The following is a 126,679-nucleotide window of genomic DNA, read 5'->3' as shown; positions in this document are numbered from 1 at the left end:
TTGTTGGAGAATTTAAATTTGAGAACTCAAAGCTTTTATGTCGGAATGTCACGAGTTGGCCTATAGGCTATCAGCTGTTTCTTTCATGTAGGTAGGGCATATTCTGTGCCTTAGGGCTAGTTTATGATACGCATTTTGTTTTATTTATATCTGCGACCCTACTAAATTCTACGCCCCTGATATTTGGTTATATCACGCTTTATATTCTAATCGTTGAACACACCAAACACACTTTTGGTAGAATTCCAACGTCCTTGCGTTATTCAGCCTGAGGGTGGCGCTTTAATGATGATTGACAGTATAGGCTACACACTAGTGATGGGCAATCCGGCTCTTTTTCGTGAGCCGGCTCATTTGACTCAGCTCACTGAAATGACCCGGCTCTTTTGACTCACAAACGGCTCTTTAAAAAATAAACGTTTTAACTCCCTGAAAGTCCACCGCACAACAGTGCAACGTGAATATTCACATTTTTTATTGTCCATAACAACCCGAAAAATTGCCTGCTCTCCTTGCACATCTAATTAATGTGCAAAGTTTTCCGACAATTTTTCTTAGGCCTAGGCCTACCTTCTTTTTTTATGTGGATGTTTTTGAGCTTGTAGAAGTTAGCTCTTACGTTCTTCTGAACATCTTGCGCTGCCATTGCCCGATGTCATTTCTGAGTTATATCCATAATCTGCCTCTCTTTTAAATGTTCCACAAGTGGTAGGCTACAATGACTGGTTGTTTTAAAATATAACTAATATCGAAACAAAATAACCCAGTCAGTCTCATCTACGAGACGTTTAGGCCTCCTCCTGACAGCTCGGCTCATAGCTTGCAAGTTTGCTTAGTGGCAAACTTTCTTCATTTGATTGGTTTAACCGCCACCCGCCCAAATTGAATTAAAATATTATTTTTTGTCACGCCATCCGCCCGATCAGAGGTTTATCCGCATATAGTGTGTGTGTGTGTGTGTGTGTGTGTGCGTGCGTGCTCGGCCCTCCCTCATGCAGTATAATTGGTTGACATCGCGTGTTTGATTGACAGGAACAGAGTGTGAGGCTGATCAGACAGTCGAAACGAATGTGTGTGCGCCTTTAGGCCGATAGTCTAATTATTTTGTTGTGTTTCTTTGAATTAGTCAATTATTTTAAATAAAATTAAAATAATTCATTATTTCTTTATTACATAATGATTTAATTTCTATAGGCTATATATTTTTAAATAGAGTCGGCTCTTCAGATATGCGAGCCAGCTCCCGTCGTTCACCTAAAAGAGCCGGCTCTTAGATCCGGCTCATTCGCGAACGACCCATCACTACTACACACACGACAAACGCATAGAATGTCATCTTAGAATTGTATAATAGAATTGTATAAACTGCCTCTGAATGTTGTTTTAGAACGTTGCAAGTTGTGTAGGAATTCCAGTGAGGAAAACAAAGTCTTGTCTATTCTCAGAACAAACATAAAAACAAACACAACATAACTATTGTGTATAGAGGCTGGCTATTCACACGAGCACGTTTAAACTAAAGGATTTAATTTGATATGTTACTCCACATAGGAACAGACACGCCAAAAAAATACTGACCTGATGGCAAACACATTGCTGAAGCGGACTGAAGCGAGGTGAGGTAACGTGAAAGTAAATGGGGCAGTCTGAAACCTGCCCCAATGCGCGCTGCAGTTCCATATTTCACCACAGATTTACATTGGAAATTTGTGGGGCGCTGTAGAGCTTGGTAGGGCTCAGAGACCGGCTGCCCCGCGAAGTATCCCTATTTTTTTACAGTCTATGGAAGTATCAAGATAGGCCTATACCGAATCCATGGCATGCGGAAAATCTTAATATATCCTGCTGCTCACTGACTTAAAATAGTCTATAAAATCTGAAAAATATTTGTTGCAGAATGCTTAACAGGTTTCATTTTTTTTTAGTAATTCAGTGTAGGCTATATAGCCTAGTCTCTATGTTTGGATGAATATTTTGGTGGGGCACTTAATTAACCACACCTAACCTTACACAGACAAGCTGCAGCTGATATGTTTTTAAATATGACTCAATTCTATTCAAGATGTATTACAGGGGCCAAACAATGAAAATATGATGGATTGAAAGGAAAATTGTGAATGGGAATGCAGGAGACTGTACAATGTGTGCATAAATGTGTTCCTGATCATACGTTACAAGGCTATTAAAAAGGTTGGCCACCTTTCAGGACACTGTCATCCTCCAATGATATGGTAATTGGATTCCTGATAGACTCACAGTTTCCATAAACTATCCCTGCTATAAGTAATTGAAAATCGCTCATAGCCTAAACAATCAAAGGACAAATTTAGCGTTGACTTGGTGGAGCATATATCGTCGGTTTAATTTCTCAATGGGGAACCGTATTCAGATAACAGGGAGGAAATTGAATTTCTTATTTAGCATACTTGCTCTCGTACAGCATGGAATGATTAAAATGAGATAATAATTGAGATTATTTTAAGCTGTAGAATTGACTTTGACCAGAGGTTAATGCTTCTCTTACCCAAGAGGATGACATATCAACACTTGTAGGCTACACACTAAATTTGTATCGCTTCCATTCTTGTTCGGAAGTGTCAGATTTGTGTTATTAGGCACAAGGGTCCATTTGTTTTCCATGAACTCATCCTGTGAAATATCACAAAAATTCATGTCTTATCTTGTCAGATATTAATTTCTAGCTAGTTTACACGATGTGCTTCTTTCGAGTGCCGCGTGCCCATATGGAAAATAGGAGAAGCATGATTACATTGTCAATAAAAAAATATTAACCGGTGCTTAAAAAAAAAGAAGACTTTAAACAAAATGTGATTATATATTTACATGAAAATGAATAAAACCATACATTAATATAGGCCCATTTAAAATATATATATTTATTAGCATATTATTTAATGTGGTAACACTTTGCAATAAGGTCACATTTGTTAATGCATTAGCTAATATGAACTAACAATGTGTGATACATTTTTTATTACATTCATTAATCTTGATTATCGTTATTGAATAAAAATATAGGCTAGTTCATTATGTGTTCATGTTAGTTTACAGTGCATCAACTTTTTTTTAATAAAAAAATGTAGATTAATATACATTTATAGAATAGGCCTACCTATTATATTTTAAAATGAATAATTAATTAATGTGAAGGTACTGTTCATTGTTAGTTCATGTTAATGTAGTTAATTAATTTTAACAAATGAGAGGTTATTGTAAAGTTTTACCAATATAGTTGCTTAGTTGCTAAAAGGCTAATTATTTTTTTTGCCTTTATTTATATAGCGCTTTTTACAATACAGATTGTTTCAAAGCAAAGTATAATATATAAGCCTACCATACCTCCCCCATTTGTATTGTGCTTGTTTGTAAAGCGGTTTTAAAGCGGGAAATGTGGTGCAGAAGAATGATGTTTTCCCTCTTCTGGTTTAGACTGGCATTAGACAAATTATTGTGTCCATGAAGTTTGTGTATGTATTGCAACAACTATACCACACAAACACAGAGGGCAAAAGGTGGACCACATTAACATCTTATGTAACACGTCCAGCTGTGGTTATAATAAATGCTGTAACTGACAATACCACTTAAAGCGGTATTTACTGCCGAGACCGACCCCGTGACCCCCAGGCCCATCCAATGATCTGAAAATTTAGCAGTCAATTTATGCTGAAATATTTTGGCTCATTAAAGTAACCCGGTCCTCGCGTGTGTTCTCACATGCAATCAGATATTTGATGATAAAAGCAATATTTATTTCAACTACGTCGCCCTGGCTGATTGATTGGCTCTGGCGAAAGACGTCATTAGTGATGTAAATGGGCGATTCTCTGCATTCCTCTAAAATCTATCTGATGTACATCCAGAAAAAAAAAGTGCTGCACTTATTAAAAAACGAGCACAACAGAATAATTTGCAATATCGCAGCCCATATTTATGCATCCATCATCATTTGTCGTTCCGTCACGGACTTCACGTCTCATCACCACAGTTGATGAAATATCTTTTCAATAACCTTCAAAACTATTTATATATTAAAAGAAAAATGTAATGATTGTGCAAATGTCTGCATGCTACGTGAGTGACGGAGAGCAAGAAACAGGCTGTGGGTAAATGTGCGCTCCAGATGCACGGCGTTCTGGCTGAACTAACTGGCGTCTCTTTACGCAGCGAGATGGAGGGTCATTAACGGTGGACGCCGGATGCGCCCCGCTCCCCAGCAGCGCCTGTATCCCATCATTCCTCTTTCAAACTTCCTTGAATCCATCAGCTCCGGTTTGGGGCCTTCTGCGCCAGCGCAACATTCCAGAGAAATGATGTGAAACAGAAATGCATCAAATTCCTGATCTGGAATACATCGCTGGGTTATGCCTGTCCGTGGCCCCTCAGTAGATACTGTAAAAAAGGGGCTCTGTGGGGTCCACGGAAAGGCATTTTTACATCTGTGCTGCGAGGAGCTGCTAGCACCTCTGGGGAGCCATGTGTTCAGTTTAATTCTTTGAGTCTTCGGAATGTGTGTGTTGTAAAGTCGCAGCTATCTATGGAACTGATTACTTGTTCTGTGTTGATAGTCTGGAGGTGTTTGTACGTTTTTTTTTCAGAGTTCTAAATAAATTACAGTAAAAGGATTAAATGTTACAGTTACAATAACTCAGGATTATAAGATAATAACAATATGAAACCAATACAAGGATTTGAGTATTTTTCATAATCAAAGCTACACACAAGTAAATGATGACGTCCAGCATTGCATATATATATATATAGTGCTGCTGACATTTCCGGTAAAGATCCAGTCTAAACGCTGTGATAATAAGGATGGGTCAAGGTTATGAATAAATGAGTTTTTTCCAACTCACATTACTATACAGCATCTATATGTTTGAGAGTGAATGTGACCAAATGTTAAGGTCAAATATATTCATAATATGATTAACAATATAAGGAATTCCTCATTGCCATTATCCACACATTCGTTTTTGCTTGTAATTTCCACAATTTCCATTGGTGATTTTTATTACAGTACTAAAAAGCAGTAATGAATTTCAAAGTATACTTAACCTTTTTTCTCATTCAACTTAGCATAATTTAAACCATAATAATATATCCATATTTTCCAGTTTTATTTAAATGCTGAATATACACTACCGTTTGGGGTGAAGTATTTATTTAACTTTTATTTATCAAGGAGGATGCATTAAATTTATTTAAAAAAATTACACAGATACATTTATAATGTAACAAAAGGTTTCTTTAAATTTTTTTTTTCAACTTTCTATTCATCAGACAATCCTGGAAAAATAAAAATCTATTTTTAGCATCAGGTTTCACAAAGATATTAAGCAACACATTTTTTTAAACATTGATAATAAAAATAAATGTTTCTTGAGCACCAAATCAGCATATTATAATGATTTCTGAAGGATCATGTGACACTGAAGACTGGAGTAATGGCTGCTTTGTCATCACAATTAATTACATTTTAAAATGTATACATTATATTAAATGTGCTGAGCAATGAATTGATACTGTAATCAAAATCATGGTCATTTCCTTTGCTTATTATTTCCCCCAGTTTCTTGACCTCTTCCTGAGGCAGTGGTAAAGAACGAGCCCCAAATAATTTGAATGCAAACCTGGATAATTTTCACAGGAAACTCAGTGGGATATTGAACCCTTCCCTTCCAATTGTTCTCTCTGGTTATAAATACGCTCAGTGGCCACTTCGACCTTTGTCAAGCAGTTTATATAGAACGGAGACTCAAACAACCCATAAGACAAGACACACAAAAAGTCTACACCGCAACTCTAATTCATTTCTCTCTCGTTTTCTCCTTTCGTGTCCTATGGGAGCATGGCGTGAGTAGGGCAGAGTGGATTTGTGCATCTGTCTGAAATGCTGGACGTGCCAATAAGTAGGATATTTTTTATAGGCACAGTCCTTCCTCATCCCTGTTCCTCTTCTTCTAGCACAGAGGAATGTGCGGAAATGAGCAAATATAAAACATCAGTGCCTCCACACAAAAAATGTGAAGCACCCCCCATGGATCTAACCCCTTTCCCACCAACTCCTCACAATCTGTGTCTCCTTATAATTCCTCTGGCTTAGAGACGTCTGGCCTGGTTCAGGAGTCTGGAGTTCAACCAACATATTGTTTACCAGCATCCTTCTGCAGAAATTTACAGTGAACCTCTGAAAAGATGCATAAAAGACAGAAGAACAAAGGAACTAAAGTTGACTCTTAAAGACAATTAAGAGTCAACATTAGCCTATTGACGAGTATATCGTCGGCTGACGTACCAGCAGCCATATCACCCTGTAGCCCAAGACTGGTTTCCCACTGAAGCTAAGCGGGGCTGAGCCTGGTTAGTACTTGGATGGGAGACCTCCTGAGAAAACCAGGTTGCTGCTGGAAGAGGTGTTAGTGAGGCCAGCAGGGGGCGCTCACCCTGTGGTCTGTGTGGGTCCTAACGCCCCAGTGTAGTGATGGGGACACTATACTGCCAAAAGAGCGCCGTCCTTCGGATGAGACGTTAAACCGAGGTCCTGACTCTCTGTGGTCACTAAAAATCCCAGGATGTCTTTCGAAAGAGTAGGGGTGTAACCCCAGCATCCTGGCCAAATTTGCCCAGTGCCCTCTGTCCATCATGGCCTCCTAATCATCCTCCTATATATACTAATTGGCTTCATCACTGTCTCCTCTCCACCAGTAAGCTGGTGTGTGGTGGGCGTTATGGCGCAATATGGCTGCCGTCGCATCATCCAGGTGGATGCTGCACATTGGTGGTGGTTGAGGAGATTCCCCCCTTCTAGGTAAAGCGCTTTGGGTGTCCAGAAAAGCGCTATATAAATGTAATGAATTATTATTATTATTATATATATTTAGGGCTAAATAAAAATGATAGTTAAAAGTATGTACACAATTGTTTTACTATTCACAATAATCAAGGAATAGTGTTTATATTTATTAGGTACACCTGGCTACCGGGTTGGACCCCCTTTTGCCTTCAGCAAATCCTTCATGTCATAGATTCAACAAGATGCTGGAAACACTCAGAGATTTTAGTTCATATTGCCATGATAGCATCACACAGTTGCAGCCGATTTGTCGGCTTCACATCCATTCCGTTCCCCAAAATCCCAAAGCTGCTCTATTGGATTGAGATCTGGTGACTGTGGAAGCCATTTGAGTATAGTCAACTCATTTTCATGTCAAGAAACCAGTTTGAGATGATTTGAGCTTTGTGAAGTCATGTTGTCCTGCTGGAAGTAGCTATCAGAAGATTGTACAAGGTGTTCATAAAGGGATGGACATGGTCAGAAACAATACTCAGGTGGACCGTGGCGTTTAAAATATGCTCAATTAGAACTAAGGGACCAAAAGTGTGCCAAGAAAATATCCTTCTCACCATTACACCACCAGCAGCCTGAACCGTTGACAAGGCAGGATGGATCCATGCTTTTATGTTGTTTACACCAAATTCTGACCCTACCATCTGAATGTCGCAGCAGAAATGGAGATTCATCGGGTCAGGCATTTTTTTCCTCAATCTTCTTTCACGAGTTCACACTTACATCCAATTAGAGGGGGTAAAGTTTAATGCGTATTTGGTGTGCTGTCCGGGGGGAGGGCTCGGAGCTCAGAGTTCGGCCCGAACCCAGAGTACTCCCCCCGTATGCAAGTGGTTAGGACTAGAAGTGTGGAGAAGGGGTTGTGGAGAGATGCTGCTAAACTTGGATTGAGGTGAGACTGCTTAATCTATATACTGTATACCTCTTATAATTTATTGCTGAGTGCTCTCCACTTGTGTTAATTATCTAAACGTGCTCCTCCTGAACTTTGTTAATAAAGTATCATATGTCCAATTTTGGTGAGCCTGTGCAAATTGCAGCATCAGTTTAATGTTCTTATCCGACAGGATTGGCACCCGGTGTGTTCTTCTTCAAGGTTGGACGTGTTGAGTTCAGAGATTCTCTTCTGCAGACCTCGGTTTTAACGAGTGATTATTGATTTACTGTTGCCTTTCTATCATTTCAAACCAGTTTGCAACTAACAACCATGCCATATTCAAAGTTAATTAAATCACCATTCCTCTCCATTCTAATGCTTAGCTTGAACTTCAGCAGATCTTCTTGACCATGTCTACTCTACATGCCTAAATGCATCGAGTTGCTTGATTAGACAATGATTTTGTGTTAAGGAGCAGTTGAACAAGTGGCTGGGGATATATATTCAGTCATAACATATTCATTAAACACTGATGGTGACTTAAACAAGTTAAAGGTGGTTAAACAGGTTACTGTTGGTTGCACTCATTGCTTTTGGCACTAAAAAGACAAATCAGATTTTGATCAGTATAGAAGTAGCCTACTAACTGCAACTTGTTATTTTTGGGTCAGTCTTAATGACCGGTAGCAGACAGATCCATCAGTCTTGGCTGGAGACTGGAGCTCAGTATCATGACCCAATATCTGGGAAATGTCCGATAGGACAAGTTTGGACAGCCCGTCGCCCTTGTAGAGGGACGCAGAGAAATGAGAGAAAAACAAACAAACCCCAAACAAATAAGGATTCATGGGCCAGCTAAATTATTAAGTGACAGAAACATAAACAATAACATGAGGACGTAGGTGGTGACTGGAATATGGTAATACTTGTTTTGAGTGTTTTGTTTGTGATTGTTTAGCGAATTCCACACTGCGCACAAAATATACAATTGATTATGGGTTGGACTTGAAGAAGTTTTCTTTCTACCAAGAAGAAAAGTTGAACCAGACAGAAGCAATATAATCCATTTTGTCTAGATCAGTGGTTCTCAAACTTTTTGACTCTTATTGTCCACAACCATATTCAAAGGTCTTTTGACTTTTTCAGATTTTCTATCATTTTCCTCGACAAGGATTAAGAAAAAGAAAAATTATATTAAAGCTTGACATAACTTGAAAAATGTATAATCATGGAGTTATAAGAATGTATTAAGTTGCACAACTTTTTGTAGAAATCAAAATTAGGCTACCTCATATATCTAAGGTTTTAAAGACAGTGGGAACCCTGTTTTTTTAAAGAAAAAAAAGTTATTTAGGGAGTGGCTTAAAATATCTAGATTTTTAGATGTTTAAGTTGTTTGTTTGGCTTGTTTTGTCATCTTGGGGCCCTAATGCAGTGGTTCTCAAACTTCTTCGGTCATTCCCCAATTTGGACAAGGGGGAATTTTCAAGCCCCACCTGCCCCCAAGACAATGTTAAGGTCTGAATGGAACCCATTTAGGCTACCCATGAGCATAAATACATAGAGGCAGGAAGAAGTACTTTAAACCAGTATTGATTATTGAGTGTATTACACCAGTATTATTATTGCAGAGATGGTTTGGGCTGGGAGATGAGTTTGAGGGAAGAACAAGGGTAAGGAGAATGCAGAAGACAAAAGGTAGGTCAAATAAAAAGTGAACCCCCAGAAACAGTCCCAGGGACCCAGCCCCAAACCCCATCTCTGCAATAATTATTAATAAAGGCTGGTTTGAAGTACTTCTTCCTGCCTCTTTATTTATGATCATGGGTAATCTAAATGGGTTCCATTAAGTCTTTTACTATTATATGTCAACAAGACATTTTCACCTGGCTATACCCAATGTTTAGATCTGTTGTGGTATTTATGCAAATTAGCACATACATAATTAGATTATGCTCCGTTTGTCCATGTTAACAAACAATTGCAAAAAACTTGCAATACATTTTTTGTTTGTCTTGATGCAAGTAATCAACTAATTTCCATGGTGATATCTAAAGGTTAAAAGTTTTACCCTATTCACGTGAGAAAAAGAATGAATGGGCGTATGAATAGGCTATATTTGGGTCTTTTTCTAAACTTTCCCCTAATGGGATTCTTCTGGGCTTTTTTCCCCCTTACTCAGGACATATTGAGGATACAAAATCAATTGAGTTTGCTTCTGTTGCAATTTGTTCTAGGTCGACACCTATTTTGGCTTAAATGACAGGACTATTTTGAATTCTAAAGACAAAATTACAGTATACAGGTTTGGAATGACGCGAGGGTGAGTACATAATGACAGATTTACATATTTGGCTATAGGAAGTATAGGAAAATGTCTTTATATTATTGATTATAATTATTGAGTTAGTGAAATACCGGGTCTATATATCTTGTCCGTATTACAATGATTCTATTAATAGTAGTATGAACCAAATCTCACACTCTGAAAACACACAATACAACAATTATAGCATACACTGTCTGATGTCATGGTCTCTAGTTGCCTGCGGTTATTGGATGAAGGAAGAGAGACTAATAGAGAAACTCAATAGGGTCACCTCTGACCTCTCTCTGAGTCTGTAGCCAGCTGGCCCAGACAGTCTGCGGCATTTAAGGACTGGATGTGCTTAAAATATCACAGGGAATACAGCTCTGAAGACCAGTGCAAATGAGGGCCAGTGAAAAAAAAAAAAAAAAAAAAAAAGCCACAAAAAATTATTTACTCTGGAATAAATCTATAAACAACACCAACGGGAAACATTTTTGCACATGATTAAGTGGGGTGTTTGTATAGAGAAAATGCATTTAAACAGTTCAACCAGTGTTTCACAACAGAGAAAAGTTTTTGTTTGTGTAATATAGGCAGAATGTTCCGGTTTTGGTTAAATCTGAAGCAATCAGAAACTTGCATAATACAAGTATACTACCAATAATGACAAAAACATCAGCCGATCGAAAGCTGTGAACCAAAAGCGATGTCCAAAAATGTGTGTGTTTGGTCAGTTTTCTTGTTGGAATCATTGCAATGGCTTTAAACAAGTTTACATTCTTTTAGTTGGGGAAACCCAGAATGCCCTGGATTCCAGTTCATATGCAAGTTATGATGGATATCAACAATAAAGGTTTGCAAAGTCCTTTCCAAGCATATCATCATCCAATAAGTTAAAGAGTGCAAGTGCTGCCAACACTGAGCAGTGGGGTCCCAATCACAAGGCTTATTAAAAAAAATGTAAATGCCATAAAATGTTTTTAGGCATCAAACAGCAAAGTGTTTCATAACCCTGTGTGCTGTTAATTTGACAGAGATGGTGACAGAACACCATGTGATGTGTCAGACCTGCACTCTCACCCTGAACAGATCACTCATCTTCTGCATCCTGATCCCCATGGACCACCACTAGAAGTCCTCTGTCATCACTTGGGTAACACTGATGACTGTGTTAACTGTGAAACCTTAGCAAGTGCTTTTTTTTAACCACAAAACAGCTTGTTACATGTGCTTATGAGAGGACAACACAAAAGCTGCGTCCGAAATCGAATACTTACCTATATATGCAAGAAACAGTACGCCAACAGAGTAGCCTCTGAATACATACCGGTAGTCTTTGAAAAACAGTAGACGAAAAGTCCCCGGATTACCTACTTCCGGCGAGATTCTAAAGTGTGCATTCGATGGACACTAAATCCTCTCCTGTGGCTTCATGGGATAGTAAAGTCACTTTACTATCCCATGAAGCCACAGGAGAGGATTTATGAATGTAAGTGAAGCGACGCAACTGACTTAGCAGGTCACAAGATGACAACATGGCGGATGTTGTATGTCCGGATTACATTGCTACACATTCATAGAAAATACTTTTTTAATGGTCGTTATAACATACAAAACAATCGGCCAAACAACAAGACGAACCCGCCAACAATATTACAGTAATTAATAATGTCATTATCACTACAACCGATAACTGAGACACAACATGACACTTGTTTGAATCAAGAGAGAGTGAGTCTGCGAAGCGATATGACATGAAACTAGCACTGAGCGTTCTGATATACAGCGTTGAACTTGAAATGAACAACGGTAAAAATTAGAAACTATTAGACCACTAGATGGCGCGATTGAGTATTCCAGAGAGTTGGAATATTTTTAAAAATAGACCAGTATAAAGAAGCTAATTTTGAAGTAATAAGATAATATACTAGGCTATATATCAAAGTTTTTTGATCCTCATGATTTTATAATGTCAAAAAATAGACCAGTATAAAGAATCTAATTTTGAAGTAATAAGATAATATACTAGGCTATACATAGCATATAAAAGTTTTTTGATCTTCATGATTTTATAATGTTCTGCTTTTCAAATGACGTTGGCTCTCATGGAAAACAATAGGCTCGCCGTTGAGTTGAGCATTACATATCAGATAACAGGTGATTCAGCTTACTGTCACTAACAGTTGCAATGAAGATGAAGTCTTTTATAATCCACTCAGTCAGAAGGTAATACAAACCAAGATAAGCAAGCGAAACCAACTGCTATGCGCAAACGTGACCGAACAATGAAAGGACTGAAACTTAAATACAAAGCAATTGAGGGAAATAATGACAAACACCTGTGATGATTAATGCATCTCCATAGTAACTAATAAGTGGCGGGGAAACTAAACATAAGAGAACATGTGACTGAGAAAACAAACTAAAAGTCTATGAAAATGAAACGAAGATCAAAATTACTGAATGTTCGTGACACTCACCTACATTTATGTTGAGGTCAATGCCTGTGTTATTCTCTGATGTCTATGAAAACATAACTAAAGAGGAATAGCCTACAGCAAATGAGTCATGCAAAATGTTCCTCGATTACCACAGGGTCACAAAGAGAATGTCGATCTTAGAGGTTCATAGCACATTCAAGACCACAGTAAGAGGTTGTTTTGGGGTGAAATATGACCTCAAACCCTGCTTTTCTTGTCTGCATTTGCATTTTACATTAAAATTCCAGTTGTGCCAGCAATCAAAATAGCTTTTTATGTTTGCTTTTGGGATTTCCATGTCACTCAAACTGCATTAAAGCACAACTGGGTCAAAAAAACAAACTGAACATGATGACTTCATTTTTTTTGGCCTACAAATCTATCAGGGGGATATGCAGAAAGCTAAATGATGTTTTAAGCATGGTTAAATATATATATATACATTTTTTTTTTTACAAATACGTTTTTTACATATTTGCAGATATGTACACATATGTGCATAGTAATAACCATCTAAACTGTTATATACATATGCACATAAAAAGTGTTTATCTATATAAAATAAAGTTGTAGTTTAAGATAAACTACAGAATTCCTGAACTGCAAATTATTTTTAAGCATAAAAAAACAGTATAAACTCAATGCCATCAAGTAGTTCTCATTATTTGGTCCTTAAACTTGGTGGAAAAGCAAAAGACGAGTCCCAAGAGCCAAATTAACCCCAGTTGACCTCTGGACTGAAACTCAATCTAAAGTGTTCAGCAGGGACACAGAAGGTGTTGAAAAGACATTCTCCCTTTGCACTGCTGTATTTTTGGAATGTCTGAAGTTAGAAATATCTGGCCTATGACAAAAACAGACAGTTCTGAGACGTATAATCCCAAAACGTGGATTAGGATAACCAAAATGAATTCAGTGAGCAATTTGATATTACGTTCAAATGGCATAGGAGGTCACTGAGGATTTTACAGAGAGTAAACAGACAAGCCAGCGAACAATGAATGGATCAAGACAGTCCATTGAAGGTTTTCTCTGCGTCTTACGACCTCTCAGTCTGTACGGCCCTAGGGTCATCTCTGCGGTGCGCCATAACAGCCGTCTTTGTTTGGAAAGAAAACATTATGATCCTTCCCATCGATCAGCACACTCCAAGCACCATATTTTATTTCAGATCTGTATAATCTTTCAAGAAAAACAAGCGTAACTCTAAACAGCATTAATGAACTGTGTCAGTATAGGAAGTCATGTGTAAAGCAGACGATGGACATTTTTCACTCAGTTGATTTTTCTTTATGATTGTTTCCAGTGAGGATTTTCACATTTAACTGTTTTGTTTCAAAACAAATGCTTCTGAAAAGAGGTCAAATGCATATCTAAGATTAGTTTAACCTCTTTGGAAACGTGACACGGGCTTTACGTCTCACTGAATGATACTTTTAGATGAAATGTTTTATCTGAGTTTACATTCTGTGATCAGGAAATGAATCTAAAATGTGCTTTGTGGTGAAAGCAAATCATTTTAATGAGACAGAAGAATTTCTATTGGTGAATCACATTAAATAACCCAATCATTCACTATTTATAGACCTCAAAAATCCTATAAAGATCATTTTTTATTCATATATAGACACATTTGCTCATAATATTTTTGAGGAATTTTTGATGAACAGGTGGGCCAAAAGAACAGCGCTTATTTGAAATAGAAATATATTGTAACATTACACATACTGTCACAATTTAATGTGTCCTGCTGAATATTTATTTTTTAAGTCTTACTGACAGAAACATTGTATATAAAAAAAAAACTTAAACAAATCATGTAAAATTCTTAAAAATCCATTATGTCATACTAAATAACAGAAATGCAGGTATTGCTCCCTATCACACCTACTTCCATAAACAAACATTAAAACCAACGTAATTCATATGCACATTCAAATTCAAAAATATGAACATGAGTAATGTTTCATAACATATCTTTTTAATAATCCATTAAACATTATCTAATATAATAATGCTAATTGTCATTACTAAAAAATTATGTGCATCATACCAAGGTAAATCATTCGGCAGGATACGCTTCCAATATAGTTTCATTTGAAATAGTTGGGAAATTGTTCACTTTATTAACACTTCTCCATCTGTCGTTTTTCAGCAAAAAAATTAAATAACAGCAATTTGTATGTTATGAGTGACATTTGTGCTATGAGCATCTCAAGGGTGTCATGATAAAGGTACATTACTTTAACAGGTCAGCATAGAGAACATTCCACGTTTAGAATTTCTAGGAAAATGTTCACCCGAGCCTACGTTTGGTTTCAACTGCATCATTATGTAACAGTAATCGCTTCCTTGCATGCCATCGCTGGGCCTGCATGAATCTGCAGAGGTTTGGCACTAGTTCCAACTGAGAAAACCTACGTGCTGTATCACCATCAACAACTATCCCTGCATGCTTTGAAGAATGTCACAAATGTGTTTGAAAAAATGGTTGCATGCTATGGTTGCAGACACCAAAGTCCAACTAAACTCATATTTGTCTAATTTATTTTTGCAGCTTATGAGATTGTGGACATGGTCATGATTCAAGGGAAACCATGCCATGGGTTGTACAACTATTTATAATGGTGACAGTCGCAATCTAAAAAGATTTAGGTCAAGATTAAGTAATTTTTTCTTTCACAAAACCTCAAAAAAATTAAACAATTTGAATAATTTGACAAATATTTCTTAAAATAGCTGCTCCATGTCTTTCTGTAAAAAAATTGTAAACACAATTTGCAGCTGAGTGATGGTACATCCCATCCACTGTTGCCATCTTTAACTGAATGACCCTCAACACCTTATAAGGTCTAGAGAATTAACGCTGGGACATCGTAGACCATACTAGATTGTGCAAGAGTGTAATTAAAGCTAGGGTAAGTAATGTTTTTCATAAGCACTTTTGTTTTAGAAGTTTTTTTTTTTTTTTTTTTTTTTTTTTTTTACACACATATCTTCTTTAGAAGTCTTATAACTAAAAATGTACACTGACATTGCATTTGGACATAACAGAACGTTCCGGCGGAAGAGTGACCTCTAACCCGACGCATGTTGTATGTATAGCATATAAGCTTAGGTGAGAGCAGAAGCCTCTCACGGTTCAAACATATAGGACTGGGCAACAAACTCAAGCTCTTCTTTTATATTGAAATCCTCTGACAATTGACCGTCCGACAAGCTACGCCGCTCTCACGCCACACCATGTTCTCACGCAGTGAAAAATACCTCACGGAGCAGAGAAGACACTGACAACGCGCTGACAGACAGGACAGACCAGGTTACTTTTCGGTTACTTTTGATATTAAACATATTAAACAAAGTCTAACCTTTCAAATTTGTTCATTTTTTTAAAGAAATTTAAACAATAAAAACTGTTTTGTGGCTCTTTAATGTGTCTGACAGATCGCTGTAGAGCATCAGTTAAAGCTGTTTGTGAACCGATCATCTCTTCCTTCTAGTTCATTTATAGCATCAAATAAACATGAATGAACATAAGGAATGTTGTTTTAACCGCGGAAAGGCATCAGTACACGCTGTTTTCCTCCCATGTTAATCTTCTAACTCTCCTGACTGCTTTGTCGGACAAAATGGCAGATGGCGAAGTATGATTGGTCAGATCACCTGTCAATCAAGCTCTCTGCGAAGGGTCAAATCTCTTGAAAAATTCTCTAATAGACTACTAATTCGTGACCATGCAGTGTTTTGTTTTGCTCTATCCCCTGAGCTTCCGCGTTCGTCAATACGTCATACGTCACTCTTCTGCCAGAACTAGACTCGCATAAGGCCGTTACCGGAAGTCGGTTATAGTTTATTAAGCTATAAATAGAATCTAGGGTACAATTCACTCCCATTATAATGCTTGGAAGAGCCAGGATATTTTTTTTATATAACTTCGGTTGTGTTTGGCTAAAAGAAGAAAAGTCATATACACCTAGGATGGCTTAAGAGTAAATTATGGGATAATTCTCATTTTTGGGTGAACTAACCCTTGTTTACATTATTATTGTAATGTTATGTGCTATGAGGCATGAGCTAATTTAAAGCCATCTCTCGTGATGCTTTGTAGACGCTCTGAAGGGAGGGTGGGATCTTATACTTTTAAAGCAATCTTGCTATTGCTAGCCTCTCCGAAATTGCCTACCCTACCTTTAAACTGTTGGCGAACATTGCAGTTTACCAGTCATTAATAGACGTCATCACTATATGCTATCCAATAAAAAAACTGTGATGGGGCTCTGGATAGACATTTATTAAAGAACATATTCCTCTTGCAAAACCCATGTGAATCATAATAGTGGGATCATAATTTATGCTAGAGATATGATCCTGGTACATGCTAATAAATATATGTGTGAGTATGAGTTTACAAAGACAACAAATGACTGTTTTAAATGTCTTATATAAATTTTGTTTATAAATATATTTTCCAGTCACATTGCTTGTTTTTTAGCAATGTGATGATGGATGTGTCTAAGAAAGTTTCAGAGCAAATGACAAAAAGTGTTAAAGAGGTAGATAAGTAAATTAAAGTCAACGTGTAGTAAAATAGCAGAGATTTAGTCTCAGGTGTTTTTTTTTCATGCAATTCACATTAAGAACAGCACATGATCTGTTTTTTCAATTTACCCACACTTAAAAAATATTATTTATGATTCTTCTACATGATATTATAGACAATGTACAGTCCACTAGCGCACATATATTATTTTTACTGTGTTCTCGTTTATACTGCGTGAGGCAAACGTATGTGCATTCCGGTTACATAAATCAATAAAAAACTGAACAGACTATAACAGAGACCAGACAGTCTGCTCTGATTTATCTGCGAACAATTAAAGACCTTTTCAACACTAGACACTGAATCTACATCAGTCAGAACCTGCATGCTTCTGAGACGCAGAAGGGTTTCGTTTTAAGGATGTTTATCACATCGGCCTGAATATTAAATGACCCAAACCTGATGTTCCAGACCCAAAATGCACCAGAATGCTACACGTGATGACTGATGACGGGTGCATTCTCAAACCCCTTCCCCAAATCCATCAGGCTTTGGATTGCCCTGTTTGCGCTCTTCTGCTACGGTACACATGTGTTTCGCCTTAAGCAAGGGTATTTTTAGAAAGCGATTTTAGAAAGAGGTGGCGAACTTTGAATGGTACACATGGGGGCAGAGGGTGATGGCTGGGGGCAATTACCAGAATTGTAATTATATGAGAGTTGGTTGAAGTTCAGCTTGATTTATATAAGGAAAATACGAAACATCCTTTCAATGAAATATGATGATGAGGGATGAGCTGATAATTGGTTTAGTCTTTCAAAATCCTGTGTTAGTCTTCCATCTATATCCAGAAAGTGGAGTAAGAGCCTTTGTTACTCACACATACACAAAAATATATTGGAAACACATGGCCAAGTCCCTGTTTCTGTGTGAAGTGGATAAACATTTCAACGTGCAATGCCGAAAACAACAATGTAAACCAAACGAAAGCTCTGCATTCCTGACTAACATTTACTTATTGACTTTTATTTTTGGTAATTTGGAGGCTTGTAAAAGAGAGATGGGATTCTCTGTTGTGGTTTGGTTTGCTGGGGGCATAAAACAGAGTCTGGAGGATGAATACTATGAATTGTGAAATGGACAAAAGGGGGGGGGGGGGGGGAGAGGGTGGTCAGCATTTAGTCTATAAGGGGTCATTACATACATTTCACTGGGGCTAAAACACCTGTTCCGGTTCTAGAAGGTCAAGTCAGATCACAACTTACTATAATCAAAGAGAACAACAAATCTGGAAAATTTTCTCAGAACTGTTCTGCTTGCCTTTCCCGATGCTTAGTATAACTTATCTAATGCTTTTAAAATGTTTCAGATAATTCAGAAACATTCAAAAGTAACGTTTCCATAATGTTTGGGGGGAAAAAAGACAAATGGACGTTTTAACCGCAAGCTTTTATAACATATTGGGAACATTAGAAAATGTTAGAACATGTAGCCTATTTGTTAGCTGGGCTACAGAGCAAAAACAGAGTTTGAGAGTAGGTAGGCTATATATTGCTATTATAGTTCATACAAGTTCGGTCCAGTAAACAAGTTGTTAAAAGTGAATTAGGCTACTTACTTTTTAGATGCAATATTGCCAGTAGGCTACTTTATTAATATTGTTTCGCCAACGAGGATAGTTAAAAACGAAGCCAGAGCAGAATCAGCCGTCTTGCTGTTTAGGCTACTTCCTCAATGAATCTTTGCTTTTTCGGTTGAAATAATGATTCAATGACTCACTTGTTTCTGAACGAATCAGTGTTTGTGAACGCACCCTTTGAGTAAATTATTCAATAATTGATAAAGACTAGTCGATAGTCGCCACCTAATGGCGTAACAATGCAACCTGCAGAAGGAGGCTACAATATATATATATATATATAAGGATATATAATACCTATATAACATTTTATTTTAAATAAATGCTGTTATTCTGAACTTTTTATTTATCAAACTTCCCGAAAAAAAGTATCACTGTGTTTACAAAAAAATTCAACATGGATAATAACAGGAAATGTGTCTTGAGCACCAAATCCGTATAAAAGATCACGTGACACTGAACACTGAAGTAGCCTAATGCTGAAAATCCAGCTTTGATCACAGAAATAAATTATGCTACATTTTAAAATATATTGCAACAGAAAACAATTCCTTTAAATTGTTTCTTAATTACTGTTAATTAAAGGTGTACTGTACTTTGATCAAATAAATGGAGTTTTGGGGAACATAGAGAACTCTTTCAGAACAAAATCTTACCGAACAAAAAACGTGTTAACAGTCTATATTATCATTAGCCTAACAATATAATGAATGCTTCCATCTGACTGAAAAATGTGTGTGAGAAATTATTTTTGGTTTGCCTCAATAAAAATAGGCAGAGGGAAATTGAAGGCTATTCTCATAATCAGGTGAAGGGACACCTCTTTCTTCTGAACTTCACCTTGACCCTGTCAGCTGTTCACCCGTCGTGATCTCCACACACATCCAGGTGCTTCCGCTCCTCCTCCCTGAGCCGAGTCACACTCTGCTCATCTCTTATCTCCAAATCAACCCGCCCTCTCCCCCATTCGTTCATGTTTTGCCCCTGAGCGGCGGCGTTTTCCATGAAACATGGCTTAAGAACATGCTCTCAGTCGCCTCTAATAAACAGTGAAAAGATCCAGCCCTGCGGCGACAAACGGCACCGGTTAAACACATGACACGTGCTAGGCTACCTTACAAGATGACAGGGGCCAATCCAGCAGAGATCCTGTGAGAAAAAACAGGAACGAATCTTGGTGCAGACAATTGGTCTACAGGCAGAGACAAAGTTCGTTCAACTTAATTTTTAGGGCATTTTAAACTTGAAATACAGAACAATGCCTTGGGTAGGTTCAAACACAGATGGTTCTTTTTAAATGCTCTTGAGTGTGAACTTTCAGTTTGTCTTTTTGTGTGTCCCCGTTGCACACACACTTTCAAAATAGCATTCAGCTGGACATGATCAAACATATCCTTACAACCTCAACCTTAATGTTGTCTTTCAGAACAGCCCAGTGTACGTGCCATCTTCAACGACTCCTTCAGAGTTCAATTATGAGGGCATGTTTGTACAGTATCTTAGTCACTCCATTAATTTTGGAGTGAGATATTGTCAGTTGCAAAGCTGTCTTTGTTAAAGTGGTTTGTGTTGATCAAAACACCACTTAACTTTAGTGAATGCTTCGACTTTATCTATAATGCAACACAAATAGAGTTTTTTATCCAGATTATTTAGGGCAAAGTAAGCTTTTTAAATAATTTATTTCAAATTAATATAAGGCCAAGGCCAAAGAAATATAAAATCAAGTGACACAAAATTAATGTAATCAAGCAATTTTACAAATCTTTAATAATTCTTAAAATAGCAATAGTATTTAAAATATATATTTCCCACATTTAGAGGAAAATCTCATAATCTTAGTTGAGCTACTCACAGCTTAAAGCATATGACACACTTTAATGGAAGTAAAACAAAAGCATGTTGAACTGGACTAATAAAAAAAAACTAATCGCAACTTTACCGCATCGCATTTTGAAATATAATATAATTGTTGACTAGCCAAATAATTAAAAGTTTAATAAATAAATGTTTTTATATACTGCCAATTCACAATTATGATATATTTTTAGACTGAACAATTTTCCATGACAATTTTTATTTTATTTTTACCTGCTATATAGAACATTTATTTTGCCATGAAAAAAAAGGTAGCCGTATGATGGACATTTTCTAGCTCCCATAACCAGAAATGTAATGATCAGGCAGGCGAAACTGACATCTTTCCTATCCCACAGATATGGCTTGATTTTCTTGATGTGGAGAACTTACACAATCTTTAACATAAACACCTTTAACATTCTGATGCCAAACAATAATTGAACAACATATGAAACATCTCCCCTGATACAAAGCGAAGGACTTTCTCTGGTGCATTCCACAGCGCACATAATCTTTTCCATTGCTTGCTCTTTACTCTATGTTTATAGCATGTCCTTGTGCCTCATAAACAGTTTGAGCAAACAAGCTGCAACGATTTAAGATGCTTAACATTTTTTGCCTGGTTCTCTGGTCTATGGGGGGTCATTAACTCAGCATTAATCAAATGAGGGGAAAAAAAGCCTGTGGTCTGATGGGAGGAAATAGCAAGGAACACAACAGTCAACACGCAACACTGCCGTGTGCACACTCTTGGAATGGATGCTGTGCCGTGGATGCAGAGAGACTTCGAGAGAGGCTCTAAATAGGAAAAATGTGTCTGCGGCCTCACAGGTTCAAAGAGTTTAGCAATGTGATTTATTCTTTTATTTTCCATGTTGCAATGAAGCTTGGACTGATTTTGGGAAATATTTGCAGGGGTCAGAGGCAAAGCAAGTGGATGGCCTATTAACTTTTGGATGGAGACAGCTGAAGGAAAAAAAAGACCCTAAAATGCATCCAAATTAATCTGTATGTCCTGTTTACTTTTAACTACTTCCAAGATTTTAGTCATATGATGCATCATGCTAAAATATTTGGCACACATAGTTCATTCACACCCCACTCAGCCACACACAGCATCTTTGAATCATCAGCAGTGACATCATTGCTATTCGTGCTGAAGTCTGTTTGAGTCTGACAGGTCTCAAGGCAACTTTTATTTTTTTGTTGTAATTATGGTTATCTCATGGCAGCTAACAGAAATGTTGTAAAGCAAAGGAACTTAGGTAGCACTAAAACCTTCATGTACAATGCATTATAAAGGGAATCAAAATAAGTTATAATCAGTGTTGGGCATTCAAATGACTAATTTTACTTTACGACAACAAAATATTAAAATTACTTTTTCAAATTAGACCCATTTATTGACTGACACCTCTCCTGTCCCAATGGTGAGAGAAATCGGGAGTATATGCAGAGGCGTTGTGTAGAACAAATGTGAGCATGCATTTACTCATCTGACTTTCACAAAAACAAGATTCAGTATTCCTCAGAATTAATTAAAAAAGTGATATGCAAACTCAGAATATTACACAAACCTGCAATAATTAAATGTTAAATAATGTCTTTGCTACTGACCGTCGATGATCCAATTCAAAGCCCAGATGAGAATAAACGCAACACATTACTTACCTTAAAAAGTAACTAAGACAAATAGTTACTTTTTAGGATGTAACGCAATATTGTAATGCATTACTTTTAAAAGTAACTTTTCCCAACACATAGTGATAATGCATTATATCTTATAAATAATTGCACACAAAGCTAAAATGCATTATAATTTTAGCAGATTCCTTGTTAAATCTGAAATTGGTTGTTTGTTATGTGTTTTAATGCATTATACTTTCTAAAGGTGTAACAAGGAACAGATAAGTATTATAATGAATTGTAACTGTGGTAACCGAGGAACCATATGATGTTCTTTCCAAGGCATAATTAATGCATTAAAAATGATTTTATAATACTTTATACAGTATATATAAAGGCTTTAAGTAAAGTGTTAATGGAATGTTTGATTCATCTGATCTTTTGAACAAATTCACATAATCAATGTCACGAATCTGACCTCAAATAGTGCAAAATCTTGAAAATGTTTTTCTTAACTTTATGTCTCAACATCTCTTTGTTTAAAATTGGTTGACTTTCTATTTATTTCCCTCTCTCATTATTTCTTGACCCCACTGAGTTAGAGATAATATGCAAGAAGAAGAAAAAGACGAAGAAAATGCTCATCTGTTGTCCCCATATTGGCCCCTGTTCTATCAAACATTTACATTCCAACTGAAATACACACACACAAAACATACAGGCACAGCGGTTGTTCTTAGATTCCAGTTTTGTTTTTCATATTCCATTTTAAATGAACGTAAATCAAATGCAATTATCTTGTGGGCCGTGGGGGGTGAAGTAATTATTTTTGAGATTACAGAAGACTGTTGTGAATTAAATGAGCTGGCTCTGAGAATGTTTAACAAACATTAGAAGGATGACAACCGCTCCATCTTACTAAACATGGCACATGATTGGCATCCGTACTAACATAACATTTATCCTTTTCCACTGATAACTCTCCCGTTCTCAAACGTGAACGTTGCGGTTTCCTCTTAGTGTTTAATGTATCGTCATGAACCTGCTGCTTTTATACGGACAGCTCAAAACTAGTCCTTCATGTGCTCTAAAGAATCTTGTTGTGCGACTGAAACTCTTTTGCAATATTTTAATGGCTTTTCATTCAAGTGCCAAATGGGAATAGTCACAACACATATACCGTACATAATGTGCAGGATTTATCACTTTAACTGACTCTTGACTTACTACTGAAAACAGTTCAAAATACACCAGAGGTCTCAGGAAAAATCATCTACCTGTTGAAAAAAAATTCTGCTAAGCTATTTACTCAAAATCCAGCCACATAACTGTAAAAGAGCAAAATTGAAGATGACAGTGCGTTTAATCATTACTACAATATGACGCATCCAGAGACAGCTCAACAGGCAGATAACATTCTTCGTACTATTGCTGGCAAAATAGAAATTGTTTTTACAATACCCTTTGGACACGCTGGAATGAAGGTCTAATTCAAACCAGAGGGTATCCTATTGGGGTGTCAGGTGTTCCAACTGTCCCACGTCTGTCCGTTGTCGTTCACAGCTGTACCCCCATTTACTAATCGGACCCTATAAAATATGGAATGGTTACAGCTGTTATAGGCTATATTTATCCCATTTCATTGTATTGTTGTGATTCATCAGCAGATGAGCCAGTTGTTAGTGCTGACAGTATTTGTCAGGATGTTTTTATTGTTACTGTTGCTACATTGAGAACACACAGATATTTGTGTCATGTTGCAGCTTAGATCTAGAAATCTCGAGTAATATGATATACACAAATACAGATGACTCCAGTTTTGGGATTAGGGTGTGCAGGTGTTTAAGTTACAGCTTGCGTTCCAGTCCACTGTTTGTCTGTGCGTGTGTTAGGGTGTAACCATGGAAACACATGGGAGCCTGTAACAGAGACAGGGGTGTGTCAACTGCAAAGGGCCCCAAAGGTGTTTTGAACAGTATTAGCACCACTGTTCTGCAAGTACCTGCAGATGGTGGAGGTGTAAAAACGAAGTGATATGATAATGAAGTCAAAAGTTCAAAAGCCAAGAAATGCAAATATAAAGGTTTTCCAAAGGAGTGCAAATTGTATTTACAGTGAAAAGCCAAAAAAGACAACAAATAAATAAACTGTTATATGCAAACAACCTTTTGGCTAAATGGACCCAAAACACAGATACAATAGAGCATTACAGTCCCGCCCACAGCCCGAGAGAGCTTTGGTGCCGGAAGTAAATTTCCCATTCATTTCTCCCATTGACTTTTGGAAAAATCTGTATCTAAAGAGTTTTAGAGCATGTCTGAGGATAGCCAGCTATGGCTGAACACGGACCTTCGCGGGGTCCACCAATCAGATGCATCACTGTGGGATTGTGGGATTGTTCAGGATTGTGGGTAATGAAGTACTTATCGAAGACATCGCGAATAAAAGGCATTTATCTCAAAACAAGGTTAGTGCCGCATTAACTTTTGGCGTTTATATGAGCATATACAATCGCTTAGTAGGCTAGCCTACAGCCGTAGCTGGTTTTAAGTCTACCATGTATGGTTACGTTTTTATGGCTTATACCCCAACTGTCAATGGAGAAATTGTATTGAATTCTTACTTCCGGCACCGGCTGTGGGCGGGACTGTGATGCTCTATAGCTTCCACTCTGAAGCCGTTTCTCAATGTCAAGGAAGGATCCTCGGAAGCCGGAATTTCGAGGATGCTACGTCATCGACATCCGTCGAAGGACTGTTCCAATGTCGAGGATCCTCAGAATTTCAACCAAGGGCGGAGTCCTTCGTTCGGAAAATATCCCATATACAGAAAAGGGTGCATATGTGTAGACTTCGCGCTCTTCGCGCTATCAAATCGCCCACAATCCTATGCGCGCAGCTTTGCTATCTTGTTTAAAAAAAAATACAAAATGTCGGATGTTAGCGGAGTCGGAGCAATAACGGGGCAATATGCTTTTAAATGCAAGTAGGCTATATTTACGTTACCATACATTTGTTATAACCGTCATATAAGTAAAGTTTAACGTTTAAATGCCAGTACAAATTACTACCGTATTGATATTACAAATTATACAAATTACGTTATGGCTAACCTGTCATTTAACAATTGTTAGCTTGTTTGCCGTCACCGGCATTTCACATATTTTACCATTGCATGTGTTTTAAAAGCTAGAATGTTGCTATGGACTCAGTTCTTTTCACTCAGGCAATACAATCATTTTGAAATCAATAAACTCCTTTTGAAATCAATATTTTGTCTCAAATGATTGATTTATTATTATTGATTTATTTTGTTAGGTAGGCAGCCATGTAATAAGCGGGATAATGTATAGCGAGCCAGTTTTTACAGCGAATACAACCCTTTAGGTTTATTCAAGACCCCTCCGCTTCGCGTTAGAGTTCGCGGGGTTTCACTAACGGACGCAATGACGTGCACTTGCTAGAATGTTCCATTTACGTGTTCTCTCGAATCCTAAAGTAGCCTGGGAAAACCCAGACCACTCTCAGTTGTAACTGAGTAAGGGTCTGGCAAAGCTCCATAGAGACAATTCATTTCCACAGGGGCGTCACCAACGAACGTCGGATAAAACTAAAACCAATCAGAGCGATGAATGACATGGCGTATGCAGAGCGACGGAGAAACTTCTCGAGACTCTCAGCAATTCTCTGTTTGTGTTAACGAAAATGACCATTTTAAATCGCTTGAAACAGACGCGATAGCTGATTCGAACGAGTGATGTTGTGATGTTCCACGGCGGCATCCATCTTTGTAATGTACAAAATCTGCGTGACCGTCTCTGCTCTGTCGTCATCGTGTAAAGCCCGCCCCAACGTTTCTGATTGGTGCCGCGATTTCGACGGATTGGAAATGGGTTTCAATGGGCTCTTTGCCAGACCCACTTGCAGAGCAAATCTAAATTTGCCGGAAGTGGTCTGGGTTTTCCCAGGCTAATCCTAAAAAGGATCCTCGCCTAGCCTCTGAAGGAAATGACTTGGAAGGACGCGTCCTGCCAAGGAAGTATCCTTGACATTGAGAAACACCTTGAGAGACCATCTTAAAAAGGTCAAGCCCCTCCTTCTTGGACTAAACCATTTAGAAATTAAAGGTAATAAAGAAATTTAAGAAAGACAAATGTGATATAACAGTAACAAAGAGGTAAACTATACATATTATGAAATACATACCAGAAGCTGAGTCTTTAGCCATTTTCCAAAAATGTCTAAAGACACGTCTTTTTCGAGAGCACCTGACCAATAGCCTACTAGCACGCCACTTGCCTTTTCTATTTTGCAATATTCTATTTGTTTTTATTTGTTTTTTTATGATAAAAAAAAACTTAACATGTGTACTGTGCTAGACTAACTGAGACTTCTCCTCATTTGTAAGTCACTTTGGATAAAAGCGTCTGCTAAATTATTAAATGTTCACCCAAGAATTAAATAGGCTAGATTACCAATCTCCCCCTCATACATGAGAACAATGAACTGTGCCTTCTAGTGGGGGGAATGAGATCTTCAAAATGGAGGCATTTACTATTTTGTCTGTTTGATAGAAAAATGTTACAGTACGTAAGTACTATTTATAATATGTAAGTGATTATAAGGAAACAATAAACATTTAAATATGAATTATAAAAAATAATAATAATTATAATTATCACTGTTCTTGTTTTACTTCCTAAAACAACATACCTACATAAATCAACTTCATGCATTTTTATAACATTAACAAAGGTTAATAAATGCTGTAAAAATATATTGCTCATATGTAGTTCTTGTTAACTAATGCATTACCTAATGGTAACAAATGAGACCTTGTTGAAAAGTGTTACCAGTATATTTTACCCAAAAAGTAAAAATTCCAAACTCTCTTCTGTGGAGCACAAAAAAGGAAATTCCAAAAAATGTTTCAGTGTTTTTTATACATACATTGAAAGTCATTCAATGGGGTCCAATGTTGTTTGGACCAACTGACTATCAACAATATCTTCTTTTATGTTACATAAATAATATAAATAATGACAGACTAGACATTCACAGACAGTATTATATATGCCAGGGAATATGTACTGTCCCTTTTAAACTCAGAAAGTTCGGCATATCAAAATAATAATCTGTTCTCTATTTTATAGCTCCATATACCCCCAAAAGTGCACAGATGCTTCAGAGATGATGTAGTGACATCGCAGTCACAGTTTGTGTGGCTGGAGACATCAGGAATGAAGCAGTTAAGAGGTCCCCCGTCTCCTCTCACTAAGTCCAATAAAGCAGTGCTTATCTCTGGCACGGTGTCAGAAAATGGCACGAGCCTACAGACCCCCCTTCATCCACGAGGAGCTCATAAGGAAACAGTCTCAGTGCTGCAGGCTATAGGCTGCTCCCACTTATGCTCTCCAGATCTACTGACAAACACACTGATGGATGTATTGTATTCACAACTACAAAACAGTACAAAATGTTGAGTCAACACAAAGATTTTTTCCATACCCAAAGAGATCATGGTCAGTACAGTACAAGCACACAAACAAACTATTCATTTATATTTCCATGTTAAAAGAATAAGTCAGGTTCAATACAAGTTAAGCTCAATCCTATCCTGATAGGTCCTTAACTTAATCTGCTTGGTTCCTTCTGTATCATCAGTAGCCAATGAGTTTTCTGCACCTTCAAAAAAAAAAAAAAGGTCAGCATTTGCTGTAGCGGTTACAGTGCGCTTTCAGAAACCCTCCCCCTTCCCCAGCTCCACCTGTATAGATTTGCTATGGGCAATTCATGTACACTATATTGTACAGCAGCATCATGTCTTATTTGCTCACAGAAGCGTGTGTATTGGCAGTAGCAAGTCCCGTACTTGCTCTGCAGCAGCAACAGGAGTGTAGCAGATCTATTCCACCAAGGCCAAACATATCAACATTGCCATATATCCAGTACCATGCCAAACACTCCGAGAGTTGTCTTGACAGAAAAGACAACACTCAACTCTTTACATAAATTAATTTGTTCAAACGTGTGTATTATTCAAGCGGTAAAGCTCATAAATTTGGCAACTAATTTATATAATTGGAAACTAGAAAGGTACTTCTTATCATGTTAAAGGGTTAGTTCACGCCAAAATGAAAAACTTACCATAATTGACTCACTCTCAAGCCATCATAGATGTATTAGACTCTCTTCTTTCAGCCAAACACAATCGGAGTTATATTAAAAAATATCCTGGCTCTTCCAAGCTTTATAATGGTAGTGAATGGTAAAACATTCGATTTTGAAGCTCCAAAAAGCGCATCCATTCATCCATCCATCCATCCATCCATCCATCCATCCATCCATCCATCCATCCATCCATCCATCCATCCATCCATCCATCCATCCATCCATCCATCCATTCATCCATCCATCCATCCAGCCATCCAGCCATCCAGCCATCCATCCATCCATCCATCCATCCATCCATCCATCCATCCATCCATCCATCCATCCATCCATCCATCCATCCATCCATCCATTCATCCATCCATCCATCCATCCAGCCATCCAGCCATCCATACATCCTAAAAGTAATCCATACGGCTCCAGGGGGTTAAAAAAAGGCCTTGTGAAGCAAAGCGATGTGTTTTTGTAAGAAAAATATAAATTTTTATAACTTTATAAACTATAAAGACTGCATGGCTTCCGGTAAGGGCCGTACGCAAGTCGAGTTCTGGCAGAAGAGTTACCTCTGACGCAACGCATGATAGAGGATACACGCTAAATGTATAAATATGGATATTTTTCTTACAAAAACCCACCGCTTTGCTCCAGAAGACCTTTATTAACCACCTGGAGCTGTATGGATCAATTTTATTATGGATGGATGCGCTCTTTTTGGGAATTCCATTTACTCCCATTATAAAGCTTGGACGAGCCAGGATATTTTTCGAATTTAACTCCAATTGTGTTTGGCTGAAAGAAGAAAGGATGGATTATGGGATAATTTTTGTGTGAACTAACTTTTTAACACATTATTTACATCTTGTGGATATACTATTGAAACAGTATTTGAAAGTTTATAGATTGGTCACACTCACTTCCCTTGTAAGTGCCTCACTGTAACCCAGATTTATGCTCTTTTTTTCTTTTCTTTTTTAAATCAAATGTTTGTGGTAATCGACATTGTGCATTGTCGATTGACTTGCACTGAACAGAAAATCTTCCTCTAAGAGTGAAGCAGAAAATGACTGCTGTAAAAGACAACTGTACGCACACATGCATCTGAAAGAGTTCTTTAAGAGTTAAATACATTCTGGGCTGCAGCTTGCCATTCATTTGACTTCTGACACCAGAGTCACTATAAATGCCACACATTCCATGCACACGAGGTAATTCTGATTAGACACACATGTTCTAACAGTATCTGCTGTATCATTTCAGCCAAATCATATCTGGGAGATAAACAAGATGCATTCACAGCTACGTTGCATTTCAAAGCAATCATAGCATATTAGTGTAATGACTGAAAAATAGCCACTAAGCACATGTTTTGCATTTCAAACGTACATGTGCAATGCAGCTTTTTAATTACAAGATGACCCCACCTGACTCTATAAACTCAAAAGTTTCAAAGTGTCAGGGTTTCAAAGCCTGTCGGATTTGACGATGGATGAAGGGAGAACCACAAATGTTGTCCAATTTAAATGTCCATATTTTATTCAAATTAACACTGAGTGCAAATTCATATGCAGTCTCAAAAACACATTTTATAGTCATGATGCTTTCTCATTGGATGCTTTTTAAGGGCAATCACTTAAAAAGAACATTCTGTCATCATTTACCATTACCATTCACCCTTATGTCATTCCAAACCAGTTTGACTTTCTTTCTCTGTGGAACACAAAATATTTTAAAAAATGTCGTCCCTACAATAAAAGTAAATAAAAGGTACAGTGTTGTATATTCACATTAAATACTTTCATTTGTGTATACGGTGAGGCTTTCCAACACTAAAATATGATCTAATGTTTGCACAACATCAAGCTTCATTTGGCTATTCTTTCATTTTTACATCAAAAAAATCAGCATCAGGATAAAAAAATCAGGATGTGATTAAAAAACCCCTGTTTTGAATCATTCTTATTTTGCAGACACGTAAACAGCCTGACCTTTTGACGCTAAAAAACAAACATAATCCCAGAGTGACCGTGGTTTACGCGTGCTAAATAAACAGGCAGAAATTCTGAAGTGCTGAGTCAAAATTCATCTGGAGGAGCAAATTTCAGTCACGGATCATAAATAAAGGGAAAAATTGGATTAAAACAAGATGTGAACAGGGAATGCGGTCACAGATTAAGAATGAGGAATAGTAAAGGGACAGTTAACAAAAAGCAGATTATGAAGTGCTAAAAATAACGTCTCATCTTCACGGAGCAAGTGTGTTTTAAACTACCCCCTGGTGTCAAACACAGGCCAAGCCAAACATCAATCATTTATGTTTTCAACAAACAAGAATCTATGGCAACAGCCCATACACATTTTAATCCAACATTTTATGGACAAATGAACCATAGCGGGGGTACTCGTAAATTCAAGATGAGAGGTAAACAGACCAGGTATTATCTGATCACCTAGTGTTCGTTTTAGCCACTTGTTGGATTGACAGGGGCAAAAGATTAACAAGTACAATCAACTTGGATATTTAAGTAGTTTCAACTTAAATCACATTAAGCTTACTGAAAAAAATGAGTTGAATCTTGTATAAGTTACAAAAAAAGTTGAATATTGCTTAACACAGTTCCAAGTTAAAGCAATGTAAAAAGATACGTTGTCATAACTTATTGATCATATAATGTTTTACAGATACCATACAGTGAAAAGTGTCAGAAAGAATGACATTTCGAAACTTAATTCAGCAGATCTCCATCTGTTTTGCTGAGAAGCTCTGATGAAGCTGTCCTGGACCGTGCGGCACGTCCAGCGTGACCCCTTTGCAGATGGACAGTCAGATGTTCTCTGTGGGGCCTAATTCATATTTCATAGTCAGAAGTTAGGAATGTATGAACACAGATTTCTATGGCCGATCATTAATGGCGAAATTTTTGCATTCCAAGAATATTTTGTTGCTGTTGCAATTAGAACAGTGCTAACTAATCAAGCACATATAGCTGTACATTATAAACATGTTGCTGAAATCCTCAAAGATCCAACACACATCATGTAAAGCAGTGTCACAGAATGCCTGACAAAGTTTTTGTAGCCCCAGGGAACATGTAACATTTGTTTAAACATTATACATGTGTGTGTGTGTGTGTGTGTGTACAGTGATTATTATGTTCTCAGGAAGTTTATTTTAAACTTCAAGGAAAAAACACAGATAACTGGAATCCCGTATAGCAAATCCATTCAGACTTTTGTGCTCAAAACATTTGCTGCCCTTTTTACGGATGAGGTGTCATTCACAAGGTGCAATTCAATCTTTACCGAACTGTCCTGTCCCATAACAGTAACCAACAGTGCTTTTACTGGAAATTAAGGCATAAGTCCTGCTGGTATCAACTGGATATTGAATAAAAACTCTTGATGATTTATAATATTAAATTGTACAATTGTACTTTTGGTATACTAAATTGGTATACTTAAAGTCTGCAAAATTGGAACAACTAATTTTGTACTTAATGTACCGTACTTTAGTTATCCAGAAGTAGTGAGGTCCAACTAAAGATATACGTATATTTGATTGTGCTAAAGTGGAACTGTATACTTTAGATACACTTTAAATATCTTGCATTTAAAGACGGATATTATGAGATTTTTTTCACTAAATGTTGAAATTAAAATGAACTAAGATTAATATGCTCTAGACATATTTTTCATTGTTAGTTCATGTTAACTAACGTATTGGACAAATGGTGTAACAAATGGAACCTTTTTGTAAAGTGTTGCCATTTTATCATTTGTAAGATTGGAATACGTAAAACGTAACCCCAAAATAACCCTAAATGTTAGGGATGCTGTCTCAGATTACGTCTTAAACACTCACTGTTACAGGATTTAACAAATTATCTTAAAATAGTTTAAGTTAATTAATTGAAAGGAAACACTACATATCTGATATTGATAGAATCGTGTTGTAACTTCCTCTTGAATGTACCGATGGTAATAAGATACAAATAGCATATGTGGTAAACCTTATACTGGATCTCCAATAAAGCAGCCTGAAAATGAAGTGATTCCTGTGCAGTTTAATTTTGTCCAAAGATTCTTTAGTATAGCCTAAGATTACATATATTAAAGGTAGTATTAAAGGTATTAAAGGTAATACCACAAAGCAGATAAAAAGCCAAAGATTCAAAGAACTAAACTCCCATATCTAACAAGACGTTGCCCCAAACACAAAATTAGATGGTGTGCTCCAGTTAGCCAAGTAAAAAATATCTGGATTATGTGTCCTGATTACCAACACAAAGTCTGGCCACAATGTTAAGATTACATAAAGAGGAGCACGTGTCATCACTCATACAATCATTCACTCAGTTTGCAAAAATGCAATGGAAAGAAATGTATGGTACTTTGAAAGCAGGTCACATGACAGGCCGGTTATCGACAAGTGTTCTAATGAATGCACACTGAGCTGGTTGATATGATCTCGTAAGGCTTCTGTAAACTCTAACAAGGTGCATTTGAGTAAATTCATTCATCACATCTTAAAACTTACCAAGTTTAAAAAATGGTCTTCAATAAATTAACTTATTTCTAACTACTAGCAATTAGATTTATCTCAGTAGTGTTAATGAGTTTGTTTTTACTTAATAATTTGTATTTAATTGGCTAAAAACAATAAAAAACACTGTAACAACCGTAAGGATGGACACATGCAGGATTTTTTTTTGTTATTTCAGATTATATGCAGAGATAATTGATTTGAACTAAGTTCACCAACAGATACACTCAAAAAATGGTGACTTCAAAGCCAAAAATTATTTACAACAAAACAATATCAACACCACTAAACAGACTTGTCCAATGAGCCATAACCAATAAGAACTCACACAAAAAAATACTGTTCAAAAATCCTTCAGAAATAATTTTAATATGCCTATATTAATATTTTCTATCATTGTTCCAACAGTTGTGCTGCTTAATATTCCTGTGTAAACCGTGATGCGTTTTTCAAGATTCTTTGATGAACAGAAAGTTCAAAAGAACAGCATTTATTTGAAATAGCAATCTTATGTAACTTTATAGACATCTTTACAGTTGTTTTTGTTTATTTAACAAAAAATACTGACCTCAAACTATTGAATGGTGTATGTGTATTTTCAAACCACAACATCTTACATTTTGATTCTGAAGAAAATGTGGGTGCTTGCCAGTGCCAATGTTTTAGTGGTCACTAAAGCATTTCTAAATGGGTTCTAAAGTGTTTTTTGGTGGGCGCTAGGGCATTGCTATGGTGTTACTCAATGGTTTCTTACTGCACAAAGCAAAAAAAAAAAAAGCAGAATCCATATGGATATGAAAAGTGTGGGCCCCCTTTGCAAGCATCTCTACATTATTTCAAGCACATCGATTTACAGTGGAGTTTTCCATGCTGGTATATCCGCTCCACAACTCACCGGCATACATTATACATGCATTTCTCTGCCATTTATTAACCCGCACTGAGCACTAAAAGGTGGACCTCTGGACCAAGAGAATGCTGGTAAACAAAAACAATGAAAACAATTCAAGCAAACCAACCAACAAACAAAGAAGTTCCTTGTACTAAAGGCATGATATGATATATCTTAGCCCTATAAATGTGTACAAAACATTGTTTATTGAGTGTTTTGAATTGATAATCATATTGATATACCCATAAACTATCATCTAACACATTTGCCCACCCTTGTAACTCCTTTGGTAAATTAGAAAGTATGAATCAAAACTGCATGACAATGATATAATGTCACAAATGCCAACAAAGGAGCGCTAAAACAGTTATGCATGAAAAAACACGAGCAAGACAGCACAGCAGAAAATGACTGTGACAAGTACGGATGGATGACCACCTGGGGATCATGTTTACATGGCCAAGAATCATTACTTCAGGTATTTGTTCCAAAGCCCAATACTTCATTTCACATTCTGCTACACACATAAGTGATCCACAGCGTCTTTAAAATCAGATTAGGCACAATGACTGACCAATCAAAACTGTGCAAAACCAGCAACTGTGAGTAATAAAAATCCAGACAATAATAGCTAAAGATATGCCACGGAAGATTAGATGTAAGTGGTTCCAGAGCGCAAAAATGCCTTCGAATTGAAGTGATGATGTGACTCAAACACAAAACAGAGAATATATAAGCATTATTAACTGCACGAGCAGCCAAACTTAAACAATGACTGTAAGATTTAGACTTTATAGTTCACCAAACAGCTTGTGTTAAGAAATTAATTCCTCTGAAAGTCATTAACCTATTTCAGGTGATGGTTCCCAGAAAGCTACTGCTGGTTAATTATCTGAAACGCCCTTTGCTGTTTTTAACTGAAAAAAAAGAGGGTTGAATCATCCACAGTTCCTGTTATCCTGTTGTCTCTTCTGTTGAGTATACGCTTCGGAAAGCTCGTTTTCCCAAGAAAGCTTGGGACCCGAGGAAGTTATTTGATGTGTTTATTAGGGCATGCTTGGATCTTAAACACGTGAACACATTTTGGTTAAGTATGCTATACTTCCATGAAAATTTGACTGTGAGGTCTATAACCTTCAAATACCAGTTTAGAACTGAGCACTTCACTGTTTCGCCTATGATTCAGATGCAGTTCCAATTATTACACTTTATGTGTAATTGTGGCCTTCACTGATATATCTGTGAGATAAAAAAAGTGGACTACAGATACACCGACAGTCTATGTGGCATTCCGTCATTAAAGTGTAAACACGAAGAAGGATCAGAAGAGTTTAGGGCCGCATTTGGGACAGGGCCTTCAAGTTGTGCAAACCGATAAAGCAGCGGGCTTTATGCTGCACCTTGAGGCATATATGAAGCATTGTGCTAAAAAAAAACATCACATAAGAGTACTGCAGGGATTATGTATTTTTGTAGGCCAAAAACGTGGATACGAATTAGCATTTTAGCACTTCTGGTTCTACTGTCCCAAAATCAATAGGTTTTTAGTTAAATGCTTGAAATAAGGTCTGTGGTTAACACAAGCTGAAGATATTTTCACGTTATATTCTACAATATAAAACACATATCAGTAATACCCCCTTAGGATTTATTTTAAAGTGGCTAAATGGGACTACAGAAATACCCCATACAGAAAAACCCCCGCCATACAGAAAAAACTCATACTAGTCTGCTTTCACAGCCTTGTTGTGCTTATAATCGTACTCTTGAAAATAGTTCTAAATATTTCAGAGAAAATGCTTTTTTTCAAAGGGATAGTTCAATTCTGTCATCATTTCAAGTTGTTCCAAACCTGTATGAGTTTCTTTCTTCTGTTGAACACAAAATAAGATATGTCAGTAACCAAACAGTTGACGATAGTCATTGACTTCCACACTTCCACACAAGGTTTGGGTTGAGGGTGAGTAAATGATGACAGAATTTTCATTTTTGGGTGAACCCATTTACATAAAGACTCAAAGAGTTGTCAGAAGCTTAGTGATGGTGACTATTTCAGTTGTGTATTTTCAGAATCATAAACTTTTTTTGGTCAAAAAGTAAAAAAATTTCTGCAATAATCCAAAAGCCAATGGAACGATCCTATTGGGGTCAAGGGAACCAGTGGGATGCTAACTTCCAGGTTGGCCAACACTTGTTTTCCAATTAAAATGATAAACATCTTAACAACAATATACATTTACTTAAGAAGCAAAACTGCAATTTTCCAGAGAACATGTCATTTTAATTAATTAATTATTATTTTAAGCAGAAAACAAAGCATTTAGTGTATGTTTTAAACAATGGGATAAGAGAAATGCATTTAAAATAAACAATATTAAAACCAGTCTTATTATTTTATATAATAAATAATTGTTTAGTGTGCATAATTTTTCTTAGAGCAGAAAAAAAGAACTTCTCAAAAATCTAAAAGAACTACTGCGGTGACTGGCAGGCCACATACACACTTCCATGAAACAGAGTAGAAATAACCACACTTCTAAATCTGCTTGTGATTTCTTTCTTAGCATGAAAACACCATTCACACCATGCAAAGACTGATAGTAAAAAAAAAGATATGACCCACTTGTTTTGAATCAAATCCACTGGATATCCACCAGCGGCTGGTTATACAACCAGCCAGTGAGGATTTATATTAATTTTGATGTGCAGATTATTAACAAATAAATAACATGTGCTGTCCGACCACTCGGATGAGCAGATGCCAGCACAGTCATTATTACATCGAACCACTTACTCCTATATATATAAAGGATGCACAATAGCAATAAAAAGTGTCAAGCATATAACTTACTGAGAACAGAGGGGATTTTGCGTAAAATGTCACGGTGGTTTCACGATGCATTACTTGGCAAGTGTAAACGAGAGCATGTATGTCACGACATGGGGATGTGATGAGATGTGTCATTTTCATGGAGCAGATTCTCTTCCTGAGGCTTAAAATAATTTGTGGCTGTCTGTATTCATTGAGTTGATGATGTTGCAATAACAATGCCTCTAGGGGACTTGCCCCATCTGCTTGGAATACACCCTTGATTTTTTTTTTAGTCGTCGCTCAAGCACTGATATAACCAAAGTCTGGTTTCAACCTGCTTTAACCACATTTAACAGCTGGTAATGCTAGGAGGAACAAACAGGTAATCGCTCTATTACCAAAAAAAGGAAATACATCACAGCTGTGCTGTCATACTTGCATCAAAGCATGTGGAGTTCACTATGAACATAATACTTCAATGCTGTTAGAATCTAATTCTGGTGCACACTTTATTCATGCTTTATTCCTCTCATAAAGAGACAATATTATGTGACTTCCAGTCACCGCAGCATTTCAATCTCTTAGTATTTTCTTTGAGTTTGTGTGGCACTAACCACAAATGGATTCAGACAGTCAGTTTGTCACTTACACCAAGAGCAATCGAGCAACTACTGAGAAACATCTGAGCTGGAGCGTTTTAAATTTCGACACTGTGTTTCTACTTTCTACAGATAAAAAGACGAGAGGGAGAGGCTTTGCTCATGCTTAAATATAGAATTGGGTGTTGTTTAACTCAAAGGAAACTGGTAGGAGGAAAGTTGTCTTTCCTGAGCATGTCTTCACTTGGCAGGAACATTTCCAGCAGCCTTATGAGGCACTTAACGTAATGTTACCATAGTCACGCAGCCTATTTGCAATTCGATCGTGTCTAATGTGCTAAAACAGTGCATTTAAAAACCAAACAGATCGCAACTAACACGGTTGAAACATTCAAAATTTATGTTTTGCCGTTTTTTGAAGGACAAATTGATCAAAAGTGACAGGCAAGACATTAATGATGTTACAAAATATGTCTATTTCAAAGTGTTCATCAAAGTGTAAGTTTCCAGAAAATATTAGCACAACCGTTTTCAACATTGATAATAATCTTGAGCACCAAATCAGCATCAGAATGATTTCTGAAGGATCATGTGACAGTAATGATGCTGAAAATTCACCTTTTCTATTATAGGAATAAATGAAAATTTAAAATATGTTAAAATAGAAAACAGTATTTCACAATATTACTGTTTTTGTTGTATTTTTTTTTAAGTCTAGCTGAGAATAGAGACTTTCCCCCCCAAAAAATACTTACCAAAAATCTTACCAACCCCAAACTTTAAAGCAGAAGTGTATAAACAATCTAAATATTGATTTTTGTGTCTATTTATATACATGGACGGAAAAATATGCCACATGAACCTGCAACAATCCAGAGAGAAGAACCCAATCTAATTTTTGGGGTGAGGAGAATGTTTGAACAGAAATAATTACCATCTACAGTTTCTCTCTCTCTCTTCTTTTACAAATTTGGGCATGTTCCATTCTCAAATGATTTTGGCAAGATATCTGGTGTCATATTAGCTGTACTTGATATAGAAATCATTAATTCCACATTCCTAACTTGTTAACAAAATGTGTAGGTGGCTGGAATGTGCGAGGGCTCGTACGGAGTCATTATCCCAAGGACAACATCTCCCATGCAGTCACATCATTTGAAATAAACTCGATCACCAATTAGATGTGCATTCCAGATGCTTCGCAGGAAGTTAATCATCAGATGTTTACAAGGCTGATGCTGAAGCGTATTTGTCTGGGAAATGAATCTCGACTCTTCAATTCAAAACCTCTCTGACCCTGCGAACACACCAATGCAGGAGATATGAAAATGATTCGGAAACAAAACAAATGGTGTCATCTAATTAAAAACGATATTACAGGAATGCTGGAATAATGATTTCTCTCAGGGGTTATATTCCATCCTTTTAAGACAGGGCACATAAAGTTGTTGGCTAGTTTAGAACAGGGATGTGGCTGCTATCACTCAAGACAACTCCCGCCCCTTCCCACCCCCTGTAAAGTATATAAAGCACTCAGGTTTTTCTGTGTAACTCAGACCATTAGCAGTGTCACAGCTGAATACTCATCCTTAGCCAACTGAGATTTGGACACAACTTGGAAATACACAAAAATACTGACTTCAACATCACCGCTTTTCAAGTGTGCAGCCAATTCTAGAGAGCGACCGGAGTTATCAGGTATGTTTTCTTGGTTTGTTCTCTGAAATTTTTGGTTTCAAAGGTCAAGGCAAAAACATGGGTTAGCGAGACATTTGACTTTCTGGCAAGTCATTTTCATTGCACCAATTGTGCACTTGTCTCAGGCAAATATAAGACTTGCTACTGGGAAATGACACGGTTGAGCAAAACTTAACCTCTGTGTAACTTTCAAAATAAATGAATGACCAGTGTGGAGTCAACAAGGAGCAGGAATATCACGCCATTGGGACTTTTGTTCAAAAATCAGGTGTTCTCCATGAGAAGAGAATGCATTTTATGTGATTAATAATGACAATGCTACATGTTCTTCCACAGGTTCCATTCACAATGAACTCAGTGCTTCAGAAGGCTTTCCTGTGGTGTGTGCTGACTGCATTTCTGCCGAGCATCACGGGTGCAAAACCTCTGAATACAGATGGTTTGAGAAGGTACGCTCTCATGACTGAACCCCTCTTGTCATTCAAAACTCTGATTTTGAATAATATCTCACAGGTTTCTCTTGTCATCTGCTAGGCTCGGTGTTTGGCTTCAGGGTAAGGCGAGGAAAGATGTCAGCAGCGTGTCTGAGAGAAGCGAGAGCGACTCGACAGCTTTGCTGACTCAGAGGAACAGCGCTACCGAGTCATTTGTCCCACAGCACAGGTATGTCACATTCTTTGACTGGATAAACACACATATCAAGGGCAAACTGACTAATTTCTATCAGCAGATAAAGGAAAACTAAATGCTTTCTGTTTCCCTCCAGGAGTGTGAGGGTAAAGCGGGCAGAACCAGCCTACACGATCAAAAGAGTCGAAAGAGCGGGCTGTAATCTGGCCACCTGCTCGGTGCACGAACTGGCCCACCTGCTGAATATGATGCACACGAAGACGAGCAACGCCCCCACCGATAAGATCGGCTCAGGGGGCTACGGACGGCGACGGAGACGTTCGTTCCCATCAAACCACCCTGCACTAACTTTCCACGAAGGCCGTCTAAAGCTGGCATGGGTCCGATCCATCCACAAAGGGATTTAAAGAACAACCCAGGAACACCTCTGCGGTTTGTCCTGAGCCTTTGGTTTATATCGGCTCTGTTTACTGAGATACTTCTGATACTTCCTTTGCTGAACGTTAGTGTACTCTCTTCAGGCACAAAGGAGCAAGTGGAGCATCCTTCTCTCCATCCTCTGCCTGATGGGTTGGACAGAGAAGGATTCAGGTCGCTTAAAGTGGTTGTGGAAAAAAGGAGTGCTATCAGTTGAGACATAATATATATATATAAAAAAAGCTTTGTGAGAGTCTAAGGCAATATGACAGGAAATGGGTGGTCAATGCTCTGTGCATGTGTTTAGCATTCTTGTCATTCTAATGGAGCTTTGGGTCTCTTCTGCAGCACTGATGCGCTCTCTGCTGGAGGAATGAAGGAACAACCCAGGACACTGCCAGCCCAAACTTTCAGTGAAGAGGACAGAGAGAGAATAGCAAGAAGAGCTTTCATGAAGCTATTACCCTGGAGGACCAATGATGAAGAACAGAGAGAGAAACCTCTTTATGGAAGAAATTATTTTTGTTGTCCTCAACATCCACATACTTGAAGACTGATTTATCTATACTGTGGGGGCCGTGCAATAATTTACTTTAATATTATAATGTAGTCTTTTATTGGTGTGTTAAAGATGTATATTATGAAAATACTGTAAGTTTAAAAGTTCATATATTTATATATACATACTGTACATGTATCCTTAAAAAAATATTGTTTATTTTGCGTTTATTTAGAAATAATTGTGATTTCACATCGCTGTAATGCGAAGCATTTTTTCCACATGAATCATTCAATAATGTGTTAATTGATAACCTATTAAACTCCTGCAAGTGTGAATGAGGACACATTGTATCTTATTTCCAGGGCAGCTTTGCTAAACATAGGCTACTGAGGTTACGGTAGTCAAATATGATGTGTGACCTGGACCGACTGAAAAATTGTGTTGCCGCCATCATGCGAAATTACATCCTTTTCAATGCTTCATTACTTTACACAAAACGTTTACATTTTTAATTACCGTGTGTGACTTAAGTAAAGTAGCCACAGTAAAATACTGTGAAGCTGCTTTGATATAATCTGTATTGTGAAAAGCGCTATACAAATATTCTTGACTTGACTTAAAATATTTAATAGGCTACGTCGTTTTGGCAAGTGCTCTGTGGGAAAAGTGACTTTTTGAACTACATTACAAACCCAGCAGAGGGCGCGCTTTCCCTATTAATTATTACACACTAAAGCAACATTTCACGTTTTAGAAAAGGAATTGGTTGAAAATAAAACACTTACCAAATAAAAGCAATGTAAAGATAAGGTAATTTAACTGTGACTTGCAGATTAAAATACAGCCTTGAGCAACATCTTTCATGAAATGAGTTGGAGAGATAGCTTGCAAAACAGACTTTCCCACATTTTTTGTTTAAAAAATAAGTTAGGCCTACACTCAAAAGAATGCAGCCTACTTCTCAGAATTGTTTAAAATAGTGTACACGTAGGCCTACAGGAAATGAATTGGTCTCAAGACTTGTTTTGTGAAGGATGAAGTTCTTGTTACTTGACTTTTTAAAAACGCGGCGCTTGTGCACGTGGGAGACGCCGAAAAAATAACGAGAGCTTAAGTCAAAGACGTCTTTGCATTTTTGCATAGAGAAATAAAAAAAATGCAGCAAAAGGGAATGCAATAATGCGTTTTTTTGGTGAAAGTAAACATTCACCTTCATCTCAGTGGCAGTTCTCTACTCAGATTAATGGGAATATGTGTATAAAGTCAAGCCTCGAGGTTGAACAACATAACGCGCAAAATAGGCCTATCCTACTTTGTTGCAATGAAAAAAATTAGTTTAGTTTTCATTAACAAATATAGTCTAGTCGCAAAATGTCGAAAGTCTCTTTAAACACTTGAGAACAAATGCAAAACACAACAACAGCCCAGCCCAGCCCAGATAACAAATTAAACACACCAGACGAGATTCAAGTCCCAAGTTCAAGGTTCCCTACCACCAGCACTGAAAGGGTTAAGTGCAGTGACATTTTTTAAGATTCAGCTTGTAAAAGCCTCGAGGCATTTATCTTCACACCCAGTGAGTTACACTACTGAACACAGCAGAATCTCTCAGGGAACTGTCTGTCACACGAACAGAGGGAGATAGAGAGAGACAGAAAAACGTCAAGGAAAACAGATAGAGGTGAGTTGGTTCGTTCGTATCGCTTTAAAACGAAGTTTAGTATCCCTTTGGCAGTTGGGTTACCACAGTAGAAGTGCTGTAACCTGTGGCCTCTTCCAAGCATCTCCTGCAGGTCCGAACCTGTTGCAGGATGATGCCTTATTCCATTACTGCTTCTCTGTTGTCTTATTGTACATTATTATCATGTCTCTGTCTTCAATTATTTACATATCTTTCTTTATAAAATGGAAGGATTCAATATTGGAGAGTTTTACCAGGTGTGGTGGTATTTTTTTTTAACATTGAGGCATTTCCTTATTCAGAACTGCATGCTGTTTGTGTTCTTGTAGATAAGCTAAGATGACAGCTAACTACGTTCTAGTGTTTATCAGGAGTTGTTTCCCCCTAAAACAGTGCCCAGGAAATTTAATAAACATAGCCTACTAGGAAATAACATAAACTTTTGTGTTTTGCTTTTGGATGTGACTTTGCAAAAGTAATGTCCATCAGATTATAGTTAGTTGGTATGCGTATGAATTTCCTTTTCCTGTTTTTGAAAACCAGAAGACTAGCAGTTAGCTTTCATCTGCTCGCTGAGAGGTAAAAAGTCCATGTTGCTGTAGATTAATTCTTATCAAATTAATCAGGGTGTTTTCACTGTGGAGTTTCTCCTTCCCACAATGCATTTTAAGAACACAAGGAGTTTTACTTTTGTCTCTCAGGTGGAACTTTGACTAGAGATCGTGTTGCATCTCCTACGCTGTACAAAATGAGCAGGAAACAAACCCCATTGCCTAAGCAACAATCAACACCCAACTTTGGGAGGGGTAAGTTTGGCACAGTATAATACTATATCTCAGTGCTTCATGTTGGCTTGCACGTACATTTTGTCTTTGTAAAAGGCTAGTATGTTTAATGTGCAGGTCCACTGCACAAACTCCTGAAAGCTGGCATGCAGACATATTGTTATGTATTGTTAAAGTAGGTTAAAAGTATAGCAAAACATGGTGTCCTCAACATTCTTTGCAAGCATGTCATAAAGTGCTCTATCAAAAGAGCACTGAACCCGTTCTATAAATAACCTTTTTGCAGTGAAGCACTTTACTCATGCCAGGCTCGATGACTTGTGCAATCGTTAAACACGAAGTCATTGCAAAATATTTCCGTTTGCATTTAAAACCAAAGAAAGCCTTATTATAAATGCAATTATTTAAATTATTTAAACATGAATGGCATTCAATACATTTGACTTCATTATTTGCTAACCAAATACTACAAAACAAGAAGAATACTGCAAATGTATGGCACAAAGTGAACTGAACTTGTGTGTCAAAATGAAAGTGGCTTTTCCGTCTCTGAGATGTGAAGGGGAGGGGGCAGAGGCTTGGTAGGTATTGAACCAGTGCTACGCTGCAGGGCGGAGTTCAGCTTCTCTTATTTGTTTTCCTGCAAATGAGTAAAGGTCGGAAGAGACACGGTTTTAGTAGACACAAATAAACAGAGCTATCCTGTCTGTCACCCCTTATACTTTCTCTGAGACACTGTGGTAGCCTGACCTTCTCAAAGCTCCAGGTAAATAAATGCATTTCTGAGCTGAGCTGTTGTGTTTTGAGAACGCTTTGCTCATTTACTTTAAGCCTAGGGTTCTTCCATGCTCATTTCAAGGTCCAGCAAAATTCGGTGAGTGTAACTTTACCCATGGGGATGTATGAAAAAGGATTAGGACATTATTGGATGCTGTTTGGAACGGAGTCCTCTGGGGTCTTGTGTGTGTCAGCGTGTGCTTTTCAGAAGCTTGATAATAATACTGCACGTACAGTATACTGGAGGCGTGTGAGTTATGTTGACTTAAAAAGGAGTAACCTCAATTCTTGTTATCTGTGCAGGGGTAGGGCATAGTGTGAGCTGGTTTAAGTCAGGTTGAGCTGTTATATATAAAGTTGCTAAGGTTGTGGATGGGAATGTAAACACTGTTTTCAATAGTGGATACGTTGTATAAGCCATAGCGTATACAGCCTGTCATTAAAGTAATGTTACTGGAACATGAGTGAGCTAATGCCAAGACAATGTTATTCCCTTATAAAAAAAACCCCAGCAGGCTGGGAAATGATCCTGACAGCTTGCAAGCTCCAGAACCTGCCAGCATTTAGAAGGCTCTCAGGTTCAGCTCGCAGCTTGTTGTGATGTCCAGCCAGGGCTCTCTGCTGATATGATGCTGTCAGACAGACCCTTTAAATAGGGGGGAGCGGGATACTCAACACTAGAAAACACTGAAGTTTCTTCATAGACAAAATAAGACCTAAAACTGAAGACCACAGTTATAAAGCAACAGGAAAACAGAGAATCCAAACACAGAGATCCAGTAAAACCATGGCAAAAATAGCTAAAGAAGGTAAGAGAAAGTGTATATTCCAATAATAGGAATAGGAATGTACAATAGGATCGGTCAAGCTGAATAATAGGGGTCAGTGACAGTCAAAAGATTGGATATTGACAAGCTTTTCTGAAAGTTGACAAGATATAACATATTTGTAGGATAATAGTGTGTGCTGAAAGTAAACAATTCCTTTGACAATTCCTTATTTATTTAGTCAAATATGTATTATAGAGTAAAAATCAATTAGATATACATATATTATTCTATATATGAATTTTATTTGTAATATATTTACACCTTACCTTAAGAAAAAAAAATTATATACATAATGTATTTGTTTTTTACTGTATATATAATGCATATCTTGCTGTAAAAATATATATGGTTGATTTTTACTTGGATATATGACTGAGGGGTTTACTTCCATGCGTAAGACAGCTGTTCTAGAAGTGCGTCTGGTATGGGTTTCCTAGATGGGCAGGGCTGAGAGGAGTCTGGAATCATCCATCTGACAGGCGCGTCAAGCGTCTATATCGAAGGGCTGCGGATTGTTGACAGTCCAGTGGAATATCCAGTTACATGTCAACAAAGGTGGAAGTCAACAATCTTGCTCATGACTTTATAACCCCGCCTGCCATTAAAAACTGTTTATAGGGATGGGCCTGACCTACATTCCCATGCTATATGAGCACTGAACCTTGTGATGTCACTCACATCCAATGTGATATGGGAAATAGAAAGGTGGCCAAGGCATGGTAACTGATATGAAACTATAATCTACTGGACAGGATGCAAATGTGGTTTTGATAGCACACGGAGTCTGTGCGTGAATGGAGGAAGGGTGGTTAGGCATAATAGAGATAAAAACCAGTGGTCAAGGCCTAAAAAAATAATGCTTTTTGAGAAAAATTCAAATGAGCAATTCAATTCATTATAACACTTATCCAACATTATTTTCTTAAAGTTTCAAATGTCAAAAGCATGCTGCATGACAGGGGTTTTCAAACTTTTTGATGCCAAAAACCCCAAAATATGATGATCCCTATCCTAAAATATAATGGCAGCGATATAATTGATTCAATAAAATAAACATTTATACTGTGTGACGAAAATGTTAAGCATTGTTGTTTCCGTCATTGTCACTAAATATTTACTTTGTATTAAGTTAACAGCATATTTTTTTCTATTCACTATTAGGATGATGTACATCTATAAACCTAAAAATAACCAGATTTTTAGGGCCCGAGCACCGATGGTGCGAGGACCCTATTGGAATTGCTCTGTTTATTATTATTATTCTCTAAACTGAATCGCATTTTTGAGGGCCTAAACATGATCAAAAACTTTGCACACACGTCAGAAGTGGCGAAACTTTACATCTGATATGGGTTTCAAAATTGGGCGGGGCAAAATGGCTTGTTTTTATTTGTATTTCTTACTGTTTACAACTAAGGCTGTCAATTGAATACAATTGTGATTAATGTCATGATATTTGACTTTGACTTTGAAACCCCTAAAAGATACATTTAGTAAAGTGTTCGATTTTCTGTAGACCCAGACACCAGTTTGAAAACAAGACAATTTGCCTTTTCTTACAGTGTTGCATGTAAAACTAAACCACAAAGTTACACTTTGCAAATATGCTGCATGTACTTCTGCTTCAGTGCATGCATAACATTAATGCATTATTATGTACAAGTTCCCCTTCACTTAGTAAATAAAGAAATGCTTGCTGTGCACCATGAGTAGTTTGCTGCCAGAGAGAGGACACAACTCATCTGACACTTTGGGAATCCAGTCTCTAATAGGACAGGAACTTAGGTAACCTCAAAGATACCTGACTAAGGCACAAGATGCAGAGTGAAACCAGAACTGTGTGGACCGATACTTGAGGACATGTGTACAATCATGATGTGTGCAGTTGTAAAACTGTAATGAACTGTAATGAAACACATAATTACCTCCAGTTTATTTTATCACCTTCAATAATGGTTTTACATTATGGCAAAATCCAGCAAATCATTTCTTAGCCAAAATATGACAAATAATAGGCCTTCTAATAGTGTCATTCATTTAAAGCATGACTCTCAGTTGTCAGGTTTTGGCAACATGTTTGGGTACTGCCCAAAGTAATGAAAGTTTTTAGAATTCTTCATACAAATGAACGCCATGTACATAAGTTGTTGTTCCTACACCTGATGAAGAACATTGACTAATTATAGAAATAACAGACATTCTTTCTGATGGCACCACTCCTTGCAGACATGCCGCGTCAGTTCACGAAGATCTCTCTCCAAGAGGTGGACGAGAAAGTGCGACTCATGGCTGAGAAAGTGTACGCTTCAGCTCTGAAGGAAGAAGAGTCTAAGAACACCTTGTCCATGTTCACCGTCCCTGAGGACTGTCCCATTGGCTTACATCAGGCCCAGGAGTGGGAGCTACGCAAAGAGATGGAGGAGCAGATGTCAGAGAAATCTGTCAGGAGGTCAGTGAACTCAAATGGGCCACAGGTTGCAGAACTAATCCGCAGTTTGCATTATTGTGATATTCAATATGTATTTATTATTCTTTATGCCCCATTTTAGGAAACAAAGTTTCAAGCTGATACGATCCCAATCAATTTCCTTGCAAATCCCCGCCGTTCAGGATTGGGCTATGTCTGTGATTTCACCCCTGCTGACCCCTTCCACAGCCGCAGGCCCTATGCCAGACAATGTCCCAGAATTCCAGAGGGTCACCATCAGTGGAGACTACTGTGCAGGGGTAGGAGAAAAAAAGATTAGGCCATGATTATATTATTATATATAACAAGGTATATAATGATTTATTCTACGGGGCTGTTGAATGATTCTGATTGGTTGACGAACGTTTTAAGGTGTGCAATTACTTTCAGGGAAACGCACGCCTAAAGTAGTTCCAGGCAGGTCTTGGTATTACAGTTCCATATCACTTCGCCAAATGATTTCAGTTATTTCAAAGTTCCTTACAACCCACAACAGCAAGAGAACCAAAACCCACAATGACACTGACCAAGCAAATAAACATGGTAAACAATGTGATAAAAACAACTAATTATTTCCATGTTTTTTCCCACAAAATGACTTTTTATCATGTACGGAAAGAACACACTCTCATTCTCCCTCTCTCTCTCACACTCAAAGCGAGGTGCATTACCGGGTGTGCATTATTTTTCTAATAATTTAACGGCCCGTCGTCAATTATTCCTTACATATTATATATGACGGTATTTAATAATATAATATACAAGGAAAAGTTCAAGAAAGTTAATAAACGGGGCTGGGTATTTAATTGGAGCCAAGCGAATTCATTCATAGGACAAGTACAAGCAAAGTCACACCTGTGCGACACAAATTAAGTTTGCATGACAGTACAGGTGTGGTTTCAGAATCAAATACTTTGGATGCAGTGGTAGATTAGTAGACTAAATTATGAAAAAATGCAGGCAAGAAAGTGTCCATTATACAGTGATTCATATTTGATGAACAGAGTATTTTGTATGCGTACTTTTAGAGGTTTAAGGCATATACCGTTCAAAAGATTGGGGTCAGTAAGGTCTTTCTTTTTAAATAAATGAATACTTTTGTTCAGAAAGGACACATTCATTTGTTTAAAATCGACAGTAAAGGCATCTATAATGTTACACATTTTTTATAAATGCTGTTCTTTGTACTGTATATGCTGTACTCCTAAAAGCTGACAAAATGAATTCATCTATGATCACTTCTGACAGATAACAGTTGAAGACTATGAGCAGGCAGCAAAAACTCTGCTGACAGCACTCTTCATCAGAGAAAAATATTCCCGGCTGGCATATCACCACTTCCCCAGGACCACAGCCAGCTTTCTAAGGAGTGCTAATAATGAGAAATGGAGTGAGGAGGATGAAGTGATGCCAGGTATGTCATGTTTGGCAACAGTTCATGCATTAATAAATTAACTGTTCAAAGACCTATAATGACTACAGCTTTGAGACATAAGTGAGAAATTACTGTCCTAAAACCTTAGTACTATTCTGTCTGAGACTGTAGGGTGTTCATTAGGTTTGGGAAAGTGATACTAAAAACATCTAGTCCTGTTTCTATTTATATCAGGACATAAGTATGACATTAGTGTTCATCAGAACTACCGTTATGCTCTATTTTCATGGCAACAGATATCTGCCCCCCTCTAAGTGAGGGTGAGGATCCCTACAGTATGGAAGACCTCCCACAGGATCTGAACTACTCCCTGAGGATGAAAGATGGAATCATATATGTCTATGATAATGAGGATACTTTAAAAAAGGATCAGCCACGGAGCTTGCCGTATCCTGACTTGGAAACTTTTGCTATTGACTTGAGCCACGTCCTTGCCATGATTGCGGACGGACCAACGTGAGTTCGGATATATTATATTTATAACACTGCATGCATCTGTTGCTAAATAATAACAATGATAGGTAAAATTCAGATTCAAATTCAAAAAGAAATACATTTAGGGGAAATATCCTCTTTTATAGGAAGACCTATTGTCACAGAAGGCTTAACTTCCTGATGTCCAAGTTCGAACTACATGAAATGCTGAACGAGATGGCAGAGTTAAAGGAACTGAAAGGCGTTCCTCACAGAGACTTCTACAATGTCAGAAAGGTATTTCAAATAAAGTTGCATAAACACTAATATTTACTGCATAAAGACACTTTTCACTTCTAAACACATACTTGTGAATATTCAGGTTGATACGCACATTCACGCAGCTGCCTGCATGAACCAGAAGCATCTTCTGAAGTTCATCCAGGACACCTATAAGACAGAAGCAGAGCGAGTGGTGGTGGAGAAGAACGGAAAGAAGCTCACCCTCAAACAGGTTTTTGACAATCTGAAAATGGACCCTTACGATCTCACAGTGGACTCATTAGATGTACACGCGGTACGCATTTCACCTCAGGACTTCCAAATGATGCTTTTATGCTACATTTTCTTGCAGTAATGGATCATTCCGCAATAAGAAATTGCTCTATTGTTTGTTACAGGGCAGACAAACCTTTCATCGCTTTGATAAATTCAATTCCAAATACAACCCAGTGGGTGCTAGTGAGCTCCGAGAGATCTACCTCAAAACTGATAACTACATCAATGGAGAATATTTTGCACGTCTCATCAAGGTACAATTGATCAACTCGCATGCTGATACACAAGAAGAATTAACTATAACTGTCAGAGCACACAGATTATTTTCTTAAGTGGGTAACAAGCAATTGCATTGTTGTGCAGGAAGTTGCTCATAACCTGGAGGAGAGTAAATATCAGCATGCAGAACCCCGTCTCTCAATTTACGGCCGATCCCCTGAAGAGTGGGACAGCCTGTCCAAATGGTTTATCAAGCAAAAGTTGCACTCCCCTAACATGAAATGGATGATACAGGTGCCCAGGATTTAGTAAGTCCTCTTCTAATGTCAATATACATAGGAATTTAAAGAAATTTAACAGTCAATAAAACTTCAATAATCTAACACAACAAAATGGCAAGATTTTTTAAAAAATATCTAGATATGCAAATAAGGAACTCCCGCACATATATTTTAACACTGGCAAATATGAGAGTTTGACAGGGACGCAAAACTCAGTTCCAGGAGGGCCACAGTCCTAGTTTAGCTTCAACCCTAATTAAACACACCTGATCAAGCTCTGCTCATCAAGTCCTTCAGACAATTGAAAACTACAGGATTGCGTGTTGGAGCAGGATTGGAACAATGGCTGTGGCCTTCCAGGAATTCAGTTTTGCACACCTGCTGAATGACTTCTAGAGTTGATTTAGGGCAATTTGTTCAGCTGAGTGATGTGAGCATTGTTATGATTACATCATGCATGACTTTCAAGAAATATGATGCAATACCAGCTTCAGATTGCATAATTTATTGTTTTTCCTAAAAACCAAGTACTGTCCAAACCCAGTCATAAATGTATTCATAGATCCAGTCATAAATGTATTCATAGATCCAGTCAAAAATGTATTTTAGTAATTTCAGGTTTAAACTGAGATCTCTTCCCTTTATTATTCATTCATCCTCCGCCATTCCCACAGCAATGGTCATATATACTGACCTAATAAAATATCTTTAAAAAACTAAAGCCAATCAACAATTTTAAGCATCATTTTCGTTCTCAGTGACCCAGAATTAGTATTTTGTAAGTTAGTATTAGTAATAGTTTGACCACATTTATTTCAGAAGCATTTTGGCTGTACTGTTATTGTCATAATGTTTAATTGTTAATATTCAAATCAGTGTTTTTTTCTCTGTCAGTTAAAATTCATGATTTCTCATTCTCAATTCAATTCTGAATGGCACAACTCTGCAACATATATGACGTTTCCACTCAAACTATATTTGTACTCATACTTGCTCATAATTCATATCCAGTATTTCTAAAATCTAATTTTCCTGATTTGTGTACTTTGTTTTTTAGTGACATTTTCAGATCAAAGAAGATTGTTCCCAACTTCGCCAAGATGCTGGAGAACATCTTCCTCCCACTGTTCCAGGCCACCGTTAACCCTCAGAAGCACAAAGAAAAACATGTTTTCCTGAAATACGTAAGTGCTTCAGGCAAAGAGTTTTGTTGAGATGGCAAGACAAGTCAGAGCAAATTCATGCCACAATAGCACATTTTTAACACCAACAGTACAATTACAGCTTAAACACAAAACAATAATTTTACTAGGGGATCAAGATTTCAATGCCAAATCCCTTATGAAAAATTAAATGGTTCTCAGATGAATATGAGTTAATGTAAAATTGTCACGCACTATAAAACTACAGAAAACAAACTACAAACTGGTTAAACTACGCTCAAGTCAGCAATGTAGTCATTGTGTATTAAATTTAGGTGTTTCACCAAATGTGACCAAAGTCAAAGGAACGCCACCTTGCCTATATATCTGAACGGCCTGATCAGTCCTTATGTAAATATTAAGCCACAACCTAAGGAAAACGAGTGCAAAAAGTGGCTGTAAAAAGATGTCATAAAAGCTTTCTATGTTTTTTCTGCAGGTGACAGGGTTTGACAGTGTGGATGATGAGTCCAAACATAGTGATCACTTATTCACCTATAAGAGTCCAAAACCGGAAGAGTGGACCATGGAGGAAAACCCACCATACACTTACTACCTCTTCCACATGTATGCCAACATCATGGTCCTCAACAACCTACGAAAGTAAGTCACAGTAAAGATCAAGCTCTGATTTCAGCACTACAACCCATTGTATTCCCTTCAAATTTAGCCAAAAGATTTATAACTGAAGTCACATACCATGTTAAATAGTGAATGTATATAAATATTTTTTTTGTTGTTGCAGGGAACGTGGTCTCAATACCTTCCAGTTCCGTCCTCACTGTGGCGAGGCAGGATCCATCACCCATCTGGTGTCAGCCTTCCTCACAGCTGACAACATCTCTCACGGACTCAACCTGAAGAAGGTCAGTCTTCGAATTGTGAACACGAATTGCGCTATATGATCTGTCGCGCCACATTAAAGAGCACAAAAATGTATTTATTGTTTGAATTTCATAATATAATTGACAGAATCTGAAAGCTGAGACGTTATTATATTATTATATATCAGAAGTAATAAAGCACAAATCTTATTGCAATTTATTAGATTGGAGGCGCGCTACTAAGGTTCTTACTGACCCAATAGGACAAGTGACTTTTCTGTCAACTGACCATCTTTATTATTGATCCCTGTATGCTAAGTTTCTTAGAAAGGAGGAATTTAACACACAAAAAAACTTGAAAATCACCAGATACCAGTATTGATGTACTCCTTAACATTGCTCTTGTTCATTTCTCAATACAGAGTCCTGTGCTGCAGTACCTGTTTTACTTGGCCCAGGTGCCCATTGCCATGTCTCCGCTCAGTAACAATAGCCTGTTCCTGGAGTATTCCAAAAATCCCCTCCGGGAGTTCCTGCAAAAGGGACTGTGTGTGTCCCTCTCCACGGATGACCCATTACAGTTCCACTACACAAAGGTCTGGGAAAGCAGTTCCTGTGAATGACTCGCATAGCAACAAACACTGCCAACACTGAATGAGTTAATTATTAATCTACTTTGAGTACAATCGTCTCGAGCAGTCAGGTGATGTGATTCTGTTGTTTATGTCTTTAGGAGGCCTTGATGGAGGAGTACGCCATAGCGGCACAACTGTGGAAACTGAGCACATGCGATGTGTGTGAGATCGCCAGAAATAGTGTGCTTCAGGGCGGTCTGTCTCATCAGGTACTTTCTCTCTCTGCCCTAACCTCTAAAGAATATTCTAGGTTTAGATTTCAAATAATTTCAGATCATCCTTTCCCCAAAAAGAAAAACCCAGCGAAATATGAGGTGACATTGAGGAACATTCAATGGCTGTAAATGGGGCCAATTTGTAGAGGATTAAAAGCTGAAAGTTTAATAAAAGCACTTTCATTAAAGGTACAATCAGTGCTTGAAGTTGGCCGGAACACACCGGTACTATACACACTTCTATATTTTAATCTGTAGCATACGCTCACTTTTTCTTGAGTACCGGCACTTCTCACATGTTCTGCTACTCTGAAATGCAATTTCTTTTTTTTCAAATGCAAAATTTCAACCGAGGGGCCTGTTCTTCCGCAAAACGCAGTTTTGTTTATTAACCGCTAGAGCAGCAAAAGTTACATAATGTAATTATTATGTTTAAACTTGTGTATTATTTGAGCTGTAAAGCTGTTTAAATATTTTTTTTACAGTCATTCTAGGGTTTTAGAGTTCATGGTATTGCATTGCCCTGGTGATGTTTTAAAATTTGATATAACTTTACACAGAACAGGGATAATAAGGGATTATTTTACACCAAAATCATGTGATCATTGCTTATGTTGATGTTTTTTGGCTATACGATTGAAACAGTATTTGTATAAAATGGCCCCATTCACGTACATTGTAAGTGCCTCACTGTAACTCAGATTGTTTTAAATGAAAAATAATAATAATTATGATACAAATACTGTTGGTTGGGCTAAACTTCTACTGAAACCGCAATAATTCCTTAAGAAAAATCTTCCAGTGCTAAATTTAACATCAACCCTTGTGTATAAAAAAAAGATGACATTTAGATTTTCCTTGCAGGAAAAGAAACACTTCCTGGGTGAGAATTATCTACAGGATGGACCAGAGGGCAATGACATCCGTATGACAAATGTGGCGCAAATCCGTATGGCCTATCGTCACGAGACCTTGTGCAATGAGCTCAGCTTCCTAGTGGATGCCGTCAAATCAGAAGCGTTGGCTGCACAAGCCCCGTAAACATGGCAGGGTGATCGATAGGATAGAACATGAGTCCATACGAGTGGACCAGACATCAGCATACAACTTTATCTTGCTATAAGTGGTGCACAAAAGAGCCATGGATATACATCATTCAGGTAGCAAGATGTGGAGTCTTGTGACTAAATGCCTTATATGATGGGCATATCCCTTGTCATAGTGCCTTGTATGTAATGGATATATTTCATATCTCAAATGTCAAATAGCCTATCCCTTTAAAATATGGGACGTTCTTATAAACTTTTTCAGTATTTTGCATGGTTTCTGAAAATGGGAGGGGCATACCTAAATGGGAGGGGTTACCTTTTCTTAACAAGGTAGTGAACAATGTATTCTTTTGTTCAAATAAATATTTTTGTAAAAAAGAAAGACACTGGAACTAGTTTATCGTTTGCCTTGATAAACTAGTTTGTTTGCAACCTGATATTTCTTTTTGTTTGGAACAAAATAGACTTGTGTGCTTGAACTTGCATTTTGTACACCAACAATGATGGTTAAACTGTTGTAAGGATGTTGTATAATGTATGGGTGGTTGGCCTTTGAAAAGCCTCCTGAAACATGCCTGAATGCTTCATATCTTCACTAATATCCGAATACTGCACTCAAAGTAATGAATAAAGTGGTGTCAAAAAAGCCTTGCTGAATCATTTCATAATGAGATCGTAATAGTTGATATTTCATATGAATTGAACAATTGTTCTTTATTTGCTCTACACTGTAGCCCAGTGGAAGTACTAGAAACTGCAGCATTTAAACAAACTAACTAGAGCAAAATATTCAATTTACTTTATTATTCAAGATTTACACATGAAGACGGAACTGAGAACATCAAACATCCCAATTTAATTCATAAGTAAATCTCTGATAAAACTATTAACATTCAGTCCAGTCTCTATAAATCTGAATATTGCAGAAATTAATATTTTCCTCAAATTCACATACTCCTCTCATACAAAAGTCCAAGATGGATAGGATTTCAAACTGAAAAAACAACAACACACAAATAAAAGGTAACACACCTCCACTGAAAGTGTCAGTGATGCCCTATAAAATAAAGGTTTCATTTGCAAACCATTAAGCTGCAGAAAAGAAGCAAATTAGTTCATTCTCAAATGTTAATCCATTTGAAAGATACAATTATTTTTCATAAATAATGTAATGAGCCCTATAATTAGCATTTGGTCCTTACACAGAAATAAAGTTCATGTTATATAGATAATAGCTATTCTGTTAAACCTTAGATTATAAACATTACTGAATAATGTGTGACTAAATTATATAAACCTAAAAATAACCAGATTTTGTTTATTTCTTACTATTAGGGCTGCCAAATGAATAAAATTGTGATTAATGTCATGATTTCTGACCAGATTGTCAAAAGCAGAATGAAACCACAAATACATTATATTATTGCATTAAACATTTCATTTATGTCTTTCATTATCAACTTTGAAAACCCTAAAAGATACATTTAGTAAAGTGTCAGATTTTCTGTAGACCCAGACAGCAGTTTGAAAACAAGACAATTTGCTTTTTCTTACAGTGTTGCATGTAAAACTAGGCTAAACCACAAAGTTACACTTTGCAAATGTGCTGCATATACTTCTGCTTCACGGTGCTGGCTGTGCGTGCATTCTGATATATGAAAGAACAATGACTCAATATTTAACATGCTTTATAAGAAACATTAATGTATTACACAACTCCATTTCCAGAAGAGAAAATTTGTAAAATGCAATTAAATCAAGAATCTGTGATTTGTTCATTCTCTTTCAACTTTACTTAACTGACAAAAAATACAATGAAAAGATTTCTAATGTTTTCACTGACCAACTTATTTGTATTTTGTAAATATAAACACATTTTGATTTTGCTGGCTGCAACACACTCCAAAACAGTTGGGACAGAGGCACATTTATACTAAAATTTACCAATATTTACCAAAAAAGTAAATATTTATCTAAACTGGATATATAAAGAGGTTAGATCAGATGTTTTTTTTACATTTAGACAACGTGTATGGCACACAAGGCCTTGGGATGGGGAAAACATGCTGGGGGAGCAAGGTTTACCTCTTAAGAAAAGTATGCACCATATTCATAAAAGTAATACACAACTAAAAACAAACAACTCACATAATCTAATAATCAAAACTCTCATCATGAGCACAAAACAAAGTTTTTGTCTTCCCTGACCATCTCTAAATAACATTGTTTATTATGAAATGCTCTTAATATGCTGATTAACAATGCTAAATCTATGGGAAAAACATCTAAAGGTGCCACTTTAAAAACTTTCACAAACCTATAGTAAAACAGTCAGAGTCAACTGTATGACAGATAAAAATAATTATATTTGCTCCATTCTTGTTTTCTGCAGTGTTTTAGTATATTTTTTCTGTGCACCTTGTTTCTGCTTCTGTTGTTGAAATAACCACGTCATCTGCAGCTCTTAATGTGGCGCTTTACGTCTTTAGCGGAGAAGAGAAGCAACATCATTACAGTACATTATCATTACCGCTCCGTAGAAATGGTTAAATGGCGCAATTATGTCCCGCGGTCCGGATGGAACCGAGCCGGGGTCTGGAAATGGAGGTTCTCTATCTGATTTAAAACACCACTGGTGAGTGTCTGAGAAACTCTGTTGTAGCAAGGGCAGAATGAAGCCTTCCATTGTTGTTGTCATCATGATGGCATTACATGTCTCAGTACAATCCCAATATACGCTTCCATGTAAATGGTATCTTCACAAGTCACCCATGCCGTTTGCACTGATGCACCCCCATGACAAATGTTTGCTTTTGCACCTGTCACTGATGAAAGTCTGGATGGTCCCATCCGTCTTTGCGTCTGATAACTCAATGTTCATTTCTTCCCAAAATACAAGCTGAAACGTGGACTCATCTGATGACCACGGCACACATTTCCACTGTCTTTTGGATCATCTGAGATGAGCTCGGGCCCAAATAACTCGTGGTCCTCTCTGTGTAGAATTGATGTAAAGCTTTCTCCATGCGTAATAGAGATTCAAGTTGTATTTCTTGAAGCAGTGTCAGACTGTGTTAAGTGAAAACGGTTATCCAAAGTACTCTCGATCCCACATGGCTATATTTAACACAGTAGCATGATGGTTTCTCATGCAGTGCCATCTGCGGGCTCGAAGGTCATGTTTCCTGTCTTGATCTCACATACTCAGATTTCTCTGGATTCTCTGAATCTTTTCAGGGTACTATGTAAGGTAGATGGTAAAATACTTAAATTCGTTGCAATCTTGCATTGAGGAATGTGATTTTTTAGTTGGACTATTCACCTATGAAACTTGACACAAAGTGATGAGGCATGACCCATTCAGTGACCCAAAATATTACAAATAACAGGCCTACTATGTCATTAATTTCAAAGCATGACTCTCAGTTGTCAGGTTTTGGCAACATGTTGGTAACTCAACCACTCAACTGTACTGTCATAACACAAACACACACTACACTTTCTAGTCTCATTCGACCAAAGTAAGGGATTTTGTGGAATAGATACATTGAGGAATGTGATTTTTTAATTATTGGACAATTCACTTATGACCCATCTTTGCCTGCAAAGACTGAGATGCTCCTTTTATACAGAATCACGATTCCCTCGCCTATTACCAATTCATCTGTTTATAGTGGACTGGTTTATAGAGTTAACAGCCATCAAAAGCAAAATTGGTTGAATACCGAATACAACACAAATAAAGGTTGAAGAGAATGAACAAATCAAAGATTCTTGATTTTATTGCATTTTACAAAATGTCCCAACTCTTCTGGAAATGGGGTTGTACATACTGTACATTAGTTCTCCTGTCATTCTTTCTTCATGATTGTGCCTAAACTAATTATGATTGCCTACCGAGGAAATAAAGGAATGCTTGCTGTACACCATGAGTAGTTTGCTGCCAGAGGACACAACTCATCTGACACTTTAGGAATCCAGTCTCTAATAGGACAGGAACTTAGGTAACCTCAAAGATACCTGACTAAGACCAAGGCACAAGGTGCAGAGTGAAACCAGAACTGTGTGGACCGATACTTGAGGACATGTTTACAACCGTGATGTGTGCAGTTGTAAAACTGCCATGTACACGTACACATTACCACCTTTTATTTTTTTTACCACCTTCAATAATGGTTTTACATTATGGCAAAATAAGAATAATTTCTAAGCCAAAATATTACAAATAATAGGCCTACTATGTAATTAATTTCAAAGCATTACTCTCAGTTGTCATGGTTTTGGCAACATGTCGGTAACTCAACCACTCAACTCTACTGTCATAACACAAACACACACTACACTTTCTAGTCTCATTTGACCAAAGTAAGGGATTTTGTGGAATAGATACAGGATTATGATCATAGATTGAGAAGCTGATGGAAAATGTTACTGCCCAAAGTAATGAAAGTTTTTAAAATACTTTTAACAAATGAACACCATGTACACAGTACAATAACAAGGTGTTACACATGATGAAGAACATTGACTAATTATAAAAATAACAGACATTCTTTCTGATGGCACCACTCCTTGCAGAAATGCCGCGTCAGTTCACGAAGATCTCTCTTAAGAGGTGGACGAGAAAGTGCGACTCATGGCTGAGAAAGTGTACGCTTCAGTTCTGAAGGAAGAAGAGTCTAAGAACAGCTTGTCCATGTTCACCGTCCCTGAGGACTGTCCCATTGGCTTACATCAGGCCCAGGAGTGTGAGCTACGCAAAGAGATGGAGGAGCAGATGTCAGAGAAATCTGTCAGGAGGTCAGTGAACTAATCCGCAGTTTGCGTTCTTGTGATATTCAATATGTATTTATTATTTAAGATGAAAAGCTCCACGGCACTCGCGTGATGAACGTAAAAAGCCTTTCATTAACTGGGCTATCCAACAATTAAAAGTGTTATCCAATGAGCACCAGTGGCTATGTAAAGACACCCGTGTAGCACTCTCTGCTTTTGTTGTGTGGTAAATGTATTTATTATTCTGTATGCCCCATTTTAGGAGACTGAGTTTAAAGCTGATGCGATCCCATTCCTTGCAAATCCCCGCCGTTCAGGATTGGGCTATGTCTGTGATTTCACCCCTGCTGACCCCTTCCACAGCCGCAGGCCCTATGCCAGACAATGTCCCAGAATTCCAGAGGGTCACCATCAGTGGAGACTACTGTGCAGGGGTAGGAGACAAATGAGCATATATCTAAGTATCTTACATATTAGATATTAAATAAAACAGTACATTATATATATATAACATACATAAAAATGCATATTAAAAGTAATATAATATAATATAGTATGTGACCCTGGATCACAAAACCAGTCACATGGGTCTTTTTTAAATTTTTTTATTGAGATGTATACATAATCTGAAAGCGGAATACATAAGCTTTCCATTGACGTATGGTTTGTTAGGATAGGACAATATTTGGCCGAGGTTCAACTATGTGAAAATCTGGAATCTGAGGGTACAAAAAAATCGAAACATTGAGAAAATCACCTTTAAAGTTGTCAATTTATGCTCGCAATTGTGCTGCATTCACTCACAAAAATAAATGTTGTACAAATTTACGGTAGGAAATAAATATCTTCATAGAACATGATCTTTACTTAATATACTAATGATTTTTGGCATAAAAGAAAAATTGATAATTTTGACCCATACAATGTACTGTTGGCTATTGCCACAAATATTCCCGTGCGACTTATGACTGGTTTTGTGATCCAGGGTCACATATAATATATAAGGGAAAGTTCAAGAAAGTTCATAAACAGGGGAATATCATTTGAGCCAAACAACTATGAAATAATTATATATATAAAAAAAAAAGTACAAGCAAGTCGCACCTTGTTTGACACAAATTCAGTTATAATTTGCATAACCAGTACAGGTGTGGTTTGAGAATCAAATCTTTGGATGCAGTGGTATATTAGTAGACTAAATTATGAAAAAAGCAAGCAAGAAAGTGTGACATTATACAGTGATTAATATTTGATGAAAAGACTATTTTGTATGCGTAGTTTTAGAATTACAGAATAAATTGATTAAAATTGACATTAAAGGCATTCATGATGTTACAAAATGTGTATAATTGCTGTTCTTTTTAACTTTTTATTCATCAAAGACGGCTGAAAATGTAATATGTTAATATTTTTTGAGAGACTCCTTTCAACAAAATCGTACCAACTTTTGACTATTGAACTGCAGTGTATACCTAAAAGCTGACAAAACTAATTAATCTATGATGATTTTGGACAGACAACAGTCGAGGACTACGAACAGGCAACAAAAACTCTGCTGACAGCACTCTTCATCAGAGAAAAATACTCCCGGCTGGCATATCACCACTTCCCCAGGACCACAGCCAGGTTTCTAAGGAGTGCCAATAATGAGAAATGGAGTGAGGAGGATGAAGTGCTGCCAGGTATGTCATGGTTGGGAACAGTTCATGCATTAATAAATTAAAGGTATTGTAGGCAATTTTCGGAGTGGCAATAGCAAGCTAGCTTTGAAAACACATGAACGCACACAGCAGAGTTAGCAAAGTGTCACGAGACGAGAGACGGCGTTAAACTACCGCATGTCTCAGAGTACATACCATTACAATAATAATGATCATATACAACTTAACCCTCCTGTTACCCTCAAATTTACCAACATATTTTTTCCCACTGGGGGAAATTGGACTGTAGAAATTTAAACCTCCCGAATATGATTTTTTTTAACAAGGTTTATGTCAGGCACTTTATGTTTCTTTGTTGACTTAAATAGCCCTTTAAATCATGGTGACACGATTTCGTAGTTGACTCATTTAGGAAGAGAGTGTTCTGGCACTTGTGGAAACCCTGGGATGTCCTGAAGCCTTCTTCACTGCAGTTGAACCCCTCCTCCTTGAATTCTTGATCCGGTAAATGGTTATTTCAGGTGCAATATTCCTTGCTTGCAGCAAATTCCTTGCATGTGAGGCTATTTTGATGCAAATCAGAGGGAAGTTTTTTGAAGATTATAAAATTGCTTTTTTTAATGACCTCAGTATGATCCAAAACAACCAAAACAAATGTGTGTACAATTTGTATATTTCTTACATGATTTATACAGCTAAATGAGCATGGGGTCAAATTGACCCCAAAGAACAGTGATGCTACAAAATGTGTACTGGACTTATAAGACTGGGCATATCATCATTTCAATTTTGTGTTTACCCAGTTGTCCTCATTAAATGAGGAAAAGTCATTAAAAATTAAGCAAAAAAAAAAGAAAGATGTCAATCATATATTTAGTACCACCTGACTGCTGCAGATTTATTTCGGCCTTGATAGTGTTGCCATTAAAATGCACAGCTCAGGGTATAACGTCACATGTTTCCATCTCCTCCAAATTACAGTAGTTACAGTAGTTGCATGAGTGCAGCATGAGCACGTTGTTTTGGTTCAGGAAGAACTGTAAAAAGTGGCTGCTGTTTTGGTTGCGGTGCTAGTCTCAGAGAATGATGCCTGTCTAACTCTGCAAAGCATGACACGCACGCACTGGTGTGTGGAGGTATGAAAATACATACGTTGACAGGCAGGCAGGACATTTTATGGTCCTATGGCTTCCACAGATGATATACATTTAAATACATTTAGATCACTTAATAGTGATTGCTTTCAGGACTTTAACCAACATGGCAAAAATGTTTCTCGCTTACCCTGCCTTTAACTGTTCAAAAAGCTTTTAGACATAAGTGTGAAATTACTGTAGTACTATTCTGTTTCAAAGACTGTAGGGTGTTCATTAGGTCTGGGAAAGTGATACTAAAAACACCTAGTCCTGTTTCTATTTCAATCAGGACATCAATATAATATGACGTATTCATCAGAACTACCGTTATGCTCTATTTTCATGGCAACAGATATCTGCCCCCCTCTAAGTGAGGGTGAGGATCCCTACAGTATGGAAGACATCCCACAGGATCTGAACTACTCCCTGAGGATGAAAGATGGAATCATATATGTCTATGATAATGAGGATACTTTAAAACAGGATCAGCCACGGAGCTTGCCGTATCCTGACTTGAAAACTTTTGCTATTGACTTGAGCCACGTCCTTGCCATGATTGCAGACGGACCAACGTGAGTTCGGATATATTATATTTATAACACTGCATGCATATGTTGCTAAATAATAACAATGATAGGTGAAATTCAGATTCAAATTCAAAAAGAAATACATTTAGGGGAAATATCCTCTTTTATAGGAAGACCTATTGTCACAGAAGGCTTAACTTCCTGATGTCCAAGTTCGAACTACATGAAATGCTGAACGAGATGGCAGAGTTAAAGGAACTGAAAGGCGTTCCTCACAGAGACTTCTACAATGTCAGAAAGGTATTTCAAATAAAGTTGCATAAACACTAATATTTACACTATTTACTGCATAAAGACCCTTTTCACTTCTAAACACATACTTGTGAATATTCAGGTTGATACGCACATTCACGCAGCTGCCTGCATGAACCAGAAGCATCTTCTGAAGTTCATCCAGGACACCTATAAGACAGAAGCAGAGCGAGTGGTGGTGGAGAAGAACGGAAAGAAGCTCACCCTCAAACAGGTTTTTGACAATCTGAAAATGGACCCTTACGATCTCACAGTGGACTCATTAGATGTACACGCGGTACGCATTTCACCTCAGGACTTCCAAATGATGCTTTTATGCTACATTTTCTTGCAGTAATGGATCTTGCCACAATAAGAAATTGCTCTATTGTTTGTTACAGGGCAGACAAACCTTTCATCGCTTTGATAAATTCAATTCCAAATACAACCCAGTGGGTGCTAGTGAGCTCCGAGAGATCTACCTCAAAACTGATAACTACATCAATGGAGAATATTTTGCACGTCTCATCAAGGTACAATTGATCAACTCGCATCCTGATACACAAGAAGAATTAACTATAACTGTCAGAGCACACAGATTATTTTCTTAAGTGGGTAACAAGCAATTGCATTGTTGTGCAGGAAGTTGCTCATAACCTGGAGGAGAGTAAATATCAGCATGCAGAACCCCGTCTCTCAATTTACGGCCGATCCCCTGAAGAGTGGGACAGCCTGTCCAAATGGTTTATCAAGCAAAAGTTGCACTCCCCTAACATGAAATGGATGATACAGGTGCCCAGGATTTAGTAAGTCCTCCTCTAATGTCAATTAACATAGGAATTTAAAGAAATTTGACAGAGAAACTTCAATAATACAACAAAACGGGCAAGACAATTTAGTTTTTTAAATACACATTTATATATTAAAATAAAATAAATGTCATATGTTTTCATAATATTTAAGAAATTAATTAAATATATTGAGAACACAATGAAAAAAATATGATATTTAAGTTTTTACACTTTACGTCTATGTGTATTGTGTAGATAGTACCTATCACCTGTCTTGTTTATGTAACACTATAAAAATAATCAAAAAGTTACATAAATTAAATTTACCATGAAACAAAAGGCAAAAAACTATTATGTACATAGTTTAGTATTAATCAGTGTCTACTCGGCGCTTCTTGGCTTGTTGTCTCTTGTATTCATCATCTCTTGTCACTGTATAGCAATAGTCTGCAAGCATTGATGGGCTCCATTTGAAGTTATCTGCACTGTAAACAACTGCGAGGCATCTCTGCTCACTCTGGCAAAATAGAACTGTGTCCCTTTGCAAAATCAAACCCTGAAAAATAAGAGCAAAACGCTGTATGACAGGGATGCAAAACTCAGTTCCAGGAGGGCCACAGTCCTGCATAATTTAGCTTCAACCCTAATTAAACAAACCTGATCCGGCTCATCAAGTCCTTCGGGCTTATTTGAAAACGCCTCAGGTTACATAGTTAACCATAGTTCCCTGAAAAGGGAACGAGATGTTGGATCAGAGAAGACAACACTGTGGCAAGACTTCAGCGTGATTGTGTCGTGAAGCACGTGTGAAATCAGCCCAATGGCATGATGGAACGTCATAGGCGGGTGACGTCATGACCAGGAAGCTATAAAGCATACCCGGACCAAACAGCGTTACCTTCTGATAGGCTTAAGCAAGTCGGTTACAGTCATGCAGGAAGTGTGGCAGCGCGACTCAGCGCCGTAAGAGTCGCAACAATCATAACCTGAGACTTTTCTTTTCAAGGGACCTTGCGCTGCATCAGAGAATTCTACGTTGTGGGAACGTTTATACGCCTGTCTTGTGTGAAATCGTAAAGAGCAGCACTAAGACACCGGCACCTGGGACCCTGGTGTACAGCCCAAATCCAAGTTATAAAACCTCACAAATGTGTGCGGAGAGGGCCAGCCCGCCACATCACATAGATCTTGGAGGAAAACTCCAGATAAAATAGCCTTTGAAGCAGCCATACTCCTAGTTGAGTGGGCCTGGACAGCCATAGGTGAAGGCTGGCAGCTGACTCATACGCAAAAGAGCCTCAACTATCACCTTGCTCATACTCTGCTTAGACGCTGGGGACCCCTTCCTGGGTGACCCAAAGCAGATAAACAGCTGATCAGATTTGCTCCACACAGCAGAGCTGTGGACGTTCGCATCTAGTGCCCTAACTGGGCAAAGCATATTAATTTTCTCCAGGTCCGAAGTTCGAAGGGGGGAGGGACAAAAAGCCTGCAGTACAATAGATCTCGCCACATTACTGGGGACCTTAGGAACATAACCCGGTCTAGGGTATAGAAAGGCTTTCACTATACCTGGTGCAAACTCCAAACACGAAGGGGAAACCGATCGGGCATGCAAGTCTCCTATTCTTTTGAGAGACATAATAGCGAGGAGAAATAGAGTTTTGAGTGTCAGAAACTTTGCTGGAACTTCCTCAAGAGGCTCGAAGGGAGCCAGAAATAAGCTGTAACCCCGGCATCCTGACCAAATTTTCCCCTTGGCCTCGGCCCATCACGGCCTCCTAATCATCTCCATATACTGATTGGCTTCATCACTGTCTCCTCTCCACCAGTAAGCTGGCGTGTGGTGGGCGTTCTGGCACAATATGGCTGCCGTCGCATCATCCAGGTGGATGCTGCACATTGGTGGTGGTTGAGGAGATTCCCCCCTTCCATATGTGAAGTGCTTTGAGGTCCCAGAAAAAGCGCTATATAATTGTAACAAATTATAAAGTTGGCGCGACCACAGGCCCCCCTGATGTTTTATGTAGCCGACCACCAATGTGTTGTCTCTATGGAAAAGAACATGGTGGCCCCTGAGGTCTGAGAGGAAGTGTTTCAAAACCAGAAAAACCACCATCATCTCCACACAGTTTATGTGCCAGGAGAAAAAAACAGACCCAGCTCATGAAGGGAAATGGTTTAATTCATTTCCCCCATAGAAGGCAGGAAGTGAACATCTAGCTTACTTTTCTAACAAACTTCCACTTCTCGACCGGCCAGACGATTTAAAATGCAGTTTTTTTTTTTTTTTTTTACCATTTTACAATCTTTCTATATAACTCCTGTCTAATACAAATAAGTGTATGTGACAGACAAACACCAAATAGACGATTTCACAGAGAGATCTTGCTGAAGACACAGAAGATAAAGCTGTTTGGTCCAGGTATGCTTTATAGTTTCCTGGTCATGACGTCACCCGCCTATAGCGTTCCGTCATGCCATTGGACTGATTTCACACGTGCTTCACAAAGCAGTCACGCAGAGGCGTTCCCATAGCATTGAATTCTCAGACACAGCGTGAGTTCTCTTGAAAGGGAACTACAGGATTGCGTGTTGGAGCAGGGTTGGCACTAAACTCTGCAGGGCTGTGGCCTTCCAGGAATTCAGTTTTACACCCCTGCTGAATGACTTCTAGAGCTGATTTAGGGCAATTTGTTCAGGTGAGTGATGTGAGCATTGTTATGTTTGCATCATCCATGACTTCAAGGAATACGATGCAATATCAGCTTCAGCTTGAACTATTCATTGTTTTGCCTCACCAAGTACTGTTCATATTTGTTTATAGATCCAGTTAAAGATGTATTTTAGGCATTTTAGGTTTAAACTGAGATCCCTTCCCTTTATTACTCATGTATCCTCTGCCATTCCCAAGTCAAGGGTCGTATACTGACCTAATAGCATATCTTGAAAACTAGAGCAAATCAACAATTTTAAGCATCATTTTAGTTCACGGTGATCCAGAATTAGTCAAGTTTGACTACATTTATTTCAGAAGCATTTTGGCTGTAGACCAGGGTTATTAATATTAGACTACCTAATGTTCAAACCAATGTATGCAAGTTTTTCTAAATTCAAATGAAAATTCTGCATCCTTTGAATGAATGAACTTAAAAGGCATTCTCAATTCAATTCTGAATGGCACAACTCTGCAACATATATGATTTCCCCACTCATACTATATTTTTACTCATACTTGCTCATAATTCATATCCAGTATTTCTAAAAGCAAATATTCTTGACTTGTGTACTTTGTTTTTAGTGACATTTTCAGATCAAAGAAGATTGTTCCCAACTTCGCCAAGATGCTGGAGAACATCTTCCTCCCACTGTTCCAGGCCACCGTTAACCCTCAGAAGCACAAAGAAACGCATGTTTTCCTGAAACACGTAAGTGTTTCATCAGAGTTTTGTTGAGCTGACAAGACCAGTCAGAGCAGAGCAGAACATTTTAACACCACCAGTGCAATTAACTGTCAGGGTTGAGGTAAGGGATGAGGCGAGGACAGAAAAATAAAAATAAAATATCCCATGGGGGGACACAGGACCGGTCAGATTGACTTGGCAGGACATGACATGGCATCAGGGATCAGGACACAAGGGATATAAGGCAACAAACTGGCCCAGGACTGAATACAAGGAGAATAGGGAGCAAACAAGGCAGGTAACGAGGGAGAGCAGGTGGGACGACTGAACCAGTAATCAGATAACAAGAAGGGCAGGGTGCAAAGAAAGGCATTTGGCACAAAGAAACAAACATGACAAGCCATGTGCTCACACCAAACAAGACACGAACACGCAGCTAATGAGAACACTCACGGCCAACTCGGAACCGCACGCTCAATAGCAGTGTCAGAGCTCTGTCACCAAACCAAGAATAAACAAACCGAAGTGACATAACCCTGACATTAACAGCTTAAACACAAAACAGTCATTTTAGTAGGGAATAAAGACTTCAATGCCAAATCCCTTATGAACAATTAAACAGTTCTCAGATGAATATGAGTCCATGAAAAATAGTCATGTATGATAAAATCACACACACACACACAAAAAAAACAGATGTGGTTGAATTCCCCCCAACTCAGTAATGTATTCATTGTGTGGTCGATTTTTTTCAAAGGATTGTCATCAAAGTCAAAGGAAGTCACCTTGCCTAGTCTTTATGTAAATATAAAGCTGCAGCCTGCAACCTTTAAGGAAAACGAGTGCAAAAAGTGACTGTGAAATTGTCAAAAAGATTTCTATGTTTTTTCTGCAGGTGACAGGGTTTGACAGTGTGGATGATGAGTCCAAAACCAGTAATCACGTATTCACCTATAAGAGTCCAAAACCGGAAGAGTGGACCATGGAGGAAAACCCACCATACACTTACTACCTCTTCCACATGTATGCCAACATCATGGTCCTCAACAACCTACGAAAGTAAGTCACTGTAAAGATCAAGCTCTGATTTCAGATCTATAACCCATTGTATTCCCTTCAAATTTAGCCAAAAGATTTATAACTGAAGTCACATACCATATTAAATAGTGAATGTATAAATATATTTTTTTGTTGTTGCAGGGAACGTGGTCTCAATACCTTCCAGTTCCGTCCTCACTGTGGCGAGGCAGGATCCATCACCCATCTGGTGTCAGCCTTCCTCACAGCTGACAACATCTCTCATGGACTCAACCTGAAGAAGGTCAGTCTCTAAGACGAATTGTGTTCACATCAAACCACACAACATTACACCCATTGGCAGTGTAGTTCAGAATCCACCAAATAAACAATTAATTCACCACTTTCAACAGTAAGGATCGTTTCAGCTTTCCCCGTTTGGGGTACTGTTCACTGCCAGTGCCACCAAAAAAAGCATGAATTTAAATGTATAATTACAAATAAATTTGCACCATTTACACTCGTATAAGGCATCTGCTCATTTTGGCTAAACAGAACTGTGTCCCTTTGCAAAATCAAAGACTGACAAATAAGAGAGACAATGTATGACAGGGATGCAAAGCTCCTTGCCACGAATTTAAATGTATAATTACAAATAATTATTTTTACATTTTTATTGTATTTGTAAATGTATAGTTTTTTTAATATAATTAATTAATATTTATTTTAGGATTTAAAAAATCTGTTATTATAATTATACAGAAAATATTTTTTTCTCTTTGCTGGAAAATTATGACACACATGGCGACATACTAAGTCATTCTTGCAATTTTGTAGAAAAAAGGCCCCTTATTTATGTAAGCCAGATAGATTCACCTAGTTGACAAAAAAGAAAAAAAAGAAGATACAATACTGAGCCAATAGAACAAGTGACAGTTCTGTTCTGTCAACTGGCCATCATTATCATTGAGCCATATATACTAAGTAATTTAACACACACACACACACAAAAACTTGGAAATCATCAGATGTAGTCTTTTCTAGTGGTCTAACATTTTTCTTGTTCATTTCTCAATACAGAGTCCTGTGCTGCAGTACCTGTTTTACTTGGCCCAGGTGCCCATTGCCATGTCTCCGCTCAGTAACAATAGCCTGTTCCTGGAGTATTCCAAAAATCCCCTCCGGGAATTCCTGCAAAAGGGACTGTGTGTGTCCCTCTCCACGGATGACCCATTACAGTTCCACTACACAAAGGTCTGGGAAAGCAGTTCCTGTGAATGACTCGCATAGCAACAAACACTGCCAACACTGAATGAGTTAATTATTAATCTACTTTGAGTACAATCGTCTCGAGCAGTCAGGTGATGTGATTCTGTTGTTTATGTGTCTTTAGGAAGCCTTGATGGAGGAGTACGCCATAGCGGCACAACTGTGGAAACTGAGCACATGCGATGTGTGTGAGATCGCCAGAAATAGTGTGCTTCAGAGCGGCCTATCTCACCAGGTACTTTCTCTCTCTCTCTCTCTGTGTCCTAACCACTAAGGAATATTATAGGTTCAGATTGACCAAAAAAAAAAAAAAAAAAAAAAAAAAAAAAAAGTAGCTCCGGCTACAATGTTTATTAGTAAATATAAGTAGCTCCGCATATAAATATAAGTAGCTCCGCAGTTTTGCTTATTAACCTCTAGAGCGGCAAAAATTGGTGTAGGCCTACCTTTAATTCTTCTGTTAACACTTATATTATTTGAGCTGTAAAGCCGTTTAAACTATTTTTACAGTAATTTAAGGAATTTTTTTGGGAATTTATGTTATTGCATTGCCATATGGCGGTGAAGTTGTAAATTTTTGTTTTTGTTTTTTACACCTAAATCATGTTAGCATTCATGTCTTTTGGCTGAAAGATTGAAAAAGTATTTTAACATGTATGAATGGGCCCCATTCATTTCCATGCCTCACTGTAACTGAATTATGAAAAATTAAAAAATACTGTTGGTTGGGCTTAACTTCTACTGAACCCGTAATATTTCCTTCAGAAAAGTTTTCTAGTACTAATTTTTAAACACAATGCTAAATTTAACATCAGCCTTTGCAAAAGCTGACATTTAGATTTCCCTTGCAGGAGAAGAAACACTTCCTGGGTGAGAATTATCTACAGGATGGACCAGAGGGTAATGACATCCGTTTGACTAATGTGGCGCAAATCCGTATGGCTTATCGTCACGAGATCTTGTGCAATGAGCTCAGCTTCCTAGTGGATGCCGTCAAATCAGAAGCGTTGGCTGCACAAGCCCCGTAAACATGGCAGGGTGATCGATAGGATAGAACATGAGTCCATACGAGTGGACCAGACATCAGCATACAACTTTATCTTGCTATAAGTGATGCACAAAAGAGCCATGGATATACATAATTCAGGTAGCAAGATGTGGAGTCTTGTGACTAAATGCCTTATATGATGGGCATATCCCCGGTCATAGTGCCTTATGTGTATATATTTCATATCTCAAATCTATTCTTTAAAAAAAAGAAAAGTGGGACGTTCTGATAAACTGTTTCAGTATTTTACATGGTTTCTGAAAATGGGAGCATACATTTATAACCTTTTCTTAACAAGGGAGTCTTCGGGATTCTGACTTGAACAATGTATTTTATTTATTTTATTTAAGTTTTTGTAAAAAAAAAAGGCACAGGAAATGGAATTAAAATTTGCCTTGATGAACTAGTTTGTTTTCAACCTGTGATTCTGGGGCGGGGTTTTTTTGTGGCACAAAATAGACTTGTGTGCTTGAACTTGCACATTTTGTACACCAACATTGATGGTTAAACTGTTGTAAGGATGTTGTATAATGTATGGGTGGTTGGCCTTTGAAAAGCCTCCTGAAACATGCCTGAATGCTTCATATCTTCACTAATATCCGAATACTGCACTCAAAGTAAAATAAATAAAGTGTGTCAAAAAAGCCTTGCTGAATCATTTCATAATGAGATTGTAATAGTTCATATTCCAGATAAATAGAAAAATTATTCTTTATTTGCTTGACACTGCAGCCCAGTGGAAGTACTAGGAACTGTTACAGCATTCAAACAAACTAACTAGAAAATATTCTATTTACTTTATTGTTCAAGATTTACACAAGAAGACAGAACTGAGAACATCAAACATCCCAATTTAGTGCATAAGTAAAATAAATCTCATTCAAAACAACACTAAGAAGCAGCTAATGTCATTTTCTCTCTAATAAAACTATTAACAACAGTTCCAATCTCTATAAATCTGATAATATTGCAGAAACTAACATTTTTAAAACTATATTAGATCTTGATAAACTGGATTAAATCATCATACACTGCCACACAAATTGATATGTATATACTGTAAATAGATGTAGAAAGTTTGAGCTATACATTATCATATCTTTTATAATACAAGTGACTTCCCTAAGCCCACAAACTCAGTCTCTCTCATACGCACAAAAGTGCAAGATGAAAAGTCTAGGATTTCAAACTGAAAAATAAAATGAAATTAAAAGGTAACCAACCTCCACTGAGAGTGTCAGTGAAGCCCTATAAAATAAAGGTTTCATTTGCAACCTATTAAGCTTCAGAAGAAACCAAGCCATTAATCCATTTGAACGATCCAATTATTTTTCAAAATGAATGTAATATAACAGAGTCGTGCCCTATAATTACCATTTGGTCCAACTTACACAGATAAAGAGATCATGTCAAATGGATCACTGTAATTATTGTTAACCTTAGATTATAAACGCACATCAACATTACTAAATTAAGTTTGACTGAATTATAGTGTCAACAATACTATTAAACTGTTGAACATGCTGATACTGTGACGTTTTTTCAGGTATTACAAGGCCTTAACGGAACAAACGTGATTAAGTGCAATTACTTCACAAACAAGATAAAACGGCAAGTGCAACGAGGGAATTATGTTTTACAGCTACATGTTGTCTAGAATTTACCAACATGCATTCACAGTCTGTCAATTGACTAGATGTAATAATATGACCAAAACAAAAAGTCAAATAATCAGCAGTTATTGCCTCCAGTGAATGACACTATATAGTGCAACAAATAAACAGTCACCCTATAAAATAAGTATTTAAAGAAGGTCATTGTTATAGGGAGTTAGAGTTTGACAGTGGCACAGTGCTTCATTTTAAGGTCTGTGTGGGTGTCCGGCTTCATCTGCAAGATTGAGAATGTACCCAGCTATATCTTCCTCCGTGGGAGCATCTGACATGACCCATGATTCATTAGCGGCAGTCACCTGAATTCGGCAGACGGGGCAGTTTCGGCTCTGACCGCTCCTGTATGAGGCATAGACACACAATAGCACAGGGTTGGTCATGGCTGATTAAAATGATTGGTGAATTCTGTCATTATTTCTTGGTATAATGTTGTTCCAAACCAGTTTGTCTGTTCCCCCCCCCCCTTTTTCTGAAAAATTGTCCCCCCCCCATATATATATAAAAAAAAAAAAAAATGAATGAGGACTGAAGCTCTCAAACTTTATAAAAATAAATTAAATTGATTCTTTTTGTAGCATATAGTCCTCAATGAATCGGGCTGTAAAAAGTCTAAAATTCAGTTTGATCAAATTTAAGGTTGTTAAAAGTCAAAAACAGGAATCACAATGAAATTGTGAAAAACTAGATTTACGATGATAACTTAGGAAATGCGTCATCACAGTCCGTGAAAAGAAAGGGTCCATTCCTGATTTCATGCTGACTTTAATGTGATGATAAACTTCAAAAGGTGGGGTCAAAACGTGGCACTGTTGCACGTTCTGGTGCAGTTTCAAAGCAGTTTGCAAACAATGAATACCGCACATTTATGCCAAGTGATTGCTTGCTACTGTCGATGAATTATGATGTATTATAGTTGTGAGAGTGCATATTTTATCTGCCTCATCTTTTTTAGTGAGCAGCTGGAAGTAGTAAAGCAAAGACATTTTAAAATAAGAGTCTTCATTTCAGGCTTGTTTTTTTAGGCAAATTTCACTTCAAATTGTGCATAAAATATTTTTTTTTCTGGTTATTATTGGCATTTTGGTTACATAATAAACTGTATCTGGCATTTCATTAAACTTTTGAAGCTTCTCTCTAGGCTGGACCGGATAACAAAAATGGATAACATTTATGGTTGTCTTTTTATCTTTGCTTTCGAACCTTAACCCATTGAGCGTTTATTTTGGCAGAAAACCACAGGAAGACTTTCTCTATGCTGACAACCACAGTTTTAAAAACGATTCTCGACGCACAGTTATAACCGACTCAAACACACAGCACTTACAGAGTAGCATTTACTGAAAATCGAAACTGAAAATGAACAGTGCTGTGCTTTACTCTGAAACATGCAGCGCGTCAGAGTATATTTATATAATTATATCACAACCGGGGCGAGTAACACAGTATCAACGCCGTGAGGTTGTGCAGCGCAGTCAGATTCAATCCGTGCATGAAATAAATGTATTAGAAAACATAACATGATCTTGCAGTTTATTTAGTAAATGTTAAATGCCACCCCCCAGTCCTCACCAGAATTAGGAATCAGATTTGATCCTTTTTTTGTTATATGGACGAAAGTAAGCCATAAAGGTTTGGAACAACATGAGGCCAAGTACTTCCTTGTTTATGTGAGCTAATCGATTAATCAGTCATGATAATAAATCACAGATTCTTACCACTTGTCAATACACTTCTGACAGAAGCTATGTGCGCAGGGCAGAATAATGTCTGCTTTCCCATCCATACAGATACAGCACTCTTCCTCATCAGTCAACTGTTTAACCCTGTTACAGAGCACAAAGAGCATATTTTGATTGGTAAGACAATGAATGAGTCATCCATTATGCATCATTACATCAGGTGCAGATTTGGCAAACAAATGCAGTCACTAAAGTACCTGCCCATCCACATGCTGGCCTGGCAACTGTCTTCTGATGACAGCGGTCCTGAGGATCCTTCTGCTGCCACCTCTAAACTCCAGACTTCAGCTGCTTGACTGGTGATGTCTTTGTAGAGCTGGATAAACTGGTACAGGTTCATAATACGGGAGGCCTCCACCATTCCATTCTCCTTGTTAATCTACAAGGACACAGAGAGAACTGCAACAATTGCCATCCCACCCTAGATTGTAATCATATTAATATATTCCATTGATAAATGTATGGGTCTGTGCATTGATCTCACCTTGGTGCACACTATTCTCACAGCAACCTTCCATAAAGCAGTTGAATCAGATCCAGGCTGCACTTCAAACAAAAGGTGTTTTTTTTGGCCAGATGCTAGTTTAGCAGTTCTGTGGGAGAAAATTAAGTCATCCGTCAAACAGGATAATGTGTATATTTTTTTTACATTTAATACATTGATTTAAAGTTAGAATTAAGAAGGATATATAGCAACGTCATTCTTTCTTTTTGCAAATTCAAAAAAATATTAATAGACTATATATTTGTATTGTTATTTTTATCCGTTATTTTTCTTTCAATATTTAATATTAAAATAATATCATGTTTTTTATGGGATGCCACATTCTTATCAATCTCTAACAGATTATTGCAACTATAATTAAAAAGTAACTATTATTATCATTATTTACATTAACTATAATTGTTATTGTTTTACATATTATGTTCAATATTATAATAATATTATGGTTTATATGGGACGCCACATTCTTATCAAACTCCAGCAGATTATTGTGTCACTATAATTAAAAAATGTGCCTATTATTATTATTATTATATTAATGTAATTTTGCTTTACTTTTAACATTTTCATATTATAACAATATTATGGCTTTTATGAGACGACAACATTAAACAAAATATTATTATGATCATTATTTAAATGTATTGTTTTCCATATTATAATAATATTAAGTTTTTTATGGGACGCCATATTCTTAGCAAACTCCATCAGATTATTGTGTCACTAGCCTATATATATTGATGTATTGTGTATTGATTCATCCAAAAAGCCTCACTTACACATCATTGAGCTCCGCCACACGACCCAAGAACTCGTCATAGTTGAGGTATCCACTGTCACGCACTAGCCCCACATGTTTGATCAGTTTCTCAGGCAGTCTGGTCATTGCCTGGCCAGAAAGATGCTGGCCCATCCTGGCTCCAGATGGAGGTCTGCTCTGTAACAACTCTAGACCTCATTCACTGCTGGTGGCCCTAGACAAGAGAGGATGCTGACATGATGCGCTGCCCTGTAGTGTGACACACTGTACTTTAAACAGTAGTTTCTTACACATGCAATTTTATTACCTCATTATAATTAATAGAATACACTAAATAACTTGTAAAATTTTGTCACACCGAAATAGATAGCCTATTTAGGTGTAGTAGTGAAACTTCACTAAAATGTGATTAAATTTGTTAAAAGAACTGGCGGCCAGTCACAGCAGCTAAAATATAGACATTCCTTTATTCATGCACTGTGGGAAACTTTGAAAACTTGTTCAAACTTGAAAACTTAGAAAACTTGTTCAAACCTTTAAATAACATTTGAGGATTTGGGGGAAATAAATGTGTGATGATGTAGCCTAGATATTTAATGTAATGTAGAAGAGTGCAAAAGGAAGCATTTTCATTAGAGCTCACAGGCATCCCACTCACTAAATAGTTAAACCTAAAATATTTATGAAAATTAAGTTTATGCATATTAGGGAGCGACTTAACAACAATATGAACTTCTTGATGTGCTACAAAAAAGCATACGGCCACAAATTGCCACAAGTTGTCAATAATTGAGATCAGCGGTACATTTCGCAGACTTTAAAATAATACCTGAAACATTCATTCATAACAAATGTGCAACAATGCTTTCGAATAGAACAGGTGTTTATTTATTTTCTCATCTGCCCAATTTGATGTACCAAAAACCAAAAAAAAAAAAAAAAAAAACGAACTCTTTTAAAATAACTAATTAAGTAGACGAGTGAACAATATGGGTTTATTTCGGAATGTGAAAAGGCGGCTTAAAAACGATGATGTTTGTATATCGAATATTACTACAAAAACAACCATCTGGCTAACGTTACTAGTGCTAGCTTGCCTAGCCAAAGCAATACATAAATCTCTTAACGCAAATACACCAAAAGTTAGTATTAGCTACAAATATACAAGAACTCATCGATATGCAAATAAATGCGTACAAACCTGCTGACATTTGTTTTATCCAAGTAAATATTCGAGATGACAAGCAGGATGATAACAAGAAAACCTTTGACGCGGAATGATGACGTAAAGACCAGACTCGATTGTAAAAAAATACATCGAACTTTGAAGCAGATAAACTAGCAAGTAGGCAACTAAGGAATTTAAAGAGTAGGCCTACACATTATTCTCATTTAGCCTATTGGGTTAATTAATGCTCAAATGTGATAAAAAATGACCAAGAACAAACTAGTATTTACATCAGTTCTTAATATTTGAAAGAAAAGATTATTTAAAAAAAAATGAAATGAGCAGCAAGCTAAAAAAACAAACAAACAAAAAACAATATAAACAAATCATGTTTTTTTTAAAACACTTTTTCACCCCAAAAATGAAAATGTTGTTTCAAATCTGCAGGGCTTTCTTCTGTGGATCACGAGAGGAGAATGTGCATGTTTCTCTTTTACATATGGAGTTACAGTGACAGGACTTTTTTTTTCCCATTTAAATACAAAGTACAGTGTTTTTTTTAGGGAGAGTTTGGGTCTTGATCCATTTGAAGAATTATGTTGTTATATTTCCTAATGTTGTCGTCTTTGCTGGTCTGTTCTGGCATCCAATGCCTCTCACTTATTTGTTTCCACATCTCTGTTTCAATAATCTGTTTTGGCCTCATTCTGGTCCAAGATGGAAACCGTTGTCCTCTTTTGCTGAAAAAAGCATGGAGAATAGACCAGTCAGTAATGTATAGCCTATGCATGTCTCCTTTCATAATAATAATAATAGTAAATACAAGTAGAAACGTACAATTTGATGTACCAAGCTACACCTGCCGCTGCCAACAAGAGCAGTAGCACAAAAGAAATGATGACAAATGTTTTGGGAGTTGCTAAAATATAAAAACGACAAAAGAGTGTGATCAAATTAATGTGTAAAGTGATAAAAAAAAGTGATGTAACTTTTAAAACCCAACCTCTAGATGCTCTGTGAGGTGTAGTGGTCTGGGACAGCGCAGGCTGACCTGTGGAAGTTATATGCTGAAAAAGAAAATGAATGGATGAATAAGAGGAAGTCGAGGGGGATGAGGTTGAGAACTTGGGCGAGGTTCTGGAAGATTCTGGAAGTTCTGAAAGAGACAGAGGGCTTGGTGTTGCCTGGGAACTGTCACTGATGTCAGAAAGACTAAGTGTTATAAATGTTGATGAGGAAGTGTTGAAAGCAAAGGAAATGGATGGAGTGGATGTGGATGTGTAGGCAGGAGAAGAGGTTGACTTAATGGATGATGGATGGGTTGTTTCAGTGGAATAATGCTTGTTTGATGGTGTTCTTCCTCCTGTTGTTGGTTGAGGCCCGCTTGATGTTGTTTCAAATGATCCATCAGGATCTGGGGTGCATTGAGAGAGACATATTCTGATTATGTTGCACATTTGCCTGACAAACTATGTTAGCAGATTTATGTACTGATTTTATCATCATAATATGTTCTTCACAAAATCCAAAGTCCAGACATATTATATACATTTCTTTCAAATCACATCAAACATCATTGTTCCATATTTCAGGACATTGATTATTATGATGAAAGCATTTTTAAAAACATATTACACATAAACTTACCCGCTGGTTTAAAACAATAAACGTCAAACTTTGTGCTGATGTCAGCTCTCCAAACAGAAACGCCTGAACTGTTTCGACCACATTTTTCATTTCTCTCAATTCGAGGAATAACGGCAATTCGCTCTTCAATCCAACCAAACCTGTGTGAAAGAATCATATTGCACTCTTAGAAGAAACATAAAGAGTTAAAAAATTACTTCTAGTACTGGCAAAATACTACATATTATGAGGACTTTAGATACTTTAGTTGTACTTTTTATTTTACTTTTAAATATTTTAAATATAAGAGAGAAAAAAACACTAAACTTGGTTAAGGTTAAGATATTTATCTGACAAAATATTTTAGCAAAACAAGGCAATCTACAGCTACAGGTTTTATTTTATTATGAAAAATATATATATATATATATATAAATTCATGGAAAACAAACAGCTCTCAGAAAAAAAGCACTGTCTGAACATAATCAGTTATTACTTTTTTTGCTCTCTTGGTTTTGCATGTTTATAATTTATTTGTATGACATCCTGGCCAAAAATTATCTCTGCACAATATGGCATGTTTTTTTTGCGTTATCACAAATAAAATAATTGACAACATGCAATATGCTTAAAAAATATTTTACAAACTTTTTGAATAAAGGGTGAAGATTTTAAAATGTCATTTAGAAATAGGAATCATATTTCCTAAAAAAAAAAATCAATATCATATACAGTAATATTTTAATTAACTATTAAATTACTATTTTATTGTCTATAATTGACTATTAATCTGACTATTAAATTACTATTTAAGTCGTGCTTTTATTATTAAATAGTGCTTTACCTGCATGTCTGTAAGCCATTTTGGTTAGCTGTCTCCACTTCAGCTAGGTTTGCAATTCTCATTTTAATAGCCTCGCATGCCTCATTGGCTGTGGTGGCATTAAAACTGTACTTGTTGGTCTTGGTTTGGACTAACAACACTCCAGAAATTCCATCATTTGTAGGGACTAAAAAAGAACCAACATTAAAATGCAATAGATTCACAAACAATTAAAAGCCAAACAGTGCATTTAAATCAACAGAAAAAGATAGAGAGGAACCTACCTAGGATTTGACTCACGTCCAGACATGGTGTGCTTGTAAATAAGAAAAACAGTGGACAAAATGTTAACCAGACTCTTGCCATGACTGCAGAACATGCCACCAAAACTGCCCAAAAGGTTGAACACACTCAGTCTGTTGATGGTGCAGAAAGCGACCCATAGAAATAGGAAACAGGAGGTTGAGGATGATCTGTAAGATGACCTTCCCAAAGAGGGCATTTAAAGCGGGGGCAGAGGACATCTGAACAACTTTTGCTTCCTGTGGTTGTGCACCAAATATGTTACAGTAAATATCTTTAAACACAATCATGCACTTATAGACATTTTGGACAATTTGGAAAAATATCCATCCACCAGGCAGCTATATCGGACACTTTGGAGCAAGTCTCGGGCACCTAACAGGCATACCTTTATAAAAGTACTAAGCAACTAACAAACTACTTAAATAAAATATTTATTTGATGTTTTTAAAGCTTTATTATAAATATCATATATATTTATTATAAAAAAAATCAGTTTAAATTCATTGTTGATGTCCTTGATGTTTTTTTTATCCAAATATCCAAGTGAAACATGTATAATGTGTGTATAGCATGAGTGACATCCGAGGTAGGCCTGCTTCCTTCTTCAGGTCATTCTTTTCAGTGTTGTCAGCAATTTTGAAGGCTACATAAACAGAAAGGCTCATTACCAAGTCACATTCAAAGCAACCAGCCAAGTGGCATGCAAGAAGCTATTGCAAGAAGCTGGGACTGAGAACAGCGCATTACAGGCTGTTAGTCTAGCGAAGACCAATCAGGCAAAAATCTCCTCCTCCTATGAACCCACATGAAAGGTTGTACAAAATGACAGGAAGTTATTCGAAGCATCCTGCCATTTTGCAGATTCACATAATTTATTATCTCATCACTTAATTCCTGACTTAGAACATAACAACATAATATTTCCCTGACTGTGCAGAGATCACAGGATATAGACCACAAAAGGTTTTGACTGGGACTTTCAATTTTCTTCTTCTGTCATTTGAAGAGGTTTGTGTTCTCTGCTTCCTTTATAGTTTGTAGTCAAAAAATGTTACAAGAAAATCAGTTTTTGTTCAAATGACAGAATCAAATTGAATTGTTGTTACTAGGCATTTAATGTTTATAGCAAATCACAAACAAAGCTAACTAGGCCAGTGGAACTTGTCCTTTTTGTGCTGCTTCACTCTGCTTGAATAATAGAGAGGGTTGAGTTTCCATGCCTAGTCTGTAAAGTGAAGGGAATCAATACTTGTAAACAGTGTTGGGGGGTAACAAATTCCAAGTAACGTGGGATACGTAATCAGATATTTTTTCAAGCAACAAAGTAACGCATACTTTTCAACTTACAAATATCTGAGTTCATTTTTCAAATAAGTGACGCAAGTTACTTTTGTCCCCCATTTATTGCCTGACACCTCTCCTGTCCCCATGTTTAGAGAAATCGGGAGTAAATGCTGAGGCGTTGTGTAAACATGATGGTTATAGTTCCACACTATTGTGAGCATGCATTTACCCATCTCACTTGCACAAAAACAGATTAAGTATCCTCAAAATGAATAAAAATAGTGAAATGCAAAACCCTGCAATAATTAAATGATAAATAACACAATATACTGTATTTCACTGCATAAATGTATTTAATCTCACTTTATTAACTAATGTCTTTGCTGCTGACCTCAGATTATCTAATTCAGTCATACGAATAAGCAAAAATGGCTTTAGTTAAACAGCACATGTCTTTCATTTTTTGAATTGCTGCAGAGAAGAATAGAGGGCGCAGCTCAAACAAACCTTTCAGCTCACGGCAATTCGTACGAATTTTACGAGGTGGCTAATTCGTACGAATTTTACGAGGTGGCTAATTCGTAAGAATTTGTACGATTTTTGCTAAATCGTGCATATTTTACGAGTTGCAAAATTCGTTTGAACCTAGCCCTGACCCCGCCCCTAAACCTGCCCATCACGTGGGTTTAGACAAATCGTACGAATTCGTATGAGTGAGGTCGCATGAATTGGTACGAATTAGCCACCTCGTAAAATTCGTACGAATTGCCGTGAGCTGAAAGGTTTGTTTGAGCTGCGCCCTCTACTGTACAGGTACAATTTTGCATTTCTTTCAGTTTGGGGCTTATTCATTTAACTTTTGATGTGAAAGGCTCTTTACATGAGCCAAAAATATAACTTTCTTTTTATTAAAAAACAAAGAAGCAAGCCCAGGTTAGATGAGAAAAAGTAATACAAAAGTACAGTAATACTACTTTCCATTAAAAGTAACAGAATTAGTTAATTGATAAAATATAACACATTACTTTTAAAAGTAACTTTCCCCAACACTCCTTGTAAAGGATCGGGTGTTATTGAGGTAGACTATAGGGCCATAATGCAGAACCATTCTGAATAACAATTAGTTAGTTACTTAAGTCACTTGTATGCTATATATCCATTTTAGTGTGCTAATCATTTTTAGAGTGTTTCACACATTTGGTAAGTTGCTTGTAATGTAACAATGATCATCCTGATGGTGTGATAACGAGTAGGCCTAATCGCAAAATAAATTAATACATGGACATTAAATCTTGATTTGATTTTATACTTAATTCTTTTTTAAATTAATCTAACTAAAAATAATCTAATTAAAAAAATGTTATTAGATATATGCGATTGACCAATCAGAATCAAGTATTTTAGAGACCAGTGTAATAATACAGTGTATTAAATAGTGTTGCTTGTAAATAACCTTGAACTTTGGCAAGCAATGTGTCCAGCACTGATTGTGGTCCAAACATGAATGATAACTCAAATCGCTTTATTTTATGGAGTGCTATTATTTTTCCAAGTGACCAGGCTCAAGATTTTTGCTTTGGTGGACGATAAAATGGGAAATTGCCAAGAGACTTATGTAGGGTGAGCCATATGTAATGATCAGAAAATGATAGACACCTTTGAGGAACCACCCAGACACATCTTGGTAGCGAAATTTGTCTGCTTAACACCACTCACATTTGCATCAGAAAATTAAAACAATCTAGTCAGTCTTCAGTCCTGGCATCATTACCAATATGCTGTGAACCCTAACCAGCGTATTTCAGGATTTTGAGAGGCACTATGGTGCAATTAGTCAAGGATGAGGAGAGCTGTGTTTCAATCCTTGTGGTAGCATAGAGTTTCTGCTCCCTCTGTGGTGGTATAACATTTCCTTATAAATAATTAAACTAGGCTGCATGTTGGTGAGTCTCCTTAGTTCCCATTGCATGCACTTCTACAGGGACTCTGGGTCGACAGGAGCAAAAAAACAAAACAAACAAAAAAAACATTTTAAAACTGCTCAAAAGTTAAAGTTTGAAACTGGTTTCAGCGTCGTCAGAGCGATGACCCTAAGGGCCACCTCTCACGGAGAGCTCCAGAATCTGATTTCAATGAAGACCTATGCTTCAGACAGCGGTATTTTTAAGTCCCTTTCTCACAGCAGCAACAACATGGGGGGACGATTCGAAAGCATTGAGGAGATTAAAGGAGTTTCGAAACCCACACACCCTCCTCGAAGACCTGTACGTGCAGTCCGACCCGTCAGTGCTCTGAGCGCCAGCGGGTCCTTCCTGCAGATCAACCACCTGCAGGGAGAACTAGTGAGGAAGAGGAAGGTAGGTGCCGACATGATGGAGAACATCAGAGCAACATCCTGAGGGCACATTCTGAACATTAGGATGTATTTATACTGAATATAATTCTGCCTCATATTTCAGAACATTGTGAATGACGTTTGTAATCTTGTAATTTTGTCTAGCTTGTAATCTTGTAAGCTTGTAATCAAGTAATTTTCAATGCCAGTAAAATACTTGTATTATCATTTTCAAGTTATGTTGAAGACAATATAATGTCAGTACAAGTAATTATATATGTGTGTGTGTGTGTGTTTGTGTGTATGTATAGTTTCCACAGACATATTAAACAACAAAAGCTGTTAATAGTTATTAAAGTATCTTTTTAACTCTTATTATAAGTATTTGAAACATTCTCCATCAATATACTTTGTGTCTTGGATGCCTAGTGACCCTCATTGTCGCTGTATCTGTGTTCAGGAATGTGAGGACCTGAAAAAGGAGAACAAGTATCTGTCTAACGAAATTCACATGGAAAGGATCATGATGAGAACTGAGAGTGAGCTCACCATGAGAAACCTGCGGAATCTCAACCAGGAACTCCAGGCCCAAGTTAAAGAGGTGTGCACATTAAACATCTTGAAATATAAGAACAAGAACAAAATAATAATACAAGTTTTCTCTCCTTTGTTATAATAAGTTGAAACAGAAGGTGTATCTCAGCCAGCAGAGGGCGACACTGTGTTCCAGGGCAGCTGAGGATGCTGATAGAGCTCGAGCAGAGGCGGACAAGAGCAGGGCACTGGCAGAGACCCGAGCACTAGACAGCAGGCAAGAAAAAGATCTTACACTAGCTGACAAAACACGGCTGGGCGAAGAACTACAGCTGCTCAAGAAAGAGGTACACATACAATATCATGAAAATATACACTATGGCTCCACTGAAATTAAACTAATTTGCTTACTGTCATCCATAGCACAAAGATGTCCAGCTACTTTTAGCACAGGCTGAAAAGAATTACTTTGAGACCAAGCTTAAACTAGACAGGGCGTCAGGAGAAAAGCAGACTTTCCTGGAGGAGAACAGAATACTGGAAGATGAGAGGAACACATTACGACACAAACTGAAAGAACTGACTGAGGAGAATGTGAAGATAATGGAAAAGTAAGCTCACAAGCATTCGGAAGCGCCATTTATCTTTTGTAATTTAAGCAAAAGATCCTGGCTGGCATGCCAGAATTAGGGCCATTATAATGCAATAAAAGTTAAATGGGAATGGTTCATGATGCTGTCTGTCTCCTCTGCAGGGAGGTGAACTCCAGACGCAGAGCTTTGGTTGCTGAAGAGCGGAGTGAGAGGGCCAATAAAGCCCTGCAGGAAGCGGAGCAGGAAAGACATTTAGTTGAGCAGGAGAGGCAGGATCGCACCAGGGAGTGTCTCAGCTGGAGAGAGAAACACCAGGCCCTGGCAGAAGTCATCAGAGCCCAGGAAGAGCTGAAGTCTCGGAGGCAGACCAAAGCCGTAAGTCCTCCTGATTGTAGCGTGAAGAGTTCCTTTTGTGTTTATCATCATTATAACACAAGTAAACTGAATTTTTCTTGCATCTTATTTTATAATTTTCCTTACTAGTCTTACTAGTCAAATTACTCTTTAGAATGTTCTTTGATGATACCAATAACACTCGCATCTCACTTCAGTGTCAAGCTAATATTAAGAGCTACTTCCTGTGTATGACTGAAAGCGACCAGAGGGTTAAGATCCTGAAAAATCAAGACGGCACACCAAGAAACTTCACGGTAGTTTCTGATATGCACATTAATAAACTTTTTTTTATTTTTTATAATAGCATTAAACAATATGCCCCCAACAGGAAGGAGACCCTGTGTATATATCTACACCTGACCTCAACAGTGAGGATTCAGAGAAGAGGTCAGGGAGGTAGGTCTTTTTCTCTCTTTTCTTACCAATGCTAAATTAAGACCAATGTCTTGACTTAATTTGTCTCATCCCTTCAGCAGAACAATGTACAGGGTGGCAGCACCTCGAGTTGGAAGAGACACTGGCCCACCCCACTTCAGTGAGCTGTCACCAATGGCAGACTCCCACGATTCTGGATTTTCAAGGAGAAACAGGAAAGTGGACTATTTCTGGATCCCCACTGATGAGGAATAACTGCACTTAAAACACTAGAGCTGATCAAGTTTTTCCTTTATTGTAAATTCAGCAATAGTGGTGAATCCAGCACTAAACAGCCTTACAATGACATGATCATAAGCCATTTCATTTGACAATTGGATCAGTTAACATGTTGGCAAATGCAAGTATAACAAGATTAACTGTCAAATACAATTAAACACCTGTCAATAAAAGGTTGTTTGAGAACCCCTTATTGACAAGGGCAAAAGCCTTTCCCCTTTAATGGGCATTGAGGGTTTTCATTTACGTTTAATGATCAATTAAAAGGCAGGTTAAAATAATCCACCAGTTTAAGGGTTAAGATTGGAATAATTTGCAGCAGATCATTTGGACCTGAAGGGCAACATTACAACAGCCATCAGACAGAACACATCTCAGTTACCTTGTCAGACCACACTGCAGACAACATTAAGTAAGGCTGGGGCAGCAGAGGCATTAAGTTGACACTAGTAGCTTGATATCGGAATCTTGAATGATAATACTTAAACTACTGCAAGCTGAGATATTAGGTAGTGTGTTGTGCAAAACTGAATGACTATGCAGTTGTTCTGGATCTTAAATTCAAGACTAAATTTAGACATATCAGAAGCCTGTACTAAATAACGCTTATTCAGGAGGTAGAAGTGGAAACTGCTAAAAAGTTACAGTGATTACAGTTTTAGATGTTTAAATCATGCACGAGGGTTGAAGGATATTGCAACCGACCCAGAATAACACTAAAAGTGTCTACAGCGTAACCTATGAAGGCCTTTCAACTAGGATCTCATGATTAATGTTAACCAATGCCCCAGACAGACTGCAAACAAATCATTGGTTCTATATAGTGACTGCTTAACTTTCGCAGACATCAAAATGTTTCCTGTCCTGTGTCTCGTGAAACAAAAACAGATTAAACCAGGCAGAACATGTAAGGAAAATTTGACTAACACTTTTTCTACTGAAAAAGCATAGTGGTTATCTATCATCTAAAAATAAAACCGATAACAAGCCAGACATTGGTTAGGATACAAGCAAACAGAGACATTACGATATTGGTATTACTATGCCTTTCGTTTAATTCATGAGCCTAGCAGCAGTGTAATAAAGCTGTCTGAGTGTGAGCTACTGCAAAGAGTGTGGGAACCAAAGAGAAGACAGCAAGTCATGTAGCAGGAAATTTATATGTACTATGAGGATTAGTCCCTCCTCAGTCGGCTTCCTCCTCTGACTCCTCTTCCTCAGCCGTCTCAAGCCAAGTCAGCCACTGGTTCACCTGAAAAGAAAAAGATTTGTAAATGTACATGCTTGTACTGAAGAGAGATAGAGTGAACTTTGTGTTTGAGAACACTGCATTAGTTAAATACACACCTGAAATAAGGCTTTTCCTTTTCCAGGAAATTCTTGGGAAACGTCTTCTTTCCATGCAATGAAAGCTTCCTCCTCAATGATCTCCAGGTCATAAAAGTGGACAAAGTAGCGAAGCAACATACCTAAATTGCAATAAAAAAAAAAGATAAAATAAGAGCCTCATACCTCAAATAAGAAAGTCATGTTTTATTGATCTCAACAGGGACAGAATCTTACAAATCACAGTAGTTTCTGTACCTTTTGGGAAAGCGTTGGAATTGCAGTGCACCTGCAGGGCGTACAGGGCACTGATCTGCAGGTCAGTGTGATCGTGGAGGAACTTCTGCATGACTGGCTTGAAGGCGAGTAATAGTTGCTTCTCCTGGTCCAGCTGCTCTTTAGAAGGTGAGGAAAGTTGCTCGTCACCTTCGGTCACACCAAGCTCAGCAAAGAAGTACTGCAGGAAACTGTTAAATGGAAAAACAGCAAGGCTTGTAAACTACTACATTAATTATAGCAAAATCTGAGTTGCATATATCTGCATTTGTAGATGTGAAGAAGATACAGTGGGTTGTACCTGGTCATAAGTATGTTGACGAAGCCCTTGTCTGTGTGGAGTTTGAGAGAAATATTGTCTTTGATCCACTTGTAGATGGTCTGAGGGGAGGGGTCTGCCTTGATTTGTTTCAGCAGTTCCTTCTCCAGTTTTAGCAAGGGGAAGAGGAAACTCAGACCTTTCCCCTCAAGAACTTCCAACATACGGTCCTTATTCTGGTCGATTTCTGAAAAATAAAAATAATAATCCACTAAATCAATCCCATTTATTATCAACATATCTAACAAATAATAATAAAAAATCTTTCAGAGGACTTTTCTGCTGATATAGCAAAAACATTTCAAATTTTCACTGCAAAAAACAACATCAAATGCAGTAATTGACCATCAAAGTCGAGTATTCCAGAGTTGTATAATAAAAACCTCTAAGTGTAGGAGACTTACCAGGAAGCATCTTCTGCATGTTGACCTTGCTCTGCTGGAAGAGATCTGTGAGCCACTCGCGGTCCTTGAGCTTGGAAGCTTGCTGCAGGCAGAGCAGGAAAAGAGGAAAGTGGTTGCCATTCTCCAGTGGATGAGCCAGTTCTGCCACACTGACCAGCTCAGCGATGACGGCTCGTGCTGCAAACTGGGCTAGGTATGACTTTACCAGAGGAATGTCCACCTCAATCTTAGGGCATTGATCCAAGACATTCAGCAGAGCCTGATGACAAAGCACAATTATTGGAATTAGCAGTGAAATGCTAAATGCAAACCCTTTTGATTGCTTAAAAAAAAAAAAAAAAAAAAGGGTAACTTACACACATGAAGTTTTCCCCAGTGATGAAGCCCTCAGTTCGCAGTGTATTGATAAGAGTGCTAGCTTGTTCTCGGTCTTCATCAGTTCTCTCCAGAGAACAGAGGATGATCTTACTCAACATCTCTGGCAGAAAATGTTTGGGAGCTTTCATCTCTCTCACACCAATGACAGCATCCTCCATGTTCTTACTGTTCAGATACTCCGTCACAATGTTCTCCTGTTGTAAACAATCAGTGAACCATTAGAAAATCTCCAACAATCAGTGATAAATGCTTTAAACATAAAAGTATAACAAACAAAGATACCCACAGTCATTTTCAGCAGTTCTTCCTTAGTAGGTGGTGGTTTCTTAATAGTCTTCTGAGGTTTCTCCTGGATCAGAGGGGGGTTGGATTTCAGACCAAGTTGAGGAGGCTAAAAAGAACACATGAAAGATGATCAGCACACTGGCAAGATAATATTAAAACCCTATAATAGCAATGAATTGCTCCCATATGTAATTAGTTGTAAAAAAAAAAAAGAGTTCAGCAAAGCTTAGAGAGATTTATACCTGTCCAAGTGGTGGAGTCTGTGTCCGTGGAGGCTGAGCACTGGGAGGAATCATGGTGGGAATCTGGGGCTGCAGTTTTGGCACTTGGTTTTTGTTCAAAAGGAAGGACTGAGCAGGTCTAAGGCTGATCTGTAAGAATGGATCATGGTAAAAACAAACATTGTTAGGTTAATTACAAAGATTAAAATGCTTAAGACCATTGTACCAATTCACACCCTCATATCTCATAATCGCAGTCAGCGGACTGGGTAGGAGTTCAAGAATGAGGGATAGGAGAGAAGCAAAAGGAGGAGATAAAAATAAAGAGAACAGACAAAGAAAGAAAGAAAACTACTATCCAGTTGAGTCCCTCAGAATAACGCGTCTTTTTATAATCACAGGGTGCAAGATGTTTTACTCAATATTTAGTGCCTCAGGCATACCTCATCTGCATTGAGCTGACCCCCCTTCTTAAAGCGTGGAGGCATGTCTTTAGATTGAGCTTGCTGCTGGTTCGAATGGTTCTGGTTTTGATTGTGAAAATGCTGATTTTGTCCCTAAGGATATACAGTTATTTAGCAATCTCATAAACTGCTTTGAAAAAGGCAAATTATTGCTGAAAAAAAATGTTTATGCTTACCTGGTTAGACTTGATGAAAGGCTTCATACCCAAGTCAAATTGTGACTGTGGTTGGGAGGTCATATGTCCACTGTGGCCATTGAAAAGAGGATTTGTACGATGACGTCCTAGGGTGGGGGAAAATCTGTCCTGGATCACACCTGGACCAGTTCCTATGCCAATACCTGCACATATAAATGGAGTTAATATGAAGACATGGCACATTTATCAAGAGACCGTTGATCAATACAATTCATAGGTTCTTAACTCACCTGGAATCTGACCAAACATATCGGCCAATCCCCCGAGAGTTTCTCTATCCAGTTTCATCCTGTTCGGCATAAAGGGGCCTTCTAGGAAGAAGTCCATTCTCATTCCCTGGTTCATGGGTGGAATAAAAACACCCAAATCCTTCACAAAAGGAAAGATAAAAGCTTCTAATAACCAACACTATTTAAACTTACATCAGTTTTTAATAGAAGTCAATGACTCTTTAGCCTAAAAATAATATTTGACAGTATTTTGTAAAACCTGAAAGAAAAACCACCGACTCACCTTCACTGCATCTTGACGAATCTGGTTAATCGTCTTTGGTCCGTTGTCGATGAAAGCTTTGCGAGGAACCCAATTGTTCTCTCTCAGCTCCACAGTGTCCTGCAGTAGGAAACGAATCCTTGCAGGCAAATCCTTGTTGTTCATTAAGGATCGCATACGGCCAAAGTACTGATCCATTAAAGACTGTGGGAAAGGCAACAATAAATGAAGTATTCCCACAAAGAAATTACAATCATGCTACACAATGGCTGTCATCCTCTTAAAACTGCTTTAGAAAAAAAAAAACTGCTTCCAAAAAGTCACAATGCCATTATTCCAATCAGTCATGGTTTGGTTCTTTCAAATATAAGGCCAATTTCAAGAAAACTGACCAATGTTAGGAACAAGGTGAAATTAAGCAGTCTATTTTAGAAAGAATAGGAGCCTGCGACAATAGTTTTATGGTTGAAACTAGGGGTGGACGATATGGCAAAAATATATAAAAATTCACAATTTTATCACAATTCTTTTTCATGTTGGTTTTACTATTTTGCAAGTGACTGAGCATTACAGCCAACTATTGTCCCCATTTTAAAAACAAATCCTTAGGTAACAAAATAGTCATAAAAATTGTCAATTAACTCAAATGGTTTTAAACCCAAATAAATGTATCTTCTGTTGAAAAAAAAAAAAAAGTTATTTGGAAGAATGTGGGTAACCAGTTGATGTACCCCAGTGACTTCCATAGTATATACAGTGCTATGCATAAGTTTAGACACCCATGCTAAAGTTGACTAAAAAGAGGAATAAAAAATCATCTTTTGGAAATTGAACTTAATGCCTTAATTTAAAAAAATAGGAAAAATCTAACCTTTAAGGACACCAATTTTCTTTGTGAATGAATAATGTATCGTAAATAAATAAATGTTCTTCCTTAAAATACAGGGTGCATAAGTTTGGACACCCCTATGTTAAATTCCCATAGAGGCAGGCAGATTTTTATTTTTAAAGGCCAGTTACTTCATGGATCCAGGATACTCTGCATCCTGATAAAGTTCCCTTGGCCTCTGGAATTAAAATATCCCCACATCATCACACACCCTTCACCATACCTGGAGATTGGCATGGAGTACTTTCCATAAGATCATCTCTCAATGCAAATCAAACCAGCTGTTAGGCTAACTGAAATAAAACCATGCCAATCTCCAGGTATGGTGAAGGGTGTGTGATGATGTGGGGCTATTTTAATTCCAGAGGCCAAGGGATCTTTATCAGGATGCAGAGTATCCTGGATCCATGAAGTAACTGGCCTTTAAAAATAAAAATCTGCCTGCCTCTATGGGAATTTAACATAGGGTTGTCCAAACTTATGCACCCTGTATTTTAAGGAAGAACATTTATTTATTTACGATACATTATTCATTCACAAAGAAAATTGGTGTCCTTAAAGGTTGGATTTTTCCTATTTTTTTAAATTAAGGCATTAAGTTCAATTTCCAAAAGATGATTTTTTATTCCTCTTTTTAGTCAACTTTAGCATGGGTGTCTAAACTTATGCATAGCACTGTATTTTCTTTATGGAAGTCAATAGGGACCAGCAACTGTGTGGTTAGCCACATTTCAAAAAACAATTTGTGTTCAGCACAAAAAATTTATTAATACAGGTTTGGAACAATGAGGGCGGCTCCGAGATCGGAAATTGGGCCCGAACCCAGAGTACTCCCCCCGTATCTCTGGTCAGGAAGATAACCAAGCAAGTATGAGGAGATGGGGTGGTGGAGGGATGCTGAAAACTGTCTAGGAATATGGGTGAGCCGACTGCGTATATTTATAGGTTTTACTCATGCTGATTGAGTGGACCTGTTGATTACTGATTGATGACAGCTGGTTGGAATGAATTCAGGGCTGGACATTAACTTTATAATGTCAAGTAAGTTTATGTTTCACTTGTCCATACACAAGTCACTTGTCCGGGTAAAGATTTATAATTTTATTATTTATTTTTGATAAATGCTCTTTCTACCCGGCAGATGCTGATTTACCAAGTGATACTTTAAAACGTGTAGCTACATTACATCTGAACATTAGCTAATATTTAACTATGTACATTTAACCAATACAAATGCTATTAATGCTTGTTTACAGTACACGGCTGCCGACGCTAGCTAGCGTCACTTGTCAGCCGGGTTGGGTTGCCCCCGACAGACGCCACAGAACATTACTCCGTCTTCATAAATAACCCAGTAGAATTCATTTCCATTTGGTTACAAATTTTCGTTCCCATTTTAATTCGTATGGTGCTATTAGTGTAACTGTAAGGTGACTTGTTTTTGGAGCTTTTCCTGGCGCTTTGAGGCAGGTAAAAATGTTTCAACTTGGACCGACTCCTGATTGGCCAATCAAACCATTCTGAGTTGGACACTGGTTCGACGGATTGTGGGGAAAAAAATGTGTTCGTTTCAAATCGGTAAAATTAAATCTGTAAAATAGACGTAATGAGTGGCACATAACGTGAAGTAACATGGCATTTTATTTTGTTTGAAATTTAACTTGTCCAGTGGGACAACTAATTTTCACTTCCACTTGTCCTACAAAAAAAATCCACTTGTCCCGGACAAGCCTTAATGTCGAGTCGACTTAATGTCGCAATCGACTTGATTGCTTGATCATTAGAACTTGTTCCTCCCGAACCTTGTTAATAAAACATCATATAATGAACTTTTGTGAACTGCAGTGTCCCGTTCCTCTGCGTTAACATTTGTTGTGAATATACGTCGCATTGTACAGTATGTTTAGACGGAGACACCAGAACTGCAACTGATAGAATGCACGATATTTCTTCAAAAGCATATCGTGGAGACAATCGTCCACGATCAAATTGTGATATCGCACATCCCTATTTGAAACTCATCCCAAACACCTTAAATCAAGCCTTAATACCTACATATGAGCATTAAAATATTATTTCTTGAAGACATTTAACTGATATAAGTGTATTTTAAAGTTAAACTTGCACTTTTACTTCCAACAAGACTTAAAAAAAAAAATACAAAAAAGAAACCAGTAAAAACTTGAAAGACATGAAATTGGTGTTTCCATTCATCAGTCAATCCATTTCTACTGGTGAATAAGAAAGTGAATAAGATATAAGTGTATTTTAAAGTTAAACTTGCACTTTTATTTCCAACAAGACTTAAAAAAAACAAAAAAAAAACAGTAAAAACTTGAAAGACATGAAATTGGTGTTTCCATTCATCAGTCAATCCATTTTTACTGGTGAATAAGAATAGTGACCCTTAAATGTTCTTGGGCCAGATGGTACCTTGGCTTTTTCATGGTCGAGTCTGGGCCCCACAGTCCTCATTATCTGACAGAGACACTCCAGATCCTCTCCCATGTCCTTGAGCTGGACCCTCTTCTTTTTTTCCAAAAGCTACAGAAAGTGTAGAGAATGACTCATCAAAATCACTGACTCACCATTAACCAAAAAACAAAATGGAGTGCAACTAAATGATGAGTGGGATATGTTGAGCGAAATAGAGAAGGATACATACTGTTTTGATGCACTTATGAAGGATAGATTCATGGATGAGGTCAAGTTTTCCGAGTTCTGAAATGAATTTGATATTGCCAAGCATCTTGATCTTGGCAATGGCACGCTGCTCCTCCTCCTCAGAGGTGAGAGGGTTGTCTTGTTTGTCATAGACTTAATGCAGAGACATTTGAATATTAGAAACCTGCCACAGAGCATAATGCCTTGCAATAAAACAAAACAGTGTGTGTGTGTGCGTGTGTGGGGTTTGGCAGGGGAGAAGTGACTCACGGTCAACATTTTTGGCGCGGTTTTCAAATTCATCTTGAAGTTTGGAAATTAGAAGTCTTCTGAAAGTCTGCAGGGAAATACACCGTTATTAAAATTAATATGGTGCACAATGAGAAAATAAAACTAAAGGGCAATTAGCTTGCTAACCAATCATGTCTGGAAATTAACAGCTCTTTCAGATTCAAACCCTTAAGAAACACAGATATGGCATTCAATTAATAAATGGCATTTAGGAACTCACTGTGCTCTGCTTTTGCGATGACTGGATTTCAGGTGTTGGGCCATCAAAGTTTGGTGCATCCTCTGCCAAACGCAGACATAGCTGAGCATAGAGTGAGCTGTATTTGGGCTCTTCTAGGGCTTTGTCTACGATCTACGGGAAACAACAGAATTAATGTAGCCACATGTATTTCAGTAGTGTATAGTATGTTTAGCTATATTTATAGCTGTTTTTTTGTTCGTTTCAAATGCATATGAATCTCGGTTGCTTTTAAGATCTTTAAAAAGGCAAGATTCAGTATTAAAACATTCCTGAGAACTTTTTTTTTTTAGGAGTGGCAAAGTAATCTGGCTTAGAACTAATATCCAAGCAGGGTTGAATGATAGTCTAAATATTTGTATTTCAATAACTAATACCACAATGAATCAATCGATTACATGAGCAAAACCAATAACCAGCACTACCAATAAAAAGTTTGAGGTCAGTAAGATTTTGTTTGAGAGAAATTATACTATTTTGCTTTTGTTTTGAACTTTGTATTTAAGGAATCCCAAAGTCATGTTTCCACAAAAATATTAAGAAACATACGTTTACAACAATAAAAAAAAAAAAAAATGTTGTGTATTAGGATGATTTGTAAAGAATCGTTTGGCTCTGAAGACTAGAGTAATGGTGCTAAAATTCAGCTTTGCCACCACAAGAATAATTACGTTTTAAAATAGAAAAGAGCCATTTTAAATTATAATACCAGCTTACCAGCAAGATGACTCCTTTGAGGACAAGTTTAGAGTCTACGCCCGCATTGAGAAGCTCAAGGCATAGCTTGTCAAACTTCTCAGGGGTCAGCTTATTAAGTATGCTAAAAGAGAAAAGCAACAGCAAAGAATAAACATCTTGTACCAGTTAAAACAAAGACCACAGTTTACCACATGTAAAGATTTGTGCTTATCTGAGCTTGAGAGCATCAGCTGACACAACCACAAAAACATGCTCAAAAGGCCAACAAAAAACAACGAACAAAAGAGCTCAAAAACAGAGGCTTCTTTTAAGCTCATCACAGCTGAATTGAAAATTCTGAATCACCATGCACCAGCTAATTTTTTTCTGCCTTTAATACATTGTTAGCTTACTGCGCAATTTGTACAAGTACACTTCTGAAATGCATAACTTGGACACAGTCACCTCTAATAGATTATTGATCCCAATCATTTTCTGTAAAGCTGCTGTGTATGTGTATTGAGAAAAGTGCTATAAAATAAATGTGAACAAAATTTAATTTTCATGCTCCTTAAGGACACTTACCCTCTCACTTTCCTAAATATTCCATCGTGATGTTCTTTTTCATTGGAGGAGTTGACATTGGAGGAGTTGACATCTCGTCTAGTGCTTCGTGAAGGAACCCATCTCTGAACGCTAAGCCCTGGGGTTTTCCCCAGGTACTCGCTAAAGACAAACAAAGCAATTAGAGTCTATAAAGCATGTAACAAAGCTGGAATGTTTTTGACTTTAGCAAGGCATACCTGTTGCCGACAGTCTTGGGATAGTGCTGAGTTGCACCCCTACCTCCTCCTCCGCCCGAAGAAGCACTAGAACAAAAGCAATATTAGATTTAACGACTTCAAAATGCTTTTCACACAACAACCACCACAAACCAATACTTAACTGGCTTACAGTTATCCAATTTGTTGTGGAAACCATTTTAAATAGCAAAGCAGAAGACAAAGGAACTAGTGGACCAGTTAATACACCTTATGACTTTTTATCTTTAACGTGGTAAGAACCCCAATATCTGAGTGACTCTCCCATCTTGATCAATTATTTCAATCTTCAATTCAAACATCCTTTTAAAAATTCAGGCAAATGCTTTACCCCTCTGTCATGAGTTAAGTTAAATCGACTGAACTGTCCACTTGCTCAAGGCGATTGGTGCGGCGTCAATGCAGATGCTCGGGTCTAAAACGCAACTGAACCAGTGTGCGATAGAGAGAAATGCCAGTCATTACACAATGTTCATGGGTGTTTAATATGAGAGTAGACCTATACATATCATTTTGACCTGAAAAGCTTCAACATTGGGAAATCCCATTTAAATAGGGTGCCTAAAAATGAAGCATTTTGCTGAACAAAAAAAATATTTAAATACATTTAGGGCAAAAAGTGCCTATATTTTTAGTCTATAGCTAAGCTAGGTTTCTTCAACAGATGTTAAGAAAGACTGGTAGCCAAATCCTGGCCAGTGCTTGATGTTTGATCTCACCTGAAACGAGAAGCACCCCCTTCTGCAATCACACTCTCCACTTTGGCGGCTTGACAACGAAGAATCTTCAAAAAAATTATAATCAAAGGGCGGGGTGGGGAAATCCGAACTGTATGAGAGATAAAGAAAGTTAAGGACACATGATAAAACACAACTAACAGGTTATGAAATGACTGCGTATTACAAACACTCAGGAGGTAACGTTAGCCTACTAGTCTGGTCAGAGATTTACTGATTTCCTCTTCCTTAAAACGAAAAGGCCTAACGTTACATCAGAGATCGATGTTTAACTGTTAGCAAACATTTTATAGAACGAATATTTGGTCGGAAACAAAATGGTTATCCACCTTTCATAGCAAAGAGGCGAGACATTTTGCTTGATAACACAGTAACGTTAACAAAGGCAACAAAGAAAAAACAGAAACCATAAAAATAACGCTTTTTAGATATCAATATTTTGAAAGCATGAAAGATGACCGAATCACTTAAACTTACGTTAACAACAAAACGTGAACATATAACGTTATATTAACATTTATTTGGCGTAATGGCTAGCTAGCATGCTATCTTTGGTCACGTGGCATTTTCAAGATTCAGGACACGGAGAGAAGCCAAAATGAGACATACAAGTTATATTAATATGTCTAACACGACTGACACGTATTTTAATATTTTAAATGAACAGTAATACATACAGAAACGCTCTCAGGTGTTTGTTCTATAACGACGCCATTTTCTGCATTCACGCTCTCACAAGCAGCCATTTTATCTTACGTTTTATACAAAAGAACCTACCTTTCCTAAGGCAACCTCAGTTTGGATTTTGGTTTGGTTCTTCTAAAAGAGAGAGGAAAAAATAAAAATAAAAACAGACGTGTTGGGAGTATTGGGACGGTAACCGGTCAGGCACGATTGCAGCTCACTGTGGGTTAGAAATGCTATGCGCGAGCCTCCTCCTGTCCTGACTGACTGCTTGACGTCACACAGGAACTTGATTTGTATTCGTCAGGACTTCGTTGTCAGTATTTTTCCGTTATTAACCATGCTACAGATATACCTATTTGGTATGGTCTCCTAAAGATTCATTTAAAAATAATTGTAATTCATTTTAGAATATTTGATTTGATCATAAACAAAACGGTTGGTCTTGGCCATAAAACTATCATTTGGTTTACTCTTGGGTCCAGTTGCATAAACGTTATTAACCATAATGAGAGTCTTAAGAACTAGTATGAACAACTATCAGTTAGTTAGGGGTAATCAGTCTTACTTTTGGGTATCAAATCGAATTTTTTTCTATGTAACTGACTTAAAAAAGTTATGAACTGATGACAACTTGTTATTAGACTATGCATCTGGCCCCTGGAGTGGACATTAACATTGCATACCATGAATGTCACATTGGCACATCGGCATGGGATAGTGGAATGTGTCGCTTAAAACAAGTGACATGTGCTAGTGGATATAGTGGCATGTTAGGCCTCTGACACTATTGCGGAACACTGACTGTAGCTGTGTCCCAATTCAGAGGTTGCATTTTTCGAAGGACTCAGACTTCAGAGGCTGAATCCTTCGAAGGGCGGACCGAGCATTGTTAGATGGGACGTCTAGTCTACCTAGCTGCCGTTGATGAGTAGCAGTAACGTAGGCCTACTACACTTTTTTGAAAGTTAGGCTTATTCAACTGTCTGAAAACAAAACAGGGTTCACAAACTGTCTAAATATGTTCACCACGGTCAATTTCTGTATAATAAAGAGTATAGGAACTTAGTAGGATAAGTCAACGTTTGAATCGCTTTATAGGTTTTGTTTTTTCTTCATTTTTTACATCATTTGTTTATTTGTTTAAGCTGAAACCCAATACTAACGTTTAAAAGTGCAATGCCTTAATTTCTCTCAAAAAAAGTCCTGTCGTCACTGGCGCGCAATAAATTCTGAGGTAGGCAAGGCCGCGAAGGATCCATCTGTTGTATCCTTTATTTTACAGGAAACAAAGGCCGCATTTGAAGGAGACTTCGAATTGGGACAGCCTTCGTCGCACAGCGGTGACACAATTGGCCTTCGAAAGCCTTTGAATTGGGATGCAGCTTGTGTCGCGGAACATGTTGTCGTATGTTGTAACACCTCCAGTAGTGACTGACAGGTGAGCTGAGCAGCTGTACTGATGTAAATGTGACACAAAATCCGAAATAAATAGCCTATTTTAGTTATATTTTTAAATTACACAATTAAAGTTGTTAACTTAAACATCATTTTTAAAGTACAATCAACTTGGCTGTTAAGACATTTCCACTTAAATTACATTAAACTGGCTTAAAAAAATGAGTTGAATCTTGTATAACATATAGCCTAGGCCTAAAAAGCTGCTCACTCAGCTTATTTTAACGAGTTAAAGTCATGTAAAAATATGTGATCATAACTTATTGATCATATGCCTTTTTACAGTCGGTCATATATTTTTTAAACATATTAGTTTGTGGCACATCAGTACTGAATGTGCCACTGAATGTCATAATGCCAATGTTGTTGATCACGCAAACTGCCCATAGGAAACACAAGGAATAAATCACAAGTCACAAGAATACCGCATTAACAGTAAATCCATACATGTAAACCTTTATTTTTGTATGATGCTGCATGCATGCCGGTGTCAGTATAAGTAAGTGCGCTGGCCAGCGTAAGATAAACCAAAACAGTTGAGGAACATCTACAGATGGTGTTTTTGTCATTTGTTTGTGATTTAGATGGTACAAGTAATCAGAGGCGGATATTGATATAAATAGTTAGTAGCCTACATCATTCATATAATATAAAGGTTGTAGTTTTTTTGGATGAAAAAACCTTTGTGAACAGTTCCTGTTTTTGCAAACCCTCAAAAAGTGACAACTTTAACATGCTATATAAAAATATCTGTGGGGTATTTTGTGCTAAAACTTCACACACACACACTGGGGACATCATAGATTTATTTTACATCTTATGAATTAGCCTAGGCATTTTACCACCCCTTTTACCCACATGATGACAACTGTCCTCCATTCCTACAATGAAGATTGCTCTTCATGTTGAACTACTAAACAAATATCTGGACATTTATTATCTTTTATCTCTAGCTTTTTATTTTCAACATTATGAATTTTAAAAGGTAATTGCAAATATATAATATAATAAGATTGTAGAAAACAATCTTTAAAAAAATTTCTGTCAGAAAAAAAAAATCCATCTTCTGCAACAGGCAGAAGGGTGCATGAATTAACTGCTCCAATGATAAAAGTGAGAACGAATTTGACATTAACAAGCACAAGAATGCCATGGATTTGAGTTTCTTTTGACTGCAGATAAGAGGAAAAAATGGATATCGGAAAACTAAAGCTTGAGCATGGTGAGTGTTTAGTGGATACAAGCCAGAAATTGCCCATTATCTCTAAAGAGAACAAGGCCAGCAGCGTCAATCAAAAGGGAAAGCTTATATCACAAAGTGTGACTGAAACCCAGGAAGGGAAGATAAGAAACAGGTGCACTGATCAGGTGTACTTGGATAGAAATGCCCACAGGCTTGAAATAACATGGGAGGTGACTGTGATGGAATAGCTGGATCAAGAGCAACAGTTACATCTTAGCATCACATTAAACATGGAGTTTTGTAAGATGTCATGGGTGGGAATAATAATTGGTCACATGCTCATCGAATGGTTTGTACCATACACACATCATTGCTGTTAGAAATATGAAGGGAAATTATTTATCTTTATTTGTAAATGAAGGTTTCTTCACTTTAAATATAAGACAATTAGTATACTTTTAGTACTTTTAAGAACCGTATTATACATAGTTATAAGTATACATTATCTTGATTCACTCAATTTTAGTGTCTCGGACTTCAAAGAATGTAATGTAAATATACCAATAAAAAAGAGAAAAGAACATTTAAGTGTAGAGGGGAAATGTATTTCTTTTGTAGTCCAAAGCTTTTGTAGCAATAAATCAAAGGCACATTCCAATTCCACACATGTTTAAATTGCATTTCTGACTTTAGCCACTAAATGGCAGTAGAAACTTAAATATCTTTTCAAAAAAGAAATGGCCCCCATAGCACTATGGACAGATAATTTGCACAAAGCTTTAATAATTCAACTTTGTAGGCTATATAAATCTACACTGAATGAATACTTTGAACTCTTACAATTTTATAATGCATTCTTGATGTTTTTTTTAATTCATATTTCTTATTTCTGTGTATACCAGTATGAACCACTACCAGTTACATTGATAGTATTATTATTTTTTTATCCACAGGAGCTTAATGTTTAATTATTGCAGAAAGAGTCAAACATTTGTTTTGGTATAATCATGGGATGTCATAATTGTAAGCAGCATGCAGTGCTGGGCATAATTACATGTAATTTGGATAGCCTAATCAGATTCCAAAAAATAAGTAGGCCTACTTGTAATTAGATTACATTTCATTTTAAAATATATACTCTTAATCAGACTTCATTACTTTTTAAAATGATTGATTACATATTATTCTCACAATGGCCGTAAATTATTTATAATTATTTGATTCTCCCCATTCTCATTTTTTAAAATCTATGATATTTCTCTTTCTAAAAAAAAAAAAGAAGAAGAAGCCTACTGCCTATATGTTCAGAAGGTGAAATTGCATATGAGCAGCCACTACACATGATGACTATTGCTGAAAATTGAGACCCACAGCATTTGATCACTATCATTTCACTTTTAAGAATTGTTTTCAAATAACCACGCTTTGGAAGTTTTTTGTCTTTCAAACACATTAAAATGTACAAATTCACATCATTTCATATTTACTTGCAATGGAGGGATTCCCCAAATTTTTTATCAGCTGAAACTTTTGGACTTAATGTCCTAATAATATTTACTTGAAGTAGCCCCTGAGATTTAAGGAAATATAGGTCAATAATAATAATAAATAATAATAATAATAAAATTAAGTTCACATTCTCTGATGTCGGTTAACTTGCATGACCTGCAGGTAAGCAAAAAAAAAATATTTGAATCTTTTTAGCAAGTGATGTAGCCTATATGATTTATTTTAATTAAACATTTTTATGATTTAATTACTTAATAGCTTTTCATTAAACTCACAAAGTCCTGCAGTTCCATGATCATCACGAACCGTCTGGGAGACCCTGACATAATGTAATATTTAATGCACTTCATGTTGTTGCTAACAAACAATGGCATATTCTTTCTCTTTGTATTCTTACAAGATTGTCCTATTCAGATCAATGTGATAAACGACTTAGGTCAAAAGTAGTCAGATTATATTACCGTCCTTATGTGTAGCCTAGTGGAGTATTATTAATTTGGAATCAGTAAGGACTACAATTTGTAAGTAACCCAACACTGCATGCATGACACAACCACAAACCACTGAGCATGCAAGGTTATTCATGTTAATTAAATAACCTTCAAGACCGAATTGTAGACCTACATAAACCTAATCTTTTTAGTTTTTACATTGATATTATTTGACCTTATTCTCCCCCCAAAGAAGTGTGATCAGCCACCCCGTCCCTTAAAGGGATAGTTCACTTTAAAATGAAAATTATGTCATCATATGGCGCTTTTCCACTGCATGGTACGGCTCGGTTCGGTTCGGTACGGTTCAACACGGCGTGGAGCGGTTCGGTTCGCTTTGCTTTTCCACTGCGTGGTACGACTCAACTCGGTACGGCACGGTTTGGTTTGCTTTAGCTCGGTTGCTTTTCCACTGCAGTTAGTACCGCTTCAAAGTGGGTGGGACTGATCGTTAAGTTGTATGTCTGGTGGTAGCCGTGTGCGGCTAAGAGCTGTGCTACTTCCGCTCCTCGGCAACCAACGAGAGGAACGTCTGCACCTCGTCCACTGACCACGATTCAGCCATTTCTTGTTTGATTTTTTTGAACTTTTTTTGTCAAGTAAAAACTCTAAAAACAGGTGCTACCGCGTTTGCTGTTGTCTGGCTATTTAAATATAGCGGGTTTAGTGTCTCGTGTAGCAAATATACAATGACGCTGAAGTGACGATTCTGTCTGACCAATCAGTGATCTGCAGTGTTTTCACGTCACGTTTAGTATCGGTACGGTACGCTTGGAACCTCAACAGAGGTGGTACCATTTAAAGCGAGCTGAAGCGAGCCGTACCGTACCGTACCATGCAGTGGAAATGCGCCATAAGAGAGCCGTACCGAACCGAGCCGTACCGTACCATGCAGTGGAAAAGCGCCAAAGCGTGCCGTGCCGTACCGAACCGTACCGTACCATGCAGTGGAAAAGCGCCAATATACTCACCCTCAAGTTGTTTCAAACCTGTATGAATTTCTTTCTTCTGCTGAGCACAAAGGAAGATATTTTGAAGAATGTCGGTAACCAGACGGTTAATTGTTCCCATTGACTGCCATAGTATTTTTTTCTTTTCTTACTATGGCAGTCAATGGGAACAGTTAACTGTTTGGTTACTGACATTCTTCAAAATATATTCCTTTGTGTTCAGCAGAAGAAAGAAATTCATACAGGTTTGAAACAACTTGAGGGTGAGTATATATATGATGACATATTTTTCATTTTAAAGTGAACTATCCCTTTAATTCGCCGCCCTTCGCCAGGTTCCCGACTGGTGTGGCGTGTGGGTGTGATTGGAGAGGAGGGCGCTGCCGCTGAAGAGGGGAATTGGCGACGTGTGATGAGGCACACCTGAGGAATATGAAGCCTCATGAGTCATCACCGCCGCTGTTAAATGCTGAGCGCGCCTCTCTTCGAGAGACCGGTCTCTCTCTTCTGTGCACACACAGGTGTTCTCGTGGGTCCAGGAAGGAAGCGCGGAGGGATTCCCGCGGTCCGAACGGAGAACCATGCGTGATGCCCGTGATGCCCCTCACGCCTCAGACAAGAGAGAGAAGCGCGTGCGATCACCAGACACACAGCAGGCACGTGCAGAGGGGGGGGCTTTGGGTGCTCGAGCCCCTGCCCTTTTTCAAAATTAATCAAAAGTGCCCTTCTCAAACAAATATCATTGATAACATTGTGGTCAATAAAACAAAATGCATTTGCTTATAATTTACATGACAATGTGTACAAGACTAAAGTAGCCTAAATTCACGTTTATTTTTACGTTTCTGTCAGTCTGAGGTGTTGTTTCTATAACGCGTTGCTATGGTTTGCGTCACTTGCGTCAAGTTGTGCGTGTCTTGCTTCGGTCTTGACTGTAGTGATGGGCGATACCACTTATTTTGTTTTCGATACGATTCCGATACTTTCAAGGCCAGTATCGCCGATACCGATACCGATACGATACCTCTAAACTGAATTTTTAAATATAAAAATTTCTTAAATTATTGAATTACTAAGAGTAAAATGAGTAATGATGCATACTTAACATTATATTTGAAAGGCATTTTAACATTCAATATGCCTTAATTGGAACTTATTGGAATATATATATATTTTTTTTACACATGGTTAAAATATTTACTTGTAGTGGTAACCATGGAAATCTATTCATTTAATCTATTCTATTCATTTTCACAAGGGACTGCCAGTGACAGGCTGTTGCACCTATAAAATGCAACTTTTTTTTATTCTGACAGTGTATGTTATATATTAAAATGAGTTACAAAATAGAACATTAGTATGAACTTTTAACATTAAATTTAAAACATGTTTTTCTGTCTTCTGTTAAGCATAGTTCTGTACGTTTCCCAAAAGCATCAATGGTTTCTTATGATACTTTTGGGAAACGCAGCCCTGTTTGAATGACGGCAGTGTATGAACGCTCTCAGTGATTGATTGGTTCTGACTTGCAGCATTTGCGTGTGTTCAGATGAGCAGGAAAATAGTTCTACTACACAATTATTCACTAACATAAGTTATTCATCCAATTCAATGCATATTGTACGCATTAAATTTCTTGTCAAATAAACAAAACAATGTATAAAAAAAAACACTGTAGTATCGATATTTTTTTATGAGTATCGATACTTTCGATACTCGACGTCAGTATCGATATATCGATACTTCGTATCGATTCGCCCATCACTACTTGACTGACGGTCTCCATTTTCGAGGGTCTAAAACTCCGGAGTTAGTGTGTGGACGGCAGGCATAACCGTAGCAAAAGTTATGCGTTTTAAAATGAAAATGTACTAGTGTACACGTAGGTATCCCACACAGTCTGCTTGGGAACCGATGCTCTCGAGCGTCTTTCAGTGAGTATGGCTCGACGGCAAAAAAAAAAAAAAAGCTTTTTTTTTTTATAATAAAAGGTTGCGTGTCGATTCAATTAAAAATCCACATAACACATATTTTAAAATATTACTTAATTCGCTGAAGCCTGTTTGTCATGCATAATACACCGACCAATCATCATCTGGCACAAGAAGTTCAAATATCATTGGACGGTCATTTATAAATAAATCATTTGAAAATTACATGGACAGACGAATTTACATTGAAGTGATCTGAATCTCCCTCGTTGACCTAATGGATGCTAATCGACTACAAACCAGCACCAAAAGTAGCATTAATGGTAAGTATAGTATTCAAGTCACTTGTATTTAGTCTCACCGTTTACCATTATGAAACTATCATATAGTTTGTTAAATGAAGCCCAGGCCTACTGCAGGCCTATTATGTGTAGGCTGCAGTGCCTGACAACAACACGCGAAATGGTGACTTTATTTTTGCACACACACATTACAAAATTTTTTTAAAAGAAGTCCCTTATGCGCTTTAAGCCTGCATTTATTTGATCAAAAATACAGAAAAAAAACTACAATTTAAAATAATGGTTTTCTATTTCAATATACTTTAAAAATATAATTTATTTCTGTGATGCAAAGCACACACACACACACACATATATATATTTTATATATATGTATATATATATATATATATATATATATATATATATATGCCCCTTTTTATATTTGAGCCCCTGCCCCTGAGGAACTCTCTGCACGTCCCTGAGACACAGCCCCCATCTCGTCACTACCCATTCTTCACGATTCCCAAGCACAACGAGGAAACGATCTTTTTTATTTTAACACTTTATTATTATTTTTTTTTAAATCATTTTATGTTTAATAAATGCCTCTCCGAGGCTTGACACCACTCCCATCGTGTCTGTCGTTTGCTCCTCCCGCCACAAAGCCTATATAAAAGCCGTCAAAATAGTTGCATCAAATCCATTATAATCACAAGTTATATTACATTTGAATTAATCCAATTCAAAGGCTTGTGCATATCAGCTTAGCTGATTTCAGTTACTGAAATCCTGGATACTTGCAATGTCTCTATTGTAGCCACAATGCAAGTGTGAACTTATTCAGTGTGCAAATGTTAAGCTGCCCTGTAGAGTACAGTCAACTCTCACGGGGGAAACTGCATTCCCTTGTTCCTTTATAATTTGCCCCGTTCTCTTTCCTCAGAATGCAAATTCTTTAATCAGTATTTCAAAGGCCTATAAGCCAGCAAGTAAACTACAAACACGTTTCTGAAATTGGGAATCGGCTTTCTCTGCAGAGAACATTTCCACAAAATCAAAGAACATGCCTTCATCATGGGAACACATCACATTACCTCTAGTTTAAAACAATATGTTTATAAGGTCCCTAATGTAATAATGTTCAAAGTCAAATCTAGTCTCTCGGGTGTCCCTCACAGTATGACTTTGCATTGTGTTTGTACTGCAGGCCCATTGAACGAAGGATACACACAGTGACAAAAATAAATTTGCTTTGGTAACAGCCACTTGATTTCTTGTTTACGTCCCACTGCTGTTTTGTCCTTCAACTGCGACATGATTTAAAAGTAATGATGTAAACTAAAGACACCCCATTTGTTTTTAGATGTGCTAACTCAAGCACTTGAATAAGAAAATCTGTTCAGTGTAGTATAAATGGTCCCCCCCCCCCCCCCCCTTTTTTTTACCTAGGGAGAAATTAATTTGTTAAGCAAAACAACAATACGCTTTTTTTTATGATTACAGAGTAGTGTGTTTATTTATCGATTCAATTTAAAAATGGCACGCACAAACGAACAAACACGCACACACACACACACACACACACAGTGTTTTGTGTGTCGTGTTGAGACATAAAAAATTCATAAGAATTAGCATGTGAACTTTTGCAGTCAGTGTGCGTGAGAGCATGTTTTTATGATAGAACAAAAGTGTGTGAACCCTGAAGACGAAAGTTAGCCAGACCTCGACAGCAGCAACAAAGATCCATTGCACACATTTTCTCCTTCAAATATTCAAGGATGGCCTTGTTGAGAACTGATCTTTGCAGAGAATGTTTTCCTTGGGTCATTTCCAGTATTTGCACAAAACGTCTCTTTCTGTCTGCTTCTACAGTCATAAAGATGAAATAAATGGTTGCTGGGGACCCTCATTTTTACCCAATATCTGACTTGCGAAATCACAGTCACTGAGGTTGACTGAAAGGCTAAACCTCAGTGTATTTCTCCAGGTCCTGCCATAATAGTGCCAAAAAACTCACCAAGATTTGATGCATCCAATCATTTCATTCCCCTCCTGAAGATGAGCGAAGTGGTCCTTGTGATAATTAAAAAGCCATCGCTAACAGGAATCTTCTGCCTCATTAAAACCCTTCAAGCTCATAGATTTTATCTGCTGGAGGGAATGCGCACCAGTAGGGTGGCAGCCAGAGGGCCATGTTTCAGATGATAGCATCACCTCCAAATTAGGAGAGGGATTGTGGCTTCAAGGTTTCCTAAAGGTTGAATTTTGGCCTGATTTAACATGATCAAGCTAGCAATGGAAAGGATGAATAGTAGGTGATTTAGAGCTGTAAAAATGGACAAAGAACAAGAAAGGACAAGGGCCATAGTGGAATTGAGAAACACAAAGAATCATGGGTTGAGACTGTGTCAGTCTTACAGTAAACAGCTTTCCTTTGTCACATGGTTTTGGTTAAGTATTTGATTGTTACAAATTTGATTTTTGAAATATGATATTCACAATCGGCCATGATTCGTGTATTTTGTGAGCAATAGACATGAGTAGAATATGTGATTTTTTTTCTCTTTTTTTTCTTTCCAAAAGTACTTTTCTTTTATTGAGGGGTAAACGTTTTTTTATTTTAACCAATTTTACTTAAACAGATTATTCAACGTGAAATAATTAGGGCAGAAATCGACTGGATCGTGAATATTTACGTACCAGAATGGAGCTAAGTTTCTCGTTTTAAACATTTGGCCATTAGCTAATGTCACCCATATAGTGACATTAGCGGAAAGTTTAAAATTACAGTTATAATGTATTATTTTTAAAGAAGTAGCCTACACAATATATATATATATTAATAGTAATTTTTAAAGTTTACAAACACAAACAACATCTGATCATTTTCATGCAATATAGAAAGCAAATAGGGCAAATTTTGATTTCATGTTGTTGACCCTAAATTAGTCATTTATAGAAAAAAACGTTGCTCAATTTAATAAAATGAGAAATTCATCACAATATCAACTGATTTGTATTCAAATATAGGACAGACATGGAAATGGAATGTTCTTTCATCTGCCCTCAGCATTATACAATTGGCATACATTTATTGGTACATATATTCATGTCTGAGGTTCAAGGGAGATTCTTTATTTTACGGTACAGACACATTGTACATGAAAGACTGGAAAGAAACACAAAATCGTTTTTATTAGTGGAAAGTATACACTTTTTCTGTGAGTTTCTGCATTAGCATGATGACCCCGGGGCCTTTTTTTTCCTGTATTGGAAATATCATCCTTTTAGATTTGCACATGAAAGGCCAGCTCTCTCTCCCCAACAAAAAAGGGACATTTTTTTTACTTCAAAAGAATTAAAATGATGAACAGAACTTTTGATTGGCTTTGTGATAAAGCATGAAAAACACTGTTCAGAGACTCTGATTCAAACACGGAGTAATTTCTTTAAGATAATGGCCTCATTGATTTCCTCAGATGTTAACGCTTTTCACAAAGTTGAATGATTGCCTTTTGATTCTGCATTCAAAATGACATGTATACACAAATATGAAATATCTTTCACAGCACCCCTTAATCTTTACAGCATTTAACCAATGCAACAACATAAAACACTAATTCATGATTTATGAATTAATTGATCAAATTCACCTGTGCAATCGTTTTCAACACTATCATGCATTGCAATACAAATTTTGCGAGGTTCCCATGAGGTATAATTTTAATCAACAAAATTGATGATAGTTTAGGGTCATTCTGTTATGAGCTTCATCATTTTTTGAAGAAATGCTTTATTGGATGTAACTTCAATTGACACACGTCACACATCCTTAAGAGAAATTTCCTTAATTTACATTTCTGTCAGGATTCAATCAAGAGCTCATTTTCTACAAAGCCACCATTTTTCCAGTTATGATGAAGAAAGTCAATCTGCCAGAGGTCGTGATCTATGAGTGTTGAGGTATTGCCAGTGGAGATTATTTTTTTCACAATGTTCTGTCAGTAAAACACAATTTGGAGAAAAAAGTTGGAAAATAGGATAAAACGTATGCCATCAGGCCTATCTTCTTTTCTGCCAACTTCCTTTCTGTTGTTTATGGCTCAGGTGCACATAATCAACAGAATGTGAAATACAAACAGTTGCTAAATTTAACTTTAAGCTTGGGTTGAAAACTCGTTTCAACTCGACACCCACAACCTTGACAGAAGAAAGGAGGCAGAAATAATGGATTCCGGGGGGAAATGATTGGAGGTTGTCCCATAAATCTGCAGCAAGAGAGCCATTGAGGGATAGCCATGCTGTGCACCAGTTCATTCGGATATTTCACGTCTTGAGCATTGCCTATTACTGCCATGTTTGTGGGTGCAATGGTGTTAATTTTGGTTCATGTGGGTGATTTGACTAGTTTCCTTGCAATTGCAATCACCTGGACTTTACCAACTAATGAGGTGATACTTTCCATCTAAAAGATGTTTGTAAACAGCTTCATTTTAGCAAATCACATTCATTGCATCCAGGCAATCAAATAAATCTACACACCAAAAAAGGGACTAAAAGCAGTTTGTTTTCCATTCCTCTTTCCTAAAGCTATATGTGTTTTGCTTTGTGAGGTCAGCCACTTCAGCAAATTGTTGTAAGAGCTGGAGGAGCATGCCTCAAGGACAATGTGAATGATCCAAAACCATACGAGTTATTAGTTAAACGTTCCTGCTGTTCCAAGCTCACAGCAGCTATACATTCAACTTCAGATGATTAAGACGTGAAGATCAAAATAACAAGTTAATGCATGTACTTCTCAGAATGATAAATATTTATCATCTTTGCAGAAAATAGAATGGTAGTACTATAGCTCTAAGGAATATGTATTTTGCATACCTGCTCCTCGGTACAGTTTTGTCTTTTCATTATTCAACAGAATGCAGAATACATTCCACTGAGATCTAGTAAATAAATATGTTTTCAATAGATAAAGGCATTGCCTTATATTTTCTTTTACTGTCTATATGCCTGCTGGGAACCCATGGTTTTGTACTGTTATTGCTACATGTTATATACTGTACTCCAACTTAGAAATGAACCAATTGGCAAAATATACAATAGGCTATAAATATACAGTCTGCTATGAAGTCAGTATGAAATCAAAATTTACAGTATTTACTTATTTAATAGAAGTTACACTTTAAGTAATGTTAAAGGGGAAAAAAAATCTTAATCACTATTTATGTTCGTAAAAAGGTTTTACCCTTAAGTTCTGAAAATATTTGTGTCTGTTTCTTGCTTGTGTGTCCCGACTCCCGCAGGATCAGAGACAGACAGGAAATAGCCCTTTTAAAGGCACAGTATGTCATTTTCGCCACTAGAGGTCGCTTCTTCAAATCAATAACAAAGGCGTAGCTTGATGACGCCGTGAATGAGCGTGAAACCACGGAGTTGTCGTCCTCCTCCACAGCCGATGGAAAGCAATCCTACGGGACTCAGGCAGAAATCATGGATGAGCAAATGTATTTAAGTTTTATTAACGTTATTGTGGTGTTAAGCCTGAGAGCCTGGGTCTGCGTGGGTTTGCTTTGGTTTCTCCCACAATCAAAAAACACTCAATATAGGTGAATTGTCTGTAGGTGTGAACGCGTAAAGGTGTGAAGACCTGGCGACCTACCCTAGAAAAATCATTGCCAAAAAAATTCATGGACATAGTCTCTTGCGTATGGCAGGAGATTGCCCATAGAATCACCCAGAGTTGGAAACAACTGAAATGGTTAATGAATGATGATTATGTTATGTTAGCAACAAAATAGAGTTGTCTGATTTACTTTTAGGGGTACAAACTTGCTCGCGGTATCAAGAAAACGTCTCAGGTTACGTATGTAACCCTGGTTCCCTGAGAGCAGTGTTGCAACAGTTACTTTGAAAAAGTAATCGGATTACTGAATACTCCTTTAAAAAGTAACTTAGTTACTTTACAGATTACTTTATTTTAAAAGTAACTAAGATTACAAGTTACTTTATTAGTTACATTCAGCAGCTGCCGACAACACCCCCGCCGCCTCAACATAAAAATGACAACCGGTTTTGCCAACACTCACTTTATTGGAAGTGCATTTTTAACAGTAACGTCAACAATGTATCTCCTGACATTTTAAGTTGAACTTAAAAAATATTTCCTGGAAAAATACATGTTTTTATTAAAAAATAAATAAAGACAATCTTTCTTGACTTCACTTAAGCCACTTCATCAAAACCTCTCATAATGAGGATGGGGGAACGGATTCCGACAGCTGTTTTTTTGCCGTCGGATTTTACCCCCCCCCCCCCATGTTTCTTAGCAGTGAGGTTCAAATACTCAACAAACTGTTGTTTTCCACTTGTCCCCTATAGCCTAGTGGTCGAAGCTCTGACTTTTAACATTTTTTGAATTTTGACGACCAGAGTTCAAGTCCCGGGTCATCGTTTTTTTTGTTTTTTTATTATTTTTTTCATACTTTCCTATCATGGTTAAAAGGCAAAATATATTCTTTAAACTGATGGCAGTTAAGCTCCATCCACAAAAAAATTGAATCAGCCTTTTTTTTTAAGCCACTTCATCAAAACCTCTCAAAATGAGGGTGGGGGAACGGATTCCGACAGCTGTTTTTTTGCCGTCGGATTCTGTTCCCCCCCTCTCATTTTTCTTAGTAGTGAGGTTCAAATACTCAACAAACTTTTGTTTTCCAGTTGTCCCCTATAGCCTAGTGGTCTAAGCACTGACATTTAACACTTTTGGGATTTTGACGACCAGAGTTCAAGTCCCAGGTCATCGTTTTTTTTGTTTGTTTTGTTTTTCATTCTTTTGGGATTTTGACGACAGGTCCCGGGTCATCGTTTTTTTTTTTTTTTTTCATACTTCCGTATCATGGTTAAAAGGCAAAAGATATTCTTTAAACTGATGGCAGTTAAGCTCCATCCACAAAAAAATTGAATCAGCCTTTTTTTAAGCCACTTCATCAAAACCTCTCATAATGAGGGTGGGGGAACGGATTCCGACAGCTGTTTTTTTGCCGTCGGATTCTGTTCCCCCCCTCTCATTTTTCTTAGCAGTGAGGTTCAAATACTCAACAAACTTTTGTTTGGCACTTGTCCCCTATAGCCTAGTGGTCTAAGCACTGACATTTAACACTTTTGGGATTTTGACGACCAGAGTTCAAGTCCCGGGTCATGTTTTTTTTTTTTTTTTTTCATACTTTCCTATCATGGTTAAAAGGCAAAAGATATTCTTTAAACTGATGGCAGTTAAGCTCCATCCACAAAAAAATTGAATCAGCCTTTTTTTAAGCCACTTCATCAAAACCTCTAAAATGAGGGTGGGGGAACGGATTCCGACAGCTGTTTTTTTGCGGTCGGATTCTGTTCCCCCCCTCTCATTTTTCTTAGCAGTGAGGTTCAAATACTCAACAAACTTTTATTTTCAGTTGTCCCCTATAGCCTAGTGGTCTACGAACTGACATTTAACACTTTTGGGATTTTGACGACCAGAGTTCAAGTCCCGGGTCATCGTTTTTTTTTAAAAATTTTTATACTTTTGGGATTTTGACGACAGGTCCCGGGTCATCGTTTTTTTTTTTTTTTTTCATACTTCCGTATCATGGTTAAAAGGCAAAAGATATTCTTTAAACTGATGGCAGTTAAGCTCCATCCACAAAAAAATTGAATCAGCCTTTTTTTAAGCCACTTCATCAAAACCTCTCATAATGAGGGTGGGGGAACGGATTCCGACAGCTGTTTTTTTGCCGTCGGATTCTGTTCCCCCCCTCTCATTTTTCTTAGCATTGAGGTTCAAATACTCAACAAATTTTTGTTTTCCAGTTGTCCCCTATAGCCTAGTGGTCTAAGCACTGACATTTAACACTTTTGGGATTTTGACGACCAGAGTTCAAGTCCCGGGTCATCGTTTTAATTTTGTTTTTTTTTCATACTTTTGGGATTTTGACGACAGGTCCCGGGTCATCGTTTTTTTTTTTTTTTTTTTTTTTTTTCATACTTTCCTATCATGGTTAAAAGGCAAAAGATATTATTTAAACTGATGGCAGTTAAGCTCCATCCACAAAAAAATTGAATCAGCCTTTTTTTAAGCCACTTCATTAAAACCTCTCATAATGAGGGTTGGGGAACGGATTCCGACAGCTGTTTTTTTGCAGTCGGATTCTGTTCCCCCCCTCTCATTTTTCTTAGCAGTGAGGTTCAAATACTCAACAAACTTTTGTTTTGCACTTGTCCCCTATAGCCTAGTGGTCTAAGCACTGACATTTAACACTTTTGGGATTTTGACGACCAGAGTTCAAGTCCCGGGTCATGTTTTTTTTTTTTTTTTTTCATACTTTCCTATCATGGTTAAAAGGCAAAAGATATTCTTTAAACTGATGGCAGTTAAGCTCCATCCACAAAAAAATTGAATCAGCCTTTTTTTAAGCCACTTCATCAAAACCTCTCAAAATGAGGGTGGGGGAACGGATTCCGACAGCTGTTTTTTTGCCGTCGGATTCTGTTCCCCCCCTCTCATTTTTCTTAGCAGTGAGGTTCAAATACTCAACAAACTTTTATTTTCAGTTGTCCCCTATAGCCTAGTGGTCTACGCACTGACATTTAACACTTTTGGGATTTTGACGACCAGAGTTCAAGTCCCGGGTCATCGTTTTTTTTAATTTTTTTTTATACTTTTGGGATTTTGACGACAGGTCCCGGGTCATCGTTTTTTTTTTTTTTTTTCATACTTTCCTATCATGGTTAAAAGGCAAAAGATATTCTTTAAACTGATGGCAGTTAAGCTCCTTCCACAAAAAAATTGAATCAGCCTTTTTTTAAGCCACTTCATCAAAACCTCTCAAAATGAGGGTGGGGGAACGGATTCCGACAACTGTTTTTTTGCCGTCGGATTCTGTTCCCCCCCTCTCATTTTTCTTAGTAGTGACGTTCAAATACTCAACAAACTTTTATTTTCCAGTTGTTCCCTATAGCCTAGTGGTCTAAGCACTGACATTTAACACTTTTGGGATTTTGACGACCAGAGTTCAAGTCCCGGGTCATGTTTTTTTTTTTTTTTTTTTTTATACTTTTGGGATTTTGACGACAGGTCCCGGGTCATAGTTTTTTTTTTTTTTTTTTTTTTTTCATACTTTCCTATCATGGTTAAAAGGCAAAATATATTCTTTAAACTGATGGCAGTTAAGCTCCATCCACAAAAAAATTGAATCAGCCTTTTTTTAAGCCACTTCATCAAAACCTCTCATAATGAGGGTTGGGGAACGGATTCCGACAGCTGTTTTTTTGCCGTCGGATTCTGTTCCCCCCCTCTCATTTTTCTTAGCAGTGAGGTTCAAATACTCAACAAACTTTTGTTTTGCACTTGTCCCCTATAGCCTAGTGGTCTAAGCACTGACATTTAACACTTTTGGGATTTTGACGACCAGAGTTCAAGTCCCGGGTCATCTTTTTTTTTTTTTTTTTTTTTCATACTTTTGGGATTTTGACGACAGGTCCCGGGTCATCGTTATTTTTTTTTTTTTTCATACTTTCCTATCATGGTTAAAAGGCAAAAGATATTCTTTAAACTGATGGCAGTTAAGCTCCATCCACAAAAAAATTGAATCAGCCTTTTTTTAAGCCACTTCATCAAAACCTCTCAAAATGAGGGTGGGGGAACGGATTCCGACAGCTGCTTTTTTGCCGTCGGATTCCGTTCCCCCCCTCTCATTTTTCTTAGCAGTGAGGTTCAAATACTCAACCAACTTTTTTTTGTAATTGTCCACTATAGCCTAGTGGTCTAAGCACTGACATTTAACACTTTTGGGATTTTGACGACCAGAGTTCAAGTCCCGGGTCATCGTTTTAATTTTGTTTTTTTTTCATACTTTTGGGATTTTGACGACAGGTCCCGGGTCATCGTTTTTTTTTTTTTTTTTTTTTTTTTCATACTTTCCTATCATGGTTAAAAGGCAAAAGATATTCTTTAAACTGATGGCAGTTAAGCTCCATCCACAAAAAAATAGAATCAGCCTTTTTTTAAGCCACTTCATCAAAACCTCTCAAAATGAGGGTGGGGGAACGGATTCCGACAGCTGTTTTTTTGCCGTCGGATTCTGTTCCCCCCCTCTCATTTTTCTTAGTAGTGACGTTCAAATACTCAACAAACTTTTGTTTCCAGTTGTTCCCTATAGCCTAGTGGTCTAAGCACTGACATTTAACACTTTTGGGATTTTGACGACCAGAGTTCAAGTCCCGGGTCATGTTTTTTTTTTTTTTTTTTTTTATACTTTTGGGATATTGACGACCGGTCCCGGGTCATAGTTTTTTTTTTTTTTTTCATACTTTCCTATCATGGTTAAAAGGCAAAAGATATTATTTAAACTGATGGCAGTTAAGCTCCATCCACAAAAAAATTGAATCAGCCTTTTTTTAAGCCACTTCATTAAAACCCTTCATAATGAGGGTTGGGGAACGGATTCCGACAGCTGTTTTTTTGCCGTCGGATTCTGTTCCCCCCCTCTCATTTTTCTTAGCAGTGAGGTTCAAATACTCAACAAACTTTTGTTTTGCACTTGTCCCCTACAGCCTAGTCGTCTAAGCACTGACATTTAACACTTTTGGGATTTTGACGACCAGAGTTCAAGTCCCGGGTCATGTTTTTTTTTTTTTTTTTTCATACTTTCCTATCATGGTTAAAAGGCAAAAGATATTCTTTAAACTGATGGCAGTTAAGCTCCATCCACAAAAAAATTGAATCAGCCTTTTTTTAAGCCACTTCATCAAAACCTCTCAAAATGAGGGTGGGGGAACGGATTCCGACAGCTGTTTTTTTGCCGTCGGATTCTGTTCCCCCCCTCTCATTTTTCTTAGCAGTGAGGTTCAAATACTCAACAAACTTATGTTTTCCAGTTGTCCCCTATAGCCTAGTGGTCTACGCACTGACATTTAACACTTTTGGGATTTTGACGACCAGAGTTCAAGTCCCGGGTCATCGTTTTTTTTAAATTTTTTTTATACTTTTGGGATTTTGACGACAGGTCCCGGGTCATCGTTTTTTTTTTTTTTTTTCATACTTCCGTATCATGGTTAAAAGGCAAAAGATATTCTTTAAACTGATGGCAGTTAAGCTCCATCCACAAAAAAATTGAATCAGCCTTTTTTTAAGCCACTTCATCAAAACCTCTCAAAATGAGGGTGGGGGAACGGATTCCGACAGCTGTTTTTTTGCCGTCGGATTCTGTTCCCCCCCTCTCATTTTTCTTAGCATTGAGGTTCAAATACTCAACCAACTTTTGTTTTGCAATTGTCCAATATAGCCCAGTGGTCTAAGCACTGACATTTAACACTTTTGGGATTTTGACGACCAGAGTTCAAGTCCCGTGTCATCGTTTTTTTTTTTTTTTTTTTTTCATTCTTTTGGGATTTTGACGACAGGTACCGGGTCATCGTTTTTTTTTTTTTTTTCATACTTCCCTATCATGGTTAAAAGGCAAAAGATATTCTTTAAACTGATGGCAGTTAAGCTCCATCCACAAAAAAATTGAATCAGCCTTTTTTTAAGCCACTTCATCAAAACCTCTCAAAATGAGGGTGGGGGAACGGATTCCGACAGCTGTTTTTTTGCCGTCGGATTCTGTTCCCCCCCTCTCATTTTTCTTAGCATTGAGGTTCAAATACTCAACCAACTTTTGTTTTGCAATTGTCCAATATAGCCCAGTGGTCTAAGCACTGACATTTAACACTTTTGGGATTTTGACGACCAGAGTTTAAGTCCCGGGTCATCGTTTTTTTTTATTTTTTTTTATACTTTTGGGATTTTGACGACAGGTCCCGGGTCATCGTTTTTTTTTTTTTTTTTCATACTTCCGTATCATGGTTAAAAGGCAAAAGATATTCTTTAAACTGATGGCAGTTAAGCTCCATCCACAAAAAAATTGAATCAGCCTTTTTTTAAGCCACTTCATCAAAACCTCTCATAATGAGGGTGGGGGAACGGATTCCGACAGCTGTTTTTTTGCCGTCGGATTCTGTTCCCCCCCTCTCATTTTTCTTAGTAGTGACGTTCAAATACTCAACAAACTTTTGTTTTCCAGTTGTTCCCTATAGCCTAGTGGTCTAAGCACTGACATTTAACACTTTTGGGATTTTGACGACCAGAGTTCAAGTCCCGTGTCATCGTTTTTTTGTTTGTTTTGTTTTTCATTCTTTTGGGATTTTGACGACAGGTCCCGGTTCATCAAATTTTTTTTTTTTTTCATACTTCCCTATCATGGTTAAAAGGCAAAAGATATTCTTTAAACTGATGGCAGTTAAGCTCCATCCACAAAAAAATTGAATCAGCCTTTTTTTAAGCCACTTCATCAAAACCTCTCAAAATGAGGGTGGGGGAACGGATTCCGACAGCTGGTTTTTTGCTGTCGGATTCTGTTCCCCCCCTCTCATTTTTCTTAGTAGTGAGGTTCAAATACTCAACAAACTTTTGTTGTCCCCTATAGCCTAGTGGTCTACGCACTGACATTTAACAATTTTGGGATTTTGACGACCAGAGTTCAAGTCCCGGGTCATCGTTTTTTTTTTGTTTTGTTTTTTCATACTTTTGAGATTTTGACGACAGGTCCCGGGTCATCTTTTTTTTTTTTTTTTTTCATACTTTCCTATCATGGTTAAAAGGCAAAAGATATTCTTTAAACTGATGGCAGTTAAGCTCCATCCACAAAAAAATTGAATCAGCCTTTTTTTAAGCCACTTCATCAAAACCTCTCATAATGAGGGTGGGGGAACGGATTCCGACAGCTGTTTTTTTGCCGTCGGATTCTGTTCCCCCCCTCTCATTTTTCTTAGCAGTGAGGTTCAAATACTCAACAAACTTATGTTTTCCAGTTGTCCCCTATAGCCTAGTGGTCTTAGTACTGACATTTAACACTTTTGGGATTTTGACGACCAGAGTTCAAGTCCCAGGTCATCGTTTTTTTTGTTTGTTTTGTTTTTCATTCTTTTGGGATTTTGACGACAGGTCCCGGGTCATCGTTTTTTTTTTTTTTTTTCATACTTCCGTATCATGGTTAAAAGGCAAAAGTTATTCTTTAAACTGATGGCAGTTAAGCTCCATCCACAAAAAAATTGAATCAGCCTTTTTTTAAGCCACTTCATCAAAACCTCTCATAATGAGGGTTGGGGAACGGATTCCGACAGCTGTTTTTTTGCCGTCGGATTCTGTTCCCCCCCTCTCATTTTTCTTAGCATTGAGGTTCAAATACTCAACCAACTTTTGTTTTGTAATTGTCCACTATAGCCTAGTGGTCTAAGCACTGACATTTAACACTTTTGGGATTTTGACGACCAGAGTTCAAGTCCCGGGTCATCGTTTTAATTTTGTTTTTTTTTTCATACTTTTGGGATTTTGACGACAGGTCCCGGGTCATCGTTTTTTTTTTTTTTTTTTTTTTTTTTCATACTTTCCTATCATGGTTAAAAGGCAAAAGATATTCTTTAAACTGATGGCAGTTAAGCTCCATCCACAAAAAAATTGAATCAGCCTTTTTTTAAGCCACTTCATCAAAACCTCTCAAAATGAGGGTGGGGGAACGGATTCCGACAGCTGTTTTTTTGCCGTCGGATTCTGTTCCCCCCCTCTCATTTTTCTTAGCAGTGAGGTTCAAATACTCAACAAACTTATGTTTTCCAGTTGTCCCCTATAGCCTAGTGGTCTACGCACTGACATTTAACCATTTTTAGATTTTGACGACCAGAGTTCAAGTCCCGGGTCATCGTTTTTTTTTTTTTTTTTTTTTTCATACTTTTGGGATTTTGACGACAGGTCCCGGGGTCATCGTTTTTTTTTTTTTTTCATACTTTCCTATCATGGTTAAAAGGCAAAAGATATTCTTTAAACTGATGGCAGTTAAGCTCCATCCACAAAAAAATGTAATCAACCTTTTTTTAAGCCACTTCATCAAAACCTCTCAAAATGAGGGTGGGGGAACGGATTCCGACAGCTGTTTTTTTGCCGTCGGATTCTGTTCCCCCCCTCTCATTTTTCTTAGCATTGAGGTTCAAATACTCAACCAACTTTTGTTTTGTAATTGTCCACTATAGCCTAGTGGTCTACGCACTGACATTTAACAATTTTGGGATTTTGACGACCAGAGTTCAAGTCCCGGGTCATCGTTTTTTTTTTTTTTTTTTTTTTTTTTTTTTTTCATACTTTTGGGATTTTGACGACAGGTCCCGGGTCATAGTTTTTTTTTTTTTTTTTTTTTCATACTTTCCTATTATGGTTAAAAGGCAAAATATATTCTTTAAACTGATGGCAGTTAAGCTCCATCCACAAAAAAATTGAATCAGCCTTTTTTTAAGCCACTTCATCAAAACCTCTCAAAATGAGGGTGGGGGAACGGATTCCGACAGCTGTTTTTTTGCCGTCGGATTCTGTTCCCCCCCTCTCATTTTTCTTAGCAGTGAGGTTCAAATACTCAACAAACTTTTGTTTTCCAGTTGTCCCCTATAGCCTAGTGGTCTACACACTGACATTTAACAATTTTGGGATTTTGACGACAGGTCCCGGGTCATCGTTTTTTATTTTATTAAGTTATGAAGGTTGTAGAAGAATATTGTAAAGGATCTGGGAGTAAAGTAAATGAAGATAAGACTGTATATATGAGATTTGGTAAAGCAATGGTTTTAACGGATTGTTTTAGTTTCAAGGAGGTGGAGGAAATTAGGATTTTAGGGATTTTAATGGGGAAAAATGAGAGGAAAGTAAGAGATGAAATGTGGGAACAACTAGTAACAGAAATAGAGAGAAGGTTAAATTTTTGGAAATTAAGAACATTAAACTTGAAAGGGAAGGTTTTAATTTTGAATGTTTTAATGGTTTCTAAGCTATGGTATGTTTTATATGTGTCGGAGATGCCTTTGTGGACAGAAAAGAGGTTGAAGAAATGTTTTCTTGACTTTTTATGGGAGGGGAAACCAGCAAGAATAGCTTTTAACACGATTTTAGGGGTGGTAGAGAAGGGGGGTTTAGGTTTAATGGATGTGGAACAAAGGAAAAATAGTTTGAGAGTGAAAATGGTGAAGAAATACCTACAAGATGAGGGCAAACCTGAGTGGAAAAAAACTATGAAATATTTTTTAAACAAATGTGGGAATTTTAACATGGGGGATGGAATTTTATGGATGAAAACGAAGAATTGGATGACAGAACGATTACCTGAGTTTTATAGAGAAATTTTTAGTGCCTGGGGGAAATTTTTAGCCAAAGTTGAGTATGAACCACATGGGAGAGAAAACATTTTAAATCAACCTCTGTTCTTAAACAAAAACATTTTAAACCAAGAGAAAGAATTGTTTTTAAAGAAATGGATGGAAGTGGGGATAACAAGAGTGAGAGATGTTTTATATGAATTCAAAGAAGGGTTTTTACCGACACAATTTATTGTGGATGCAATGGAGGAGGCAAAAGAGGATTACAGTGAACAAGGAATTTTAAATAAGTATGAAATTATTAAAAGTGCAATACCTGAAGAGTGGATTAAAAGAATAGAAAGTATGGAAGGAGAGCCAATAGAGAAAGATATTTATGTGAAATTAGGGGAACAACTGTATGATTTTAAGGAATGTACTGTAAAAATTATTTATTGTTCTTTTAGAGATGGTGTTTTTAAAGAGCCGATTGCAAATGAATACTGGGTGCAGAGATTCAAAGATTTAAAAAAAGAGTGTATATGGAGAAACATGGGGGGGAGGTGTGTGGAAACAAAATTGGGATGTTTGGAGTATTTTATAAGGCATAAAGTGGTTTTTACTGAGATTGTTTTAAATAAAATAGGATTTGAAGAAAACGCTCTGTGTAAAGTGTGCCAGGAAAAGGAAGAGTGGATTTTACATATGTTTTTATATTGTAAAGAACTAGAGGGATTTTTAAAGAAATGTAAATGTTTAATTAAAGATGTGACTGAGGAGTGGAATGAAAATGTAATGGAATGGAACAGAGTGGTGATGTTTGGTTGGGAAAAGAAGTGTCAAAACAAAAGTTTTATCAATCTATGTGTAATGTTAATGAAAAGTGCAATATGGGAGAGAAGAACTGTGGCTAAAAAGGAAAAAGTTGTGTTGGATGTTTGGACTGTATTTAAAAGGAAGACTGAACTATATATCGAAAGATTGTATGTGTATTTTAAAGGTGAAAATATGTTGGCTGTTTTTTATGATGTTTTTACCCCAAAAGTTTGTACGGTTTTAAAAGATTTAATGTGGAAGCTGCCAGGAAGTGAAGGAGGTTTCTAATGTATGGAATGTAAATGAAAGATGTGTGATGTAGAGACGTTTGAAGAAGAAAATCTGTATTTTATATTGCTTTTTATTTTCGTTGTATTTTATTGATTGAAATTTCTTAATAAAAAAAATAAAAATAAAAAAAAGTCTAAGCACTGACATTTAACACTTTTGGGATTTTGACGACCAGAGTTCAAGTCCCGGGTCATCGTTTTAATTTTGTTTTTTTTTCATACTTTTGGGATTTTGACGACAGGTCCCGGGTCATGTTTTTTTTTTTTTTTTTCATACTTTCCTATCATGGTTAAAAGGCAAAAGATATTCTTTAAACTGATGGCAGTTAAGCTCCATCCACAAAAAAATTGAATCAGCCTTTTTTTAAGACACTTCATCAAAACCTCTCAAAATGAGGGTGGGGGAACGGATTCCGACAGCTGTTTTTTTGCCGTCGGATTCTGTTCCCCCCCTCTCATTTTTCTTAGTAGTGACGTTCAAATACTCAACAAACTTTTGTTTTCCAGTTGTTCCCTATAGCCTAGTGGTCTAAGCACTGACATTTAACACTTTTGGGATTTTGACGACCAGAGTTCAAGTCCCGGGTCATGTTTTTTTTTTTTTTTTTTTTTAATACTTTTGGGATTTTGACGACAGGTCCCGGGTCATAGTTTTTTTTTTTTTTTTTTTTTTTTTTTTTTTTTCATACTTTCCTATCATGGTTAAAAGGCAAACGATATTCTTTAAACTGATGGCAGTTAAGCTCCATCCACAAAAAAATTGAATCAGCCTTTTTTTAAGCCACTTCATCAAAACCTCTCAAAATGAGGGTGGGGGAACGGATTCCGACAGCTGTTTTTTTGCCGTCGGATTCTGTTCCCCCCCTCTCATTTTTCTTAGTAGTGACGTTCAAATACTCAACAAACTTTTATTTTCAGTTGTCCCCTATAGCCTAGTGGTCTAAGCACTGACATTTAACACTTTTGGGATTTTGACGACCAGAGTTCAAGTCCCGGGTCATCTTTTTTTTTTTTTTTTTTTTCATACTTTTGGGATTTTGACGACAGGTCCCGGGTCATCGTTATTTTTTTTATTTTTTTTCATACTTTCCTATCATGGTTAAAAGGCAAAAGATATTCTTTAAACTGATGGCAGTTAAGCTCCATCCACAAAAAAATTGAATCAGCCTTTTTTTAAGCCACTTCATCAAAACCTCTCAAAATGAGGGTGGGGGAACGGATTCCGACAACTGTTTTTTTGCCGTCGGATTCTGTTCCCCCCCTCTCATTTTTCTTAGTAGTGACGTTCAAATACTCAACAAACTTTTGTTTTCCAGTTGTTCCCTATAGCCTAGTGGTCTAAGCACTGACATTTAACACTTTTGGGATTTTGACGACCAGAGTTCAAGTCCCGGGTCATGTTTTTTTTTTTTTTTTTTTTTATACTTTTGGGATTTTGACGACAGGTCCCGGGTCATAGTTTTTTTTTTTTTTTTTTTCATACTTTCCTATCATGGTTAAAAGGCAAAAGATATTCTTTAAACTGATGGCAGTTAAGCTCCATCCACAAAAAAATTGAATCAGCCTTTTTTTAAGCCACTTCATCAAAACCTCTCATAATGAGGGTGGGGGAACGGATTCCGACAGCTGTTTTTTTGCCGTCGGATTCCGTTCCCCCCCTCTCATTTTTCTTAGCAGTGAGGTTCAAATACTCAACAAACTTTCGTTTTGCACTTTTTCCCTATAGCCTAGTGGTCTAAGCATTGACATTTAACACTTTTGGGATTTTGACGACCAGAGTTCAAGTCCCGGGTCATCGTTTTTTTTTAAAAATTTTTATACTTTTGGGATTTTGACGACAGGTCCCGGGTCATCGTTTTTTTTTTTTTTTTTTTTTTTTTTCATACTTTCCTATCATGGTTAAAAGGCAAAATATATTCTTTAAACTGATGGCAGTTAAGCTCCATCCACAAAAAAAATTGAATCAGCCTTTTTTTAAGCCACTTCATCAAAACCTCTCAAAATGAGGGTGGGGGAACGGATTCCGACAGCTGTTTTTTTGCCGTCGGATTCTGTTCCCCCCCTCTCATTTTTCTTAGCAGTGAGGCTCAAATACTCAACAAACTTTTGTTTTACACTTGTCCCCTATAGCCTAGTGGTCTAATCATTGACATTTAACACTTTTGGGATTTTGACGACCAGAGTTCAAGTCCCGGGTCATCGTTTTTTTTTTTTTTTTTTTTTTATACTTTCCTATCATGGTTAAAAGGCAAAAGATATTCTTTAAACTGATGGCAGTTAAGCTCCATCCACAAAAAAATAGAATCAGCCTTTTTTTAAGCCACTTCATCAAAACCTCTCAAAATGAGGGTGGGGGAACGGATTCCGACAGCTGTTTTTTTGCCGTCGGATTCTGTTCCCCCCCTCTCATTTTTCTTAGTAGTGACGTTCAAATACTCAACAAACTTTTATTTTCCAGTTGTTCCCTATAGCCTAGTGGTCTAAGCACTGACATTTAACACTTTTGGGATTTTGACGACCAGAGTTCAAGTCCCGGGACATGTTTTTTTTTTTTTTTTTTTTATACTTTTGGGATATTGACGACCGGTCCCGGGTCATAGTTTTTTTTTTTTTTTTTTTTTTTTTTTTTTCATACTTTCTTATCATGGTTAAAAGGCAAAAGATATTATTTAAACTGATGGCAGTTAAGCTCCATCCACAAAAAAATTGAATCAGCCTTTTTTTAAGCCACTTCATTAAAACCCTTCATAATGAGGGTTGGGGAACGGATTCCGACAGCTGTTTTTTTGCCGTCGGATTCTGTTCCCCCCCTCTCATTTTTCTTAGCAGTGAGGTTCAAATACTCAACAAACTTTTGTTTTGCACTTGTCCCCTATAGCCTAGTGGTCTAAGCACTGACATTTAACACTTTTGGGATTTTGACGACCAGAGTTCAAGTCCCGGGTCATCGTTTTTTTTAATTTTTTTTTATACTTTTGGGATTTTGACGACAGGTCCCGGGTCATCGTTTTTTTTTTTTTTTTTCATACTTCCGTATCATGGTTAAAAGGCAAAAGATATTCTTTAAACTGATGGCAGTTAAGCTCCATCCACAAAAAAATTGAATCAGCCTTTTTTTAAGCCACTTCATCAAAACCTCTCATAATGAGGGTGGGGGAACGGATTCCGACAGCTGTTTTTTTGCCGTCGGATTCTGTTCCCCCCCTCTCATTTTTCTTAGCATTGAGGTTCAAATACTCAACAAATTTTTGTTTTCCAGTTGTCCCCTATAGCCTAGTGGTCTAAGCACTGACATTTAACACTTTTGGGATTTTGACGACCAGAGTTCAAGTCCCGGGTCATCGTTTTAATTTTGTTTTTTTTTCATACTTTTGGGATTTTGACGACAGGTCCCGGGTCGTTTTTTTTTTTTTTTTTTTTTTTTTTCATACTTTCCTATCATGGTTAAAAGGCAAAAGATATTCTTTAAACTGATGGCAGTTAAGCTCCATCCACAAAAAAATTGAATCAGCCTTTTTTTAAGCCACTTCATCAAAACCTCTCAAAATGAGGGTGGGGGAACGGATTCCGACAGCTGTTTTTTTGCCGTCGGATTCCGTTCCCCCCCTCTCATTTTTCTTAGCAGTGAGGTTCAAATACTCAACAAACTTTCGTTTTGCACTTTTTCCCTATAGCCTAGTGGTCTAAGCATTGACATTTAACACTTTTGGGATTTTGACGACCAGAGTTCAAGTCCCGGGTCATCGTTTTTTTTTATTTTTTTTTTATACTTTTGGGATTTTGACGACAGGTCCCGGGTCATCGTTTTTTTTTTTTTTTTTTTTTTTTCATACTTTCCTATCATGGTTAAAACGCAAAATATATTCTTTAAACTGATGGCAGTTAAGCTCCATCCACAAAAAAATTGAATCAGCCTTTTTTTAAGCCACTTCATCAAAACCTCTCAAAATGAGGGTGGGGGAACGGATTCCGACAGCTGTTTTTTTGCCGTCGGATTCTGTTCCCCCCCTCTCATTTTTCTTAGCAGTGAGGTTCAAATACTCAACAAACTTTTTTACCAGTTGTTCCCTATAGCCTAGTGGTCTAAGCACTGACATTTAACACTTTTGGGATTTTGACGACCAGAGTTCAAGTCCCGGGTCATGTTTTTTTTATTTTTTTTTTTTATACTTTTGGGATTTTGACGACAGGTCCCGGGTCATAGTTTTTTTTTTTTTTTTTTTTTTTTTCATACTTTCCTATTATGGTTAAAAGGCAAAATATATTCTTTAAACTGATGGCAGTTAAGCTCCATCCACAAAAAAATTGAATCAGCCTTTTTTTAAGCCACTTCATCAAAACCTCTCAAAATGAGGGTGGGGGAACGGATTCCGACAGCTGTTTTTTTGCCGTCGGATTCTGTTCCCCCCCTCTCATTTTTCTTAGCAGTGAGGTTCAAATACTCAGCAAACTTTTGTTTTCCAGTTGTCCCCTATAGCCTAGTGGTCTACACACTGACATTTAACAATTTTGGGATTTTGACGACCAGAGTTCAAGTCCCGGGTCATGGTTTTATTTTTTATTTTTTTTCATACTTTTGGGATTTTGACGACAGGTCCCGGGTCATCGTTTTTTATTTTATTAAGTTATGAAGGTTGTAGAAGAATATTGTAAAGGATCTGGGAGTAAAGTAAATGAAGATAAGACTGTATATATGAGATTTGGTAAAGCAATGGTTTTAACGGATTGTTTTAGTTTCAAGGAGGTGGAGGAAATTAGGATTTTAGGGATTTTAATGGGGAAAAATGAGAGGAAAGTAAGAGATGAAATGTGGGAACAACTAGTAACAGAAATAGAGAGAAGGTTAAATTTTTGGAAATTAAGAACATTAAACTTGAAAGGGAAGGTTTTAATTTTGAATGTTTTAATGGTTTCTAAGCTATGGTATGTTTTATATGTGTCGGAGATGCCTTTGTGGACAGAAAAGAGGTTGAAGAAATGTTTTCTTGACTTTTTATGGGAGGGGAAACCAGCAAGAATAGCTTTTAACACGATTTTAGGGGTGGTAGAGAAGGGGGGTTTAGGTTTAATGGATGTGGAACAAAGGAAAAATAGTTTGAGAGTGAAAATGGTGAAGAAATACCTACAAGATGAGGGCAAACCTGAGTGGAAAAAAACTATGAAATATTTTTTAAACAAATGTGGGAATTTTAACATGGGGGATGGAATTTTATGGATGAAAACGAAGAATTGGATGACAGAACGATTACCTGAGTTTTATAGAGAAATTTTTAGTGCCTGGGGGAAATTTTTAGCCAAAGTTGAGTATGAACCACATGGGAGAGAAAACATTTTAAATCAACCTCTGTTCTTAAACAAAAACATTTTAAACCAAGAGAAAGAATTGTTTTTAAAGAAATGGATGGAAGTGGGGATAACAAGAGTGAGAGATGTTTTATATGAATTCAAAGAAGGGTTTTTACCGACACAATTTATTGTGGATGCAATGGAGGAGGCAAAAGAGGATTACAGTGAACAAGGAATTTTAAATAAGTATGAAATTATTAAAAGTGCAATACCTGAAGAGTGGATTAAAAGAATAGAAAGTATGGAAGGAGAGCCAATAGAGAAAGATATTTATGTGAAATTAGGGGAACAACTGTATGATTTTAAGGAATGTACTGTAAAAATTATTTATTGTTCTTTTAGAGATGGTGTTTTTAAAGAGCCGATTGCAAATGAATACTGGGTGCAGAGATTCAAAGATTTAAAAAAAGAGTGTATATGGAGAAACATGGGGGGGAGGTGTGTGGAAACAAAATTGGGATGTTTGGAGTATTTTATAAGGCATAAAGTGGTTTTTACTGAGATTGTTTTAAATAAAATAGGATTTGAAGAAAACGCTCTGTGTAAAGTGTGCCAGGAAAAGGAAGAGTGGATTTTACATATGTTTTTATATTGTAAAGAACTAGAGGGATTTTTAAAGAAATGTAAATGTTTAATTAAAGATGTGACTGAGGAGTGGAATGAAAATGTAATGGAATGGAACAGAGTGGTGATGTTTGGTTGGGAAAAGAAGTGTCAAAACAAAAGTTTTATCAATCTATGTGTAATGTTAATGAAAAGTGCAATATGGGAGAGAAGAACTGTGGCTAAAAAGGAAAAAGTTGTGTTGGATGTTTGGACTGTATTTAAAAGGAAGACTGAACTATATATCGAAAGATTGTATGTGTATTTTAAAGGTGAAAATATGTTGGCTGTTTTTTATGATGTTTTTACCCCAAAAGTTTGTACGGTTTTAAAAGATTTAATGTGGAAGCTGCCAGGAAGTGAAGGAGGTTTCTAATGTATGGAATGTAAATGAAAGATGTGTGATGTAGAGACGTTTGAAGAAGAAAATCTGTATTTTATATTGCTTTTTATTTTCGTTGTATTTTATTGATTGAAATTTCTTAATAAAAAAAATAAAAATAAAAAAAAGTCTAAGCACTGACATTTAACACTTTTGGGATTTTGACGACCAGAGTTCAAGTCCCGGGTCATCGTTTTAATTTTGGTTTTTTTTCATACTTTTGGGATTTTGACGACAGGTCCCGGGTCATGTTTTTTTTTTTTTTTTTCATACTTTCCTATCATGGTTAAAAGGCAAAAGATATTCTTTAAACTGATGGCAGTTAAGCTCCATCCACAAAAAAATTGAATCAGCCTTTTTTTAAGACACTTCATCAAAACCTCTCAAAATGAGGGTGGGGGAACGGATTCCGACAGCTGTTTTTTTGCGGTCGGATTCTGTTCCCCCCCTCTCATTTTTCTTAGTAGTGACGTTCAAATACTCAACAAACTTTTGTTTTCCAGTTGTTCCCTATAGCCTAGTGGTCTAAGCACTGACATTTAACACTTTTGGGATTTTGACGACCAGAGTTCAAGTCCCGGGTCATGTTTTTTTTTTTTTTTTTTTTTAATACTTTTGGGATTTTGACGACAGGTCCCGGGTCATAGTTTTTTTTTTTTTTTTTTTTTTTTTTTTTTTTTCATACTTTCCTATCATGGTTAAAAGGCAAACGATATTCTTTAAACTGATGGCAGTTA

At 37.2% G+C, this 126,679-nt stretch overlaps 6 protein-coding genes and 1 pseudogene across 13 annotated transcripts; 4 read left to right on the top strand and 3 right to left on the bottom strand.

Moving 5' to 3' along the window:
• The first annotated feature begins 38,766 nt into the window (after positions 1 to 38,766).
• On the top strand, positions 38,767 to 40,799 carry admb (adrenomedullin b). Its single transcript, XM_079620830.1, has 4 exons — positions 38,767 to 38,915; positions 39,252 to 39,364; positions 39,450 to 39,578; positions 39,682 to 40,799. Exons 2-4 carry the CDS (start codon positions 39,264 to 39,266, stop codon positions 39,950 to 39,952), a joined length of 501 nt encoding a protein of 166 aa, XP_079476956.1. The 5' UTR covers positions 38,767 to 38,915; positions 39,252 to 39,263; the 3' UTR covers positions 39,953 to 40,799.
• Positions 40,800 to 41,331: 532 nt separating this feature from the next.
• Positions 41,332 to 56,914, top strand: LOC307002834 (AMP deaminase 3-like). Of its 4 annotated transcripts, none has more exons than XM_079620746.1 (16): positions 41,332 to 42,145; positions 42,847 to 42,951; positions 46,764 to 46,986; positions 47,087 to 47,264; positions 48,253 to 48,418; positions 48,676 to 48,895; positions 49,021 to 49,150; positions 49,236 to 49,430; positions 49,534 to 49,665; positions 49,775 to 49,938; positions 50,969 to 51,095; positions 51,553 to 51,716; positions 51,859 to 51,979; positions 52,360 to 52,533; positions 52,671 to 52,781; positions 53,652 to 56,914. In XM_079620746.1, the coding sequence occupies exons 2-16, from the start codon at positions 42,894 to 42,896 to the stop codon at positions 53,826 to 53,828; spliced, it is 2,340 nt and encodes a 779-aa protein (XP_079476872.1). In that variant the 5' UTR covers positions 41,332 to 42,145; positions 42,847 to 42,893; the 3' UTR covers positions 53,829 to 56,914. The 4 variants fall into 4 exon arrangements, with proteins under 4 accessions (XP_079476872.1, XP_079476873.1, XP_079476875.1 ...); XM_079620747.1 differs by lacking the exon at positions 41,332 to 42,145 and adding an exon at positions 42,670 to 42,724 and having other exon boundaries at positions 53,652 to 54,498; XM_079620749.1 differs by lacking the exons at positions 41,332 to 42,145; positions 42,847 to 42,951 and adding an exon at positions 43,531 to 43,696 and having other exon boundaries at positions 53,652 to 54,498.
• Positions 56,915 to 58,401: 1,487 nt separating this feature from the next.
• On the top strand, positions 58,402 to 69,736 carry LOC307002835 (AMP deaminase 3-like; annotated as a pseudogene). Its single transcript, XR_013800693.1, has 14 exons — positions 58,402 to 58,636; positions 58,875 to 59,046; positions 60,129 to 60,294; positions 61,762 to 61,981; positions 62,107 to 62,236; positions 62,331 to 62,525; positions 62,629 to 62,760; positions 62,870 to 63,033; positions 66,320 to 66,446; positions 67,318 to 67,481; positions 67,623 to 67,743; positions 68,520 to 68,693; positions 68,833 to 68,943; positions 69,560 to 69,736. The product of XR_013800693.1 is annotated as an AMP deaminase 3-like (transcript).
• A 634-nt stretch (positions 69,737 to 70,370) lies between these two features.
• On the bottom strand, positions 70,371 to 75,763 carry rnf141 (ring finger protein 141). Of its 2 annotated transcripts, none has more exons than XM_079620752.1 (6): positions 75,635 to 75,727; positions 74,453 to 74,647; positions 73,653 to 73,761; positions 73,366 to 73,547; positions 73,145 to 73,252; positions 70,371 to 71,768 (listed from the first exon to the last, which is right to left on the bottom strand). In XM_079620752.1, exons 2-6 carry the CDS (start codon positions 74,584 to 74,586, stop codon positions 71,618 to 71,620), a joined length of 684 nt encoding a protein of 227 aa, XP_079476878.1. In that variant the 5' UTR covers positions 74,587 to 74,647; positions 75,635 to 75,727; the 3' UTR covers positions 70,371 to 71,617. The 2 variants fall into 2 exon arrangements, with proteins under 2 accessions (XP_079476878.1, XP_079476879.1); XM_079620753.1 differs by having other exon boundaries at positions 70,439 to 71,768; positions 74,453 to 74,682; positions 75,635 to 75,763.
• Positions 75,764 to 76,132: 369 nt separating this feature from the next.
• On the bottom strand, positions 76,133 to 78,468 carry lyve1b (lymphatic vessel endothelial hyaluronic receptor 1b). Of its 2 annotated transcripts, XM_079620751.1 has the most exons (6): positions 78,335 to 78,468; positions 78,072 to 78,237; positions 77,249 to 77,388; positions 76,605 to 77,015; positions 76,439 to 76,520; positions 76,133 to 76,341 (listed from the first exon to the last, which is right to left on the bottom strand). In XM_079620751.1, exons 1-6 carry the CDS (start codon positions 78,414 to 78,416, stop codon positions 76,161 to 76,163), a joined length of 1,062 nt encoding a protein of 353 aa, XP_079476877.1. In that variant the 5' UTR covers positions 78,417 to 78,468; the 3' UTR covers positions 76,133 to 76,160. The 2 variants fall into 2 exon arrangements, with proteins under 2 accessions (XP_079476877.1, XP_079476876.1); XM_079620750.1 differs by having other exon boundaries at positions 76,439 to 77,015; positions 78,335 to 78,455.
• An 859-nt stretch (positions 78,469 to 79,327) lies between these two features.
• Positions 79,328 to 84,329, top strand: LOC307002851 (uncharacterized protein). The gene is made up of 9 exons (XM_079620773.1): positions 79,328 to 79,364; positions 81,823 to 81,997; positions 82,436 to 82,576; positions 82,656 to 82,856; positions 82,933 to 83,120; positions 83,264 to 83,477; positions 83,654 to 83,752; positions 83,827 to 83,894; positions 83,972 to 84,329. The coding sequence occupies exons 2-9, from the start codon at positions 81,833 to 81,835 to the stop codon at positions 84,126 to 84,128; spliced, it is 1,233 nt and encodes a 410-aa protein (XP_079476899.1). The 5' UTR covers positions 79,328 to 79,364; positions 81,823 to 81,832; the 3' UTR covers positions 84,129 to 84,329.
• A 375-nt stretch (positions 84,330 to 84,704) lies between these two features.
• eif4g2b (eukaryotic translation initiation factor 4, gamma 2b) lies at positions 84,705 to 95,838 on the bottom strand. Of its 2 annotated transcripts, none has more exons than XM_079620771.1 (21): positions 95,610 to 95,838; positions 94,815 to 94,923; positions 94,078 to 94,143; positions 93,860 to 94,000; positions 93,314 to 93,416; positions 92,579 to 92,710; positions 92,338 to 92,404; positions 92,069 to 92,220; positions 91,837 to 91,947; positions 88,536 to 88,718; positions 88,253 to 88,391; positions 88,002 to 88,165; positions 87,805 to 87,918; positions 87,383 to 87,511; positions 87,142 to 87,246; positions 86,834 to 87,049; positions 86,478 to 86,736; positions 86,056 to 86,260; positions 85,737 to 85,945; positions 85,500 to 85,621; positions 84,705 to 85,404 (listed from the first exon to the last, which is right to left on the bottom strand). In XM_079620771.1, exons 8-21 carry the CDS (start codon positions 92,150 to 92,152, stop codon positions 85,339 to 85,341), a joined length of 2,106 nt encoding a protein of 701 aa, XP_079476897.1. In that variant the 5' UTR covers positions 92,153 to 92,220; positions 92,338 to 92,404; positions 92,579 to 92,710; positions 93,314 to 93,416; positions 93,860 to 94,000; positions 94,078 to 94,143; positions 94,815 to 94,923; positions 95,610 to 95,838; the 3' UTR covers positions 84,705 to 85,338. The 2 variants fall into 2 exon arrangements, with proteins under 2 accessions (XP_079476897.1, XP_079476898.1); XM_079620772.1 differs by having other exon boundaries at positions 88,253 to 88,358.
• Between the last annotated feature and the right edge of the window lie 30,841 nt (positions 95,839 to 126,679).

Source organism: Phoxinus phoxinus, assembly GCF_949152265.1.
Source record: "Phoxinus phoxinus genome assembly, chromosome: 8".
NCBI lineage: Eukaryota > Metazoa > Chordata > Actinopteri > Cypriniformes > Leuciscidae > Phoxinus > Phoxinus phoxinus.
Note: the sequence above shows the minus strand (reverse complement) of the source record. Positions and strands in the feature narration are given on the sequence as shown.

Coding starts and splice junctions, on each gene's coding strand:
- eif4g2b (XM_079620771.1), bottom strand. CDS start 92,152: ATGCTTGGCAATATCAAATTCATTTCAGAACTCGGAAAACTTGACCTC. Junction 87,247..87,382: donor AGACTCCACCACTTGGACAG/GTATAAATCTCT, acceptor TGTTCTTTTTAG/CCTCCTCAACTTGGTCTGAA. Junction 85,622..85,736: donor TTCCAACGCTTTCCCAAAAG/GTACAGAAACTA, acceptor ATTGCAATTTAG/GTATGTTGCTTCGCTACTTT.
- admb (XM_079620830.1), top strand. CDS start 39,264: ATGAACTCAGTGCTTCAGAAGGCTTTCCTGTGGTGTGTGCTGACTGCA. Junction 39,365..39,449: donor AATACAGATGGTTTGAGAAG/GTACGCTCTCAT, acceptor GTCATCTGCTAG/GCTCGGTGTTTGGCTTCAGG. Junction 39,579..39,681: donor TCATTTGTCCCACAGCACAG/GTATGTCACATT, acceptor GTTTCCCTCCAG/GAGTGTGAGGGTAAAGCGGG.
- LOC307002851 (XM_079620773.1), top strand. CDS start 81,833: ATGGGGGGACGATTCGAAAGCATTGAGGAGATTAAAGGAGTTTCGAAA. Junction 81,998..82,435: donor AACTAGTGAGGAAGAGGAAG/GTAGGTGCCGAC, acceptor ATCTGTGTTCAG/GAATGTGAGGACCTGAAAAA. Junction 83,895..83,971: donor TCAGAGAAGAGGTCAGGGAG/GTAGGTCTTTTT, acceptor TCATCCCTTCAG/CAGAACAATGTACAGGGTGG.
- rnf141 (XM_079620753.1), bottom strand. CDS start 74,586: ATGGGCCAGCATCTTTCTGGCCAGGCAATGACCAGACTGCCTGAGAAA. Junction 73,762..74,452: donor GTGGCGGAGCTCAATGATGT/GTAAGTGAGGCT, acceptor TTTCTCCCACAG/AACTGCTAAACTAGCATCTG. Junction 71,769..73,144: donor CAGAAGTGTATTGACAAGTG/GTAAGAATCTGT, acceptor TGCCTCATACAG/GAGCGGTCAGAGCCGAAACT.
- LOC307002834 (XM_079620746.1), top strand. CDS start 42,894: ATGAGCAGGAAACAAACCCCATTGCCTAAGCAACAATCAACACCCAAC. Junction 49,666..49,774: donor ATTTTGCACGTCTCATCAAG/GTACAATTGATC, acceptor ATTGTTGTGCAG/GAAGTTGCTCATAACCTGGA. Junction 51,980..52,359: donor ACGGACTCAACCTGAAGAAG/GTCAGTCTTCGA, acceptor TTCTCAATACAG/AGTCCTGTGCTGCAGTACCT.
- lyve1b (XM_079620750.1), bottom strand. CDS start 78,416: ATGGCAAGAGTCTGGTTAACATTTTGTCCACTGTTTTTCTTATTTACA. Junction 78,238..78,334: donor GGACGTGAGTCAAATCCTAG/GTAGGTTCCTCT, acceptor GTTCTTTTTTAG/TCCCTACAAATGATGGAATT. Junction 77,016..77,248: donor TTATTGTTTTAAACCAGCGG/GTAAGTTTATGT, acceptor AATGCACCCCAG/ATCCTGATGGATCATTTGAA.